The sequence below is a fragment of the Rhinoderma darwinii genome, chromosome 3 (assembly GCF_050947455.1).
Source record: "Rhinoderma darwinii isolate aRhiDar2 chromosome 3, aRhiDar2.hap1, whole genome shotgun sequence".
NCBI lineage: Eukaryota > Metazoa > Chordata > Amphibia > Anura > Rhinodermatidae > Rhinoderma > Rhinoderma darwinii.
Genome location: NC_134689.1, coordinates 29,709,751 through 29,853,929, shown reverse-complemented (window position 1 = coordinate 29,853,929; position 144,179 = coordinate 29,709,751). Strand labels below are relative to the sequence as shown.

General features: G+C 45.0%; 3 protein-coding genes across 10 annotated transcripts; 1 reads left to right on the top strand and 2 right to left on the bottom strand.

Moving 5' to 3' along the window:
- Window positions 1–5,614: 5,614 nt before the first annotated feature.
- Window positions 5,615–9,846, top strand: LOC142750938 (transmembrane O-methyltransferase homolog). The gene is made up of 3 exons (XM_075859927.1): window positions 5,615–5,875; window positions 7,002–7,198; window positions 9,499–9,846. Exons 1-3 carry the CDS (start codon window positions 5,623–5,625, stop codon window positions 9,787–9,789), a joined length of 741 nt encoding a protein of 246 aa, XP_075716042.1. The 5' UTR covers window positions 5,615–5,622; the 3' UTR covers window positions 9,790–9,846.
- A 3,087-nt stretch (window positions 9,847–12,933) lies between these two features.
- PCDH12 (protocadherin 12) lies at window positions 12,934–27,036 on the bottom strand. The gene is made up of 4 exons (XM_075856203.1): window positions 23,967–27,036; window positions 17,152–17,243; window positions 15,622–15,776; window positions 12,934–15,477 (listed from the first exon to the last, which is right to left on the bottom strand). The coding sequence occupies exons 1-4, from the start codon at window positions 26,865–26,867 to the stop codon at window positions 15,110–15,112; spliced, it is 3,516 nt and encodes a 1,171-aa protein (XP_075712318.1). The 5' UTR covers window positions 26,868–27,036; the 3' UTR covers window positions 12,934–15,109.
- A 32,782-nt stretch (window positions 27,037–59,818) lies between these two features.
- On the bottom strand, window positions 59,819–123,415 carry LOC142750937 (leukotriene C4 synthase-like). Of its 8 annotated transcripts, none has more exons than XM_075859919.1 (9): window positions 116,769–116,947; window positions 114,498–114,661; window positions 113,987–114,088; window positions 107,553–107,622; window positions 103,566–103,703; window positions 102,249–102,348; window positions 99,491–99,561; window positions 79,116–79,197; window positions 59,819–61,383 (listed from the first exon to the last, which is right to left on the bottom strand). In XM_075859919.1, the coding sequence occupies exons 5-9, from the start codon at window positions 103,621–103,623 to the stop codon at window positions 61,272–61,274; spliced, it is 423 nt and encodes a 140-aa protein (XP_075716034.1). In that variant the 5' UTR covers window positions 103,624–103,703; window positions 107,553–107,622; window positions 113,987–114,088; window positions 114,498–114,661; window positions 116,769–116,947; the 3' UTR covers window positions 59,819–61,271. The 8 variants fall into 8 exon arrangements, with proteins under 8 accessions (XP_075716034.1, XP_075716037.1, XP_075716035.1 ...); XM_075859922.1 differs by having other exon boundaries at window positions 114,057–114,088; XM_075859920.1 differs by lacking the exons at window positions 114,498–114,661; window positions 116,769–116,947 and adding an exon at window positions 123,132–123,414.
- Between the last annotated feature and the right edge of the window lie 20,764 nt (window positions 123,416–144,179).

Sequence of the window (144,179 nt, the reverse complement as noted above, 5' to 3'; positions counted from 1 at the left end):
GATAATGCAACACACCCCTAGATAAGGCCACAGTGCCCTCCGCAGATGCTACCACAGTGATGTCAGGGTCTTGCCCAGAGCTGGAGTCCCGGAGCAGAGCCGCTTCTAGCACTCGAACTACAGTAGATTTGTGACTGCAGTTCTGGATTTATTTGGAGTATAGGACATTATGTTACAGTAGAGTTATGACTGCAGATCTGGATGTGGCTGGAGTATAAGACATGATGTTACAGTAGAGTTGTGACTGCAGCTCTGGATGTGACTGGAGTATAGCACATTATATAACAGTAGAGTTGTGACTGGAGCTCTGGATTTGTTTGGAGTATAAGACAAGATGTTTGCATCTGCATCTACTGATGTTGCAGTAGAGTTGTGAGTGTAGCTGTGGATGTCTCTGGAGTATAGTACATGATGTTACAGTAGAGTTGTGAGTGCAGTTCTGGATGTGACTGGAGTATAACATGTTACATTAGAGTGGTGACTGCAGCTCTGGATGTGACTGGAGTAAAGTACATGATATAATAGTAGAGTTGTGAGTGCAGCCTGGCATTCCAGCTCTGCTCATGACATCACTGTCCATATATGGACAGAGATGTCAGGTGCTCATGACATCACTGTCCATATATGGACAGAGATGTCAGGGGCAACCCCAGAACTGGAGTCCCGGGCAGAGCGCTAGTTCTCCTAACATCACTGGGAGTCCTGCCCTGGGGAAGCCCCTGACATCATTGTCGATGTATGGACAGCGATGTCAGAGGCTATACTAGCGCTCTGCCCGGGACTCCGCTCTGGCGAAGACCCTGACACACTGTCCATATATGGACAGCGATGTCCGGGAATTCCACAGAGTCCCGGAGCAGAGCCGATACTAGCGCTCTGCCCGGGACTCCGCTCTGGGGAAGACCCTGACACACTGTCCATATATGGGCAGCGATGTCAGGGAATTCCACAGAGTCCCGGAGCAGAGCCTGTACAAGCGCTCTGCCCGGGACTCCGCTCTGGGGAAGACCCTGACACACTGTCCATATATGGGCAGCGATGTCCGGGAATTCCACAGAGTCCCGGAGCAGAGCCGATACTAGCGCTCTGCCCGGGACTCCGCTCTGGGGAAGACCCTGACACACTGTCCATATATGGGCAGCGATGTCAGGGAATTCCACAGAGTCCCGGAGCAGAGCCTGTACAAGCGCTCTGCCCGGGACTCCGCTCTGGGGAAGACCCTGACACACTGTCCATATATGGGCACCGATGTCAGGGAATTCCACAGAGTCCCGGAGCAGAGCCGATACTAGCGCTCTGCCCGGGACTCCCCTCTGGGGAAGACCCTGACACACTGTCCATATATGGGCAGCGATGTCAGGGAATTCCACAGAGTCCCGGAGCAGAGCCTGTACTAGCGCTCTGCCCGGGACTCCGGCTCTGGGGAAGCCCCAGACATCGCTGTTCATATGTGGACAGCGATGTCAGGGAATTCCAGAGTCTCGGAGCAGAGCCGATACTAGCGGCTCTGTGTCCGCGGGCCGCAGATGACAGCCCCAGGGGCCACATGCGGCCCGCGGGCCGCGTGCTTGAGACCCCTGATCTACAGGAAGGCTGTGCGGCATCATCTACAGGGAGGCTGTGCGGCATCATCTACAGGGAGGCTGTGCGGCATCATCTACAGGGGGCTGTGTAGCATCATCTATAGGGAGGCTGTGGGGCATCATCTACAGGGAGCTGTATGGCATCATCTATAGGGAGGCTGTGTGGCATCACCTACAGGGGGCTGTGTGGCATCATCTATAGGGAGGCTGTGGGGCATCATCTACAGGGGGATGTGTGGCATCATCTATAGGGAGGCTGTGTGGCATCATCAAACAGCTGTAAATAGTGTCTAGGTTGGGACAAAAACAGCCTGACCAATGAAATTCATCAGTTTTTTTAATGGCCATTAAAGGGATGTTAGACGGCCATTAAAAACGGACAGACGGACTGGAAATGGATGAAAATTTAGAGACACAAAAAAAAGCAAAAAAAAAAGCTGCTGCGAATAATGCCACCGACGTTTTTTTAGCCAAACATTGGAGTGGACACGAAAGAAAGATCAATCATTTTTTTTATACCCTTCCTTCCTTTTGGATCCATTTCTGACTTTGGCTAGAAAAAACTGCACCAAAACTGTGTATTTGATCCTGGCCTTAAAGCGTTATCCAATCAAGTCCTTAGGAAACCCCAGGGTGAATCCAAACGGAGAGGAACAGTGAGAGCGGCACCATGACCGAACCGCATCAAAAATACATAGAAACCTCACAGAAGACATTAAAGGGAATTTGGGAAATTTAAAAGTACATCGATAAGGATGGAGTGGAACGCATAGTGGCTAGGCAAGGATAATGGTATTAAGGAAGTAACATATATGGGTCAATGTAATACGGTCATGAGTTCAAGGAGATAGTAATGCAACAAATGTTTATCTTTCTAACTTACACCTACTCCAGTATTACCAAGGAAGGGAGACAGAATAAATGCACCACTGTTATGCTGATGAGTGACAATGTTTCAAATATTACAGTGTATACGCTCCTGCGTGAGTTGATGATGTCATCTGTCTGATTGTTAATATACAGTTTTGTTTAACTTGTACGATGCTTGTTGGAAAACCAATAAAAAAATGTTTTAAAAAAAAAAAAAAATACATAGAAAGCCAAAATCATGATAAAACCGCAGCAAAAATTAATGTACTTGCATACAATATTGCCACGGTACTTTTCTCTCTTCGTGAATACACCCTAACAGATTATGCAATGGCGGATCATCATAGGGCGTCTTGGGCGGCTGCCTGAGGCACCTGGGGGGCCCATGGTTGCCCAAAGTATAATGTAGTTATGTCGCGTTTTTTCCGCAATTTTGCAGCGAATTGCGGCAGAGACCGCGACTATACGGCATTATGATGCTAGGAGTCCCTGCCTCCCCACGGAACTGCTGTCCTGTACTGTATCATTTTGTTCAGGTCTATGATGCCAGGAGTCCTGTTCACTTGTACCGCGGTGGGGCCGGGAAATGCGGCCGACACTCGGACCGTTTTTTATAGCCCGAACTTGGTCGTATGCAAGAGGTGTTAAGAAACACTGCTGTATAACAACATGGTAGATCAGAACTGAGTTCTACCTCCCCTAGGCCTGTAGTGCACACCAGCGCTGGACGGTGTCTGGTGACTACATATATCACAGGTATGATCTACATAGCCGCACACTTCCTGCTTATCTGACACTACCTCCCCCTCCGAGTCGAGGCTCCATGGAGCTCACATTTACAGGGTAAGAAGCTTTTAAATGAATTTAAATGCACAGAACATGAAACGCATACAACATACAACAAGATTATGTGGACAGTGCACGGTCTGGGCCCAGTTTTAATGCTTTCTTTTCACGCTTCAATGCAGAGAATGGAAATATTTCATTGAAACATTCTGAGCAGCTTAAAAAAAATCACTGCAGTCAATGCATTCTCCTTGTCAGCCGCATTGAACTCTGTACACTCCTGAGCTGCGTCATTTCTCGCTTTACTAACTTCTTGTAGTTCTTCACTTTGACTATTGTTAAATAAAACTACAGACCTTGCTGCATTATGGAAGAATATAAATTTTTTTAATATTTGATGCGCAATTTATTATAATCTGATACTGCATTAAGGGTATGTGCACACACACTAATTACGTCCGTAAATGACGGACGTATTTCGGCCGCAAGTCCCGGACCGAACACAGTGCAGGGAGCCGGGCTCCTAGCATCATAGTTATGTACGATGCTAGGAGTCCCTGCCTCGCTGCAGGACAACTGTCCCGTACTGAAAACATGATTACAGTACGGGACAGTTGTCCTGCAGCGAGGCAGGGACTCCTAGCATCGTACATAAGTATGATGCTAGGAGCCCGGCACCCTACACTGTGTTCGGTCCGGGACTTGCGGCCGAAATACGTCCGTCAATTACGGACGTAATTAGTGTGTGTGCACATACCCTAACTGTTGTTAAATTCCTTGTGTTTTTTCCTGGATTTTCTGTTTATTATATGTTATACAAACTTCTGACATGTCATAGTGACATGTAAGAAGTTCGGATTGGTGGGAGTTCCGAGCACTGAGACCCGCACCAATCGCTAAAACGAAGCAGGAGAAGTGTCAGCGGTCAGCTGCTTCGTTTCTGTTCGGCATTTTCCGGAAAGCCGATGTATCAGAGTACGGGCTCATAGACTTTCTATTGAGCCCGTACACCGCTACATTGATTTCCGGAAAAAGCCGAACAGAAACTAAGCGGCTCAGCGCTCACACGAGAACTTCTACAGCTTTGTTTTAGCGATTGGTGGGGGTCTTAGTGCTAGGACCCACACCAATCAAAACTTCTGACATGTCACTATGACATGTCAGAAGTTTGTTGAACGTTTAGTTACCCTTTAATGTTTTTTTTTTTGTACATTTGGACAACTGATTTTACCTTGCATCGTAGGGGGACCTGGTGCGGGGAACCCCCTCTGTTAGCTCGAATGCTTGGTACTACAGATAAAGCTTTCAAAACAATGGATATCCATTGTTTTTAGCTGATATCTAGAATTCTTCAGAGCCAAGAGTCATGCTGGGCCCCCTTTTCAGTTCCTTATGTCCTAATAGGCCAGACTATATATAGTGCCTGCATCCAACTGAAAAGGACATGAGGGAGAAGCATTGAGAACACGGTCAGCTGGCTGCTCTTAGAAAATCAGCTTCTGAGATCATGTCCTTTTCAGCTGGATGCAGGCATAATATACATCCTCACATTAGGGTGGTTCTTTAAGGGGGTTTTCTGATTTTCTTGTGAACTAAAATTCCATTTTTGGACAGCTGATCTAAAGATGACAATAGACATTTTTCTTGGCAGATCCCACCCATTTTAATTAAATCTTCAAATAATCTAACATCTATGTATGTGGTCATCCTGACTGTCCTGAACATCTCTTGTTTGGAGAAAAATAGGTCAGTCAGGTTGAAATTTTATGTCTGATCCATTGTCTTCCCAAGATAAGCAGCATTGGAAGTGTATACCAGACAGTTATCTCCCTTTATCCATAGAAATAACCGCTAAGGCTTCGTTCACATCTGCGTCAGGACTCCGTTCATGGGTTCCGTTGGAGCTTTCTGTCAAGGGGAACCCCTGAACGGAATCCTGACTGAAACAAACGGAAAACATAGGATTCAATGGTGATGGATCCGGTGCAAATGGTTTCCGTTTGTCACCGTTGTGCAGGTACCTTCGTTTTGACGGAATTAATACCGTAGTCGGCTGTGCTATTCATTCCATCAAAATAACGGAAACCATTTGCATCGTCATCATTGAAATCAATGGTGAATCAAACGGAAACCTATGGTTTCCATTTGTTTCAATCAGGGTTCCATTCATGGGTTACCCTGACAGAAAGGTCCGACAAAACCCATGAACGGAGTCCCGACGCAGATGTGACCGACGTATAAGCCAAACAGACATTAGACAACGGGGGAAAATAGATGTCATCTGACAACACTTGGAAAAGTCAATTAATGTAAAAATTTTAGGTTCTGGGATTGGACGAAATGTGAAATAATTCATTTTAAATATTTCAGCTTTCCACTTTTTATGGCCTCAAATTACTCTGTCCTAGTCACCAGTGTACTAGTGCCATTGGCTGTTGGTGTGGCCTGGGCACTATACAGATATCGCTTTCGACCATCAGGCACACATTGGAGTAGGAATGTGAAGACACAAGCTCTATGTCGATATGTGTTGTTTGAATCCACCCATGGAAAACCGGACAGTGTGCTGCAGGCATTTAAAGAATACGCCAGTAAAGATCGCGCGATGAAAGGGCTGCTGTTTACTGTAGAGCAAGGTACCTATGTAATAGACATAGAATTATCATATGCAAATTATTCTACTAATCAGAGCACATCTAAATATGAAAGACGGCAGGTCACTTAGGCTGGCCATACATTATAGATAGCAGTTGGCCGAACGCCTCCCCCATACACATGCATGCTCGGCCAAACTTGCATGTGTTCTCGGGGAGAAAGCCACTGCCAGACTTGCCTGGCAGCGGCTTATCTAATAATCAACAAAAGGATTGGGCATGTTGAAATTCAACATGTCCGACTCTTCTCTCCCCCGACATCTGCCATCAGGGAAGAGCTGATACACCGCCATACATATTAGATGGTCAGCATGTCTCACAGAAATTGGCGGGCTTAGCCAACATACATCTAATGTGAATGACCAGCTTTACACACAGGTGTAGAGCAGAGCCAAGAATGAACTATTCAAGGGAAATGTTGACTTTATCAATAAATGCTTCTGGGTTGGTTCAGATCAGACTATTGTGGCAGCCTTTGTGTATAGCCAACTTAATACTAGTTTATACCCAATAAATACTTACACTAACACATGACAAAGTTATTATCCATTCCACGTTTTTCTATGGGACACCATGGTAACTTGTTATGCCCCGGACAATATGGTTAAAGGGGTTGTCTGGTTTAGAAAATCCATTTTCAAATATACTAGTAAATTCCGACTTAGTAGAGGGGGTCCCGTGTTCAGGATCCGCGTCTATTCGTTGTTAGAGCAGTGAGTGGTTACAAAGAGCATATCTTTCTCTGGAGGTCCTGACACGTCCGTGCATTACAGAGACAGTTCATTGATTTCAATGGGCACCTTGTAATGCTTTACTTCCCCTGTGGTGGTGCTGCAGGGATATTGAACACTTGCTGCCAGATTCCCTGCAAATTACAGATGATTGTTGGGGGTCCCAGTAACAGGGCATCCTGTTTACAGGAAAACCTTCTAACAGAAACGAGATTGTCCAACCCCTTTAAACAATTATTACGCTTTGTGCTTATTAGCCATTTCGTTGCCACTATTTAGATCACTTTGATTGATATTTAAGTCAGCCAGAAAACAAAAAATTTAGTTTTTCTATTTTTTTGCCTTTGTCTTATTATTAACTAATATAATTTTTAAAGATTTTTTTCTAGTGGAAGCAGCCAAACAGTGTTTTCCCAGAACAACCCTTGTATTGGGCACACAGTGTGGATACTCTGTCATACGTCTCTTGCCCTTTTTGCCTCCAGAAGGGATGTTGTATGCCGTAGAACAAGAAGAAAGCATGGCAGAATCAGCAGAGGAGATGATTTTAGTTGCTGGTTTCCAAAATAATCAGGTAAGGACAAAATTCAGGTTTTTCTGTTTTATTTAATGTGTAGGTTTAGTCCCACTTTTTGGGATTTGCAGCATTCTAATATCAATTGCTGCACACTGTCCTTAGCAACCGACTACGGGCTGTCAACGAGAATTGTGCGGATCCGACCTCTGTAGAAGTTAGATCCATAATCTCTTTTATGTTTGTCCTTTATTTGTCAGACATTGCAATTTCTATATTATCTTTGTATGTATTGTGTTATTAGACTATTCCAATAATAGATAAATATTGGTTGGTCTGATCATTGAGTAATTGCCTGCACCTACCTTACACCATTGGAACACCATTACACCATTGGATCCATTTTTTTTAATATAAATAGGTCCAATTCTGTACTAATTTATTCCATAAAATATTTGTACAATAGTTGAAGCTAATTTTTTTTATACAGAGCTCTAAATTGCCTGCCTAGTCAAAGAGCTAAAGGGGCTCTCCTGGCCTTTAACATTGATTCTTTCCTTAGGATAAGCCATTATTGTTTGATCAGTGCGGTACCCCAGCCGGTTAGCACAGTGGCTGCGGAGCTCATATCAGCGCTGTGTCCTCTTTATTGTTTATATAAACTGGTACTGCAGCTTGTTCGCTTCTATTAAACCACTTTAAATGATACAATTCTGTCTGCCTGCAACTACCACTAGGGGAGCTTCCAAAATACTGCATACTATGCAAACTGTATGGAAAGAAGTGTATTTAGAGCTCTGCGTCAGACCCATCTAAAGATACACTATGTGTCCAAAGTATGTGGAAACTACTTCTAATTACTGAGTTCAGGTGGTTTAGTCACACCCTTTGCAAACAGGTGCATAAAATCAGGCACACAGTCATGCAATCTCCATAGATAAACATTGGCAGTAGTATGGGTGGTACTGAAGAGCTCAGTGGCTTTAAACGTTGTACTGTCATCGGATGCCACCTTTGCCACAAGTCAGTGCGTAAAATTCCTGATCTGCTAGATCTGCCCCAATCGAGTGGCGGTACACAAGCCTAAGACCACCATGTGCAAGTCCAAGCATCGGATGTAGTGGTGTAAAGCATGCCGCCACTGGACTCTGAAGCAGTGGAAACGTGTTCTTTGGAATGATTAATCACGTTTCACTATCTGGGAGTCTGACGGACGAATCTGTGTTTTGTAGATGCCAGGAGAGCGTTACCTACCAAAAAGTATAGTGACTATTATAAAATTTGTTGGAGGAGGGATAATGGTTTGGGATTGTTTTGCAGTGTTTGGGCCTCTAATGTCCAGTGAAGGGTAATGTTAACGCTACAGCTTACAAAAACATTTTAGACAATTGTAGCTTCCAACTTTGTGGCAACAGTTTGGGGAATCCCGATTTCTGTTCCAGCATGACTATGCCCCTGTGCACAAACCAAGGTCCATAAAGACATGGCACGGAACCCTGACCTCAACCCCATCGAACACCTTAAGGTTGTATTGGAGTGCCTATTGCGAGCCAGACCTTCTCATACAACATCAGGGCCTGAACTCACAAATATATTTTTGAGGCTCAATGCGTACAAATTCACAACACTCCAAAATCTTGTGGAAAGTCTGTCCAGAAGAGTGGAGACTGGTATAGTTGCAAAAGGGAGCCCAACTCCAAATCAACGCCCATTCTTTTGAAATTGAATGTCCAACAATCTTAAATAGGTGTGATGGTCAGGTGTCCACATACTTTTGGACAGATAGTGTATATTATACAATTTATTGACACAGACCTAAATACATGGTGTTATATAGGGAACTGCTTTGATGCTATGATGATATTGTTGTTTTTGTTCCCTTTAGTGCAGTTGCACACGACCGAGTGCCACTCGGGCCATTTTTCACGGCATCCGAGTGGCACCGGATAGATTTCACGGACCCATTCACTTTAGCGGGTGAATCGGTTCCGAGAAAACTGACCCGATTCTCCGATCCGTGGAAAGATAGGACTTGTCCTATCTTTCCACGGATCACTGATGGGACCAGGCCGGCGCACACTGTCGTGTGTATGAGGCATTACAGTTATAATCTTTTCCTTATAATGATTTGTGTCATGGATAGAGCACTGTCAGCGGAATACAGGTGAGGTTTACAGCAACCTGTATATTGCTCACAAAGGCTGTTGCAATGCCCACGCGCACACAGCAATGTGGTGGCTACAAATCAGAGGTTGACTAATTTTTACAAACCGCTGGAGAATTTCGAATCTTTTGTGACATTTGATACTCCCCAGAGAACTTTGTTTTGTCAACTAATGTCTTCTGCTCCTGTCTTCCAGTTCAAACTCTTGTGTCAACACCCATTAGATGCCATTCATGCCCTGAAAAGCCAGTTTGGTGTGTTTGAGGTGGATTTTTTGGTGATGGACTATCAATGTGACCAGCACGTCGAGGGCTTGAAGACTTTGGCAGAGGTTGGAATTCTGCACCCTGGGACTTTAATTCTAACTAACAACACCGACCATCTAACTTCTAAAGACTTCATGAAATACATTGAAGGTGCTGAAGGTTATAGAGTTGTGGATAACTGCAAGGGGTTACTGAAAGTGGAATATGTGCAATCTGAATAGCCAAAGTGTAAGGGCATGCCCCCACGTGGCGGATTTCCTCCGCAGCTGTCCGCATCAATGCCGCAGAGAATCTGCGTTGCAGATTCTGCGGCGGATCTGCCCAAAATGTGCAGTAAATTGATGCGGACTAGCTGCTGCGGACTGCGGTAAAAGTGCTTCCCTTCTCTCTATCAGTGCAGGATAGAGAGAAGGGACAGCACTTTCCCTAGTGAAAGTAAACGAATGTCATACTTACCGGCCGTTGTCTTGGTGACGCGTCCCTCTTTCGGCATCCAGCCCGACCTCCCTGGATGACGCGGCAGTCCATGTGACCGCTGCAGCCTGTGATTGGCTGCAGCCGTCACTTAGACTGAAACGTCATCCTGGGAAGCCGGACTGGAGACAGAAGCAGGGAGTTCTCGGTAAGTATGAACTTCTATTTTTTTGACAGGTTGCTGTATATTGTGATCGGTAGTCACTGTCCAGGGTGCTGAAACAGTTACTGCCGATCGCGTAACTCTTTCAGCACCCTGGACAGTGACTATTTACTGACGTCTCCTAGCAACGCTCCCGTAATTCCGTGAGCCCCATTGACTTCCTCAGTCTGGCTGTAGACCTAGAAATACATAGGTCCAGCCAGAATGAAGAAATGTCATGTCAAAAAAGCAAGACGCATCCGCACCACACATAACATGTACATGACAGCTGCGGACTTCATTGCGGAATTTAGAATCTCCATTGAAGTCAATGGAGAAATTCCGCCATGAGTCCGCAACCAGTCCGCCACTGGTCCGCAACAGACAGAGCATGCTGCGGACACCAAATTCCGCTCCGCAGCCTATGCTCCGCAGCGGAATTTTACGCATCGTCTAAACGAACACTGCTAAATAAAAGTGGAAGTCAATGGAGAAACGGCTCCGCTGCGGATTAACGCTGCGGAGTGTCCGCAGCGGAATTCAAGTGAAATTCCGCCACGTGTGAACCCAGCCTTATAGGCCAGATACATGGTACAAAAAACCTAGCACGTGGGACCTATTCAAGGGGTTGTCCAGAAGGTTAAGTAAAAAAAGATCTGCTTGTCCGTAGGTTGTGTGTGGTTTTGCAACCTGGCCCCATTCAAGTAAAGTGTGGGACTGTGTCAGGAAAGAAAGCAGATCTTTTTTTCTAATACTAAACCACCGCTTTAATTAACAAAATCTAATGTATTGAACTATTGTTTTTTTTTAGTGTTGTACATTTTGATAATTAAATTAGTGAATTCACCAATATTATTTCCCATAATGTTGATTGTTTCCTGAATCCAGAAAATAATTTTTTCATCGGTCTGAAGCTTCTATACATGGTTGACATTTTCACCCCATACCACCATCAGACTGAGATACTGGCCATGTAGGAAAATATCTTCTTATGATGACCCTTCCCTTTTTAAAAAAAAAAAAAAAAAACAGGGCTGATGTCTTAGCCCCAGTTCACACAGATTTTTGTGGCACTGATTTTGACGCAGAAGCCACGTCGGAATGAGTGACAAAAAATGGCCAAAATCGGTTCCTATTGATTTAAATAGAAGCAGAGGCTTTTGTTTATTGCAGGCAGCTTTTTTTTTTGCCACGGCTCCGCCTTTGACCTCCTATTGAAATCAATGGGAGGCAGAAAAACCCGTGGCGCTTGTTTCCGAGCGTTTTTCATCCTGCTGTCAATGACAATGGTCGAAAAACGCTAAAACTGCGCCAGGAAAGCGCAGGCAGATTCAAAATCTGCCTCAAAATTCCGGAAGGTATTTTGAGGCAGATTTTTTCTGCCTGCAAAAAAACTCTGTGTGAACTAGGCCTTAGGGTCTATCAGACGTCCGTCCATATATTTACACATTTTTGGAATTTCCAGTGAATACACATATTCTGTTTGGTTTGTCTTAACCTATGGTCTTCTGTATGCAGGGTCAGACTGGCCCAATAGAATAGTACTGGATTCTCTGGTGGCCCCAGGTACTGAAACTGTAATGGGCCCCAAGGGTCCAGCAGAAGCTGCATTGGAACCATTTGCAGCTGATTGGAACCAATCACTTTCCCCTTGAGACAATTATTATGCTGGGTTCAGACAGTGCGTTTTCTTGTTTTGGTAGATAAACTCCCATGTCTCCTAATGGGAGTTCATCGAGCAAAACCAAAAAAATCTATGCTAGTAATGCAACAAAAACACACAGTGTGAACCCAGCTTTGCAGAGTTGATCTCCAAATAATCTACTATAATTTAGTAAGACATTTTTGAATGTTAACACAAATTATTACGGCCAACTGCACATGACCATGATTTTTTGTCCGTGTGCTCTCCACAATTCTGCGGATAGCACAAGGACTCATTCATTCATTTATATGGCCCAATGGCCGTGATGTTCACGGATGCGTGTGATCCTTGCGGCGCAAGTCCGCACTGCAAAAACTCAGGACATCTCATTGTACTGTCCGTTTTTGCAGAGTACGGGCACGGCCGTGTGCATGGGGCCTAAGACTGCATGCTGTGAGAGGGGAGGAGGAGGAGCAGTAGAGGAAAGACATCTGATTGACTCAGAGCACATGGAATACAAAATAACGAATAGTGGAGGAAAGTATGGGGAAGGTATGTGTGTTGTTGAGCAGTTAGCTGAAGTCCAGATATGGGTATCAGCAGTTGTTTAGCAATCAATTGGGAATTTTGGAGAAAATGTTGGTGGGCCTAAATACTAACAAAGACTAAATCCTTGAGAATTGCTCTTTGCATATTTAAGGATAGTAGTTAACTTTGATGAGCATCTCCACTTGAATTTTCAGCCCAGGGAACGCAGTCTGTGACTTATGATATAAGTTCCTTGTAAAGGACTGAATAGTATTGCAGTGTCAAAGATATTTCCTATCTGCTTGGCTGTCAGTTACGTGCTCCACAACCCTGTGCAGACTCTCTGCCAACAATGCCTTGCTGATATCAAAGGGAGTTTATAAAATGTTCTCCTGCCGTAGGAAGTGCGAGGAGGTTGGGAGTGTACGGATATCACTCACTAGCGATTACTTATAGAACATTAAGCCAATGTAAATGAATTGATGCTCTTTGAAAACTTCCTGAACATCAAAATAGTAATTAACTAGACGAAAAGCGTGTTTGCTTGCGTGTTAAATGACTTCCCAGTACAAGATGGAAATATATCATTTTTATTGAATTGAACACGGTTCATATAAGGCGACATATTAAAAAGGTACAAAAAAAGTAGAAAACTCAGTTAAAGATTGATAAATAACATAAATTACTAAAAAAGAAAGCTACGAGTCAAACATACGTTCTCGGCCGGGGCATGTTGACTGGTCTGTAATGATGGATTTTGTTCAACGGAAAATATTATATCGCTGGGTTAACAACCCATTGACGCTTTGGATGGTAACGATTAACTTGGTATGGTTAGCAGTAGTTCAATAAGAGGTATAACATTAAATAATAACATAATGGGAGATATGTTTTATGATATATAAAGTAATGATGAGCTGATATAATACATCTAAAGCCCCACTGGCAGCCTGAGGTCCACATGCGACCCTCATGTGCTTTATGTGCTGCCCCAAGGGGAAGGAAAATTCATATGACGCAGCTGCCTTCTCCAAGAAAATGATCAAGCATGAAGTCTCCTGTTTGCCAAGTGCTCAACCATAAATAACGGAATAGCTATGCTGTTGTGTCCTCTGTTGTGGGGGCACTGTGGTATCTTACCCATCTCCAAATGATGTGTTGTGTTACGTTTATGTATATTTATCTATGTATGGACTTTTTTATATGTCTGTATTTGTGTTCTTTAGGTCCAAAGCTGTCTTTAACTAAATAAAATAGATGGAGGAAACACCATCCACGAATACAGTGGTCTAAAAAGTCATACGTATGTCTGTGCCTATGCCGTGACTTGACCCTAAATGTGACGTGCTGCCTTTTGATGGAGTCATGGTCTACAATTGAGGCCCCCATAATATGTCAGGTTGACCACCACTGATCTAGCGGAAATCATATACATTGTATGCAAAAAGACTGAAAATTAAGAACGTCTAAAAAAAAGTATCAATTAATATACAATCTGTTGAATATCTTCAGTTTGTACGCAAGTTTGCAAATTTTTACATCCGTGGAGATCTAGTCCAAAGAGAAAGATGTGGCCGCATTTAATATATAAAGAAGATTGGATCTCTTATTCAATTTTGGATCTCTTAAATGCAACTTTTCGTGCTCAATCTGGAGTCCTTATTAAGCAGATGCTGATCCAGTCAATGCACTTTACTTGTAAGTTATGTAATACATTTGAGTGTAAGTTAACGTAATCTTTTTTTGTCATTTTGTATATATTTCTGATATTCTGACGCAAATTATCTGGGATAAATTGCAAAAATTATATAAAGTATAATAAGTCAGGTTATAAACTAAAGCAGAAATGCGTTTCTGGATACAATTACAATACAGTTTTACCCATGAAGTATCTTATAAAATACCGCTGACTTTATATTGATGAAGATTAACTTCAGGTAACTGTGAATGGCAATTCCAGAATTACACAGAAGATAAGTAGTCTTTGCTTATTCAGCTTTCAGCTTGTTCATTGTCAAACATATCCATTGGCTTCAGAAGCATAGGGCCATGGTGAACATCTGTAGACATTTGGATAGTATATAAGTAATATTTTTTTTTCTACATCCACCTTCAGTTTAGGAACCATCCATTTGCGTATGTCAAGAAACCATTTTCCAACCAACTTCACATTCCCTCTAGATGTCCACAACCCCGACAATTGTATACAATGCAAATTGACCCCAGTTATAGGATGTGCAAATTTGCCTTTTGTAGCACCAATAGTAAAATACTTATTGTCAAAGTGTGATCATGTTATGTTCATCTTCATTGTTCATCATAAGATCAATATGTACAACCATTCTAATAACCATCATTGACATAACTTGAAGCTCCTGGTCCCCAATAAAAAATCTACAACAGGGTCCCCCACTTACTATGTGCCATATTTAATACTGGTGTCTTCTTATATGGCAGAGTGACCTTTGGGTCCCCCGGGAACCAGGATCCGGTAGCAACTGCTATTTCGCCACACCTTATAGCTATGCCAGTGATAACCATACTGTAAAAGTCACCAATAATCCATATAAAACAATTAAAGCAAGTGTTGCCATATGTCCTCTCATCTTTATAGCTACAATTCTCCAATTCCGTCAATATCAATTGAGAGATCTCTTTCTAAGTGCCATATTTTTACACAAGTAGATGAATGGTTGAGACTGGAATGACTGGCTCAATCATCTATGTTGACTCTCAATTAACAGTCTTCTTGCTAATTCTTGGGACCATCACTTTTATTACTGTCCATACCCATACTCTTGCTGCAGGCTGACAGCCTCATGAGAACCTCAGAAGTCGCGTTTCCGTGAGACTCGGCTTTTTGTGTCAACAGCATCTCAAATAGAGAACTCATTTCAGAAAGGAAGGTGCTGGCCAGTCTGTTTTCTTGAGAGCCATCAGAAGCTTTGCCAAATGTTAGGAAGGTTCTAAGATCTTCTTTGTCTGCAGCCGTTACCACAGGCTCCGGAGTGATTTGAGTATTTGGAGTAAAGATATTCTCCTTGTAGTTGTTGGCTAAAGGCAAGGAGAGACGGGCAATCCATTCTGAATCTAGATCACTTAACCGATTGCTCTCTGTACCTGACATTAAAACAAAAAATAGTAATTTGTAGTAAAACATTTACTTCCCTAACACCACTAGATAGGGGGTAAAAGAGACATCTACCCTTGGTGCAATTTACTTTTTATTTAGGTTGTATGCTCTTTGCAATTATTGTAACTCACCTATACATGGACCAAAAAGAGCCTCCAGATTGTCCTCTACCATCTGATGGGTAGAAGAAAGATCTCCACCTGGTTCAGAGTCCAAGTCACCAGCCTCGCTTTCACCATGCCCGCTGTCCTTTGTACTCTGCCAGTCTATTTCTTGTCCTGTACATCTGAAAGAAAAAACATAGACTGATCATCAATTCCCAAAATGTTTTAACTTAATGCAGAAGATATCTAAAAAATTTATCGAGAGCTAAGGGAGATTAAAAAAGTGGAAGACGAGCGGTGCCTTTCTTTCTAAAATGTATTCAATCCTACACTTCAAAAAGAGAAAATAACTGCTCCCCATATCCAACAGTGATTTATTTCTGTACTTCTGTGGATGGTATGTTGCAGTGGCTTTGGTCAGCATGCAGTCATTCACATAGCATTAGAGTAGGGACACACTTGAATGAGGTCACTGTGAAGGGGCAACTTTGATGAAAAAGTATAAGACCCTTATGCCTCATGCACATGACAGTGTGCGCCGGCCGAATCTCGTCAGTGATCCGTGGAAAGATAGGACACATCCTATCTTTCCACGGATCGGAGAATCGGGTCAGTTTTCATAGACCCGGTACACCCGCTAAAGTGAATGGGTCCGTGAAGACTATCGGGTGCCCCTTGGATGGCCGAGTGGCACATCGGTCGCGTGCAACTGGCATAAAGGTCTTTTTTTTATAACTTGGCAGTAATAAGAGATTTGACTGTCTTTCCCCTTGGTATCAACATTTCTCCCATCGACTACAGATATTTTTAATTACCAGGAGTCTGCAAAAGTGCAGACTAAAACCGCAAGAAGGAGTGAGCTTTTTGAACTATTTAAATGGGTGCTAGGGTGCTAGCTATATGGTACCTTGGTCACTAAGGTGCTGTACTCGACAAAGAGTGTTGTTCACACTACCGGCAGGGCTCCGCCTAATGTGGGTTCTGTGTTGACCTCGAATGAGGTTTCCATGTAGTGGAAGGTGGGATTATAAGAAACTCATGTCAATCTTTTTTATTTATTTTTTACTCTTGTACTAATAAGGAATTTATTTAGAATATTTTTGAGTATTTCAAAAATCTTACAGATACTTTTGCCCTATTAACCTAACAGGTCTTCTATGTCTGACTTTTTTTTTTTGCATGCTGTTTTTTTAATAGATGCCTTTTGTAGGAACATTTCCAAGTAGTGATTTTTAACCTACCCCCTAAATTAGGCCTAAAGGAACTTATGATGGTTTGGAAATATCTAGAGATAAGTTAACCATAAATCTGAATTAGGAAGGAGCTGCTTCATTTATACTACAGTATGTACTGAAAGTGTCAAACTTACGACAAATCTGTAAGCGGCCTTTCAAGGTGCCTTCAAATATTTTGATATCAGGACCGTTCTGCAGACAGTTAGCTATTATCTAAAGGTGTGCAGGTTTTCTGAAGACAAGAATGACTGCATATGTCACTATCTACTAATTGGAAGCAAGTCATTTCATCTATTCAACCATTCATTTTTTTTTGTGTTACCTGCCAGTTTTTGACGAGTACTTGTTCCCTCTGTGAAGTGTCTTTGGGTGAACTTGTCCTTGGTGGAGAAGGGACAGAAGCTGAGAAATTTGCTGTAAAGATAGAACAAAATAGATCATATTTAGTTCTGCTACAATAAAATGATAATTAGCAAAATGCGGTGACAAACTGAAGCGGTACATATTGCATTTGACCATTTTTGGGAAATCTGTCATGTTCTTTAATTTATCTCCAGAAACTGCTATAAGCATGGAATGCTACAGACAGCAGTTGTCTAATTTGACCATCTGGCACTAAGTAAATGACTTCTTCTGAAGGTCTCCTCATTCCCTAAAGACACTCTTCAATATAATGAAGTCACAAGAGCCTAGATTTGAGTCCAGACAAACTCTAACTACCTTTTGCAATACTTCAAACTAAAGAGCACCTGTCATCCAATCTACGTTTTGCGAGTTAACAGCAGAAATCATTCAATCCATAGGAACCCAACATATGATATCTATTTCATTTTTTTTTTCAGGATTTAAAATTTTCCACCAAATGTATGGTACGGACTCAATGCCTAAATAATTGCATACATCTGTGATTGCCTCCCATTAATTAAAAAAAAACATGTATACGGTTGTATTGAAAAGTGTAGTCATTGATATGTTTGGCTAACAATAGTCGAAGTATTTGTCAAAAGGCTTACCTCATAATGAGTCAGAAGATAACCCTGGCAACTGGCTTTTTTAAACCATATCTGTATCTAGTGAATGAACTGGGGGGGGGTCCAGTTTCTTCCACTTTTTCCCGTAAAGGTGTTTTCCACATTATGACAACTGATGACCGATCCACCGGATAAGTCATCAGTACATCATCGGTGCGGGTCCGACACCCGGACCCCGCACCGTTAAGCCGCTCCGATGGCCTGCGAGCACCGGATCTTATGGCACATAATGCTATGTACAGAGCCCGGAAATAGTTGGCTCCGTACATTGCATAGCGGCCGTGCTGCAGAACTGCAGGTCTGCTCCTATTCATATGGCCATATGGAGTTGAAGGACCACATTTTTTAAATTGCTCATGTGATCTAAGTTGATTTCTAATATTAACATTAAAGGGATTGTCTGTCTTAGAAAGAGCCCGGAACGCCGCCTCCCCTTACCTGCTGACGGCGGCAACCGCAGACCTCTGTCCTCCTGCCAACGTCTCGCTCCCTGGAGACGCCAGCACATCCGGTCACTCTGCCCTGCAGTGACCACTAGGGTGCGTGCGCTCCTTCCCAGCCTTAAAGGGCCAGTGCGCACACATGTAAATAATTTATTAATTATCCCCAGATCACCCTGGACTATAAAAAGGGCCCTGCCCTTTCACTCCTTGCCTAAGCGTTGTTGTGTGTTCCCATGTTAGTCTTAGCAAATGGTCCCTTAGTCGTATCCTGTTCCCAGTGTTCCCGTGCCCTGCTACCTGTATCCCATGCTGTATTTGTTCCTGTGCCTCTTCTAGTGTTGGAGTCGTGTTGTGCCATCTGTCACGCCTGCTGTTATACACCAAGTCTGGTGTCATCTGCCACGTCTGTTATCATCTGCCACGTGTGGCATCATCTATCTTTACGTTCCATCTGTGCCTAAGCCCCTGCTACTGTCTCTACTATTACAGGTACTCTTGTGCAAGGACTTTACATAGACTTTAAAGACTGTTGTTTGGCCAGCTGCCACTCCTCTACGGCGATGCGGTCTAGTGGGTCCTCATACCCATGGATCGTGATATACCCTTTAGGGAATACTCAGACTCTGTTGATAGAGGGGGTCCCCCAATCAGGAATTTCAGTGGGGAGCAGCTCATTTTCTGGAGGACCTAGTATTTCTATGTGTAACACAGACTGCACTTTGATGTTAATGGGAGCTGTGTAATACTTCATTTCCCCTGCGGTGGTGCTACAGGGGAATTGTACACTTGCTGCTAAGTTCCACCAGGTTGAAGCAAGTTTTACCTGTGTACAGATGAGTGCTGAAAGACCCTGTGATCGGCTTATTTTGGGGGATCCTTCCAAATATAAGGGATTGTCAAAGTGGACAACACTTTTAATATCTTTTGATTGCAGAGTGAACTGTATTTCTCAACACTGCACACCATATTGATGAATGTTACTGAGCTACGATACGAAAGTGGTGACATTTTATTTTAAATACATCACACTGCTTGGGTCTAAAGTCAAGCTCCCTTTTGCCGACACTTCACAATTGTGAGAAAAAGGGTTTCAGGGGTTTCTAAACATACTTTTTAGCCTGAATTATTATTTTTTTCTATTCTGGTTTTTTTTCTGACAACTACCGAAATTGCGTCCATATGTATGTCCCAGTATTCCTTCTATGTGAACCTATAATTATGCTCACATATGAACATGTAAACTCAGTGGAACAATTTGCATTTAACGTGTTTGATTTGGGTGGGATACAGAAGCAGCTAAAGCACCTGGATGCAAGTGTTGTGGATCAGGATGTGAACCGGCTCTAACTCAGGTCTTTCCACCAGATGTTCTCTCCAGTCATTAGCCAATGAAAACTAGATGATAATTTACATTGTGCAGATAAAGATAAGCATAAGTAAAGGGAAGGCCACTTTAGCAAGAAGAGACACTATCAGACATGTCAATTATAGAGAATTACTATAGTCCGCCATGGAGCAGTTTGGCAATCCCAATACTATTGTATAGCACCAACATATTCTGTATCACTGTACAGAGATTGTCACACACACTAGGGCCCATTTTATAGTACACCAATTAACATTCTGGGGCTTCATAAATATGGGGTGAATACAATAGCCCCAATGTGTTAAACTGTTTCAGTTGTATTATAAATAAAGCGGTTGGTAAGGGGCCCATGACTATTCTCAGTAGGTCCTTGAGTGCTACCCCTTTAATGCACTATATTTGCCTCCCGTGGTTCCTTTTAAAGTATATATCACCTCTGAACACCATATGACAGTTTAATTATTGAATTTATCCACATAAAAATGTGATTAAGTACATTTCATTACTTATCTTGTACTGATCCTGAATTCCAGCTTGTATAACTCAGAGCTGCATTCATATTGCTGTAGAGCTGACAGCTCGCAGCATGTCTTGCTGGTTCAATGTCTGCACAAATCTGACTTTTGTGATTTCTATTCTGGGCAGTGTAGTCTTTAAACTACTCTATAGAAATCTGATATCTGATATAGAGAAGAACTATATGTCCCACTGCAGTTTATGAACTGTGCTATTAGAATTATGAATGCAGCTCTGGGGTATGATACAGGCTGTACCTAAGGATCAGCAGAAAATGACTAATGCAATGGAGGGATTTTATAGGGAGAGCACGCGTGGGATATGCCTCGGGGTCTCCACATACCCTGCTTGCCCAGACCAAGATCTTCCAAACCGCCCTGCCCAGCATCTTCTAGTTACGTCTAGTTACTTCTCTAGCCGTCACTAATTATATGGGTAGTGTTTACACTGCTCACCTCTGAAACTCATGCCTTTTAGGTATATGGGGGTTCCCTGATGGCTGTCCGGTGACCCTATTTTGAGGTCGCTGGCTCAGCTGTCAACATAACTCCCATATACCTATGTGTATTTGCATAAACCTCTCCTATAGGTAGCTGTGATAGGGGGTCAGGTGAGGTCTCGGTCCCAGAGGTGGGATGGAGGCACCATAGACTTTAATCTGGTGATTTATATGATGCATTGTATTTACAAAGCTATTCAACTTTAACGTAGATTATATCTGTAAAAAACTGTGCACTTATTTTCAAAGGTGATACACAACATTTCGGACAATTTCCATTGTTTTCCAAGACTTCCTGTTAATTGTTGTTCTGCAGCAGCTAAATGTTATTTCAAGTACTTGTTTCCCAAAAAAAATATACCGGGATCAACAATTTAATTAACTCTTTCAAGACACAAATACAAATATCCAGATATTTGAAGGGGTTGTCTCATCACAGACAACCCCTTTAAATTGACAGCCGGTACCCTAGATCCCCGGCCACATAAGCTGTTTGATAAAGATTGGGCGAGCTATACATATAAATGTACAGTGGCGTAACTACCGCTATAGCAGCTATAGCGGCTGCTATGGGGCCCGCAGCGTGAGGGGGCACGGGCCCCCCCTCCCATGGCCGGAGGTAACCGCTATGGCTGCTACAGTGCGACGCCACTGAAGGGTTTGTTCCTACAAAAGACCTGCATCCCCCATCCACAGGATAGGGGATGCATGTGTGATCGCTGGGACGCCCAGCGATAAGGAGAACGGGGGACCGAAAGTCCCCCGAAGTTCTCCATGACAAACCTCGGACTTCCGGGGTCTGTCTGCAGCTCCATAGAAATGAGTTGTGCACCAGTCACGCTTGTGCGCATGCGTGACCAGCGCTCCTTTAATTTTTATTGAACTGCGCAGACACCGGAAGTCCGAGGTTTGTCATGGAGAACTTCCGGGGAATTTCGGTCCCCCGTTCTCCCTATCGCTGCCAGCGATCACACATGTATCCCCTATCCTGTGGATAGGGGATACATCTCTTTTGTAGGACAAACTATAGGCCGTTTTTTTTTGGGGGGGGGGGTGTCTGTATGGCGTTATCTACAGGGGGGGTTTCTGTATGGTGTTATCTACAGGGGGGTCTGTATGGTGTTATCTACAGGGGGGTCTGTATGGTGTTATCTACAGGGGGGTCTGTATGGCGTTATCTACAGGGGGTTCTGTATGGCATTATCTACAGGGGGGTTCTGTATGGCATTATCTACAGGGGGGGTCTGTATGGCGTTATCTACAGGGAAGTCTGTATAGCGTTATCTACAGGGGGGTCTGTATAGCGTTATCTACAGGGGGTTTGTATGGCGTTATCTACAGGGGGACTCTGTATGGCGGTATCTACAGGGGGACTCTGTATGGCGGTATCTACAGGGGGACTCTGTATGGCGTTATCTACAGGGGGACTCTGTATGGCGTTATCTACAGGGGGGTCTGTATGGCGTTCTCTACAGGGGGGATTTGGGGCTGTAAAACGTTATCAACAGGGGGGCTGTATGGCGTTATCTACAGGGGGCTGTAAGGCGTTATCTACAGGGGGCTGTAAGGCGTTATCTACAGGGGGCTGTGTATGGCGCTATCTACAGGGGGCTGTGTATGGTGCTATCTATAGGGGCGCTGTGTGGTGGAATCTATAGGGAGGCACTATCTACAAGGGGGGTTTGTGTGATACCCAGTGGAGGGGGGGCCCCAGTCAAAAGTTTGCTATGGGGCCCAGTCTTTCCTAGTTATGCCCCTGTAAATATAGTATTATAAAATGACAGCCATGTAATACAATCATGGCCCAAGTCCGCCAGTGCCAGAGTTACTGCTTGTTAGTGGTTCTCTGCTCTGGCTCAAAGAAGCCAGCCCCAAGTGGGGGAATCTCTTATATGACGTCTATAGGCCCTAGACATATACAAAGTGAAGTTGTTTTACCTTGCATCACTGTTCTTGTTCTTCTCCAGTAGCTTGTGCGCAGGTGCAGTAAAGCAAGCAACTTACATTTTGCTGTTTGTTTTACTGCTGTGTTTTTTGCAGCGTAAATCTGCAGCCTCCAGATATTACATAATTGTGAATGAGATTTGTGCAGTTTCCAAATGCAATAATTTTTAAAATCTGCGTTTATGTAACATTTATGGTTAACTTTACAAAACAGTGAAAGTAAGATATAATAAAAATATATTTAATGAATGGCAACCATTAAAAAATTGTAATTTACGAATGATAAATTTTTCTCACTAATAAACTAATATAACTAATATTAAATTAAAGGGGTTGTATGAGATTAAAGAAACATTGCTGCTTCCTTCCAGAAACAGCGCCACTCTTGTCTATAGGCTGGGCCTGGTATTGCATTCACTTGAATGAGACTGAGCTGCAATACCAGAAAGTCTGTGGCGCTGTTTACTAAAGGAGGCAGCATGTAATTATTTTTTTTTGTATACAAACCCTTGAAATCTCTGATGATGTCCGTAAATGACTACTCCTCTATGATTCAGTGTGATGTAACAGATTGTGTCGTTTCTTATCAGTATAGAACAGTTTGGACTTTAGGAAAGTGGTGATCTTGAGGTTTCTGTTTACTGCTCTTAATCATACTGACATCTTGAATTCAGAGCTGCATATAGAATCTGTCTCATTATAATGCTGTGACACAGTCTATTATTTTGTAATATCATTCCTATTTCTCGTCATTTCTGATTATTGCACTTCCTTCCCTAGTTATTTTTGTGTTTGTAATAGTCACCCTTTGCCATAATGAACTCATGATAAAGTGACAGAACGCTTTATGATATGGGCCTATGGACGTCATAGAGGAGGGTCACCAGCTGGGGCTTCCCCGCTAATAGAAAGAGCAAAAAAACACTAAAGCCACCTAGACTTTTTGTACTACTACTACTTATTGATTTTAACTATTGAGTGACGGCTGTAATCCACAAGATTGTATGCAACTCAATGTATTCATTTGGACTGCAGCTGTAGTTCAATGGTTAAAATCAATCAGTAGAGCTACAAAAAGTCTACCGTAGGTGTGGCCCTGGCCTAACAAGAAGAGGCAGACCCAGTCCATTCATGTAGCAACTGCGACTTCAACATTCGATGACAGCTGATCGCTAGGGGTTTATGAAGCTGGACGCACAATGATTGTCGACCCAGCTTGAATCTAAAAAGTGGTCGTCAAACACTTAAGGTTTATGACACTAAAACTAGCGGAGAAACATGCTGAATAAACAAAAGAAAATATTAATTCTGGTAATTATAATAAGAACTTACTCTTACCTGCACATGAGGGGATTGCATTGTGAGTTCCACTGCTTCTTTCTCGGCCAGTGCTACCATAGACAAACGTACCAGGTTTCTGATTATTTGCTCCTTAGAAGATTGCTCTATGTTCCTTTGACGTCTCAGAGTTGGAGATGTGGCTGGTGAAAACTCATTGAATATCATGGGTTCTGATGAATTAATATCATCATATGCTCCTATTTGGGGACTTCCTGGATTTTTCAATGTTTTATTGCTTGCAGGAAGGGTACCATGTGTGTCTTGGAGGTTCTCCCTTGAGCAACTTCTCTGTCTTTGGTATTGTAAAGTCCGACATACAGAGGAGGGCAAAGAGAAAGATTGCGCTAAGTCTGTAGTGTCTTCTTTAAATGCATCATGATTACGCTGGTTTCTTAATGTACGGTAAAGAGTGGGAGTAAGATGAAAAGGAGTATGGAGGGATTCATCTTCTACGATTATTTCACCTTCATCTAAGACAGGAAATGCCTTGGCTTCTTCTATTGGTGTGACGGGTTGCTTTTGTTGCCTACCTCTGAGTACAGGAACCACATGAATATCTGTCTTTTGGATTTGCCTTTGTGGTCTCCTTGGTTGCTTTCTGTAAGCTGATTCTTCTTCCCTACAGTTGTAAGCTCTGTTGTCCTTTCTGTCTACTCGACAAAAGGACATGATAAGAGCTAAAATAAGAAGACATAGAGCCAAAAGGACAGCCAGACAAATAACAATTACCATCGATAAGCTAAGCTTTCCATTGGATTCACTTGCCGAATTTTTTAGATGGTCCAAGTGACTACTGAACATAACATGAAGAAGAGCTTTTGCCTCCCGAGGAGGTGTTCCACAATCAGTGACTGTTACTTCCAAGTCCAATGCATTGCCAATAAGGTTGCTAGCATTGCTTGCATTTAGGTATATATGTCCTAGATGTTCATCCATAACAAACAGGTCTTGGTGGGTATTCGCCAGGTGGTAGAGAAGTTTAGCATTTTCATCTGAGTCTGCATCAGTAGCCACCACTTGATATAGTGGATGTATATTGAGTTTTGCTGTCTCTGATAATATTTCATCTGAAGTATATCCAAAAGCTTCTGAATTGGCAACTTCCATGGCAGAAAGAAAATATCCTGTCTCACCATTAACTAGGACAGTAATGCTGGCCCGACCTCTCTTAAGTTTTGGTTGCACGATTAGTGGACTATTATCATTTTTGTCTTTTATAGATACTGTAACTGAAGCATTGCTGCTAAGTCTAGGGTCCCCATTATCTTCTGCTTGTACCAAGAACTGAATTTTCTTAATTTCCTCATAATCTATGGATTTAAGTACTACAATTTCCCCAGTTCTGGAGTTGATGGAAACTAATGTAGATACTGGAATTCCATAGATGACAGAGTTGATTATACTGTATGTGACTTTAGCGTTATCTCCTAGATCAATATCATGAGCATTTAAATGTAGGAGATGATACAGAGGGCCACTGTTTTCATCTAGGAAAGCATCATAGCTTAATCTCTCAAAAATGGGAGGGTTGTCATTCGCATCACTAACACGAATTTTTAAGTATTTTGTAGCAGAAAATGAGGGCTCACCTTGATCTTTAGCTTGAATGGTTAATTCATACTCATCCCACTTCTCTCTGTCAAGTATGGCATTGGTTATTAGAATATAACTGTTCCCATTAGCTTTCTGCAACCTAAAATGTTCATGGTCTTGAACTAAATGGCAGTGTATCTGTCCATTCTCACCTGAATCTGGATCATTGAGCATAATCAGAGCTACAAAACTGCCCAGTGGAACAGCCTCGGATACCACAATCTCTGAAGAATCTTTGGAAGCCCAAGTGACTTTGATATCGGGTGCATTATCATTAATATCTAAAACCTTAATGACTACTTTGCAGTGGGTAGGGATAGGATTAGGTCCTAAATCCTTTGCTTGCACATCTAATTCATAAGAACGTCTTTCCTCATGATCAAGTGATTTTTTTAGAACTATTCCACCTGATTTTGGATCAATGGTGAACATATTGAGGACATGGTGAGCATTGTGCTTACTAAATGCGAATTCTATTTCACCATTTTGACCTTGATCTGGATCGGTGGCAGTAAGATTTATAAGAAGTGTACCAGGTGATGTGTCTTCTGAGACTTCTAGAATAACAGAGCTTTCCCCAAAAGTTGGGCTGTTATCATTAGAATCCAAGACATTAATCCTGATTTGGACAGTCCCAGATTTTTGTGGATGCCCTCCATCCAATGCAGTTAGGACTAGGTTGAAAGAAGATTGCTGTTCTCTATCCAGTTCCTTCACCACCACCAGTTCCGGATGCTTAATACCATCAGAACCAGAAGAAATATTTAAAGTGAAGTGGTTATTGGGTGAAAGGGTATATAGCTTTACTGCATTGCTGCTACTGTCGGGGTCCCAAGCTCTGTCAAGAGGGATCCTAGTGCGCAGAGAAGCACTCTCTGAAATCTCCATGTCCAGTTCAGGTTTGGAGAACATTGGTTCATTGTCATTGATATCTAGAACCTCTATTTCCACATGTACCAAGGACAAGACCTTGGTTGCCAAGACATTAAAAGACAAGATGCAATGTCCATGAACTTGACAAAGCTGTTCTCTGTCCAGACGTCCAGTAGTTGTTAAAGATCCACTTTTCAAGCCCACTTGCACTGGAAAAGAGTTAGTCTCCTGCATAATTTGGTATTCTTCATTTATATCCTTTATCCAGCCTGGTACATCCGATATGTGTCCAATAAGTGTTCCAATAGGTACTTCTTCTTTGACACGGAACCTCACCATTAAAGAAGATGAGTTCTTGCAAAGACCTTTGTGGTAGGAGCAAATAAGAAGAAGAGTATAGATGTGACTGATGACCTTTAGAATCCCATCCATGGTTCCTCACTATAAGTGAAAACAAAAAAGGGTTTAACAGGAGGCCATCAAGGTTTTCATATCTTGTCACATTGGTTTCCTTGCTGTAGTATATTTGTTCTCCAAAGCATGCAGTGTGTGGTATAGACTAGGTCTATATTCTCTCTCAGGACTGCTGGCATTTACACAATTCAGTGTGACCAGACAAAAGGTTGTGCATGATGTAGGGAAGAATAGAAAAGCAAACTAACTTGGGGAGGGGATATGTGACAAAGTTATGATTTACTTGTTTTCCCAGGGAACACAGCCGTCCTCCTACAGGAAGAGTGATGAGGAAGGAACTATAAGTCGGCTAATAGACAATGGTCTATTAACCCCTTCGGCGTCCAAATTTAACTTGAATACATTGCAAAATAATTCCATTCCTAATGACATTATGTAGAATGGTTAACCTTTTTTATTAATAACCCAGATTCTCAGGGTCTTTTTACAGAAACCCTATTGGGAATGATGTAGTAATAGTGATAAGAACAGTGGGAGTAAAGTTACCATCAGATAATCCTCTATTCAGACAAAGATTCCCCCTGGAAAAAAACTTAGACACAGATAAGAAGATGGAGGAATGAGATATAACAAAATGCAGCTCACAAGTCACAAAAAGGAAGTCTTTAGGCTATGTTCACACGGAGTATTTTGGGGGAGGAATATCTGCCTCAAAGCTCCAAACGGAATTTTGAGGCAGATATTCCTCCCCCAAAATACTCCGTGTGAATAGCAATTATCGCGCCGTTTTTCGCCCGCGGCCATTGAGCGCCGCGGGCATAAAACACGCTTTCTCCTGCCTCCCATTGAAGTCAATGGGAGGTCGGAGGCGGAAGCGCCCGAAGATAGGGCATGTCGCTTCTTTTTCCCGCGAGGCAGTTTTACTGCTCGCGGGAAAAAGACGCCGACGCCTCCCATTGAAATCAATGGGAGGCGTTCTCGGGCCGTTTCTGCCGAGTTTTGCGACGCGGTTTCCGCGTCAAAAAACTCGGCAAAAGACCCCGTGTGAACATAGCCTTAAAGGCTTCTAGGGGAGACTGAATTTACTGATAAAGAATTAATGGTCAAAAGAGATATGGAAAAAGGAACAATTATACAATGGTATATGAAAATTAACAATTTGTGTTACTTCCTAATGGAGAAATATTGAAGAAATAAAACGTGATCATCACACATATTTGAGCTTGTTTGATATCCCATTCCAAAACAGGGGGGAGTTGTTAGGGTCAGCAACACACCGCTGCAAATCCAACAGCTTTTTGCTACCACCCCCAAATGCAAAAGTTTAGTGTACAGATAAAGTATCAGAATCAAGCTTAAGCCATAAATGCAGTACCAGAACAAAGCTCGGTATATATATACAGTACCAGAACAAAGCTCACACATAAAAACAGCACCAGAACCAAGATCATTACATAAATACAGCAAAAAAACAAAGCTCAGTACATATATACAGCACCAGAACCAAGATCATTACATAAATACAGCACCAAAACAAAGCTCAGTACATATATACAGCACCAGAACAAAGCTCAGCACATAAATACAGCACCAGAACCAAGATCATTACATAAATTCAACACCAGAACCAAGCTCAGTACATTAATACAGCACCAGAACCAAGCTCAGTATATAAATACAGCACCAGAACTCAACCTAACTGTTATGGCAGGAAGGAGGTGAAGGGAACAAGTGAGCCCTAATCTACCCACCGCCCTGTCCCTGCCTACTTGCAACGACCCGCCCTAGGCGACGGGGTACAACTTGGCGGCGGTCCCTACGCTGTCTAAGTGCAAGGGAATACAAACAGGGAACAAGCAAGGGAAGGGGCAGTAGCCCACGGAACACCGTGAGGAAACGGAGTGGTGAACGAGCAAGTCAGGATCAGGATGTAGTGGAGTATACGAACGCAGAGCACGGAGCAGGAAGCAAGCCAGGGGCAGAGCGAAGCAGGATAAGCGGAACTAAGGCAAGGCAGAAGCACGGCAGAAGAAGGCTGGAGCAAGGCAGCAGTGGGGCCAGGAATCCAAGAAGAATAACAAGCAATGAGGAAGAGAAAACGGCAGGTATAAATGGACAGGGGGCGGAGCTAACTCCGACTGACCAGGCCGCGATATGCTCTCCCACTCCTGAGCCTGCCACCCTGATTGGTGGGAGCCGGTGTCAGTCTAAGAGGTCTGGCCTCAGGTGTCGACTGATTAATCCTGGGAGTATACACAGACGTAGTGCCTGGCAGATCCTTTACACTAACAAATCTCCAACCTACCTTAACTATTATCTGAAATAAGGACCAAGACTGCGTGACTTTGGATAAAACGGCCACAGAAAACTCTTTATTTATTAACAAAATAACTATATATATATATATATATGTGTATATATATATATATATGTATATATATATATATATATATATATATATACCAATATAAATATATAAACAATTAAATATTGCAATTAAACAATACAGTAATGGGTCTTTAAAGTCTCTGTTTACTCTCCATTTCAACATCAGCGTCACCACTCCACCCTTAGCCGCATATCGCCAATTCGAGGGCGCTCCTACTGAATGTTGCACCAAAATTATCATCCCGCTGAGACCTCCACCAAGGAGGGACATACTAGTTACCATATAGGTACCACATTTTGGCCCAAATATTTTTTTTTTTTAATACTTTGGGACAAAGTATTTACACAATGGCCACACATGTTATCACACGAAAAACAAACTAGCTCATTTTAAAGCTCATTGCCCCACACTTCCACTGTCACCACAATAGGAAACAGCTTCACCAAAGCTGAATTCCTGGTTAATCCAGCCAATTTACACTCCTCAGGCCATTCACCAACACACCACTTCCCAGCAAAATAGGCCCCAAATCCATGCTCTCCTGCAGCATCAGTAATCAGCATCCATCCACATTGAACGACCATTGTAAGACTGCAAAAACTCTGCCCAAACACCAAGGTCTGCTTTTTGAGCAGAAGTCAACCGAAAAAATGCAAAAGGCGCAAAAATCCCGCCGTCGCCTGGGCCAGGAGACGTGAGAGAACCCTACAAAATCCTGCAAGCCAAATTGAGCAAACCCAGCAATGATTGCAGCTGATGCAAACCGATCTTTCTCGCTGACAAGGCCGACTGAACACAACAAATTAAATCCTGAAACTTATCCTCTGGCAATCAGCACTTCATAGCCAAGGAATCCATCTCGATCCCTAAAAACGTAATGACAGGAATCGAACTCTCTGTCTTGTCTGGAGCCGCAGGTATCCAGAAATAATCAGACACCTTCTCTACAGTCCTCAGGAGCACTGAAAACACAGACGACCCAGCCGGGCCAATACATAAAAAATCATCCAGATAGTAAAGTACCGAATACAGGCCGGATTCTTCCTTCACAACCCATTCCACAAAGGTGCTGAACTTCTCAAAATACGAACAGGAAATGGAGCACCCTATCGGCAAACAACAATCAACATTAAACATCCCATTCCATTCACAACCCAGCAAATGCAAACTATCAGGGTGAACGGGTAACAGGAGAAAAGCGGCCTCGATATCCGTTTCATCCATCAAGGCCCCCACACCAAAATGGCTAACACAATGAATCGCCTTATCGAAAGGCACATAAGAAACCGAGGATAAGTCCGAGCTGATACCATTATTCACTGACATACCCCCCAGGTATGACAAATGATGAATCAAACAAAACCTATTTGGTTCCTTTTTGGGTACCACCCCGAGTGGGGAAATATACGCAGATAGGGAAACGGCGGACCTGCCATCCTGCCTAAAGCGACTTCTTTTGCCAGGTTTTCTGTTACAGTCGGGTGCATCTTTGCCGATTTCAAATTCCGTGGCTGGAACTGCAGAGCTCCAACTGTAGACGTTATGCGAAAACCAACAATGAAACACTCTTCCAACAAAGCAGCTGCTTCCCTATCAGCGTACCTATTTAGAAACTGTATCATCCGTTCTACCTTCATCGGAGTCGTTCCCCTTCAATGAAGAGTCGCCAGCCTTCCCTTTTCCTCGCTTAAAACACTGCATAACTGTGGGCTTCCCTACAGTCGGTGCACTCGTGTTTGAATTTACATGAGGAACCAATGGGCAGAAGTCCTTGTTGAAACGCAGACAACAACTTTTTCAGGGGCTCGCTGCCAGGACCCCCCCTGGATGAAAGGGCTGTGATTGCGACCGGGGAGCAGCCATAAGGCACATCCAGAAGCTGATATCCTTGTGGTCCCATTTCAAACTAGGTCGAAAAGCCTTTCTCTGGCAAAACTGCTCATCATATCGGAGCCACGCAGTGCCCCCGTAAATACGATAAGCCTCTAATCTAAATAGCAAAATAAAGCCGAACAATTCTGAGGAGCTTTCTCACCCACATCACTTGACAAAATGGCAAAATCCTGAAGCCAGGTCGAAAAAGAATGAGGAATAAGACGATAGCGCCTCCTCTCCTCCTTCTTCTTATTCTCATCAGGTTTTACGTGGTCCAGGTTAAACTTGTCAAGGGAAAAAAGGGAAAATCATGCCAAATTTTTACCTTCTGCTTCAAATGTGGGGCCATCAATGCAGTCATAAATCTCACCTCTAGCACGATCGTCCAATCGCCCAGTGTCCACAGCAGACGCGCCGCTACTGGGGAGGCCTCACTCACACATCTAGACTCAGCCACTACCGGCGGTGCTGCCACACTCACCCCCACCGAAGACGTAGCCTGCCATACATTACCTGGACTCAAACCCATCTGCCCAGTCACAACACCAAGCACCAATAACTCCCTCATCAGTCTCACAAACTGTGATACAGAATCAGCGGACTCACACACACACACACACACACACACACACACACACACGCGCACACACACACCAGCATCACTAACCTCAACCACAGTTGGTGCACTTCTCACACCCGCCATACTTTTATCTAAACGCACACCTACAGAGGGCGCAAACACGTCATGAGACTTACCAGGCTGACTACGAGCTAGCCCCGATAGAGTCATTGCATACTGTCCTCGAATGACCCCAGGATCCTCATCTTCCGATAGCTGTCCTTCTTCAGCAAACATCTCCGCACTGGATCCAGGAGGCTGTGAATCCTCGCAGACGGGAATCTCCTCACTCGTCCTGGCAGATGAAGGGTCGAAGCTTCTTATGGCAGCTATTCACCGGCGACCTCCAAGTCCAGCAACAGGCTCCCCCCTTATGGCATCGACGGGATGATCGTCCGGGCCCACCGATGAACCGGCCCTCTCTGCGACGCGCCCCCCCCTTGAATGCAACTTGCCCAACGCGGCCGCGCGTCGGGCAAAGGCAAGGGCAGCTCCTCCAGCGATGTAGCCTCCGAGGCCCCGACGTCCCTCCTCACTTTTGGAGAGGAGTCACCACATGACGCGGCCTCCCGCTGCGGCAGGTCGCACTCCAATGACAGCATCCGGGTAAGGAGAGACCCAGTAACGAGGCAGCGTATTCCTCCCATAGCACCGGGAAGCCGGAGACAGGTCTCGCTCACCCCCGGCCTTGGAGTGTCCCTGACGGGGCTCCTCTTCCCGTGCGCGGCCCTGGGAGTGATCTCCGGACAGTGATGCACAGGTGGCCGTGACCTCCTAGGGCGCTGTGCTGGGACCGCAGCTACCTCCTTCACTTCCCATCTTGCCAGCTCCAACTGGGCCTGGGGTCATTGAGGACCCTGCAAAGCAGCCAGGGCCCTCACTTCACTAAACATAGCCTCCATCCTGTACTACACTGTTCACACCTGGGATACAGAATGAGGGACCTTCCTGCTGCTTCCATATACCCCTCCCCTTGGATCCTTCCTAACTACCAATCAGGTAAGCACCCCTCCAATATCCCCCTCTTTCTCCCTTGCTAATATAGCGTGATCAGATAATGGATTTTATAGAAAACAATGATAAACTATGTCAAAGAAATAAGGGCCTATGTATATCAGTAGTCATCCCAAGTCATTCCATATCTGCTGAAATCGTATTATTGAGGGTTGATGTGCAGTATGCGGTCTCATCCATAGGCCTGATTCAGACGAACGTGGCGTTTTTGCGCACGCAAAACACGCAGCGTTTTGCCAGCGCAAAAGCCACTTGACAGCTCCGTGTGGCAGCAGCATATGATGCGCGGCTGCGTGGTTTTCGCGCAACCGCCATCATTATGACACGCCATTTGGATGTTTGTAAACAGAAAAGCACGTGGTGCTTTTCTGTTTACATTCATCCTTTTGACAGCTGTTGCGCGAAACAGCCAGTTCGCACGGAAGTGCTTCTGTGCGGCATGCGTGGTTTTCACGCACCCATTGACTTCAATGGGTGCGTGATGAGCGAAAAACGCCGAGATATTGAACATGTCGCGCTTTTTACGCAGCGGACAAACGCTGCGCAAAAAGCACGGACTGTCTGTACTACCCCATAGATTTCTATTGGTCCATGCGAGCCGCGTGAAAACCACGCGGCCTGCACGGACGCAATTCACGTTCATGTGAATCGGCCCTTACCCTTGCAGAAAATGCTATGCAGGTAGGGGGCTCGAATTGGTATATGCCTAGCTTTACAAAGTGTTCAATACAGCTCAGAAATGCTTGACATATCATGCCAATGTTCCAACCATCTGGAAAGATGTGAACTATATCAGTAAAAAAAAACGTTTTATACAGTCTTAATGATTTCAAAGGAAATGAACCCATCCCATTTTGGTGGTGCCGCAATCTCAGGCCATTAGGGCATGTCATACAGGAAAACACCTGAGAATGAGATCTGCTGCCATAGAGACAATATTCTTGCCAAAAGAATAAACCGCAGCCAGCTGCGTGACGTTTCCTGTTGGGCTGGATCCCATAGCAGGGAATCTCAATGATCAGCAGAAAAGCCACAGAAGCCTCCCATACCTAATAGTACAGAACCTTAACCCATGAAATCAGTGTAGTTACATTTTCCATTTGGCTCTATAATAGTATTTGTGGAATAAAAAGTTTTGGTGGCGTGCTAGTGCCTATAACCCCAAAATGTGAATCATTAGTGACAGTCTAGTAATATAAGACAGCTTTTAGTCAAATCAGTTTTTATTATTTTAGTGTAAAAAATCACCTAGATACAAATAGTACATAATAAAAATGGGGGACAAAGGAAGAAAGCAGCCAAACGGCGGATGCTGACGCTTTACCAAACATCAAGACATTTTAGCTATAAAATGAGCAAAAAGCTATGAGAAAAAGGGTCATATACTGAGTTATGTGAACTTTACCACTAAAAACATACCAATTTTATATAGTCCCATTTGGATGTATACAAAAAAAAAAAAAAAAAAAAAAGAAGAGCAAGGTGCAGCGATCCAGTAAAAAGTAAAGGAAGACCGTGGAATTCAGAGGGAAAGAAAGTGTGAGCAAGGTAAAGAGAGAAAGGAGGAAAGAAAAAAAAAAAGGGAGAGGGGGCACACAGCCCTCAGCATAGTCGACCAGTCAGGATAAGTCAGGAAATCAGGCAAAACCTTATAGGGCCCTGTTCACACAGAGTTTTTTGCCCCGGTTTTTGCCGCGGAAATCGTGGAAAAAAACAGGGCAAAAAAACGGCCGAAATTGACTCCCATTGATTTCATGATTAGCGACATGCCCTATCTTGAGGCGTTTTCCGCCTCAAGAACCCCATTGAAATCAATAGGAGACGGAAATAAACGCGTTTTTGATGCGTTTTTTTATGCTGAAGAGATAGCTAAAAAAAAGCCTCAAAACACGTGGCAAAAAAAACGGAGCTGATTTTTCCAGGCAGAATTCTCTGCCTGCAAAAAAACTCAGTGTGAACAGGGCCTATGTCCTCCATCCCAGAATAAAACCTGGATGCATCCTCAGTCCTCTACAGAGTTGCTGTATTCTTATGTGTCCCATTTTCTTGAGCCACGCCACTATGGTAGGCGTGGGGAGGCTCGTCAGTGGCGAGGTATGACTGCCCGAGCTGCCTTTAAGAAATGTCAGAGGATTTCCTTCTTGAGGGAGGAGTTGGATGTAGGAGACAGGAGATCAATTTGTGGGATATTAGGCACGCAAGGCTCACTGACAGCATAATAAATGTTGAAGATCATTTCACAGAAGGGATTGATCTTATTACAGCATGACCAGAAGCAACAGCTCCTATGCAGATTTATGTGTCTCCATGGTTACAGACGACAAAACTGGGATAGACAAATCTTACTGTTTACTGCTATCTTTAAAGAGGTTGGCCACTACCGGACAACTAATGACCTATCCAAAAAATAAAAAGTTATGGCTCTCAGAATGTGGCGACACAAAACAATTTTTTTATTAGTAAATATTTTTTTCCTTGTAAAAGTAGTACATTTAAAAAGAAAAACTAGATAAATTCGGAATCGCCATAATCGTATTGACCCGAAGAATAAAGTTATCATGTCGTTTATACCGCACGGTGAATGCTGTAAAAACTAAACCTAAAAAACAATGGAGAAATCGCTGAATTTTTTTAAGTTTCCCATCACATTATATGATACATTAAGTGGTGCCATTTAAAACGACAACTCGTCCCACAAACAAACAAGTCCTCATACAGCTATAATGGCAGAAACATTATGACTTTTGGAAACGGGGAGGAAAAAACAAAAACTGACTACATTGGCAAGGGGTTAAATACATTGGTTTTCAGGGATTAATACCACTGAGCTAATCAGTAGCTGTCAGTCATCACACAGGAGGGCTAAGTCCTATGCCTCCTAAACAGACTTTAAGATTAAATTTAGCAGAAATGTTGGTATGTTTCCAACAAAGTAATTTACGGAGCTGCTGTATACCTTGTTGGACACAGAATCATATAATAATGCAACTATTTGTTTTTACAAGCATGTGCCTGGATTGATTCTGATGTTATCCTGGCTGCCTGCAGCCACCACTAGGGGGGGCTAATAAGCTTACTCCATACTATTTATGAATTGAACTCCACAAAAAAAAACATTATTCAATAAGCTACAAAGCTCCCCCTAGTGGCTGGTGTAAGAAGCCAGAATTGTATCATCTATGCAGGGTATTTGGATCTGAGTATCAGAAAACGGAGCTCCCCACACTTAAAAAAAATATTTAGAAATGACTTAGCATAGAAATTTGAACCTACAATAACTCTTCATCCCCAGCTTTTAAAGACAGGACAACCCCTGTTCATATGCCCTATAGGTTCACATGGATGTTATAGGGGAGGATCCCCTGCTCTGGACTCTGAGCAGAGAGCCTCTAATAAAGAGCAGCTCCCTGTTTGGTGGCCCTGGCCTGCCATGTATTACATGGTTTCCCATTTATTTAAATGGGTCACATGTAATACTACATTTGCCCTGTAGTGGCCGCTGCAGGAGAAATGTGTGGCCGATCAGTTTAGATAACTCTTGGTTTCTATTTTATATTTAGATGTTCATCTAAGGTAAGGCAGCCTAACTATCCAGGAAAGGAATAGACTCTGTAAAATGATTTCCTTTCTCTTACAAACCAGTGGGAAAAAACAAAAAGGAAGTGATACTTTTCTTTTATTTCTTAAGATTGGAATGCATTAATAAAGAAAGTGAGCTCTGAAGAGTAAAATTAAAACTAACAAATTAAAGTTCATCTTAAGTCTGAACCCATTTTCTTAATCCTAAAGATTTATCTATAACCTTTTAAGTTCCTGTTTGTGTTGGCTGTAGGACAATACATGGATTTTAACATTAAAATGATTGTTTCTTTACTTCTGTTGGTTGAATCATTTATTTTGGACATTGTCCTTAAACGAGTCACTAAAAAAATGTGTCTATTGCCAAGTCAGTGATTTAGGCTAGGTGCAGACCGCATGCTGCAACTTCGTCATAAACGTCAGATTTTCCAGGTATACTGTACATGCCAAACGTGTGAGGCTGGATTCATACGAGCACCTTACGTCCGTAATGGACGGACGTATTTTGGCCGCAAGTCCCGGACCGAACACAATGCAGGGAGCCAGGCTCCTAGCATCATAGTTACGTACGACGCTAGGAGTCCCTGCCTCGCTGCAGGACAACTGTCCCGTACTGTAATCATGTTTTCAGTACGGGACAGTAGTTCCATGGAGAGGCAGGGACTCCTAGCGTCGTACATAACTATGATGCTAGGAGCCCGGCTCCCTGCAGTGTGTTCGGTCCGGGACTTGCGGCCGAAATACGTCCGTCCATTACGGACGTAATGTGCTCGTGTGAATCCAGCCTAACACAGCCATGGTGTGAATTCAGCCTTAGGCCTTATTCACACGAGCGTATTTCACGTCCGTGTTAGGCACATTAAAACAACAGACGTCACGCGAACCTATGCAATTCAATGGGGCCATTCAGACATTCAGTGTTTTACAGGCAGCGTGTGTCCGCTGTGTGAAACTCACTGCATGTCCTATACTTGTGCGTTTTTTGCGCATCACGCTTCCATTGAAGTCAATGGGTGCGTGAAAATCACGGACAGCACACGGACGCACATCTGCATGCCATGCGTTTTTCACGCAACAGCTAAAGAAATGATGAGGAAAAAGAAGCACCTCCTTCAGTTTATTTTGCTGACGTAAAAAACGCGTGACATACGGATGACATACGCGCGTAAAAAATGCAGACACGCACTGTACACGAATCGTCACACTGAACTGCAACGCAAGAAAAATGCTGCGTTTTTTACGCGCGCAATACTGACACGTTCGTGTGAATAAGGTCGTAGACTACTGTACATGAGAGCCGTCAGTAGGAGTGGGTATTTACCCCAATATCTCCACTTCCACAAGTAAGACCAATTGATGCAAATAAAAAGTACATGGAACTGAGAAGTAAAGGAGTTATCAAGGTTCTCACTCTCCCAACTTATATTACGAGGGTGAGTCAAAAATGATCCCCACTCCGGTTATATTAAAACTTCTGTTGGCCGCACTGTCTTATCAGCGCTTTCCGTACGAGGTCGCTGTCTTAAAGTCACTGCTGTGCAGGTTTGAACGTGTTAAGTCTGTTTATGTGACTGCGGTGCGAGAAACAATGGCTCTCCCACTTGTGATTGACAGGAAAGAAAAGCAGCGTGCAGTGATTAGTTTTTTGTGTCAGGTGCCGATATTTATCGAAAACTTTGTGCACGGTACGGAGAAAGCATTTTGTTACGAAGAAGTGTGTATGAATGAATAGAGAAGTTCAAGGAAGGTCGCATAAGTGTCAGCCATGAAGAAGGAGCCGGTCAGAATGTAGTCGGGAGTCAAGCCAGGAGTTGATACCAGAACAAGAGCCAGGCGACAAATCCAAAGAGCAAGACAGGAGCGTAAGGGTATGTGCACACACACTAATTACGTCCGTAATTGACGGACGTATTTCGGCCGCAAGTCCCGGACCGAACACACTGCAGGGAGCCGGGCTCCTAGCATCATACTTATGTACGATGCTAGGAGTCCCTGCCTCGCTGCAGGACAACTGTCCCGTACTGAAAACATGATTACAGTACGGGACACTTGTCCTGCAGCGAGGCAGGGACTCCTAGCATCGTACATAAGTATGATGCTAGGAGCCCGGCTCCCTGCACTGTGTTCGGTCCGGGACTTGCGGCCGAAATACGTCCGTCAATTACGGACATAATTAGTGTGTGTGCACATACCCTTATACAGAAACAAGGCAAAGGCCAAGTTTAGGATTCAGGAGCAGAGTCAAAAGAGTAAGGGTATGTGCACACGTAGTGACCAAAAACGTCTGAAAATACTGAGCTGTTTTCAAGGGAAAACAGACCCTGATTTTCAGATGTTTTTTGAGCAACTCGCGTTTTTCGCGGCGTTTTCGCAGCGTTTTTTACGTCCGTTTTTGGAGCTGTTTTCATTGGAGTCTATGAGAAAACGGCTCCAAAAACGTCCAAGGAAGTGTTTCTTCTTTGACGAGGCAGTCATTTTACGCGTCGTCGTTTGACACGCGTAAATTACAGGTCGTCGGCACAGTACGTCGGCAAACCCATTCAAATGAATGGGCAGATGTTTGCCTACGTATTGTAGCCCTATTTTCAGGCGTAAATCGAGGCATAATACGCCTCGTTTACGCCTTAAAATAGGTCATGTGAACCCAGCCTATTACGAATAATAGCAAACCACAGGATATAACTTATCTGCAGGCACAGAATTCGAGGAAGCCTCTCCATTAAGTAGGCCGCAAGGCCATCAGAAGTGTCCGGCAGTCGCCATGGCAACTTGACACGGTCAGCAAAAAGGTGAAAGAAGCCACTGCATAATTTGAACCAGACTAGCAGTGGAGGCAACCATCTTTTGTAGCCTTGGCCATTCGCCAGGACTCATATAAAATATATTACCGTTTTGTGTATACTGCTGCTATGCAGACCTATGTGTCTCCATGTTTACACACTATAAATAAAAACCTGTCTGTAGTTTGATCCTGCAGTTACTAGAGATTATGAGCATTATGTTCACTCGTACAATAAAAAATGGCTGAAAATTACGGAGCTGATTTCCAGGTGTTTTTGAAGCTGAAAATGATTTTGAAGCGTTTTTGAGGCGTTTTTTTAATAGTTTTTTATAGTGTCAATAGAAAAAAACGGCTCCATTAACATGCCATTTTTTAAAACAGCGGTGTAAAAATACGCCTCGTCTGAACTAACTGCCTTATTTCCTATTTATTTAATTGGGAAGCAGTTTGAAGGCGTTTCCCTAGTGTTTTTTAAGGCTTTACGCTCAAAAATATGTGTGAACATAACCTTAGGAGGGGGTTGATGGAAAAGAGTAATACATAACTGCATACATACATGAGTACATACTGAATGGAGCTGCAGTACCAGATACAGCCCTTGGACAAGAGTGGCGCTATTTATGTAAGAAAGCAGCCAATTTTATCTAATCTCATACAACCCCTTTTGAGTTAATATGCAAACATAGATTTTCCAGGGTTCTTGCCCTCTTTTCGGACCATATTTTTTACATACACTACCGTTCAAAAGTTTGGGGTCACCCAGACAATTTTGTGTTTTCCATGAAAACTCACACTTATATTTATCAAATGAGTTGCAAAATGACTAGAAAATATAGTCAAGACATTGACAAGGTTAGAAATAATGATTTTTATTTCAAATAATAATTTTCTCCTTCAAACTTTGCTTTCGTCAAAGAATGTTCCATTTGCAGCTATTACAGCATTGCAGACCTTTGGCATTCTAGCTGTTAATTTGCTGAGGTGATCGGGAGAAATTTCACCCCATGCTTGCAGAAGCCCCTCCCACAAGTTGGATTGGCTTGATGGGCACTTCTTGCGTACCATACGGTCAAGCTGCTCCCACAACAGCTCTATGGGGTTGAGATCTGGTGACTGCGCTGGCCACTCCATTACAGATAGAATACCAGCTGCCGGCTTCTTCCCTAAATAGTTCTTGCATAATTTGGAGGGGTGCTTTGGGTCATTGTCCTGTTGTAGGATGAAATTGGCTCCAATCAAGCGCTGTCCACAGGGTATGGCATGGCGTTGCATAATGGAGTGATAGCCTTCCTTATTCAAAATCCCTTTTACCTTGTACAAATCTCCCACTTTACCAGCACCAAAGCAACCCCAGACCATCACATTACCTCCACCATGCTTGACAGATGTCGTCAGGCACTCTTCCAGCATCTTTTCAGTTGTTCTGCATCTCACAAATGTTCTTCTGTGTAATCCAAACACCTCAAACTTTGATTAGTCTGTCCATAACACTTTTTTCCAATCTTCCTCTGTCCAATGTCTGTGTGCTTTTGCCCATATTAATCTTTTCCTTTTATTAGCCAGTCTCAGATATGGCTTTTTCTTTGCCACTCTGCCCTGAAGGCCAGCATCCCGAAGTCGCCTCTTCACTGTAGACGTTGACACTGGCGTTTTGCAGGTACTATTTAATGAATCTGCCAGTTGAGGACTTGTGAGGCGTCTATTTCTCAAACTAGAGACTCTATTGTACTTGTCTTGTTGCTCAGTTGTGCAGCGGGGCCTCACACTTCTCTTTCTACTCTGGTTAGAGCCTGCTTGTGCTGTCCTCTGAAGGGAGTAGTACACACCGTTGTAGGAAATCTTCAGTTTCTTGGCAATTTCTTGCATGGAATAGCCTTAATTTCTAAGAACAAGAATAGACTGTCGAGTTTCACATGAAAGCTCTCTTTTTCTAGCCATTTGGAGAGTTTAATCGAACCCACAAATGTAATGCTCCAGATTCTCAACTAGCTTAAAGGAAGGTCAGTTTTATAGCTCCTCTAAACAGCAAAACAGTTTACAGCGGTGCTAACATAATTGCACAAGGGTTTTCAAGTGTTTTCTAATCATCCATTAGCCTTCTAACACAGTTAGCAAACACAATGTACCATTAGAACACTGGAGTGATGGTTGCTGGAAATGGGCCTCTATACACCTATGTAGATATTGCATTAAAAAACAGATGTTTGCAGCTAGAATAGTCATTTAGCACATTAACAATGTATAGAGTGTATTTCTGATAAATTGAATGTTATCTTCATTGAAAAAAACTGTGCTTTTCTTTCAAAAATAAGGACATTTCTAAGTGACCCTAAATTTTTGAACGGTAGTGTATGTGTTTTGCCAGTGATGAAAGGGAGCAGAATTGCAGCACTTTCTATATTGGTAAATATACTTTTTTTTTTGTAATGCTTTAATCATAGAAAACGTGAATACAGTGAAATATACAGATAAAAGAGTTTTGTCTTCAGATGCCAACAGAACAGTGTGTCAATCCCCAGATGCCACGTAGAAAATGGGGGGAAAAAACGTATGCTTCATAAAAGAGTGTCAACTACAGGTGCCCCCATAACACTACGCCAGCCATGTATGTCCCTAAAAGGAGTGTCAGTTATTTGTCCCCTAATAACTCTGTACCAAATACAGGGCCCCCGATAACGCGTCCAGATGGCAGGAGCTCAGAAGGCAACATACCATGGATGAATACCAAAAAAACAGTCAATACAGTACAAGTTGGTATAACCTCTCCCCACCTTGGCAGTTTCTGGGACTGGAGGGTCTTCCATGCCTCCGGGAACCCCACTAAGTGCCTATGTAACATATAGACTATACGTTTACTTCACATTGACCACTGTGTCCAACTTCACAATATTTCACTTTATTTTCGGTTTTAATGCCAATGCGTCATTTGGTTCCCAATTTAAAAAAACTAGATATGAGTTGTCAGAAGGAGGAGAACGGTCTGTTCAGTCAATTAACAAGGAATGTAGAACATGATGTAAACAGGGTTATCTGTCTGCTACAGGTCATAGGAAGGGTCAGAACTTGTTTGAAGACTTTTCAATTAAAATATTTCACTTTTTCTGCAAGTTATTTAAATAATTTATTTATTGTCAGGCAGAAATCAGAGGAGTTCAGCAGAAAATCTAATTATAGGGGCCCATGACTTATCCTATCATTTCACAACATGGTATTGATACTGCTAGTGAACATGATATGTTAATGCACAGTTTTAACTGTTTTATTATTTTTTTTAATTTCTTACATTCTCGGGTTACCAGTGAAGACCCAATCTACCCCATATTTCCATATGCACAGGTCACAGGCAGCTATAAGCTTGAATGCTGAGTCAGCAAAATCTGTATCCTAGCCACCCAGTGCCATTGTACAGTGTGGGATTTATATACATTATGTAAATCAAGCATTCATTTTATAGTAAGATGACTCTGTCCACAGTTATTACATTATATCCTATACTCTAAAATAATTAATAGGTATAACCACTACTCTTCTACTCCCTGCCCTTCACAGGCATGGGACGGGTATGTATGATCGCCGTAATAGTATTCACCCGCAGATTAAAGTTAACATCTAATTTTTATTGCAAGGGAATGCAGTAAAAACGAAACACGCAGAGAACAATGGAGGAATATCCAATGTTTTTGCAGTTTCCCAGTACATTAAATGGTGAAATAAATACTTCAACTCATCCCGCAAACCTATTTTTTTGTCCCACAAGGGACTTGACATGTGATCATTTCAGTGTATTGCAATTATTACCGGCTTCCCTTTAGGTCCTGCCCCATGCCTCCTATTAAGCCCTGCCTTCATTAGGCCCTAGGTTGGCATAATAACCATCAGTACACTGCGATCGTCTCGTGTGGGGGTGTTGTGATGGAGGCACTCCCCTTTTTCTTACGGCTTAGATACCACGGGCCGCTCCATATCCCCCCTTATCGGTTATGACGTACAGTTCCGTCATACGTTGCTGTCGAGTTGACTAAGAATTCTCTAATAGGTTATTTGAAAATAGGTTTTCTAAAGTATATAAGATGGCAGACCTGGGGGCCTTTGTTAGGTCCCCAGGCTGCCATAACAACAGTTGTTACCGGCCATTATTACCGGCCTCACTGCAACGGGCGGAATCAAGTGTACTTTGATTCTGCCCATTGCAGTGAGGTGTCGGCTCCGTAACACAGTAGTCACCCCCTGTGTATGAAGCGAGCCCAGCTAGTGAGCCCGCTCCATACTTCCCCTTAACCCTTATCATGTACAGTTACGTGATTTTGCGTTTAGGGGTTAATATCTACTATACCTTTTCACCTCTTAAGACTCCTTTGGTTAGACCTTGAATAGTCCATAAAATATTCTACTTTTAGATTTGCCCCTAGCACTTACCGACCATGCACAACTTCATATAGAGGTTTTCCACTCATAAACCACTGATGTAGTCCGAAGAGTAGTTTTTAAAGAGTATCCAAAGGCCCTTCTGCCACATAAGAAGACACACGGTAGATGTGGGGACCCCTGTTTAGAGTCTAGCAAAACTTGTAATGAGTGGACTGAAAACTTAATTTTATAACATAGAAATAAGATTTTTTTTATTGTCCCCTCCATGTAATAGTTACATTTATCCTAACTATTCTCTAAATATCAGCACCATATATGCTCTAAGAACAATGGGACTCAGACATCCCAGCAGTTTCCTATTAGGAAGCAATGTCTTAGCCAAACCCTCCTCTTCATCAGTTCCCCTTAACTGCTTGGGGACTCATTTCAACCCAGGCATACAATGACAGGAAGCTGATTTTAACCCCTGGTTGTCTGAGTTTCCTTTCCACCTGGGTCCTGCTCACCTTTCATGAACTCAAAAGCTGAAGACCAAGGGTAGGGATGGAACTAGGTCAGTAATTCTATCCTTACACACCCATTCTGAAGTATTTCTATCCCAGCCCTATCAGCTACTGTTTTAACATCTTCAATTTAATTCGGCAATAACCCATTAGGTACCAGCTGTGAGTTTTCTAGGTTCCTACTAAACAATGGCATTCACTGTATTTTCTTCTCCTCGTCTTCCTGTTTTCATATTTTGCTTTGTCCTGTAATTCTCCAAATTTCTTTTCTTCAAATATTCATGTGAGAGCTGAATGTCAGGATATCCCACAGAATTTTATTTCACACCTTTCGAATAATTATTTAGAATATTTCATAGAAATAAGTATGTTTACATAGATATGACCTACCATCACTAACATCTTTAATATGTAGGCTTCTTGTACCAGATATGTATTTAATTATCACAATTATTGCTCCATGTATGTCCTGGAGGTCCTGTATAGAATAAGACCAAATTGTCCATACCATGAAACTAGAACATTAAATGTAAGTAATATTGGCCTCAAAAGACTTGCAGACCCCAGAGTAGCAGCTTTAAGTGGCAGCTGAAGAAGGTAGAGAAGAAACACAAACATTGTTGAGTACAACAAACGGTCAGGCACACTGTTAGAAGAAATTGTAGAGGGGAAAGAGAGGGTAGGAGGAAACCTCCAGCTCACCAGCTCCACGTTCTTGTGTTCGGATCTCGCCCAGATCTCCGCGACGGCACACGGCAGGCAATGTAGAAGAAAGAAAGAGAGGATCCAGCGATGTATAATAAATGTGGGGAAACACGGTTTCCACTTTAAGGGAAGGCAAGTAAGTAGAAGCCTACGCGTTACGAGCACGATCTGTGCTCTTATTCATGGCTATTTATTGTTCACATCCTAATAAAGTGGAAACCGTGTTTCCCCACATTTATTATACATCGCTGGATCCTCTCTTTCTTTCTTCTACACTGTTAGGGTATGTTCACACGGCCTATTTACGGACGTAAATCGGGCGTTTTTGCCCCGAATTACGCCCGAAAATAGCGCCTCAATAGCGCTGACAAACATCTGCCCATTGAAAGCAATGGGCAGACGTTTGTCTGTTCACACGAGGCGTATATTTACGCGCCGCTGTCAAATGACGGCGCGTAAATAGACGCCCGCGTAGAAGAAGTGACCTGTCACTTCTTTGGCCGTAATTGGAGCCGCTATTCATTGACTCCAATGAATAGCAGCGCTAATTACGGCCGTAATTGACGCGGCGTTCAAGCGCCTGCACGTGCCGGTACGGCTGAAATTACGGGGATGTTTTCAGGCTGAAACATCCCCGTAATTTCAGCCGTTACGGACGCCCTCGTGTGAACATACCCTTAGAAGAATTTAGGTTCTTATCAAATAGATTCGAGGAGTCATCTGAATAAAAATGGCGCGTCTTTATTCTTATCGATAAGGAGACATTATGACAGGTAGATGAAAAATCTAAGGAATTCAGCTGCCCACCCACCTCTACTTGATAACATATTAAACACTTTGTCAGCAGAAAAACCTGTATAGCTCAATATACATTTTAGTTTCCGATACATAAATTTATAAAACTTTCCTAACAGACACTGTTGCAGGTTCTAGGTTGGGAGGCAAGCTCAAGTTCAGGATCCCGGGCAAAGTTTAAGGCCGGGTTCCCACGTAGCGTAAACGCTGCAGAATTTCTGCAACGGAATTGTGTAAGGAAATTCCGCAGCATTAACAGTAGCAGCAAAGTGGATGAGATTTAGAAAACCTCATGCCCGCGCTGCGGAAAAAAAACGCAGTGTAAATTTTAATAAATTGACCTGCGGTGCGGAGTTTAATTCTGCAGCATGTCAATTTATGCTGCGTTTTTGTTGATTTTCTGTGTTCCGACTTTTGCGGCATAATCGCAACGAATACGCCGCGAATATCGCAACTCCGGGAAAAAAAAATCATACTTACCCAGAACACCCTTCTCCTTCCTGCAGTCCGGCCTCCTGGGATGATGCTTCATCCCATGTGACTGCTGCAGCCAGTCACATGGCCTGCAACATCATCGTAGGAGACCGGACTACATGCAGAGAAGACGGAGGGGGGTAAGTATGAGCGCTTTGTTCCGCAGCAGAAATTCAGTTCGAAAAACTGCACCAATGTGGTGCGATTTTTCAGACGGAATGTACTGCGGGTTCCAGGTTGGACATATTGCGTGATTTTTATGCAGCGTATCTGACTCGTGGGAACCCGGCCTTACATTGCTATATAAGTAGTAATACACACTTTACCAATAACTTGCTACTCCCGTGCTGAGGCGTCCTGGGTCCCCTACCAGTTTCTGTTCTTCCTATTCAGTGATGACTTGTGGACACGACCTGTGACCGCTGCAGCTAATCACTGGGCGCAGTGGTGACCTTTAGTTGTGTCGACACGTCACAGCTACAACCAGTGATTGTGTTGACACGTCATCAAGGTAGTAAGAAAAACAGAGAACCGGAAGTGTTGGCATGGGAGCGGCAGGGAATTCGTAAAATGAGTATTACTTATTTTGTTATTTTATAGCATGGTAAGCTCTTTGTAAAATATTCAAGTGGCTCCATTTCCCCTTTAAGTATATTGAAATCATCTAAATACTTTTGGGGGAGAAAATTAAATGGTACACATTAAGGGTTATACTGTTGCAACCAATGTTTTATTGCTCCAATGCATTTAAAATACAAAATGATGCAACTTTGCAAATAGTGTTAATTAAAAACATTTTACCATTTTGTACATACAACTTCTATGCAGACCTATGTGTATCCATGGTAACAGACTACAAACAACATTGTGGAGCGGTTTTTCAGATGGAATTTCTGCTGTGAAAGGAAGCAGCGCTTGAAAAAAAAAGTCAATACTTACCCCCTCCCTTTTCTCTGCACATAGTCCAACCCCCTATGATGACGTTGCAGGCCATGTAACGCTGTAGCCTGTGATTGGCTGCAGTGGTCACATGGGATGAAACGTCATCCTAGGAGGGCAGACTGTAGGAAGAAGGGGAGCGTTCTGGGTAAGTATGATTTATTTTTTCCCGGTTCCGATTTTTGCGGTGTAATCGCTGTGAATACGCCACACAAAGTCGCAACAGAAAATCAACAACATAAATTGACATTCTGTGAAATTAAATTCCGCACCGCAGGTCAATTTATTAACGTTCACGCTGTGCTTTTTTCAGCACCCTGGACAGTGACTACTGCTGGACAGTGAGTACCATGTGCGGTGCTCACAATATTGTGTAAATAGTGTGAATGGGAACAGTTTCCTCTCGGAAAATGAAACATGTAAGTGTACACGGAGTACACACGGGAAGCACACTGATCCAATCAGCGTCATACACTTCTCTTCATTCATGTCCAGCTGTACTCACAGCATAGTGTGATCTCGTGAGATCACGCTGTTCTGTCACTTACTCTCACTGTAACTTCACCTCCAGCCAGGAGACGATGTCTGGTCATTCTCCCGACACTCCTGTGAAGTTACTGTGGGAGTGTCCCCATACATTATTATCATGTCGGCAGCGCGTCTCCCTGTTTACACAGGGAGATGTGCTGCCGGCAATGATAATATTTTACTTTTTTAAAACGATACGACCATTAATAGTAAAAAAAAAAAATACGTATTTCTGTGTATTGTTTTTGACAGATTTTTTTATTTATGTAACATTACTTTTTTTTTATTAAAGGGGTTGTCTGCTTCCAGACAACTGATGACCTATCCAGCGGATAGCCTCGATAGCACCGATAAAACTCTCCGGTAGCCTGTGGGCATCGGATTTTATTGCCCATTATGCAATGTACAGCTCCAGAAGCAATTTGCTCTATACATAGCATAGCGGCTGTGCTGCAGTGCTGTATCTGTGCTCTTGTTCAGTTGAATAGGAGTAGACCTTTATTACTGCAGCTCGGCCGCTATTCCGTGGATGGAGCCAACTGCTTCCGGCATGTACTGGTAATAGTAAATTTTTACACCGAATGGTGGATTTGTGCTGCAAAATGCGGTCTCATATATGTTGGGTAGTTTCTCCAACATATACGAGACCGCATGGACACTTGATCACATATACAACATAAGTTGAATCACAAGTGAAGAAACCTTTAAAATCAAAAGCTCTACCAGATAGTGGATGATAAAATGTATCTCTTTTTATAATGTTGGTGCATTGAAGACAGTGTAAGTAAGGGAAGTACCCCGTTTTTGGGTTCTCAAAAAACTTTGTTTGGCACTGATCTCTCTTCTGCCCAAACTAATTTATCTCTAAGATTCTTTGGACGACAGAAACATGGTAAAAAGGGTTCTTTCAATTCTCGTATAGTGGGGTAACCTTTTTGTAAAATGGACCAATGTTGGCGTATAATTTTATGGACCTTGTATGCGAACACATGGAAAGAATGTACAAAAGGCACTTGATAGGAAGTTTTAGGGAGTCTGGATCTATCAGTACTAGTACTAGACTTCCATGTTGCATGTGGGTATCCTCTATTTACGAATTTTCATTTAATCTCTGATAAATCTATCTATTAATTTACGCGGTCACTAACTATACAATCCACTCATTTAATTTGGAAAATTGGTATCTCTTTTTTAGTGGCTGTAGGTTGACAGCTAGAATAATGCAAAAGATTATTGTGATCAGTGTCTTTGACAAACAAATCGGTCAGTAGAAGACCTTCTTTATCTTTAATAATAGAAGTATCGAAGAAATCAATTTTATCGAAGTCATGATGTATCGAAAATTGAAGTTTTGGCCAAATGCTGTTCAAATATGAATGAAACTCGGTAAGGGTGTCCAATGCCCCCCCATATGCTAAAAAAAAACTTCATCTATATATTTCTTCCAAGTTATTGTATTCTTGTATTCTCAAAAAAAAAAAATTATCGTAAGCAAAATGTTCTTCAAAATATGACTTGTAACAATTTGCATATGGCGGATTACTGCCAGATTTACCCACAGATAACAGCTGACTGCTGCGGGGGTCCAAGCAGGGGGACACTTTGAGAGCTGCTTTTTGTCAAGGGATCTACTGTTTCTAAGTAGGGATTGTCCAAAGCAGACAACCCCTTTAAGGGCTCTGGCACATTGCAATGATGGGTCCCTGTACAGCGGCTCATTTGATTAATTCCAGCCAGTACTATGGACCGTAGGCACAGCTCCTGCCACTGTATAACCCCCCCCCCCCCCCCCCTAGCAGCAAAACTACTAAGGGAACATACATTCATAATATGGCATGCAATGGAAAATGCCTCAATATTTTTCTCATGAATACATACAGATTCCGTGAGAGAAACCTTAGTGTCCCTCTTAAATCGAAGGTGCAGTATAGGCAGATAAAATTCAATAAAGAACTACAAAACTATTTGGAGAGGTGGAACCGACCCAATAACCTGCAGGGAGTTTTGAATTTCTCATTGTGGCCCAGCAGGAACCATCTAAACAGTCCCTCTGAACTCAACCTCTGATATAATCTCAGGACTGCCTGGCTTTTTTTTAAACAGACCTGTCAGCTCCAAATCAGCCCCAGGTCAGGGCAACAGTTAATGGCCTAAGGTGTTACAAAAGGTAATATTTAATTCACAATATACCTTTCTTACATCAAAGATATATGTAACTAATGGTAATGCGGGTTCAAAGGTTGTTGCATAATCACACACTTTTTTTTAACCCTTTATGGTTTCTCAACACTGCCACTTTAATTCCATTTGGAGTCTTCAATATTATAAATATTAATTCCACTGCCTCTGCATATCCATTGCGTCCTGTTATGAATGGATACGCTAAAAATCCTAAATGACCAGCACTTCCCAATTTCCCCATTTCCAACAAGCACTGCCAAAAACTTATTGCTGAAATTGCTTCTTTTGTTTTTGTCTCCTTCCTCTGCAGCGGATGACCATGATTACAGAACAGTTGGCTGCCAAATATCCCAGTACTAAATGATATAACAGTAATGTACACTCATACATAACACATACAAGTTGTAGTATCCTGGAAAGTTACAGTAGACAGTAGCAACAAAATGTTCTTCAGATTTTTTCATGACAGTTTTTTTTGCTGGGGCTCAGAGGGCCTCATTTATCACAACTATATGATCTGGCCTTGTTGTTCATAACCATAACAACCAATGACAGTGCAGCTTTCCTTTCTTAAAGGGTACCTAACTTTTCAGATGACTTTTCAGGATAAGCTGTCATTACCTGGGGAATAACACTAAATTAGGCCATTATATGACTTGTATCCTGCATTATTTAGCAGTTTTCCCCTCTGCAGGCTCTATAACTAATACTCAGTAGTCTCTGAGCTAGTGTGCAGAGCCAACTTCTATCATACCATATCACCCATAGAACAGGAAAATCCTGCTCTCCTATCTCTATCCATTATTTATATATATATATATATATATATATATATATATATGTGTGTGTGTGTGTGTGTGTGTGTGTCAGCATCATGCAGGAGATTATACAGCAGTAATGAGCAGTGTAGCTGTGAATCCAGCACTGGGGCGAAATATAACACTTACCAGGAAGCTGCTGCAGCATGTCTCTCTGTGTCTTTCTCACTCTGCTCCTGCTACCCCTCCCCTCTTCATAGACTTTGATGGGCAGCATGTCAGTGTCTTTCGCTCCATTCTCCCCCCCTTCCATCTCCATAGACTTCTATGGCAGCCTGTGAATAGACCCAAGCCCACTTCCTATAGTCTGTCTCCTCTGCTCCGCAACTAGGGACACATCTAAACAAACCAAAATTGCAGCATAGATCCATGAAGCCTTGAACATGCAATAAAGAAATTAATCTATGTAGTGTGTAAGGGCTGATCCTAGGGTGCGATCCCAATAGCATCATAAATATATAATCTGAACCTATAAAGAAGAGATGCCATGAAAACAGAAAATGTATGAACAATACAAAAATCTTTATTAAATTACATAATAAAAACAGAATACGTAAGATAAAAAATTCACAACTGACGTATAAAAATTGACAATGCGCTGTGTAGCTCCGAAAATTGACAAAATACAAAATTTATCAAAAGATAACCTCCAAATGAATTTATATAGACCAAAATATAGTAAACAGACGTCCGCTGTGTATGGACTCCTACATCTATCATGGGTATGTGATATCTTCTGATAGGCATTATCCGCTGTGTATGGACTCCTACATCTAGCATGGGTATGTGATATCTTCTGATAGGCATTATCTGCTGTGTATGGACTCCTACATCTAGCATGGGTATGTGATATCTTCTGATAGGCATTATCCGCTGTGTATGGACTCCTACATCTAGCATGGGTATGTGATATCTTCTGATAGGCATTATCTGCTGTGTATGGACTCCTACATCTAGCATGGGTATGTGATATCTTCTGATAGGCATTATCTGCTGTGTATGGACTCCTACATCTAGCATGGGTATGTGATATCTTCTGATAGGCATTATCCGCTGTGTATTGACTCCTACATCTAGCATGGGTATGTGATATCTTCTGATAGGCATTATCCGCTATGTATGGACTCCTACATCTAGCATGGGTATGTGATATCTTCTGATAGGCATTATCCGCTGTGTATGGACTCCTACATCTAGCATGGGTATGTGATATCTTCTGATAGGCATTATCTGCTGTGTATGGACTCCTACATCTAGCATGGGTATGTGATATCTTCTGATAGGCATTATCTGCTGTGTATGGACTCCTACATCTAGCATGGGTATGTGATATCTTCTGATAGGCATTATCTGCTGTGTATGGACTCCTACATCTAGCATGGGTATGTGATATCTTCTGATAGGCATTATCCGCTGTGTATGGACTCCTACATCTAGCATGGGTATGTGATGTCTTCTGATAGGCATTATCATCATCTTTGCTGCTATTTTCCTCCATGTTTGTATTAACCCGTTATGAGCTATTTTGCTTTCATTACTGCACATTTAATGTGCGTGTCTAACACTTGTCTGTACCTATATCTGTATACTATATTTTGGTCCATATAAATTCATTTGGAGGTTATCTTGTGATACATGTTGTATTTTGTCCATTTTCGGAGCTACACAAAGCATTGTCAATTTTTATACGTCAGTTGTGGATTTTTATCTTACGTATTCTGTTTTTATTGTGTAACTTAATAAAGATTATTTTATTGTTCATACATTTTCGGTTTTCATGGCATCTCTTCTTTAGGGACACATCTAGCTTGACAATAGGGGGTGAACAGCAGATTACAGGAAGGGAGACACCTAGTGGCAGTAACTTCGCTCAGATCTATATCAGGTATACTATTAGATTAGCATAAGTTGTTTGAAAAGTTAGTGTTCATTTAAACTCCTTGAAAAAATGTAATCTGAATTCTGATTGGTTGTTATGGACAACATGGAGAGTTTTTTTGTTAGACTCTGCTCACACCTTGTTTTTTCTTTCCATCGAATGTATACATATGGAGTATTCCCCGACGTATACCTCCGACAGAAGGCTGTGACATATGCCAGTCTATAGGCATAAAGTGGCATGTGTCACCCATTGATTGCCATTGTAAAAAAACATATACCACACTTTTTTTACTGTATATGTCGGTATGGGAAAACGCAGCAGTCTATGCTTTAACCTCTTCACGCGCTGCGCCGCAACTGTACGTCCTGCAGAGGGGTTGCTTCCCGCATCAGGACATACAGTTGCGGAGTAGTTCCCGGAGCACACAGTCTTAACGGATAGTGTGCGGGAACCGGGAGGTCAGTTGTCCCCGACAGCTGACACTCCAGTCTTGCCGGTCAGCGGACCATCGCCGCTGATTTAGGCAATTAACCCCATAAATGCGGCGACAGATTGCGTTCGCCACATTTAAGGGGTTTGAAGCACATTGGCAGCCCCGACGTGATTGTGGGGGCTGCCGATGCTTGTCGTGGCAATCGGAGGTCAGACAATGGCCTCCAGGTTGCCATGTACGGAAGCCTCGGAGGAGCAGCCTCCGGCCGGTCCTCCGAGGATTCCTCTCAGTGTGACTGTCACGTCACAATGACAGTTAGAACACATTACACTACGTAGATAGTGTAATGTGTTCTAGCAGTGATCAAAGCTGCAAGTCTAAGTGTCCCCTAGTGGGACAAGTAAAAAAAAGTAATAAAAATGTTTTCAAAAAAGTGTAAAAATAAAAGTTAGACGTTATATATACAAAAAATTTTTTTTTTTCCTATAATAAGACTTTCATTATAGGAAAAAAATGACACATTAAAAAAAGTACACATATTTGGTATCACCGGGTTCGTAACTACCCCAGCTATAAAAATATAATGTTATTTTTCCCGCACGATAAACACCCCAAAAAAATCAATAAAAAACAACACCAGAATTGCTATTTTTTTGGTCACCACCCCTCCCAAAATAGAAAATAAAAAGTGATCAAAAATTCGCATGTACCCGAAAATAGTACTGATAAAAACTACAACCCGTCCCGCAAAAAACAAGGCCTTACACAGCTTTTTTGACTGAAAAATAAAAAAGTTATGGCTCTCAGAATATGGTGACACAGAAAATAAATTATTTTATAAAAAAGTGATTTTATTGCGCAAACGCTGCAAAACATAAATAAACCTATATACATATGGTATCGCCCTAATCGTACCGACCCGCAAAATAAAGTAAATTTGTCATTTATAGCACACGTGAACGCTGCAAAAAATAAACTAAAAAACATTGTCAGAATTGCTTGTTTTTGGTCACCCGGCCAATGGCGGATTATAATGTGGCCGTTTCGGGCGGTCGCCTGGGGCCCGATGCTGCCAGGGGGCCCATCGGGGCCCGAGGCTGCCAGGGGGCCCATCGCGGCCCGAACCGCACACAAACTTAAAAAACTATGCAGCGCTACCGCGCTGCCTGCTTCCAACTAAATCTGCATCCGCAGGACGCAGATTCAGTTTGGTTGAATGCTGGAGCCTCGCTCCAGCATTCACTCTGCCGTGAGCGGCTCGGTGCAGGCAGGCGCGATGTAGTGACGTCATCGCGCCTGTCTGCACGGAGTCACTCACAGCACAGTGCAGAGGAGGAGAAGCATCGCATCCCCCACCGTCGTGGGAACCGGGATAGGTAAGCAATTATGTTTTCTTCTTTTATTAGGTACGTACATATGGGGCATTATACTGTGTCAGCTATGGGGCATTATAGTGTGTCAGCTATGGGGCATTATACTGTGTCAGCTATGGGGGCATTATACTGTGTCAGCTATGGGGCATTATACTGTGTCACCTCTATGGGGCATTATACTGTGTCAGCTATGGGGCATTATGCTGTGTCAGCTATGGGGCATTATGCTGTGTCACCTCTATGGGGCATTATACTGTGTCAGCTATGGGGCATTATGCTGTGTCAGCTATGGGACATTATGGTGTGTCAGCTATGGGGCATTATACTGTGTCAGCTATGGGGCATTATACTGTGTCAGCTATGGGGCATTATACTGTGTCAGCTATGGGGCATTATACTGTGTCAGCTATGGGGCATTATACTGTGTCAGCTATGGGGCATTATACTGTGTCAGCTATGGGGCATTATACTGTGTCAGCTATGGGGCATTATACTGTGTCAGCTATGGGGCATTATACTGTGTCAGCTATGGGGCATTATACTGTGTCGCAGCTATGGGGCATTATACTGTGTTGCAGTTATGGGGGCATTATACTGTGTCACATCTATGGGGCATTATACTGTGTCACATCTATGGGGCATTATACTGTGGGGGCAGCTATGGGTGGCAATATACTGTGGGGGCAGCTATGGGGGACATTATACTGAGCAATTACAAGAGCTGCAGGTCCAAGGGGGGAGACGCTGTGTAGCACAATATACAAGGGGGGATTGTTGTATAGCACTATATAGAAGGGAGCGCTGTGTATCACTATATCTAAAGGGGATTGCTGTGTAGCACTATATACAAGAGGGGGAGGGCTATGTGACGCTATTTACAGAGGGGGGGACGGTGTAGCGCTATTTACAGGGGGCTGTGTGTGGTGCTATCTACAGTGTTTGACACAATTATATTCAGGGGCGCAGTCTATAGTGCTATAATATTTAGGGGCACAGTGTTTGTACTATTTTATTCAGGGGCGCAGTGTTTGGTGCGATTATATTTAGGGGCACAGTGTGTGGCACCATGATAATATTATCTTTGTTTATAGGTGTGGAAATGTTGGAAAAGTGAGGAGCCAAAGACATCTGAGTGGCAAATTCTGCAGAAATGGGGCAGGGCCGCCATCAGGGGGGTATTAGGGGTAGTACTGTAGGGGGCCCGGCCAAACTTAATTGAAAGGGGGGCCCGGCAACTGCCGCGACTTGCTTTTGGTAGAAAAAAACAAGCCCCTGCAATGGGGCCTGTTCTTTTCACCAAAACAATGTCGTGAGCTGCTGCGGGCCCCCGAGCTGCGGGCCCCCCTCTCATCACCGCCGCCGCGCCGCGAAACACCACTGCTTGCGCGCGTACGAGCGCGCACGACCGCAAGCGCGCACGATCGCAAGCGCGCGCACACGTGCGAAAGATCAGGCGCGCCGCCGAGAGGGAGCAAATCAAGTACATCGACGGGGAAGGACAGCGGCGCACGGTTACTTACCTGCTGGCCCGCCTCCGACTCCGCCTCCTCCTTGTCCTCCTCCGCCTCCTCGTCCTCCTTGTCCTCCTCCGACTCCGCCTCCGACTCCGCCTCCTCGTCCGACTCCTCGTCCGACTCCGCCTCCTTCTCCAGAGCGTAGCTGCGTAAGGAGAGGGGGAGGAGTCGGCGGCAGTTCTACGATCCCCGCAATTTTCTGGAGCCTGGAGGTGAAGGACGACGTCTGGACCGAAGACATCGCCTGAAGAGGACTGGAGTGGGAGCAGCTCTTCTGACATGGTGAGTAAAGTGTGTCAAAGTGCTGTTTAAGTATGGCCCTGTTCACACAGAGTATTTTGCAGGCTGAAAAAATCTGCCTCAATATTCCTTAAAGAATTTTGAGGCAGATTTTGACCTGCCCACACTATCTTGCTGCGTTTTTTGCTGCGTTTTTTGCCCGCTGCGATTGAGGACAGCAGACAAAAAACGCAGGGAAAAATGCATTTTCTGCCTCCCATTTATTTCGATGGGAGGTCAGAGGCGGAACCGCGGCAAGAAAGGACGTGCTGCTTTTCCTTTTTTCCGCGACTGGCTCCCATTGATTTCAGATTAAATCAATGGGAGGCGGTTTTGGAAGTTTTTTGGTGCTGATTCTGACGCAGTGTCCGAGTCAATATCAAGGCCCAAAAACTCTGTGAACTGGGCCTTATTGTTAGGGCTTATTCAGACGAACGTGTAATACGTCCGTGCAACGTGTGTGATTTTCACGCGCCTCGCACGGACCTATGTTACTCTATGGGGCCGTGCAGACTGTCAGTGATTTTCACGCAGCGTGTGTCCGTGTGTCCGCTGCGTAAAACTCACGACATGTCCTATATTTGTGCATTGTTCGCGCATCACGCACCCATTGAAGTCAATGGGTGCGTGAAAATCACGCCCAGCACTTCCGCAGCAGTATAAACTATGAATGAAAACAGAAAAGCACCACGTGCTACAAACATACAAACAGTGTCATAATGATGGCGGCTGTAGGAACACACTAGGCATGAACGCTGCGGATTTTATGCAACACATTTTATTGTGGATAATCCGCAGCGTATTACAGACGCAGCAGAGTGGATGAGATTTGAACAAATCTCATTCACACGCTGCAAAAATAATGGACCTGCAGTGCGGCTTTTGGCTTTTTAAGCCGCAGCGTGTCAATGTATTCTGTGGAATCGCTGCTCCTCTGTTGCGGAAATGCTGCGGTTCTGCCGCAAAAATCACAAATGAGAAAAAAAAGGTACTTTTTTACATTTATAAAAAAGTTTAGACTTGCCCCGGCCGTAGTCCAAGTGACGCGATCCTCTATTATTAGCGCAGCCCGGAATAGAGGATCGCGTCACCAGGACTACGGCCGGGGCAAGTCTAAACTTTTTTATAAATTTAAAAAAGTGCCTTTTTTTTTTCTCATGTTTGATTTTTGCGGCAGAACCGCAGCATTTCCGCAACAGAGGAGCAGCGATTCCACAGAATACATTGACACGCTGCGGCTTAAAAAGCCAAAAGCCACACTGCAGGTCCATTATTTTTGCAGCGTGTGAATGAGATTTGTTCTAATCTCATCCACTCGGCTGCGACTGTAATACGCTGCGGATTATCCACAATAAAATGTGTTGCATAAAATCCGCAGTGTTCATGCCTAGTGTGTTCCTACCCTAAGGCCGGATTTACACAAGCGTGTGCTTTTTGCGTGCGCAAAAACGTGGCGTTCTGCGCATGCAAAAGGTCCATAACAGCTCCGTGTGGCAGCAGCGTATGATGCGTGGCTGCGTGATTTTCGCGCAGCCGCCATCATTATGACACTCTGTTTGCATGTTTGTAGCTCGTGGTGCTTTTCTGTTTTCATTCATAGTTTATACGGCTGCGGAAGTGCTGGGCGTGATTTTCACGCACCCATTGACTTCAATGTGTGCGTGATGCGCGAACAATGCACAAATATAGGACATGTCGTGAGTTTTACGCAGCGGACACACGGACACACGCTGCGTGAAAATCACTGACAGTCTGCACGGCCCCATAGAGTAACATAGGTCCGTGCGAGGCGCGTGAAAATCACACACGTTGCACGGATGTATTACACGTTCGTCTGAATAAGCCCTAACAATAAGGCCCAGTTCACAGAGTTTTTGGGCCTTGATATTGACTCGGACACTGCGTCAGAATCAGCACCAAAAAAACTTCCAAAACCGCCTCCCATTGATTTAATCTGAAATCAATGGAAGCCAGTCGCGGAAAAAAGAAAAATCAGCACGTCCTTTCTTGCCGCGGTTCTGCCTCTGACCTCCCATCGAAATCAATGGGAGGCAGAAAATGCATTTTTCGCTGCGTTTTTTGTCTATCATCAATCGCCGCGGGCAAAAAACGCGGCAAGATAGTGTGGGCAGGTCAAAATCTGCCTCAAAATTCGGTGCGCAGTTCCAGGCGGGTGCGCATGCGCGGGAGTTTGCGGGTGTGCGCGATCGGTCGCACGGGCGGCAGTGTTTGACGACCCCCATGCTACCCAGGGCCGCCATCAGGGGGGGTATTATGGGTACTGATGTGAGAGGCCCGGCCAAACCTAATTGAAAGGGGGGCCCGCAGCTCACAACATTCTTTTGGTGAAAAAAACAAGCCCCATTGCAGGGGCCTGTTTTTTTTCTACCAAAGGCAAGTCGCGGCAGTTGCCGGGCCCCCCTTTTAATTAGGTTTGGCCGGGCCTCTCACATCAGTACCCATAATACCCCCCCTGATGGCGGCCCTGGGTACCATAATATAGTGCTGGACGGAGTACCGTTAACAGGCGGTGCCACGGTAGGGGGGCCCAGAAAATTTAGCTGTAGGGGGCCCTGAAATTCCTGATGGCGGCCCTGATGGCCGGGAAAAGTCGTCATGAAGTCTGGACTGGATGGAGAAGAGGAAAAAAACTACGTCGTCACCTGTGAGTCACTAGATTTATAGAGAATCTGTCACCTCTACTGTCATGTTTATTATAGGAAATCCTTGTATTTCACAAAAAGTCTTTCTGCAGTCCAGGACTGATAGACAATTCCCCTTGTCAGGAGGATGTGTCCCTGCACAGTGTGATACTGTCAGTATGTAGGGACACCGCGCTGTGACAAGGGGAATCGTAACACTGTTAATGCTTGCCCCAAAAAGTAGTGTTAAAAATAGTTACGGCGCGGCAGGGCGGCGGTGAGGAAGGGGGGCCCAAGTTTGGGTAACAGCCCAGGGCCCATGGTCTACTTAATCCGCCACTGCACCCGGCTTGCAATTTTTTTTTATAAAAAGTGATAAAAAAAAATCGCAGGTACCCCAAAATGGTACCAATGAAAACTACAGATTGTCCCGCAACAAATAAGGCCTCACACAGCTCCGGTGGAGAAAAAATAAAAAAGTTCTGGCTCTCAGAATATGGCGATGCAAAATGTGCAGAGTGTCCAAAATCGGATAAGATCAGGCACCATTTATCAGTGCGACAACGGCCACATATCTCTGAAATACTATTTATTTACCGCATTTTATACCCTCTTATTATGCCCTGTTGTTCTCCGCACAGATTACATATGCCCCCACATTATAAACTGAAATACCAGCAAAACCCCAAACAGAACAACTTCCAAGCAAAATCTGCGCTCCAAAAGCAAAATGGCGTCCCTCCCTTCTGAGCCCTGCAGCGTGCCCAACAGCAGTTTGCGCCCACATATATGGCATCGCCATACCCGAGAGAACCCGCTTAACGTTTTATGAGGTATTTGTCTTCAGTGGCACAAACTGGGCACAACATATTATGCACTAAAATGGCATATCAGTGGAAAATTGCAATATTCACACCATCCGCTGTGCATTAACCCCTTTGCACACTATGACTTAATAGCATGTCATGGTGCGGGCGTTGATGTATGGAGCGGGCTCACGTGCTGAGCCCTCTCCATACGCTGCGGGTGTGTATTACAGCTGACACCCGGGACTAACGGAGAGGAACAGCGATCGTGCGGTTACAGAATCCTGTAAAAATAACAATATACTGCAATACATTAGAACAGTTTGTTCAATGTTCAGAACGCAGTAAAATGGACACAAAGTTATAAATTCATATATTTATATTCATTGAATAATATACTTTGCTTATAGCAATGCCACCTATTACCATACCTGTCTGATGTTCCAAAATATTTGATAATCCAGACAATGCCAACTCAATGGAATTTTATTTTGCTTTGGAGTTTTTTTTGTCCAGTAGTTTAGTATGCAAAGTCCGTGGCATCTTGTGCTTTGGTGCCCCCGTCTATGGTGTCAAGAGCTCACATTCATTCATGTTCAGTGATAAATTTATACATGATTCTGACTAGACGTGAAAAAGTGGTAAATTAATACTGTAATGGTGCACACAACAAAATATGATCCTACCATGAGATAACAAACAGCGTAATACATGATTTCAACATTCTTGGCTGAGTGTCCAATAACATTTTTCAGGTAAGTGTGTTCCAGGTTCCATTACCCAACAACTGAAAAGAATAGACTGACTTTTTAGGGCTGATCTGGAGGGTAGCCAGTTACTGGCCATGAAAATGTTCATACAGTCTGATATGATGTTGAAGGTTTGATAATGGTGGTGGTCCATAAGGCAGACAACTTTGTCTATGGTCAATTTAAGCATGAATGGTTTGTGGTCACACAGTCCTGTTGTGATCACGAAGACTTCATATTATGACACTATTATATTACACTTTAAGGGTATGTTCACATGTGTCGGATACACTGTGGAAAAGGCTGCAGCATATCCGAACCAGAACATGCAGGGAAATCCAGCCGAATATTCGCATAAAATGGTGCTTTAATTTCATGCATATATTCGGCCAGAAAACAGCTACCGGTAAAAGAAAGGCCTATACTGACTTCTCCTGGCATTGCCGTACCAACGCGTCCCTGCTCTTCTGACCACTCCGTGTCCAGGCAGCCTCCTGTTTTGATGTTTCATCACATGTGACCATGGAAGCCTGTGATTCGCTTGACACAGAGCAGTTGGACGAGCAAGAGGGCATTGCTATGGCAGCACCACGAAAGGTAAGTATAGGCTTTAATTTAATTAATTTTTTTAACCTGTGGAATATGCTGCGAATACGCAGCATAATTGCCGCAAATTCCACAAGCAATTTGACTTACCCACTAAAATCAATGGGGAAATTCTTCAACGAATATGCAGAGAATCCGCGGATCAATTTATGTCCGTATTCTGTGCAAGTTTTTTTCCGCAGTGTGTGGTTGGGACTTGTTAAAATCTCATCAACTTTGCTGCTACTCTAAAACACTGAAGATTTTCCATCCGCAAATCTAGACGGAAAGTCTGCAGTATATACGCTACGTGTGAACATAACATAATAATTAAAGCAGTGGCCTCCAAATTGTGGCTCTCCAGCTGCTGCAAAACTACAGCTCCCAACATGCCCTGACAGCCAAAGACTGGAGAGCCACAAGTTGGAGACAAATGTTATTGTGTTCAAAACAGGACCGGCTCAACCATTGCATCCAAAGCAGCTCCACCTTCTTCACACGTCTCATGCCAGTTTTGTTAGCATAAAACTTCCAGTGATACTGTTGGTAATGTACTTTGTTTAATGTAATTTCAACTTGCTTCTACTGTATCACAGAATATCCACTCCCAGGTAATGGGAGACAAGAACATGAAGAATGCCTAATGCAGAAATACTGATCATAAACCAGAGAACGCCGGCATTAAGATACATGGGAGCCAACCTAAACGAGATCAAATAACAAAAAGAAAAACATTAAAATAGGCAGTGTCAGGCAGTGTCAACTATTGAACATAAAAATAAAATGTTGCTCTTCTCCTTTATGTAAACTACAATTCCTTCCCTAAACACAGCCGCCCCAGCGATCAGATGATCACCGTAAATTCAGCACTGGGAACCCTTGGTCATACATTTATCCCACAGCAGGCAATGTAATATTACATGCCAACCATTCAAATGAAAGGCCAATCATGTTCTACATAGACGGGCCTGTATGATGGCTGTATAAATTAATAATATTTCATTATCAAGTAAAATGGACCAATAAAATAAACGATATCCTGTTGCCGCCTGCTTTGGACAGGGCTATGGTCATGCTCACACAGTGCATTAGCAAATGCCCAGATCTTCCTTCCCTGCACAGCGGCGCTCCCAACCACCGGTTATGCAAGGCGCTGCTGTGAGGCCACAATCACTTGAAAAGAATTGTGTTGCAGTTTCCTGTACAGCAGGTGGCCAGCGCTATGGCCCCTTCTTTCTCAGGATTGTAGGGGTACCAAAAAGCATCTTAGCGATATGCCATCCCTTTCTGTGTAATATGTGTAAACATCTATTTATGTAACTCTGCTTTCCATGTATAAAGCTCAGATACCCCATTTGCCTGCACTGTCATAGAAAGATGGATATAAACAGCTGCCAGATAACTGGCTCCGTTTATCTCTCGGATGAAAAAATGATCAGACACGTTAAAATCGAATATGGCGACAATGGCTGTCCTCATATACATTAGAATGTCATTAGATTTGGTTGACATAAGTGCATGGCCAGAGTTAGATAGCTGCGCTCTATATGATACTGCTAGTAAAGAAGGGGCCACCACCACATTTTTGGCCTAGTGGTCTCCACCAACCTAGATCTGGCCCTGGTAAATCATAATTAGTGAACCAACAAGTACCATTGAAATTTTTTTATAACTGCCCCTTATACACACGAAATTGTATAAAACTGCACCTTGGTGTTCATAGAGTTTTTCTACATAATCACATATGGAAGTTATACTGAGATCCAATTTTGCAATATTTTATTTCTGTTTATATGTAACTAAACAACTGAGGGTGAGCCTATTATTTATATTAAAAGGAAGATCCTTCACATAATAAGATCCCCTTTTCTTTTACATTTTTCGAACCCTCACAATTTGTTACATGCAGACAATTTACTGAATTATTCTAAATCGGGGTTATGAATCTTATTATCACAACAGTGCGGTACTTTACTTGAACGCACTTACTTTAATGTTCACATGTTAGGGATTTATGTTGCCTAAATCTATTTCGTACAAGTGTATAGAGTTTATAAAAATCCTAATTACATACATTGGAAAAAGATCACCAGCGTATTATAAATATTCGCAGATATTCTAGGTGTTGTCACACTGTATTAGGGCATATGGGGCGTTTCCCTTAGTAAAAATTGAGCTATTCGTGTATTATATGGATGACCATTCATCTGAATGGCCCCCATCTAATACTATGTCTCTCCTGCAACAGAATTTTTTTTACTGGCTCTAGCTTTCCCAAATCACTTATTAGCTCGTCGAGACAGGTGCTGTACCCGGAGCAATCGCCCCCACGGCTCCAATCTAACAGGGGTTGTCTGTGTTGAGACAATTACTTTAAAATTGCAACGTCCTATCTGTTGCAGAATATTGCACAGATTTTTAGGCCATGTCCATGGTGAAAAAATGCTGCATGTAAACATAGTGTTAAAGCTTTGGTGAATCTGGTGAAACATTAAAGGGGTTTTCGAGTATTAAAAAATCGATCTTCAATCCTCAGGATAGGCCATCAACATCTGATCAGTGTGTGTCCCAACATGATCCCGGCACCCCCAACAATCAGCTGTTTTGAAGGGCCCTTTCATTCCCTGTCTGCTCGTACTGTGAATCACCAACACATTTGTAGCAGCAGTTCACAGCAGGGCCGGAATGGCCATCTGGCAGTTCTGGCAAATGCCAGATGGGCTGGTGCACAGTGGGCTGGTTGGCTACCACCCAGACAGTTCTTTTTAACTATAGCTCCGGACTGAAGCCTATTCACGCTGGGTGTCTGATCAAGCTTATTTGTAAGCAGCCGCTAATCAGACACACAGAGAGATGGCAAGGGGGAGAAGAGGGATGTTGGCTGTCTCTGTATAATTAAGTAGAAATCAAGTGGCAGAAGGAAAGAGCACCCCCCCCCCCCCACCACTAACCCAGCATTGGTCCCTTCACTGTTTGGTCCTGGTGGGTGGAACGCTTTGGCAGATTTCACAGACCTCAGTCGATAAGAGAAAGAGAGAATGGCACTGCTGATTGGCAGCTGTATTCTGAGCCAATAAGCAGCCACTAGACCTGGTATACAGTAACTGCTCGCTGTGCCATTCTCTCTATTACGGTCTACAGTAAAGCAACAATCCCCCAGTAAATGCAGAGGTTAAAGGCTATGCAGACCGTTGAAATCATTTTTTTATTTTATTTTTAAATAGAAATGTATATCAGTGTGTTTGGTTCAACTTTCTAAATACTTTTTATTAAAATTATTTTTACTTTTTGAGATACAGCTGCTTTGTATTCTGCATACAGAGCAGCTATATCTTGCGCTGACATCTAAATCCGTCAGTGGCTTTGTCGGGTTCAGTGACATCAGGTTCTGCGTGTCTGACACGCAGAATACACTTGTTATCCATCACATCTAAGTTATGAAAGAGGGAAGTGGCACTTTTTTTGGCTACTCTTGTGCTCTTTGCATGTAACAGCAAAATAACAGCGCATGTGAGATTGCCATAGCACCCAATGCTGGAACCTACTGTTCTTTGCACAGTCTGCAAATGCCATAGACAGGCCGTGTGATGAGGTAAAGAATACTTATAGTGCTATACAACATAATAACACTGCTCACATTTTCCACCATTATCACCAAATCTGAACGAGTCGATGAGGCTCAGGGATCAGCAGTCTTTCCATAAACCTGTTTTTTTGTTTTTTTTTTACTCTTCCTTCACTTCTTCTATGCCAGTTACCATATGTATTACCCAAATTACTCAAAAGGTATACTTTGCTAAAATAGGACCTGCTCACCGTTCTGTAGGCTAGGTTCACTCCACGTTTTGCATCCTATTAAAATATCCTGTTTTTTTTCCTCGAGATTAGAAAAAAAAGGTGCCTTTAAAACAGGATGCAACAGGAAGACATTCTTGTTGCATCCTGTTGCTGACTTCTATTGTTAGAAAAACAATATCAGTCTGAATCCTGTTCTTCAAGAGGACAGTAAAAAAGGGCCTGCATAATTTTTGTGTCTAGTTGCATCCTGTTTTAAAGGTAAATTTGATCAAAATATAAAACAGTACCTTTAACAGGAAGCAAAAACATGATGTGAATAGATCCGGAGTGTCAATTGCGTCTGACATTTAACTTTCTGAACAGCGCGCCGGACCTCTGTGCAGGGCACTAATATACAGCGGGTCATGTATGCAAATGAAGGTGCCATTTGGTCTGGCTACAACTACTACATTTCTGTGGCCACTACCACATGATGCCTCTTGGCCAATCGAAGGCACCTTAATTTGCAGGCAGCATGTGTTTTAATTTGCAATAGCATCCACTGATGTGATTTAGAAAGAGTAGCTAACAGTTTCTCAAGAGGTGACAAACTCCCTTTAAACACACAGAAAGCATTAGCTCCTTGGAAAATGTGGGTGGCCCTTAAATGGGCCTTTGGGTCAATAAGAGAGGCTTTTAGAGGCATGGAGGTTGTGAGTTTGTTGTTGTATCTGGATGTACCAGCGGGGCTCAACATTTTTAAGCAGCTCGTCCATCTCCACATCCCCATGCATTGCGAGCTGTAGGTGACGGGGTATAATGCGGTGACTGTTATGACATTAGGCTGCTAACTCAGCGCCAAACAGGATCTCTGCAGTCATATACTCCATCACAGCGGCCAGGAACACTGGAGCATCAGCACTGAAGCGTCTGCCATAATTCAGTTTCCTCAGAAAGCGGTGTATACGACCGACTGGAAACTTCAGGCCAGCTCTGGATGTTCTGCTCCTGGCTGTGGCTCTGCTCTTTCCTCTCAGACTTTCTCTATCTGACATGTTCACAAGGAACAAAAGGACTACTGCATAAAACAATAATCCAGAAGGGGCTGGACGCAGCCTGCAGGGCTTAAGGGGAAGCCTCCATGACCTCCCTGGTAGGGAAAGGGTTAACAGGTGAGGGAGAGTTGGAGGGAGTCGGAGGGGGGGGGGTCAAGGAGGAGTCAGGGGGCCGTTGCTGCGCTTCCCGCTGTTTTAGGCATTGAGCCGGAAGCAGCGTGAGGAGTAGCACAGTGAAGACAAGCTCCCCGTTGCCCGCGCTCGTAAATCATGTCGGAGGCAGTTTTGTTAGAGCAGCTGCGAGCAGCTGCTGTGCACCACGGTCCCGGATGGCTGGAGGAGACCGTGGCTGCATTAGCGAGGATCCCGGACGCCGTGTTGCCACGTCAGGCCCGGCGTTCGGGGTCTGTTGCAGGAGACAGGCTCCCCTCCCCCGGCCCCCTTCCTAGCATTGCGGCGGGGGGGAGTCGGCAACAACTGCTCCTGTTCGGAGCAGGCAGAGAGCGTTGCCGGGGGTGACGGCGACGCAGGCCGGGTCGACCCGTCCCTCCCGGCGGTCTCGACCTCCAGAGCGCCTCAGTCCTGAGGCAGTCCCGCGGACACGGCGTCGCAAAGGGAGCCCGATCTCGGACGCTGCGGGCCAGGCAGCTGGGAGGACCGCCCCTTCCCAGGCCCTGCGTCCTGGCAGGAATCCCAAGCCGCGACGGGGTCCAGCGGTAAGCAGGGAGTCGCAGGCCGGGCTCCCTGCCACCCCTCCCCCATCGGATGGAAGATTTGGAGGACAAGGTACGGCCGCCCCGCCTGGTGATGTTCCGGCCAGGGGGCAGGCTTCTTCAGGATCATCGAGACGGACGCCTAGATCTGCAGCGACGTTGAGACAACAGGTCCGGTCGGAAGTCTGGGTTCCATCGGTCGGGCGGCAGGTTGCCGGCCCATCGGTCAGCGCTTCATCATCTCCGATCCGAAGATGTCGGTGGGATGGCCAGTCATCTGCGAGAGAAGAGCTGGAGGAAGGTGTACTGGACGAGTATCGTCGAGGTCAGGATGGTCCGGCTGACGGGAACACAGCGCCTGTGCGGCCCGGTGAGTGTATAACTCCATCATTGTCATATCCAGCGATTTTTATGTCGGGTGTCGGCGGAGGGGCTGCTAGAGTCGCATCGGTGGCCGGTAGTGGCGCGGGCGGGCGCGATGGCGCGGGTCTGGCAGATTTAGTGGGTTGCTTGAGGGAGCTGGTCGGGCGCCTAGATAGGGCGGCGGCGCCGGTAGTCACGGATGTGTCCCCGGCGGTAGTGTGGGAGGGCCCCAGGGACGTGGAATTGTTACAGGCGCGGCCCGTGCTGGCGGTTAGGGAGGCGGTCGCGGTGTCGGTACAGACCGAGGCACAAAAGGATGGCGATCGGGTGCGTATTGATGACCGTGCTCGTGGGGAGGTGTACGTTTGTTTCGAAGGTCCGTTGGGGGCGCATTTAAAGCAGGAGGTGCGCGAGCGGATCTGGAAGGACGAATATGTTGAGATTTTTTCTCTCTTGCCGCTCGCTAAATTTAATTTGGATAAGAGCAAGCGGGACGAGAGTAAAAAGGACGAGGAGGAACGACGGCGGTATAGGCTTATCCCGCAGACGTTCGTTAATTGGTCGCAGGCGTTCGCTATATTGGCTAGTGTGATAGGGGAAAAGGCGCCGGAAAATTGCTTGGTGTTGTTTTGTTATTTTGATGCCATTGGGGAGGCTCATAGGGCGTATGGGGGTCAGGCGTGGCTGCGATACGATGAGCAATTCCGTCAGCGAAAAGCGGTTCGGCCGGCGATTCGGTGGGACCAGAAGGATATTGCTCTCTGGTTACGGGTTACGGCTCCGGTTAGGCAGTCCTTTCCCGGGAGCGCCGGCCAAGGAGGCCAGTCTAGTCAGGTTGGACAAGGCGGCGGGGGAAAGGCTGGTTTTTGCTGGCAATTTAATGAAGGCCAGTGTAAGTTCGGGGCCACGTGCAAGTTCAAGCACGTGTGTTCCGAGTGTAATGGTGCATCACACGGGGCGGCAAAATGTCTGCTAAAAAAGAGGTCAGGGAACCAGTCCTCCGCGGCTGGTCAAGGGGGTGTCACCGGTGAGGGTGGAAAAGATGGCCCCTTATCTAAATGAGTATCCGGATAGGGCGGCGGCTAAGTTGCTTTACGAAGGGTTTCGGGTTGGTTTTGTTATTCCTCCGCCTCCTTATGAGGTTCCGGTTTTGCGGAGGAATTTAAAATCGGCTTACTTGCATGCCAAAGTCGTGTCGGAAAAGTTGTTAAAAGAAGTTTCGTTGGGTCGGATGTCGGGGCCTTTTGTTGAGTCGCCTGTAAAAGATTTAGTTGTGTCCCCGTTGGGTATTGTTCCTAAGCGCGAGCCCGGGAAATTTCGTTTGATTCAACACTTATCGTATCCCAAGGGTTCGTCGGTAAATGACGGGATTGATCACGAGTTGTGCTCCGTAGTCTATACCTCATTCGACAAGGCGGTGGGTTTAGTGCGGGCTGTGGGTCCAGGTGCGCTGCTAGCAAAAACCGACATCGAGGCGGCGTTCAGGTTGTTGCCAGTTCATCCAGAAAGCCAACGGCTGTTGGGTTGTTTTTGGAATGGGGGTTTTTACGTGGATCGGTTCCTTCCGATGGGGTGTTCCCTTTCTTGTGCATACTTCGAGGCGTTTAGTAGCTTCGTGGAGTGGGTAACGAGGGGAGTATCCGGGGTCGACTCGTTGATCCATTACTTGGATGATTTTTTGTGCGTTGGCCCGGGGGGTTCGCCGGTTTGCGGTAATTTGCTTTATGCACTACAGAAGGTGGCGAGGGATTTTGGGATCCCTTTGGCGCCAGAAAAAACGGAGGGCCCGGTAGCGACGATTTGTTTTTTGGGAATTGAAATAGACTCGGTGGCAATGGAGTGTCGTCTCCCTGCGGATAAGTTGGGTGCTTTGAGGCTGGAGGTACGGCGGGCTTGTAGACTGAAGAAAATGACGCTGCGGGAGCTTCAGTCGCTGCTGGGGAAGTTGAATTTCGCCTGCCGGATTATGCCAATGGGGAGGGTGTTTGGTAGAAGGTTGGCGGCGGCAACGGCGGGAGTGCGTGCGCCGCATCATTTTGTGCGGCTCAAGGAGGAGCACCGAACTGATCTTCAGGTTTGGGATGACTTCTTGGGCCAGTACAATGGTCGCTCGCTATGGATGGCCCCAGCGCAGGATACGAGCGATTTGAATATTTTTACGGATGCGGCTGGGGCGGGCGGTTTTGGAGCGTACGGGGGAGGTCCGTGGTGCGCAGGTCAATGGCCGGCTAGTTGGGTGTCCAGTGGACTCACGCGGAATCTGGCCCTGCTCGAGCTGTTTCCCATCGTGGTGGCGGCTACCATTTGGGGGGACAGGCTCAGGGATAAGAAGGTTCGGTTTTACTGCGACAACATGGGGGTGGTGCTGGCCATTAATAACATCACGGCGTCCTCTCCTCCGGTAGTTCAATTGTTGCGACATTTAGTGTTGGTGTGTTTGTCGTTGAACGCGTGGGTGGTGGCGGTGCATGTGCCGGGAGTACGGAATTGTATCGCTGATGCTCTTTCTCGCTCGCAGTGGGACCGGTTTCGGCAATTGGCACCGGGAGCGGAACGTCTCGGTTTGGCTTGTCCGGAACATCTTTGGGATCTGGTCTCGGTCCCGTAGAACAACTGTTACAAAGGTCTTTGGCGCGCACGACGTGGAGTGCTTATGCTGCTTGTTGGAGGCAGTGGGAGGAGTGGGTAAGAGAGTTGGGTGACGTCAATACGGATAGAGACAGGTTGGTGGCACTTTTGTACTGGTTAGGGGACGCCTGGGAGGCGGGGTTTTCAGTGGCAAAGGTGAACCGGTTCATATCTGCGGTGGCGTTTGGTTTTAAGTTGCGAGGCTTTCAGGATGTGTCGAAGGAATTTCTGGTGTTGCAGGCTTTGAAGGGGTTGCGCCGAGGTAGGGTGGAGGCGGACAGTAGAAGGCCTGTGTCGTTTGCTTTGCTTAGCGCGCTGGGCGGTTCATTAGCATCGGTCTGTCGTTCTTCAGACTAAATGGATTTGTTTCGGTTAGCTTTTTCGTTAGCGTTCTTTGGGGCATTTAGGATAGGTGAGTTGGTGTCGCCGAGTACCAAGCAGGCAGGGGGGCTGAGATCTGGGGAGTTGAGCCTATTCGCAGATCGCCTGGAGGTATGGTTGCGTCGGTCAAAAACTGACCAATTGGGGAAGGGTAAGCTGATAGTTTTGTTTGCCCTCCCGGGGTCGGTTATGTGCCCAGTAGAGTGCATGCAGTATTTTAAGCCAAAAGGGGGGTCTCCAGATTTGCCTTTGTTATGTCATATGGACGGGTCGTTTTTGTCCAGGTTTCAGTTTGGAGCTGTATTTAAAAAATGTTTGACGGCGGTTGGTGTCGCGGCAGGCTCATATTCATCTCATTCCTTCAGGATTGGCGCAGCAACAGAAGCGGGGCGCTGGGGGTTGGATGATGAAGGGGTGCGGCGTATTGGTCGTTGGGAGTCCAACAGATTTAAGTCCTATGTCCGCCCCCATATGTTATGAGGTTTGTTGTTAACGCTTAAGAAATGTTATATGGTGGTGCCTAATTGTTTTTTCCGTTTCAGATTCGCCTCCGTGTTTGGTGTGGTTGCTGGGTCATTCTTACGTGCACTGGGGGGCTTTGAGGGCAGACGTCCGCCCGGACGGTCGCCAGTTGCGCATTCCGCGACAGGATGCGGTTGTGCATTGGCTGGGATTTAGAGGTATGTCTTGGAGCAGGGTGTTGGCGAAATTCCAGACATATGCCCGGCTTGATAGGGTTCCGGAGGTCTTAGTGTTGCACGTGGGTGGGAATGACTTAGGAGTCCGCCCCTTTCGTGAGTTGGTGCGGGATATCAAACACGATATGTTGTGTTTGTGGGTTTCTTATCCCAAGTTGGTAATAGTGTGGTCGGACATAGTCCCAAGGAAACATTGGCGGTTGGCTAGATCTGTGGAGAGAGTCAATAAGGCTCGCATTAAAGTTAATCGGGCGGTGTCCCGTTTTGTGGCAAAAAACGGGGGCATTTGCGTGAGGCACAGGGATTTGGAGTCAGGATTGGGGAATTTCTGGAGGAGTGACGGGGTTCATCTGACCGAGGTTGGCATTGATCTTTGGAGCTTGGCGATAGCAGAAGGCATAGAAAGGGCGGTGGTGGTGTGGAGGAACTCACAGGCTTAAGGTGGTCAAGGCCTGTTTCGCTGTGGCGGGGGGAGTCCTTGAGGCCAGTTAGTACAAAATGGTGGGGGGGTCGCATCGGGGGTATTCGTCCCCCAAAAAAGGTACATGGTTGAAGACTTCATCGGGTGTTATCCCTTTGAAGTGGTCTTCTGGTGGAAGGTATATCACTTGAAGGCTTCATCGGGTGTTATCCCTTTGAAGTGGACTTCTAGTGGTCGGTATATCACTTGAGGGCTTCATCGGGTGTTATCCCCTTGAAGTGGACTTCTAGTGGTTGGAGCCATCTGCAGAGGTGAACGGTGCTTCCGAGCTGGTTTACGGCTGGAGGTAATTGGTGGTTTGCAGATGGCTAACTCGGTGTGTTCTTAAAAAAGGAATATCTGAAAGGGCTTCAAGGACTTCCTCTGCTCGGGTTAATGTTAACGTTAAATTGTTATTTACGATTCTGACCCATGTTGGGTCATGTGAATTATTAGAAGGAATTCTCTGGTGGATTCCTAACTAGTTATCCGAAGGTTTCGGATTTTAATTGTTTTTATAAAACTGTAAAATTAATAAACGGCTGCTGTGGCCATTTCACATCCAACCTCAGTGTCACGTGTCTTTCCTAAAGGTGGGGGTGGGGGGATAGGATGGGGTAAGGGAAGGTTCATCAACACACGACTCTACTTAGGCAGGTCAAGAAGGGGCTGGACACAGCCTGCAGGGCTTAAGGGGAAGCCTCCATGACCTCCCTGGTAGGGAAAGGGTTAACAGGTGAGGGAGAGTTGGAGGGAGTCGGAGGGGGGGGTCAAGGAGGAGTCAGGGGGCCGTTGCTGCGCTTCCCGCTGTTTTAGGCATTGAGCCGGAAGCAGCGGGAGGAGTAGCACAGTGAAGACAAGCTCCAACCCTCCCGCCCTTGGTTTGTTACTTTGTGGGTCTTTACGTACGTCCGTCTATGAGTGTTGTGTTTTATTTGTGTGCTTATTTAACATGTTTTTCCTTTTTTCCGGAGTAGGTTCTGTTGTCATGGCAGCTGGCGGGGGGAGTCCTTGAGGCCAGTCAGTACAAAATGGTGGGGGGGTTGCATCGGGGGTATGCGTCCCCCAAAAAAGGTACATGGTTGAAGACTTCATCGGGTGTTATCCCTTTGAAGTGGTCTTCTGGTGGAAGGTATATCACTTGAAGGCTTCATCGGGTGTTATCCCTTTGAAGTGGACTTCTAGTGGTCGGTATATCACTTGAGGGCTTCATCGGGTGTTATCCCCTTGAAGTGGACTTCTAGTGGTTGGAGCCATCTGCAGAGGTGAACGGTGCTTCCGAGCTGGTTTACGGCTGGAGGTAATTGGTGGTTTGCAGATGGCTAACTCGGTGTGTTCTTAAAAAAGGAATATCTGAAAGGGCTTCAAGGACTTCCTCTGCTCGGGTTAATGTTAACGCTAAATTGTTATTTACGATTCTGACCCATGTTGGGTCATGTGAATTATTAGAAGGAATTCTCTGGTGGATTCCTAACTAGTTATCCGAAGGTTTCGGATTTTAATTGTTTTTATAAAACTGTAAAATTAATAAACGGCTGCTGTGGCCATTTCACATCCAACCTCGGTGTCACGTGTCTTTCCTAAAGGTGGGGGTGGGGGGATAGGATGGGGTAAGGGAAGGTTCATCAACACACGACTCTACTTAGGCAGGTCAAGAATGAGCAGTGCAGGCGGCGGCTGCTATTTATACCCAGTGCTGCTCCCTGGTGCAATTCCAAGTCACGACCTCACAGTCAGCCTGACTATTACCTCATGGGTGGTTCTAATGGGTTCTTCTGTACGGTGCTGCTTTCTGATTGGTGGAAGTCCAAGTCAGTTTTGCAACATTAAGCAGGATTTTTACTTCAGCAGCTGTTCTACGGTATTTGTTTTTTCTAAACTGTGCTGCTCTCTGATTTGGGGAAATTCAAGTCAGCTTCATGACATTACAGTTAGCATTACCAACACCTACTGACCTCTATAATTAAAAAAGATGACTAAGTGAATTGATGAATATGTATGTAGACTTGTGCACTTTAGTATTAGTTTGGTTCAAATAGAAATTAAATGGCTATATTGACAGATATGTCATGGAGTTAGAGTACACATAGTACAGTCAGGGCCGGCCTTTGGGGTGTGTGACCTGTGCCATGCTTGTGTCTCTGAAGCCCCCCGGCCGGTGACCCTGCAGCTGCCTTTCCGCCGAGGGCGCTTCTCTGCTAAGTGGCGTAACTACCGCTGTAGCAGCCATAGCGGTGACCGGTGGCGACGCTAGCAGCCGCTATGGCTGCTACATCGGTAGCGACGCTTCATTCAATAGTATCTGCGTCCTTAGGACACAGATACCATTGAATCCTATGGCAGAGAAGGGAGGTATCTCTCTGCTCTGCCATTTACTAGGCTACAGGCCTGCAGCCTATCAGGCGCAGGGACAGGATCTCTGCGCATGTCGGCATGATTACGTCACTGGATCACGCAGGCCTACGCAAGCATCCCATCGGCGTTGTGGAGCAGTTCCATTCGTTCGGAACGGGGCCTAGGTGAGTATAACGTTTTTATTTTATTTGTTTGGGGGGCACTATCTACAAGGGGGAGGTGAGGGGCTGTATGGCACTATCTACAAAGGGGAGGTGGGTTGCTGTATGGCAGAATCTACAGGGGGCACTATCTACAAGGGGGACTGTGTGTGGCACCCAGTGGAGGGGGGACATTATAATGTGGGGGGCCACTAATAGGGCATTATACAGTGTGGGAGCCACTAAGGGGACATTATACTGTGTGGGGACCCCTAAGGGGACATTATACTGTGTAGGGGCACTAAAGGGGGCAATATACTGTGTGTGACATTTAGCGGGCATTATACTGTGTGGGGGCAATACACTGTGTGGGGCACTTAAAGAGGCTCTGTCACCAGATTTTGCAAGCCCTATCTGCTATTGCAGCAGATAGGCGCTGCAATGTAGATTACAGTAACGTTTTTATTTTTAAAAAACGGGCATTTTTGGCCAAGTTATGACCATTTTCGTATTTATGCAAATGAGGCTTGCAAAAGTACAACTGGGCGTGTTGAAAAGTAAAAGTACAACTGGGCGTGTATTATGTGCGTACATCGGGGCGTGTTTACTACTTTTACTAGCTGGGCGTTGTGTAGAGAAGTATCATCCACTTCTGTTTGTTAACACCCAGCTTCTGGCAGTGCAGACACAGCCGTGTTCTCCAGAGATCACGCTGTGTCGTCACTCACAGGTCCTGCATCGTGTCAGACGAGCGAGGACACATCGGCACCAGAGGCTACAGATGATTCTGCAGCAGCATCGGCGTTTGCAGGTAAGTCCATGTAGCTACTTACCTGCAAATGCTGATGCTGCTGCAGAATCAACTGTAGCCTCTGGTGCCGATGTGTCCTCGCTCGTCTGACACGATGCAGGACCTGTGAGTGACGTCACAGCGTGATCTGGCAGAAGCTGGGCGTTCTGAAGAGAAGTGGATGATACTTCTCTTCTCAATGCCCAGCTAGTAAAAGAAGTAAACACGCCCCGATGTACGCACATAATACACGCCCAGTTGTACTTTTACTTTTCAACACGCCCAGTTGTACTTTTGCAAGCCTCATTTGCATAAATACGAAAATGGTCATAACTTGGCCAAAAATGCTCGTTTTTAAAAAATAAAAACGTTACTGTAATCTACATTGCAGCGCCTATCTGCTGCAATAGCAGATAGGGGTTGCAAAATCTGGTGACAGAGCCTCTTTAAGGGACATTATACTGTGTGGGGGCACTAAATGGGGCATTATACTATGTGGGGTCACTATAAAGGGCATTATACTGGGTGGGGTCACTATAATGGGTATTATACTATGGGGGCACTAAAAAGGGCATTATACTGTGGTGGGGCATGATACTTTTTTATGCAGAATTTTTTTATGAAGGGGGAGAGGCACTGAAATAAAATTTTGCATGGGGTGCCATCTAACCAAAGGCCGGCCCTGAGTACAATAACCTCTTCTCTTCAGTGTCCACATATGACTTATACATCACACTGACTGATTCATGCAAAATATCTCAACATTTTTGGGAAAGAGATGTACAAATTATTTAATACATGTAAATAATAAATTATTATTTCTATTAAGGCATTAAAATAAAGCCCTATTGTAGTTGCTAGAGCCTTACAAATAATAGTAATAGATATACCTAGCATATACCAGAAATTATTAAAATGTGTCTGGTCTCCGAGCTGTAAAATAGCTGGTCAGTGAAAGGGTTAATAGAATATACATTTTGTGGAAAATCTATGCCCCTAGTGATTGGGCAAAATGCTCATTTAATGGGTTTTCCGGGACTATGATTTTGAGGACAGATCCATATATCCGGTAGTGGCAGTGCCTGATACTGCAGCTCAGGGACCCATAGATTTCTGCCAGTGATGATAATGAGATGACTGCTGAGAAGTGATCTCTACAGAACAGGAAGTGTCAGTCTATTGTGAGGCTCAGTGGCCAGAGTGAAAACGGCAAGATTTTAGGATTCATTTTTAATATAGATATTAACATGTTAAGATGTTTAAAAAAAATCACCAAAATTCTTCCAAAATATGTTTAACATACAATCTTGATTCAAACAACAGGTCATTTTCCGATGACACATTCCCTTTAACTTCTTAACTACCCTAGACCAACAGAGATATCAGCATCACCACTTTACCCCAATAGACAACCAGGGAGACAAAATTCTGTCTTGGCAGGGGCCTCTGAAATCTTATGGGCTACCCTGATTTATTTGGAAACTGTATGCAATATCTATTTAGTGCTTTATAGAGTCTATATTCCGGACACTATAAATCTATTGATCTTGAACAGTGCCCAGGGAACATTGGATATGAGAGTGGAAGTACTCTGCATGCATTTCAATGACAGCTCAGAGCAGTAATATCAATTGCTGAACGCTACTTAAATTATTGAGGATTAAGCCCCCCCGACCCTCCGATTATTTGTCACTGTCCCAGGCACTCTGCCCATCTCTTATCCCTTTCTGTAGGTGATATCTATTCCTTTTCCCAGGTAATCCTTCATGTCACATTCAGGAAACTGAGTTATAGGTTGTATAGTTCGTTATACACCTTACTATTTGTATGCTGCTTAAAGGAATATAATACAGTATAATACTGTATTCATATAACTATATACACAAATATGCTTAAAAAATCTATCAAAAGATCTATCAATCTCCTATATGTACATATATACATGGATGCAAGCCCTTAAAGAGGTTGTACAGGATTAGAAAAAACAAGTTATGTGTGGTATTGTAGGTTTTCCCCAATCTCTTTAGTGAAACTGAGCTGTAATACCAGACACAACCAATAGACAGGAGTGGTGCGGTTTAAAAAAAAAAAAATATGCCATGTTTTTCTAATCCTGTACAATCCCTTTAAATTTTTTGTTCACTCTATCGAAATATAAGATTATGATGCTTTGTGAGAAGACCATGCTCCCAGCCTGAACAGATCTTACACATGGTGTAGGAGAACGCCATTGTCCTTCACAGTCATTTGACAGGAACAGAAGAAACATCCTATATGAGCTCCATTTTGTGGTGTTGTCACTTGACATTATTTGCGTGGATCCGCATCGTTAATTTAATTAACTGCTATGATGTCATCCCTGCATAACCCACACATATGTAGTAGAGTTGAGTCATTTGGCAAAATGGTTACTCTCAGAGTGATATCCTAATGTAATAATAGTAGTACATAGGACTTTACATAGGACTGCAGTTAAACCTTTTAAATTATATTAAAAAGTTATTCTTATCACGCAAAGTAAAAGCATATCGCTAGGATATGGCATAATTTTGTGATCGGTGGGGGTCTTATTGCCTGGACACCCACCGATCCTGAAATAGAAGGGGCCGCAGCGCTAGTTTAGTGCTATATCCCCTTCTCAGTTTTGCCTGCAAACCGGCGCTTCCGGCCACCGACTGTACAGGGAACTGCAGCAAAACTCCATTCAAATGAATGGGGCCGTGCTGCAGCTTTCTATACAGCAGGTGGCAGCACCGCTGTGCAGGGAAAAACAGTGAGGCTGGGTTCACACGACCTATTTTCAGACGTAAACGAGGCGTAAACAGCTGTCAAACGACGACGCGTAAATGGACTGCCTCGGCAAAGAAGTGCAGGACACTTCTTTGCCACGTAAGGGTATGTGCACACGTAGTGACCAAAAACGTCTGAAAATACGGAGCTGTTTTCAAGGGAAACTCGCGTTTTTCGCAGCGTTTTTCGCAGCATTTTTCGCGCCGTTTTTGCAGCGTTTTTTACGTCCGTTTTTGGAGCTGTTTTCATTGGAGTCTATGAGAAAATGGCTCCAAAAACGTCCAAAGAAGTGTCCTGCACTTCTTTTGACGAGGCTGTATTTTTACGCGTCGTAGTTTGACAGCTGTCAAACGATGACGCGTAAATGACAGGTCGTCTGCACAGTACGTCGGCAAACCCATTCAAATGAATGGGCAGATGTTTGCCGACGTATTGGAGCCGTATTTTCAGACATAAAACGAGGCATAATACGCCTCGTTTACGTCTGAAAATAGGTCGTGTGAACCCAGCCTAATTTGAGCTGTTCTTAATTGAACTCAATGAAGCACAGCTCAAGATTTACGAGCGTCTCAGACGCCTCGCAAAATACGAGGAGGAGCATTTACGTGTGAAACGAGGCAGCTGTTTTCTCTTGAAAACAGTCTGTCTTTTCACACGTAAATGACAGCTAGCGTGTGCACATACCCTGAGGGGAAAGCAGCACTAAGGGTATGTTCACACGAGGGCGTCCGTAACGGCTGAAATTACGGGGATGTTTCAGCCTGAAAACATCCCCGTAATTTCAGCCGTACCGGCATGTGCAGGCGCTTGAACGCCGCGTCCATTACGGATGTAATTGGCGCTGCTATTCATTCGAGTCAATGAATAACGGCTCCAATTACGGCCAAAGAAGTGACAGGTCACTTCTTTGACGCGGGCGTCTATTTACGCGCCGTCATTTGACAGCGGTGCGTAAATTACGCCTCGTGTGAACAGACAAACGTCTGCCCATTGCTTTCAATGGGCAGATGTTTGTCAGCGCTATTGAGGCGCTATTTTCGGACGTAATTCGGGGCAAAAACGCCCGAATTACGTCCGTAATTAGTGCGTGTGAACATACCCTTAACCAGCACCATGGCCCCTTCATTCTCAGGATCGGTGGCGGTCCTGGCAGTTGGACGCCCAGCGTCACTTTGCGTGATGGAAATAACCCTTTAACTCATAGAAACATCATGATACTATAGCAATGTTGTCTTCAAATTGTTCTCTTCTACAACTGTATGACAACTGCAAGTATCTGTCTTAACTCTTAACTGATGTGATAGTGGATATAGGATGCTCTCCGTTCTATAGGCAACTATGGAATTTCATAGCAGGTAAGGATAGACAGAAGAGTGCAATGTCACCTCTCTGTAGTACGTGTCTAGGAAGCTGCCTGCAGCCGATTTACAGCTTAGCCCTGGGGTGACAAACAAGAAGCAGGAAACAGTCAGGAAAAGAAGATACAGCTGGCGCTGTTTGAAAACGAACTAACCGGGATTGACTGAGGGGATGTTTTTCCTCACTGTGGAGGAAGAGCATTTACCAAAAAAAAGAACAACCATGCTGTAGAGAGGCCAGTGTCTGAATATTGTCCCCAAACTCTGATGGTGCCAAGTGAGTCAGATGCCCAGATGTGGCATCTCGCCTTCCTGACCATTCAGCAATGCTGAGAAGGTTTCCATGGCACGCTTCCTCAAGACTCCTTCTGTGCATACAACGCTTATAGTCTACACTTTGGTGGTTACATTTGGGTAAATTTGATCATTCTTACAGATAGCCTAATCTAATGAAGGAAACTGATGACCGCTTTTCCTTGAAGAAGACCTGTCACCTCTCCTGACATGTCTGTTTGAGTAAATATTTGCATTCCCCATAAAATAAAATTTCAGAAGCATCCTCTGTTATTCTTCCTGGAAATGTATGAATAAATTGACAACAGGGAGTTAACATTGCTCTTATCAGAGATTGTTTCCCTATACACTGAAACTGTCCAATAGGTTTCAGAGAACCTCTGTGCCCAAATGATCAGAAATGTGTTTTTTTTTAAATAAAACAACATATTAATACATGTGTGTATAGTGTGGTGTTCCTACAGCTTTCCACAGTGCGGCAGTGGCACTGGCTTTGTGCTGCCCCCTACTGCAAAATGTGGACATGGCCTGACAGGGCAGATTTATAATATATATAAACTTTTCACTTTTCACCATTGCCTGTGAACATATGAAGCACTGTTATATTGGATGTTAAATTAAATGAATGTTACCTGCCCTGTGAGGAAACGCTGTAACCTTTAAAGTAGCGATAGCGAGCAAATAGATATAAAATCCCACAGGCTGCAGCTGTGCCTAAAAACATAAGAGGAAGATTAGATGATTATTTTTTGTTATATTGAATATTTTTACGTTTCAGACTTTAGTAATGCTTTTTTGTACATTTTGTTTTATTCTGTATTTTTAATTAGTGTTTTGTCCCTTGGGATGCACGATTAAAACACTAAGGTCATCTTACTAAGGTCCATTTTTTTCCCCCAGGCTGTAATCTCCAATGTATGGAAACCCTAAGGCTTTTTTGACACAATGCAGATTTGCTGCAGATTTTGCATGTATTTTTTAAGCCCAGACCAGAAACGGAACTGAAAAAGAAGAAATATATAAAGGAAGGCATTATAGGTCTGTTCCCCTGGATCCTATTCTGGTTTTGGCCTAAAAAAAAAATGCATGCAAAATCTGCAGCAAATCTGCACTGTGTGAACAAGGTCTAAAGTTACATTCACAGAAGGCTGCACCACAATAACATAGGAATAACATAGAGCAGGAGTCCAGTTGTCATCAGCCTAAAGGTAGCGATCGAAGTTTCATTAGATCGCGGCTGTTTAACCCCTTAAATGCTGCAGTCAATAGCAACTCCGGCATTTAAGTGGTTTGCAGAGGGAGGGGGCTCCCTCGGTCACCCTCTGGCAGCATGCAAATGCGATCAGGGGCCTCCAATATAGTCAGGCCTTCCCTGGCTATATGCCTATTAGGTTACATTCACAGGACAGTGACAAACGGACATTTTCAGAACAACGAAGTTCTATGGGTGTATTCACACGGCCGTTTTTTTAACGGCCGGTGAATGCTGGCCGTCAAAAAATAGGACATGACTTATTTTTGGCCATTATCACGGCTCCACCGCTCCCATAGATCTCAATCCTTGTAACTGTCGATAAAAACTGATACTTTGACCCCCCTCCATGTAGACAGCACCCCTCTATAGATAGCACCAACCATCCTGTAGATAGCACCCCCCCCCCTGTAGATAGCACCGCACCCCCCCCCCCCCGTAGATGGCACTCACCCGGTAGATCGAACCCCCCAGTAGATGATGCAACCCCCCGTGGAAGATACCCTGCCTTAGATGGCACCCCCCTGTAGATAGCATCGCTGTCGCTCCCTGTAGGGGCGGAATCCCCTGCCAGAGAGCTCCGATTCTCTGGCCGGGGATTCCGCTACTGGAGAAGCCCCTGGCTTCACTATCCGTATATATGTACAGTAACGTGAGGGGCTACCCCTGGAACGGAACCCCCGGCCAGAGCGCTGCTGTCTCTCTGGCAGGGATTCCGCTCTTAGTGAGTGCTCCTGACGTCACTGTCCATATATGGATAGTTACGCCAAGGGCTTCTCCAGTAGCGGAATCCCTGCCCAGAGGAATTCCGCTCCTACAGGGAGCTACAGTGACGATATCTACGGGGGGCATTTACAGGGGGTGATGCTATCCACAAGAGGGGTGGTGCTATATACAGGGGTGATTGGTGCTATCTACAGGAGGGTGCTATCTACAAGGGTGTGTTATCTATAGGGGGAGTTAGTGCTATCTACAGGGGGGATATCTACAGGGGGTGGTGCTATCTACAGGGGGTGGTGGCGCTATCAACAAGGGCACTGTGGCACTATATGGGGGTGGCACTATCTACAGTGGGCATTGTGGCACTATGTGGGCACTGGCACTTTATATGTGGGCACTATGTCACTTTATATGTGGGCACTGTGGTACTGTGTGGACACCGTGGCACTATTTACAGCGGGCACTGTGGCACTATGTGGGCACTGGCACTTTATATGTGGGCACTATGGCATTATCTACAGTGGGCACTGGCACTATGTGGGCACTATCTACAGTGTGCACTGCAGCACTATGTGGGCACTATCTACAGTGGGCACTGTGGCACTATCTACAAGGACATTGCGGCACTATCCACGTGGGCACTGTGGTGTTTTCAAGGGGTTGGGACAAAAAAACCCTCACAAGTGAAATCTATCCTTGTTTTTTTTGTTTGTTTTTTTTAACGGCCATGAAACACGGATGGCAAAGAGCCATTAAAAACTGACAGATGGAAACCGGAAGGTGAACGCCGTAAAAAAAACCTCAAAGAAAACATGGCGGAATTGCAATTTTTTGCCATTTCCCCCCCAAAAAGTAATAATAAAAGTTAATCAATAAGTCCCATATACCGCAAAAAGGACCAATGAAAACTACGTCTCGTCCCGCAAAAATAAGCCCACATAACACTAAAGTGACAGAAAAATAAAAAAGTTATGACTCTTGGAACGCGATGATGCAAAAACATCATTTTAGTTCAAACTTATTATTTTTTTGTGCAAAAGTAGTAAAACATAAAAAAAACCTATACATGTGTGGTATCGTTGTAATCATACCGACCCATAGAATTAACCGGTTCCCGACCGCTGGCTGTGTATTTACGGCCAGCGGTCAGGGTCCTTAAAACCCGCGCCATAGACTATTTACGGCACGGGTTTTAGCTTGCTGCCCGAGCGATCGGGTAGCTGAATGTCGGGTCTCCAGTGACTGCCGGGGACCCTGAGGAGAAGATAGAAGTAGCATTCGCTGCTTCTATCTTATCTGATCTCTTCTGCACAGTGCTCAATGCGCCGCTGTCTCTATTGGTCCCGGTGATCATGTGACTGGTCACATGATCGCCGGGTGCCATCAGTGGCAGGCTGCTGCTGGGTCTTACTAGACCCAGCACAGCCCTATTAGTGACAATAGTCACTATAAGGCTGGATTCACACAAGCACAATACGTCCGTAATGGACGGAACGTATTTCGGCCGCAAGTCCCGGACCGAACACACTGCAGGGAGCCGGGCTCCTAGCATCATAGTTATGTACGATGCTAGGAGTCCCTGCCTCTCCGTGGAACTAATGTCCCGTACTGAAAACATGTTTACAGTACGGGACAGTTGTCTGGCAGCAAGGCAGGGACTCCTAGCATCGTACATAACTATGATGCTAGGAGCCCGGCTCCCTGCAGTGTGTTCGGTCCGGGACTTGCGGCCGAAATACGTTCCGTCCATTACGGACGTAATGTGCTCGTGTGAATCCAGCCTAAGAGGGCTGATTTCCCCTGTAACTGTGGCTGCTGTGCAGCCCCAGTTACAGTGGAAAAACATGGTGTAAAAGAAGAAAGAAAAAAATAAATAAAGTCCCCCAAAGGTCTTTCCTTACCTTTGAGGGACAGACCAGAATAATAAAAAAATAAAAGTAAAATAAAGTGCAAAAAAAATTAATAATAATACACATAAAATACCCACCCCAAAAAAAAATGTTCCTCCCGCCAATCATTGTCGTAACACTAGCCCTGAGCCAATTACCCTAGAATAGACATGATGACGTCAACTGCTGATTACGTCAACTGCCCGGCACGATGACGTCACTGCATCATGCCGTGCACACCGGGCCACTGAATCATAAGTCAATTAGGTAATAAAAAGGGGGCATAGAAGATACATTAAACCATTTTCAGTGTTAATGCTGCGTTGCTGATCTACGATACTAAAGTAATACAGTAAGTAGAATTCTTTCAATATTTTCTATACATTAAACAGCACTTTAACAAATAAACAACAAATGTTTTCCGATTTAACATTTTTTATATACTGTGTGTTTGTTGTGTAAAGCTAGTAATGAGAAAACTCGGATAGATTTGGGGGGGGCGTCTTTTTATAGTTCGCCTCAGGCAGCAGAGGGGCTAGGTTCACCCCTGGGTGGAAGAGGTGGAACCTGGACTATGCTATAGAGAAAGAGAGAGGTAGAGAGAGAGAGCTACTGTAGAGCTGTGTGAATAGTGTGGCATATCTAGCAACCGTCCAGGATTCAGCGGGACAGTCCCAGATTCCAGGCGGTGTCCCGCTGTCCCGGGCGGCTGGTGGTATATTATCTGCTGGGGCTGAACGATGTAAGTGACGTGATGGTCATCGCGCCGCTGTCGTCGTTGAAAGGCGCTGATTGGCAGAGCAGAATGACTTGCCCAGCCAATTAGCGCCTTTCAACGACGCTAGCGCTTCCGTTGTTGAAAGGCACTGATTGGCAGGGCAAGTCATTCTGCCTTGCCAATCAGCGCCTTTCAACGCCGATAGCGGCGCGATGACGTCATCGCGCCACTTGCATCGTTCAGCCCCAGCAGACCTGCTCAGAAGTAAGCAGGTCTGCATTGCCACCGGACGGTGCGGGAACGGGATCATGTGAGTATGTAAAGTTTGTTTTGTTTTACTTAAAAGTGTGAGTGGCATTATCTACGGGGGGAGCTATAGTGGCACAATCTACAGGGGAGGCTATATGTAGGGCACTATCTACAGGGGGGGCTATAGGTGGGGCACTATATACAGGGAGGGCTATATATAGGGCACTATCTACAGGGGGTCTATATGTAGGGCACTATCTACAGGGGGCTATATGTGGGGCACTATATACAGGGGGCTATATGTGGGTCACTATATGTGGGGCACTATCTACAGGGGGGCTATAAGTAGAGCGTTATCTACAGGGGGATATAGGTAGAGCACTATCTACATGGGGCTATATGTGGGGCACTATCTACAGGGGGGCTATATGTGGGGCACTATCTACTGGGGGCTTTATGTGGGTACTATCTACAGAGGGATCTATGGGGGCACTATCTACAGGGAGCACTGTGTGTGTGTGGGACACAGTGTATGGTGGTATTATAATCAGAGACAGATGCTAGGCACATCTGCTAGAGCAGAGTACACTTCTAATGCTATCCACCAGGGAGGAACAGAAGAAACCTGCGTGTTAGAAGAGAGGGTGAGCAAGCACCCCTCCTCAATAATGAATAGATACAGGGATGATGGGGTTTGTATACAGGGATAATGGCTGATATATACAGGAATGATGGGGGTAAATGCAGGGATGATGGCTGGACTACCCATCATCCCTGCATATAACCCCCATCATCCCTGTATGTAACCACCATCATCCCTGTATATACCAGCCATCATAATTTTATATAAACCCCATCATCCCTGTATATACCAGCCAGACTGGTATTTATAGGGATGATGTGGGTTGTAATCAGGAATGATGTCTGGTATATACAGGAATGATGGCTGGTATATACAGGGATTATGGGGATTACATACAGGGATAATGGCTAGTATATATAGAGATGATGGGGTTGTATACAGGGATGATGGGGGTTATATACATGGATAATGGCTGGTCCAGACATGATTACTGTATAAAACCACCATAATCCCTGTTTATACCAACCATGATCCCTGTATATATCCCCCATCATCCCTGTGAATACTAGCCTGGCTGGTATATACAGGGATGATGGGGTTTATATACAAGAATGATGGTTGGTATATACAGGGATGATCGGGTTATATATAGGGATGATGGCTGGTATATAATTAGAATGTGCCTCTTCAGTTGTAAACATGCGTTAGGGGGGCCCACTCAGATATGTTTCCCCCCCCCCCCCTGTGCTAAACCCCTAGCTACGCCTCTGATGGACAGTGATGTCAGGAGGAGAGGAGGAGTCTCAGGCAGAGAGCTAGAAGCGGTTCTGCTCCGGGACTCCGTCTCTGGGGAAGCCCCTGACATCACTGTCTATATATGGACAGTGTTGTCAGAAGCAGAGCAGTGTCCCAGGCAGAGTGCTAGTAGCGCTCTGCTCGGGACTTTGGCTCTGGGGTTGCCCCTGACATCACTAGCCGTATATGGACAGTGATGTCAGGGGCTTCCCCAGAGCCGGAGTACCGGAGCAGAGCCTTTACTAGCGCTCTGCCCGGGACTTCAGCTCTGCTCCGGACATCACTATCCATATATGGACAGTGATGTCAGGAGCAGAGCAGGAGTCCTAGGCTGAGTGCTAATAGTGCTCTGCCCGGGACTATGGCCCTGGGGTTGCCCCTGACAACACTGTCCATATATGGACAGTGACGTCAAGGTCTTCTCCTGAAGCGGAATCCCAAGCCTGAGATGTCGGCAATGCTCTGGCTGGGGATTCCACTCCTAGAGGGAACCCCAACAGCGCTACCTACAGGGAGGGGAGCTGTGTGGCATCAGGGATAGGCCATCAATATCTAAACAGTCCGGGGCCGGATTCCCCACCGATCAACTGTTTTGAAGGGGCCACAGAACTCATAACAGCTTATCAACAAGGGTGCCGGGAGTAGGACCCCGACCGATCAGATATTGATGGCCTATCCTGAGGATAGGCTATCAATTTTTGGGGACCGGACAACACCTTTAAATCACTATCATCTAATAATATTAATAATGAGATTATTCTCCTCATCGTGTGCCTGTATATACAGCAAAGCTGACAAGTGATCTACAGAGAACAGGAAGTGACATCCTAATGTGTCTGCTCTAGTGGCCAGTGTGAAAACTTAAATGAGTTTATCTGGGTCTTTTTCATTTCAAAAGTATTTAGTGGTATAAAGTGAAGGGGGAAAACGTAAAAACATGGGATTGGGTATCCCCACGCAGGGTGATAAAATAAGAAACAAGGAAAAGGGTAAAGGTATACGGGAGCGGAGGGACATAAGAAAGAATAATACAGATTAAATAACAAAAAGAAAGAAAATTAGCCATGATAAAGATAGTCTACATACAGTCACTTAATCAGATAAAGTACAATATATCAACATACAAAAATAAGGGAAGGTTCTAAACAGAATCAAAAGATGACACCATTATGAAATATCACAGAGTAATGGCATAACGGAAATCGGGTGCATGAGAGGAGGAGGGCCATGGGTCCCAGACCTTACGGTAAAGATCCATCGAGTCAGCTCTAATAGCTTCCAATTTTTTGTATATTGCTATACAATTGACCCTGTCTATAACAGTAATAATATTCAAGCCAGCAGTATGCCACTTCGAGGCAATTTAAATGCGGGTTGCTAGTAATATAAATTGGGCAAGTTTAAATCTTGAATTAGGGATTCGGGGAGGTGTGGCCGAAACCAGACAAATGGGCAAGCGGTTTGGGACCTTAAAGAGGCTCTGTGACCACATTATAAGTGGCCTATCTTGTACATGATGTGATCGGCGCTGTAATGTAGATTACAGCAGTGTTTTTTATTTAGAAAAACGATCAATTTTGACGGAGTTATGACCTATTTTAGATTTATGCTAATGACTTTCTTAAAGAGGCTCTGTCACCAGATTTTGCAACCCCTATCTGCTATTGCAGCAGATCGGCGCTGCAATGGAGATAAGAGTAACGTTTTTATTTTTAAAAAACGAGCATTTTTGGCCAAGTTATGACCATTTTTGTATTTATGATTCGTCAGCATCATACACTCCCATTCCTAACGCCCAGCTAGTAAAAGAAGTAAAAACGCCCCGATGTACACACATAATACACGCCCAGTTGTACTTTTACTGTAAACACGCCCAGTTGTACTTTTGCAAGCCTCATTTGCATAAATACAAAAATGGTCATAACTTGGCCAAAAATGCTCGTTTTTTTTAAATAAAAACATTACTGTAATCTACATTGCAGCACCTATCTGCTGCAATAGCAGATAGGGGTTGCAAAATCTGGTGACAGAGCCTCTTTAATGCCCTACTGGGCGTTTTTTAGCTTTTGACCAAGTGGGCGCTGTAAGGGCGGGTTCACACATAGCGGAATTTCACTTAAATTCCGCTGCGGACACTCCGCAGCGTTAATCCGCAGCGGAGCCGTTTCTCCATTGACTTTCACTTTAATTTAGCAGTGTTCGTTTACACGATGCGTACAATTCCGCTGCGGAGCATAGGCTGCGGAGCGGAATTTGGTGTCCGCAGCATGCTCTGTCTGTTGCGGAGCAGTGGCGGACTGGTTGCGGACTCATGGCGGAATTTCTCCATTGACTTCAATGGAGAGTCAAAATTCCGCAATGAAGTCCGCAGATCTTATGTGTGCTGCGGAGCGTATTGTTTTTACTACCATGACATTTCTTCATTCTGGCTGGACCTATGTATTTCTAGGTCTACAGCCAGACTGAGGAAGTCAATGGGGCTCCCGTAATGACGGGAGCGTTGCTAGGAGACGTCTGTAAATAGTCACTGTCCAGGGTGCTGAAAGAGTTACGCGATCGGCAGTAACTGTTTCTGCACCCGGGACAGTGACTACCGATCTCAATATACATGTATCTGTAAAAAAAAATATAAGTTCATACTTACCGAGAACTCCCTGCGTCTGTCTCCAGTCCGGCCTCCCAGGATGACGTTTCAGTGTAAGTGACGGCTGCAGCCAATCACAGGCCAAGCACAGGCTGCAGCGGTCACATGGACTGGAGCGTCATCCAGGGAGGTCGGGCCGGATGCCGAAAGAGGGACGCGTCACCAAGACAACGGGCGGTAAGTATGAATTTCTTTGACTTTCACTAGGGAAAGTGCTGTCCCTTCTCTCTATCCTGCACTGAATAGGGAGAAGAGAAGCACTTTTCCTGCAGTCCGCAGCGGCCAGTCCGCATCAATTTTCTGCACATTTTGTGCAGATCCGCTGCAGAATCTGCAACGCAGATTCTGTGCGGCATTGATGCGGACAGTTGCGGAGGAATTCCGCCATGTGTGGTCATGCCCTAAAGAGAAGTGTATGACGCTGACCAATCAGCGTCATACACTTCTCTCCATTCATGCAAGATCACGCTGTATATGACAGCTTACAGCGTGATCTCGCGAGATCACGCTTGCTGTCATTAAGTCCCACACAAACGTTACCGAAGTGTCGGGATTGTAAATAGACATCGCGTCCTGGCAGGAAGCGATGTCTATTCACTCTCAAGACACTTCAGTAACGTTAATGTGTGAGTAAGTGACAGCAAGCGTGATCTCGCGAGATCATTATGTGCTGAGTACATGAATGGAGAGAAGTGTATGACGCTGATTGGTCATTAAGAAAGTCATTAGCATAAATCTAAAATAGGTCATAACTCAGCCAAAATTTATAGTTTTTCTAAATAAAAAACACTGCTGTAATCTACATTACAGCGCCGATCACATTATGTAGAAGATAGGGCACTAATAATGTGGTGACAGAGACTCTTGTAACCTGACATGTCAGAAATCACGGAACAGACACCTTTCTATAGTGCTGTGACTTGGGGACAGTACTACCACATACGATACATAGTTCCCTCAGACGCACAACCTCTGCAACAATTGGCTGGGACCGTGGGATAAATTGCGTAAAGGCATGTTGAAACTAAATACACTCTATGTAGAAGTTTCACCGAGGTTTCTACCAAGGAAACGTGCCAGCTACCTTTACTTATTGTGTCACAGCACCGTTTCCATTGTGCAGTGGAAAGGCCGGTACCCATGTCCTCCTCCCATTTCAGCATATATGAAAGTTTAGTATCAGAAGGGGGAGCATTGAAAATACTATATAGCATAGACAATAAGCCCACTCGGGTGAGTGAGTAGATAACAAGTCTTTCAATAGTAGTATATGTCAGCTCATCTTGTGTAGGGATCAGCTCTTGAAATTAAAAAGTTGAGCAGCCTTGCAATGTTCAGAAGGGGGGGGGGGATTAAAAGTGGTAATAAAATGAGTCCGTGTCATCAAATGTCCCCCTGCAAGAAAGTTATGTATTCTAGTAAGCTGCTAAGACGACCACCAACTAAAGTTAGTACTCTGCAACCCTGGGGGGGGACGTGGTTTACCAAATATAGTAGTCACTGGTGAGTGACGAGACTGTTTGAACCTAACCGTACGCCAGAGGAGTAACGAGAGATGTGACAGTGGAGATAGGTTTCTCAGGGAAGATGGCAGGGGTGAGGTCAACCACATCAATGCTCCCCAGGAGTAAGGAGAGAGTTGGGCTAATTCGAGAGAAACGCATAACGGTGCCTTATCCGGTGGAAGGTGGGTAAGGAATAACTGGGCCACTCTAGCTGCTTTATAATATTTAGTCATATTCGGAACAGAAAGACCACCAGATTTCTTATGTAAATACATTACACGCATCGATATCCGGGGGCATTTATTGTTTATCTGCGTCTTTTTAAAGAATTGATCGGCAGGGGAACCGAGGGTCGGACCCCCCACGTATCTAATATTGATGGTCCATCCTAAGAATATGCCATCAATTTAAAAACCTGGATAACCCCTTTACATTTTTTTCTATGTGAAGGGTCAGATAAAAAATAAAAAAAAACACCACACAATTTTTTGGGTATATTTAGAATAAATACCTGATTTAAATAGTACGTTTTTTTTCTGATGATACATTCCGGGGGATAAAGCATGGTGCAGTTTGAAAAAATGAAGTGAACAGGCAAGTGTCTCTGTATACTAGTAGAGTATACAGAATGATCAGAAGATTTAGCTCTAGAACATAACAATGGCTGACTATACGATAGCGATTAAAGAGCCCGGACACGTGACAATCAGACGACTTCTAATTAAAAAGGAATTGTCTTTGTGAGACAATCCCTTTAATCTAGTCACCAGCTGCCTATACACTGATTAACATACTGACCTATAAAATTTAAAGAGAATTTGGTAAATTATATTGAAGTTAGGTTCCACCAGTGATGCCACTTCAAAGAATTAATTAGGGAATTGTATGACAAATAGTGTAGGTAACAAATTCTACCACTAGGGGGCAATGTGGATACATTCAAGGACCTGCTCAACAAATTTTGTAAAGAAAAAAATAAATCACGATTGTTGTTTTATTTACCCAAGAGATGGGGATATTTGTACAACTTGATATATACACACACACACATATAAGATACCCTAAAAGATCCCTTTTATGATTCTGTTTTTAAAGCATTGCTCTCCTTTATTGAGATTAGTAATATACAGTCAGGTCCAGAAGTATATGGACAGTGACACAAGTTTCATTATTTAGCCATTGTACACCTCCACAAAGGAATCAAGATGTGATTGAAGTGGAGACTTTCAGCTTTTAGTTAAGGGGTTTAACAAAAAAAAATTGCAGAGGTCGGTCCCCCACTGTTCATAAAGTGATGTCATATCCAGTGGCGTAACTACCGCGGTAGCAGCAGTAGCGGCTGCTACGGGGCCCGGGGCTTGAGGGGGCCCGGTGGCGCCGCTAGCAGCCGTTATGGCTACTACAGCGGTAGCGCCGCTACTGTGGGGCCCGCGACGCCGAGCCTTACACAGGCCCTCTCATGCCTGTAGGTGTCGCTAGCACCGGAGGGGGCCCCAGTGCTAGCGGCAGCCAAATACATGTATTAGCACTGAATGGCCGGGCATGTTCCGTGCCTGACCATCCAGTGCCTTACAATGACACTGATTGGCTAGCGGCGCGATGACATCATCGCGCCGCTTCCATGCTTGGAAGGTGCTGATTGGCGGGGCAAGTCATTCTGCCCCGCCAATCGGCGTCATTGGAGGACGCTCGTTCAGCTCCTGCAGACATGCTCAGAAGAGAGCATGTCTGCATCGCCAGTGAACAGCGTGGGAACCGGCGAATGTGAGTATGTCAAGTTTTTTTTTTTCCCCTCATAAAAATGTGAATGGCATTATCTATAGTGGGGGGGGGGGTCATCTTTATGTGGGCTATTATATATAGGGGGTCTATATGTGGGGCAGTAGCTACAGGGGGGTCTATATGTGGGGCAGTAGCTACAGGGGGGTCTATATGTGGGGCAGTAGCTACAGGGGGGTCTATATGTGGGGTAGTAGCTACAGGGGGGTCTATATGTGGTTGTGTGGGCCATTATATACAGGGGGCTCTATATGTGGGCCATTATATACAGGGGGGGTCTATATGTGGGGGTGGGGGCCACTATATACAGGGGGCTCTATATGTGGGCCATTATATACAGGGGGCTCTATATGTGGGCCACTATATACAGGTGGGGGTCTATATGTGGGCCACTATATACAGGGGGGTCTATATGTGGGCCACTATATACAGGGGGGTCTATATGTGGGACACTATATACAGGGGTGGGTTACCTGTGGGGCACTATATACAGGGGGGTCTATATGTGGGACACTATATACAGGGGTGGGTTACCTGTGGGGCACTAGCAACAGGGTGGCTATATGTAGTGCACAGTCTACAGGGGTGGGCTATATGTGGGACACTATATACAGGGGGAGCTATATGTGAGACACTATATACAGAGGTGGGCTATACGTGGAGCACTAACTATAGGGGAAGCTATATGTAGGGCAGCACGGTGGCTCAGTGGTTAGCACTATTGCCTTGCAGCTCTGGAGTCCATATGTGGGCACTATCTATAGGGGCTTCTATGTAGGTCACTATCTACAGGGGGCATGTTGTGTGTTTGTGACAGTTATATTTAGATGTGTTGAGAATTTTAACTTTGTTTATAGGAGCAGAAATGTTTTAAAAGTGAGAAGCTGAAGACATCTGAACGGAAAACTGCAGAAATGGGTCATGGCCGGGAGAAATCCATCATAGATGTCTGAACCGGAGGGAGAAGAAAAGAACTACAATCTGAGACGTCACCGGTGAGTCACTTAATGTAAATGTTTATTCTGCCTCTAATCAGTAATGTAGTCACTGTATGATCTGCAGCGAGATGATGGTGATAGGATTTTTTTTGTGAAACCGCATCTCCCAGCATATCCTTATCATTGTTCAGGCCATGCTGGGAGCTGTAGTTTTACGCCGTACAAACCTATACGCAGTGGCGTAACTACCGCTATAGCAGCCGTAGCGACTTCTACAGAGCCTGCAGCATGAGGGGGCCCGTGCCACCCGCCGGCACGGCCCCCTCCCATGGCCGCAGGCTCCGCTAGCAGCCGCTATGGCTGCTACAGCGCGACGCCACTGAAGGGGTTGTTCCTACATAAGACATGTATCCCCTATCCACAGGATAGGGGATACATGTGTGATCGCTGGCAGGGATGAGGAGAACAGGGGACCAAAAGTCCCCCCTAAGTTCTCCATGACAAACCTCAGACTTCCGGGGTCTGTGTCGGCAGCTCCGTAGAAATGAATGGAGCGCCGGTCGCGCTTGTGCGCATGCGTGACTAGCGCTCCTTTCATTTTTATTGAACTGCGCAGACGCCGGAAGTCCGAGGTTAGTCATGGAGAACTTCGGGGGACTTTCGGTCCCCCGTTCTCCTTATCGCTGCCAGCGATCACACATGTATCCCCTATCCTGTGGATAGGGGATGCATGTCTTTTGTAGGACAAACTATAGGCCGTTTTTTTGGGGGGGGGGGGGCTATATGGCGTTATCTACAGAGGGGTTCTGTATGGCGTTATCTACAGGGGGGGCTGTATGGCGTTATCTACAGGGGGGGTCTGTATGGCGTTATCTACAGAGGGAGTCTGTATGGCGTTATCTACAGGGGGGCTGTATGGCGTTATCTGCAGGGGGCTGTGTATGGTGCTATCTATAGGGGGGCGCTGTGTGGTGGAATCTATAGGGAGGCACTATCTACAAGGGGGGGGGGTTGTGTGATTCCCAGCAGAGGGGGGGCCCCAGTCAAAAGTTTGCTATGGGGCCCAGTCTTTCCTAGTTACGCCCCTGGTCATATCCCAGCTATATGTCATCACTTTATAAGATGGGAATAACTCTCTACCTTATGTAATTGGAGGCATACAAAGTTGCCCCAAAGGCCCATCCACTTCTATTACACAATATTACAACTCCATACAGCTTGGTAAGGCTGAGTTCACAATGGCCTCCTGCTCTGCCATTACGGAAGCCGATTAGGCCCCGCCGGGAGGCGAAGCCTAATCGGCTTGCTGTCAGTGAATAACTGACAGATCTAAAATATTGCACTACGTAGGTAGTGCAATGTATTAGAAAAAAATTAATCTGACAATTGGACTTTCAAGTCCCCTAGTTGGACTTGAGAAAAAGTGTAAAAAAAAAGTATAAAAAAGTGTAATAAAAAGTGAAAAAAATAAAAGTTTGAAAACATAATAAAAGTTTCAAGTAATAAAATAAAACACAATCGCCCTTTTTCTCTTATCAAGTCCTTTATTATTGAGAAAAAAATAATAAACCATACGTATTTGGTGTCGCCGCGACCGTAACGACCTGAGGTATAAAAATATTATATTATTTATTGCACGCGGTGAACAGCGTATAAAAAAAACGTAAAAAACTATTCCAGAGTTTCTGTTTTTTGGTCACTTTGCCCTACAAATATTGGAATAAAAAGTGATCAAAAAGTCGCACGTATCCAAAAATGGTCCCTATAAAGACGATAGCTCGTCTCGCAAAATCAAGCCCTCATACAGCCCTGTCGACAAAAAAAGTTATGGTTCTCACAACTTGGCGACAGAAAAAATACATTCTTTTTACAAAAGTAATTTTATTGTGCAAAAAGTTGTAAAACATAAAAAAGTGCCATAAAATATGTATCGCCGGAATCATACTGATCCGCAGAATAAAGGTAACATAGTTTATAACGCTTGGTGAACGCTGTATAAAAAAACCTAAAAAAAAACTATGCCAGAATTGCTGTTTTTTGGTCACCTGGCCTCCCAAAAAATAGGATAAAAAGTGATCAAAAAGTCGCATGTACTCCAAAATGGTACCAATAATAACTACAGCTCGTCCCGCAAAATAAAAGCCCTCATACCACTACGTCTATGAAAAAATAAAATTAGTTATGGCTCCAATAAGTCAGGAAATAAAAAATATGCAGTTGTGCAGGCCCGAGGGGAACATTTCTTCTGTTTCAAGGGGCGATTTATCAAGGCCCTAAAATTAGGGAACCAAGAAGGGGAGGGCCCAAACATATCTGCTGGAAGCTACGGTGCCCATATTATACCAGGATAACACTTCCCAGCAAAATTCCCTAAACTGCAAAGGTGCGGAGTGTGGACCAAAAGGGGCATAAGAAAGGACGCCATATATCAGTGCGACACCGGCCTGTGCAGAAAGGATTGCTTCACAGCGTAACACACATCTATGGATTATTTTATTGTTTTTTTACCCCATTATCATCCCACCTGACTATGCCCCTCAGGTACTCTGCCCAGCTTACATGTACCCTCACATTATAAACTGAAACACCAGCAATACTCCACTCTCCAAAAGCCAAATGGCGCTCCCTCCGCTCTGAACCCTACAATGTGCCCAAACAGCCGTTTCCTTCTACATATATGGCATCGTCATACCCGGGAGAACCCTTTTAACAATTTTTGGGGTGTGTGTCTCCAGTGGCATAAGCTGGGCATGACATATTTGCCACTGAAATGGCATATGTAGGGAAAAATATAAATTTTTAATTTGCTCCATCCGCAGGGCATTCATTTATGGAAAAGACCTGTGGGGTGAAAATGCTCACTACACCCCTTAATAAATGCCTTGAGGGGTGTAGTTTCCAAATGGGGTCACTTCTCCTGGGTTTCTTTTTATTATTTCACATCAGAGCCTCTGCAATTGTGAACCAATACTTTGTAAATCGCCAAATTAGGCCTCAATTTTACATGGTACGCTTTCACTCCTGAGCCTGGTCGAATGTCCAGGCAAAAGATTAGTGCCCCATGTAGGGTGTTTCTACAACCGGGAAACACTGCATAATAATTAGAGAGCTGTCTTGTTATGGTGGCACAAGCTGGGCACCACATATTGGCATATCTATGGAAAAAATCCAATTTTCACTCTGCAACATCGAGTGCACACTAATTTCTACAAAACACCTGCAGGGTTAACAAGCTTACTACACCCCTAGGTAAATGCATTGACGGGTGTAGTTTCCAAAATGGGGTCACTTCTGGGGGGTATCCACTGTTTTGGTCCCACAGGCGCCCAGAAACCAATCCAGAAAAATCTGCACTCCAAATGGCGCTCTTTCCCTTCTGAGCTCTGCCGTGTGCCCAAACAGCAGTTTATGACCACATATGGGGTATTGCCGTACTCTGGAGAAATTGCTTTACAAATGTTGGGTTCTTTTTTTTCCTTTATTTGTTGAGAAAATGAAAAATGTTGCGCTAAAGCTACGTCTTATTGAAGAAAAAGGATTGTTTTTATTTTCACTGCCCAATTCTAATAAATTCTATGAAACATCTGTGGGGTCAAAATGCTCACTACACCCCTAGATGAATTCCTCAAGGGGTGTAGTTTCCTAAATGGGGTCACTTTTTGGGCATTTTCATTGTTTTGTCCCCTCAGGGGCTTTGCAAATGTGACATGGCCTCCGCAAACCATTACTGCTAAATGTGATCTCCAAAAGCCAAATAGCGCTCTTTCCCTTCTAAGCCGTGCCGTGTGTCCAAACAGCCGTTTATTACCACATGTGGGGTATTGTTTTACTCGGGAGAAATTGCTTTACAAATTTTACTCCTTCAGTCTTTGTGGAAATGAGAAAAAATTACCTAAACCTACATTTTCTTTGGAAAGATTTAGATTGTCATTTTCAGGGCCTACTTCCAATCATTTCTGCAAAAAACCTATGGGGTCAAAACGCTCACTATACCCCTATATAATTTCCTCAATGGGTGTAGTTTCCCAAATGGGGTTACTTTTGGGGGATTTCCACTGTTTTGGCACTGCAAGAGCCCTTCAAACCTGACATGGTGCCTAAAATATATTCTAATATAATATATAAAAATAAGGCCCCAAAATCCACTAGGTGCTCCTTTGCTTCTGAGGCCGGTGCTTCAGTCCAGTAGCACGCTACGACCACATGTAGGATATTTCCTAAAACTGCAGAACATGGGCAATAAATATTGAGTTGCATTTCTCTGGTAAAACTTTCTGTGTTATAAAAAAAAATTGGATTAAAAATACATTTCTGCAAAAAAATATGAAATTTGTACATTTCACCTCTACTTTGCTTTAATTCCTTGAAACGTCTAAAGGGTTAAGTCATTTTCTAAATGCTGTTTTGAATACTTTGAGGGGTGACGTTTTTAAAATGGGGTGACTTTTTTGGGGTTTCTAATATATAAGGCCCTCAAAGCCACTTCACAACTGAACTGGCCCCTGTAAAAATAGCCTTTTGACATTTTCTTGAAAATGTGAGAAATTGCTGCTTAAAGAGGCTCTGTCACCAGATTTTGCAACCCCTATCTGCTATTGCAGCAGATCGGCGCTGCAATGTAGATTACAGTAATGTTTTTATTTTTAAAAAACGAGCATTTTTGGCCAAGTTATGACCATTTTTGTAGTTATGCAAATGAGGCTTGCAAAAGTCCAAGTGGGTGTGTTTAAAAGTAAAAGTCCAAGTGGGCGTGTATTATGTGCGAACATCGGGGCGTTTTTACTTCTTTTACTAGCTGGGCGTTGTGTATAGAAGTATCATCCACTTCTCTTCAGAACGCCCAGCTTCTGCCAGATCACGCTGTGACGTCACTCACAGGTCCTGCATCGTGTCAGACGAGCGAGGACACATCGGCACCAGAGGCTACAGTTGATTCTGCAGCAGCATCAGCGTTTGCAGGTAAGTAGCTACATCGACTTACCTGCTAACGCCGATGCTGCTGCAGAATCAACTGAAGCCTTTGGTGCCGATGTATCCTCGCTCGTCTGACACGATGCAGGACCTGTGAGTGACGTCACAGCGTGATCTGCCAGAAGCTGGGCGTTCTGAAGAGAAGTGGATGATACTTCTCGTTAGAGCGCACAGCTAGTAAAAGTATTAAAAACGCCCCGATGTACGCACATAATACACGCCCACTTGGACTTTTACTTTTAAACACACCCACTTGGACTTTTGCAAGCCTCATTTGCATAACTACAAAAATGGTCATTACTTGGCCAAAAATGCTCGTTTTTTAAAAATAAAAACGTTACTGTAATCTACATTGCAGCGCCTATCTGCTGCAATAGCAGATAGGGGTTGCAAAATCTGGTGACAGAGCCTCTTTAAAGAGGCTCTGTCACCAGATTATAACTTGACTATCTCCTACATAATGTGATCGGCGCTGTAATGTAGATAACAGCAGTGGTTTTTATTTTGAAAAACGATCATTTTTGAGCAAGTTATGAGCTAGTTTAGATTTATGCTAATGAGTTTCTCAATGGACAACTGGGCGTGTTTTTACTTTTTACCAACTGGGTGTTGTACAGAGGAGTGTATGACGCTGACCAATCAGTGACTAATCAGCGTCCTGCACTTCTCATTGTTCCAGCCCAGCATAATCCACAGCACAGTGTGAGTGTGCAGTGAAAGAAGCTGGGCTGGAACAATGAGAAGTGTATGAGGCTGATTAGTCACTGATTGGTCAGCGTCATACACTCCTCTGTACAACACCCAGTTGGTAAAAAGTAAAAACACGCCCAGTTGTCCATTGAGAAAGCCATTAGCATAAATCTAAACTAGCTCATAACTTGCTCAAAAATGATCGTTTTTCAAAATAAAAACCACTGCTGTTATCTACATTACAGCGCCAATCAGATTATGTAGGAGATAGGGCATTTATAATCTGGTGACAGAGCCTCTTTAAATTCAAAGCCTTGTAACGTCCTAGAAAAATAAAAGGATGTTCAAAAAATGATACCAATCTAAAGTAGACATATGGGGGATGTTAGTTAGCAACAATTTTGTGTGTTAGAACTGCCTGTCTTACAAACAGATACATTTAAATTGAGAAAAATGCAAATTTTTGCAATTTTTCGCGAAATTTTGGTGTTTTTCACAATTAAATACACAACTTATCGAGCAAATTTTGCCAGTAACATAAAGTCCAATGTGTCACGAGAAAACAATCTCAGAATCACTTGGATAGGTAAAAGCATTCCGAAGTTATTACCACATAAAGTGACACATGTCAGATTTAAAAAATGAGGCTCTGTCAGGAAGGTCAAAAGTGGCCAAAGAGGGTTGTGTGTTTATTTATTGGTTTATTATTTTGTGGGTTATGTGTTACCATGCTCTGGGCTTAGTTCTGCTAAGAAATCTTGGGTCCTGACGTTCATGTGGATGTTACTTTGACATGTACCAACTACTTAAAGAGGCTCTGTCACCAGATTTTGCAACCCCTATCTGCTATTGCAGCAGATCGGCGCTGCAATGTAGATTACAGTAACGTTTTTATTTTTAAAAAACGAGCATTTTTGGCCAAGTTATGACCATTTTTGTATTTATGCAAATGAGGCTTGCAAAAGTACAACTGGGCGTGTTGAAAAGTAAATGTACAAGCGGGCGTTTATTATGTGCGTACATCGGGGCGTTTTTACTTCTTTTACTAGCTGGGCGTTCTGATGAGAAGTATCATCCACTTCTCTTCAGAACGCCCAGCTTCTGGCAGTGCAGATCTGTGACGTCACTCACAGGTCCTGCATCGCGTCGGCCACATCGGCACCAGAGGCTACAGTTGATTCTGCAGCAGCATCGGCGTTAGCAGGTAAGTAGCTACATCGATTTACCTGCAAACGCCGATGCTGCTGCAGAATCATCTGTAGCCTCTGGTGCCGATATGTCCTCGCTCGTCCGACACGATGCAGGACCTGTGAGTGACGTCACAGCGTGATCTCTCAAGAACACGGCTGTGTCTGCACTGCCAGAAGCTGGGCGTTCTGAAGAGAAGTGGATGATACTTCTTATCAGAACGCCCAGCTAGTAAAAGAAGTAAAAACGCCCCGATGTACGCACATAATACACGCCCAATTGTACTTTTACTTTTCAACACGCCCAGTTGTACTTTTGCAAGCCTCATTTGCATAAATACAAAAATGGTCATAACTTGGCCAAAAATGCTCGTTTTTTAAAAATAAAAACGTTACTGTAATATACATTGCAGCGCCTATCTGCTGCAATAGCAGATAGGGGTTGCAAAATCTGGTGACAGAGCCTCTTTAAACATTGTTGGAGACCAAGTAAATACCGTCATGGCAACCGTATATCCGAATGGCAGTGGCCTGACCAAGCAGGATAATGCCCCTGCCACACTGCAAAAATTGTTCAGGAATGATTTGAGGACATGACAAACAGTTTAAAGTGTCGGGAGCGGAGAAATACTTCTGCACGCTGGGCGGTACTGTTGCCATTGGAAGCGTACGACGCCCGGAGAGTATCGTGCATGGGTCTAATTAATTACGTCTTGGTGCCAGATACCACAGAAAACTGTCAGAGATCTTGTGGAGTCCATGCCTTGATGGGTCAGAACTGTTTTGGAAGCATGAGAGGAACCTACACAATAGTATGCAGAGGTGGCTTTAATGTTATTGCTGATCGGTGGGTATATAAAAATTGCGCACGTGAGAGAATAATGCAAAAATGATAGTAGACAAAACACTAAATAACAACCAGGGAAGATTTTTCTCCTAATTCAAATATTAAAAAGTATCCAACATGGTGGGATTAGATGCTCAGCTGTAGAGAACTATTTTCAGAAGTTGGCAACTCATTTCTACCAGACAGTATTTTTAACTACAGTATTCATATATTTAGACATGTTGGCAACCCTGATCTCACCTTGATGGAAGAAGATCCCGGACAGCCAGAGAACAGCAAGGAACAATGGGAAATATTCTGTGCAGTTGACCCTGCAAAGAGCAATTCACACTCAGAATTTCTAAGGCTGAGTTCACACAACCTATTTTCAGGCGTAAACGAGGCGTATTATGCCTTGATTTACGCCTGAAAATACGGCTCAAATACGTCGGCAAACATCTGCCCATTCATTTGAATGGGTTTGCCGACGTACTGTGCCGACGACCAGTAATTTAAGCGTCGTCGTTTGACAGCTGTCAAACGACGACGCGTAAAATGACTGCCTCGTCAAAGAAGTGCAGGACACTTCTTTGAAACGTAATTTGAGCCGTTTTTCATTGAAGTCAATGAAGAACAGCTCAAGATTACAGGCGTCAAAGACGCCTCGCAAAATGCGAGGAGGAGCTTTTACGTCTGAAACGACGCAGCTGTTTTCTTCTGAAAACAGTCTGTCTTTTCAGACGTAAAAGCCAGTTCTCGTGTGCACATACCCAAAGAGTATTATCAGCTATTCCTGCTGTGTTTAACTTACTCACCATTTTTAAGATATCTCCTTGCTGGTAACAGACTACAAACAAACTCTGTGTAGTCTGATTCTGTGGATACTTCTTTTTATTTGTCACCCACTTCTTTACTAGTTTGCATATGGTAGATTTAAGGGATGGGAACAGATAAATAGTAAGGGTATATGCACACGATAACTGGCTTTTACGTCTGAAATTACAGACTGTTTTCAGGAGAAAACAGCTCCGTCGTTTCAGACGTAAATGCTCCTCCTCGCATTTTGCGAGGCGTCATTGACGCCCGTAATCTTGAGCTGTTCTTCATTGAATTCAATGAAAAACGGCTCAAATTACGTTGCAAAGAAGTGTCCTGCACTTCTTTGACGAGGCAGTCATTTTACCCGTCGTCGTTTGACAGGCTGGGTTCACACGACCTAGTTTCAGACGTAAACGAGGCGTATTATGCCTAGTTTTATGTCTGAAAATACGGCTCCAATACGTCGGCAAACATCAAATGAATGGGTTTGCCGACGTACTGTGCCGACGACCTGTCATTTACGCGTCGTCGTTTGAGAGCTGTCAAACGATGACGCGTAAAATGACTGCCTCGTCAAAGAAGTGCAGGACACTTCTTTGAAACGTAATTTGAGCCGTTTTTCATTGAATTCAATGAAGAACAGCTCAAGATTACGTGCGTCAATGACGCCTCGCAAAATGCGAGGAGGAGCAGTTACGTCTGAAACGACGGAGCTGTTTTCTCCTGAAAACAGTCTGTAATTTCAGACGTAAAAGCCAGTTATCATGTGCACATACCCACAGCTTTCAAACGACGACGCGTAAATTACAGGTCGTCGGCACATTACGTCGACAAACCCATTCAAATGAATGGGCAGATGTTTGCCGACGTATTGGAGCCGTATTTTCAGGCGTAAATCGAGGCATAATACGCCTCGTTTACGCCTGAAAATAGGTCGTGTGAACCCAGCCTAATACTGCATTGACTGCAAAATCAGACTACACAGAATTTACCTGCATACTCTGCATAGATTTGAATAGGAGCTGTAGACACAAAATATAGGAATTTTTAGAACCTTTCACCTGCCCATACATGTGCAGCATGTAATGGGCAGTGCTTCACAAACACTCTCACTTTACACATTTTTCCTATATTTCTCCGTTATATTTGGCGCCCGAAATGTAAATAAGCCCCTGAACTGTCAATGGGACGTTTCTATCTAAATGGCAAGGGGGCGTGATGTCTTCGTTCTGACACTGTCCAATCAGATACGGACATTGACAGGGCGGCTTGCGCTGTGTTCCCTCCCGCGAGAACACACACAGACTGAGAGAGCGCTCTCTGCAGAACCACCAGTCTCTGTGTGTTCTCGCGGGAGGGAACATAGCGGAAGCCGCCCTGACACTGTCCATAGCTGATTGGACAGTGTCAGAGCGAAGACATCAGGCCCCCTTGCCATTTAGATAGAAACGTCCCATTGACAGTTCAGGGGCTTATTTACATATCGAGCGCCAAATATAACGGCACTAATATGTAAATAACAGAGGAAGATAGGAAAAAAATGTAAAGTGAGACAGTGTTTGTGAAGCCCTGCCTATTACATGCTGCACTCAGCTGCACCTGTATGGGCAGGTGAAAGGTTCTCTTTAAGACTACTTGTAAAGTTGCTTTATTATTCATTTAAGATGCATTGAAACAATGAAAATGAAAAGGAAGAACTCCTGGGTGAGGGAGTCAGGCCTCATGCACACGCCCGTGACCATGATCGCGGGCACAGCCGACAAAGTATGGGAGCACGGCCCGTAAAATACAAAAAATAGGACATGCTCCATAATTCCCGACACAGTTGGCATGGACACCTATCCGTAGCTATATGGAAAGGTGTCCGCGCCAAATAGAACTGAATGGGTCCGTAATTGCGGACCGTATCACGGTCCGCAATTACGGAAATTTTTTACGGTCTTGTGCATGGAGCCCAAGTGAAGTTGGTGAAAGACAAGGGCTGATTACCAGAATTACCAATATAAGTAAAAGGTTCTGATACGGACATATTCACATGCGGCAGATTTGAAAGAAGATTTTTAAAATCAGTTCCATTTATCTAAATGGCACATACATTTCTGCAAGCCGCGTTTAGATGAATGATACAGCCGCAGAAATTTTCACAACAAATGTGTCGCATGTGAATTCAGACATGTTTTTGCACCAAGCAGCTACTTACTGTGCTCTATAGACTCTTTCAAATTCAGGGGGCCCCAATGTATTGGGAGGGGAGACACTGTATTTCCTCCGGACTGCAATGACCTGCAAGGCAAAATATGCTACAAAAAAAAGGAAGAAAAATTATATTTTTGCAGTGTTGCATTCATAACATAGGTTATGTAGATATTAATTTTGAATAATGTGTATATTGCAAAAATAAAAGGTACTGAGATTGACGAATCAATACTTAATATTGACTGATCTAACTCAAGGCATAGTAGTAAAAGCAGCCAACTGGTCAGCGTAAGAGCTATGTAGGAGATTGTAAAAGCAAAAATAATGGTTGGTGTTTTTTTTCCAAAAAGTGGACATATCGCTCCTTGTCTGATATTTCCAGACCTATTTCATCAACTGCATAGGGAATAGAGTGATTCAGACGTGATTAAAGGGGTTTTTCCTTCTCAGAAAGTGATGGCATATTACTAGGATATGCCATCATCTTCTGATTAGTGGGATACCGATTGCCGGAACCCCCACAATCCTGACCACAGCCCAGTACCATTTACTTGATATGCCATGCTACTCTGAGGTTCTGTAATAGGAAATATCTAGATAGAGCCCTGCCAGGACCTTCCTTCTCGATAACATCACCACAAAACTAAAGTTCCCTGCACTTCTTGGTGTGGTGGATGGTCATTATTGTACAGTGTGGGTTCCACTTGCCTCTCTCTTTTTACATGTACAAGCTGCACATGTCATTCTGCACCCAATTGGAAGAAGAAGGTGTATGACATTGGGCAGGAGCTCATGCTGACTAGCGGGGACATAAGGACAGAAGAAAAAACAGCCCAGGGAACAAGCTGATATAACCATGCAGGCTGGTAGGCTGAGTAGGAGACATAGAGAACACTGGGTATTAATTTTGACAAAGAATTTCTCATCATGAGTGTATAGTTTTTCATAGGTCTGAAGAAAAAATAGCTGAACTTTGGAGAGAAAAAAAATATAATACTCAATGTGGATTCGGGATCAATTTGAAATTCAACATTTTAGCTTGAAAACAAATATTTACAAGGAACTCTGACAATTTAAGTACAAATTAGGTTTTACCAGTCATAGATCTGGTATTAATCTGGATTACATAGATGTTATGTCAACATTTACCATTTGGGGTAAAACAAACAGGAAAGAGGGGGGGGGGGTCCAATAAAAAAAAAGGGTAAAGGGTTAACTAATGAACTAAAATGTCAATGATGTGTTATGTGTGGAGCGACCATAAAATAAAACAAACCATCATATGAGAGAAAAATGTAATGTATTATATGACATATTATACCTTGTTCCAAAACACCAAGTAAGGTGACTGCGCCCAATAGGACTATATTATGTAACATGGTGGCCTGAAGAGACAAGGATTCCTGTGTTCTTCTAAGAGGACAATACCAGACGGTGGTGAAAGCTTTCAGTCTTCACACTGGAAGATTGAGGTGATACAAAAATTAGGAATGTTCATATTTGATCATAAATGGTTGAAGGGCAAAATCTGGCCATGCATTATTTTGATAACTGCATTGATAATAGGAACTGTGTACTGTGTATAAAAGTTGTAGAACTTACTCTATGCTCGAAAGTGCTTGAGACTGTGTGCATACAACCATGCCATGTAACTTTTAGGCTAGGGAGAAAAACGATGTACCCATAGATAGACAAGAACTTAGGCGAGTCTTGATTAAGATTTTAACGTGGGTTGGCGCGAGGGTCGGCCACAGCTTTTATTTATCATATCTTTTTGTTTTAATAATAACCAACTGTAAAAAGATATTCAACATATATACATAACATTTTACCCGAATGCCAGCCCGCCTATGGAAGGTCATGTAGGTCAGACCTTTCTCAAACACTGCCAGCTGTGACATAAGATTTCAAAAGCAGAATACACATAGCCGAAAAGCCAAGAAAAACTTTACATTCACTGACAAATTCCTGCCAGTATCAAAATCAATCAAAATATTATATATGTATAAACCAGAGTGCCTTTTATTTTTTTTAATATTCTTTAATAAAAAAAATATTTTTGATATGTATTTATTTATTATTATTTTTTTATTTTTTTAAATAATTATCAATATAATTTTTTTTGTATTATTTTTCTTAAAACAGACTGAGGGAAATAAACGAAAAATAGGGAGGGTGGGACAAGTTACGGCCTAAAGAGGAAGATGTTCTCCCACTCTACCCTTATAAACCCAGAAAGGCAGGGTGGTATAAGCCCGCCCATGCCCACCTAAAAACACGCTGTAAGGAAAGGTATAAGGCTGTTATAGGCTACAAGCATCTTAGCAACATGTATAAGCCGTCCCCTAGCCAACTAGAGCCGAACCGAATTAACGCTTTACATGCCTCCCAGTCATAGGCCAAGCGACTAATACGCCTGAGGGCCTGCAAGACTGCACAAAAGGGTATTCAGACATGTTGGAAAATCTTGCAATTATAAATTCCTCCCTATTTGCCATAGAAAATGTAACTATGTGCCACTAGCAAAACGACATGCGTAGCAGGGGTCTGAAGATCCTTACCTGTCTCCATTGGTCAGAAATGGTGTCATATTCCTAAACAGGTGTACACCATATTGGGTAACACAGCTCACACTACAATATTAAAAAGGTTGTCCTAAATAGATTTAAGCCAGCCTGGAAATCAGTTCATCGCCATGGATCCGGCTTTAGAAACCTCCAGTGATCAGCTGCTATCCCTAGGGGAAGCTATGGCTAGCCACACATTTCTACTGTCGAGAAAAGTGTAGTATTACATGCTGGCCAATCAATAGAATGACCGTCTATGTAATACTGTACAGAAACTGTTCGGCTGCGCCAGAAAGAGAGCTACTCTATGTTACCAGAGGGGCTCCCAAGTTGTAAACATTTTATAATCGCTCACATCAGTCCCTGTCCCCAGTGCAGTTTACAGTCTAATTTCCATAGAACATACACTCTTTAGCCCAAATATCTTTGAAGGGTGGGAGAAGTGGGAGTGGACCTGACCATTTTACAGTATGGTGCCGAGAAATTCTGAATGGCGGCCCTGGTTCTGCTCATAACAAACATTCAAATGCTTTTATTTTCCATATAATAATAGAAATAACAGCAAGTATGACTGGTTGGTTAGAACATTCGTTTTATAACTACAAATGCACCGATAGAGGAAATAAGAAAAAATATTGAATTCAACAAACAGCTCCTTAAGCAGATCTTGTTATTTATTCTGTCAAATTAGTTAAGAACTAGCAGTCATAGCTAAGAAAAGGGAAAATGTTCCGGATTGTCGTATGAGCCAGGGGATTTCCATCTTTGTGTCCAAGGCAGCACTTATGTTCTTATTATTAGATTGCAGTTAAGCTTTGTGACTATCTATAGGAAATGGAGGGGTGACCTTCCTGCAGACCAGAACATGGAGGCAGGAAATAGTGCTAAAGCAACAGGACGGGTATGCCTTCTCTGGCTGCTTAATTGCTGACTATTTTACTACATAAGAGGTCAGCGGTGGACAAAGACAACAGAGAGCCACTATGCAAAGAACAGTATAAGCACCCCTTGTTTTCCAACTGCTAAATTGATGACAGCCGGGTGGTAGTCATTGACCACCTCCTTCATGGCTCTGCAGAATATCCCTCACCGGCATGCCAATCAACCAGCAATTGCGAGACATTGATTGGAATGAACCTATTCCCTTACATGCAATCTAATAGACAGTAGGGAGCGCTATTATTTTTTTAAGGCAGTAGTGGGCCCCATTGCCTGCAGGGCTCCTGTGGCTGCACATATGATATGTCTGACCCTGCAAGATTTATCATGAGTATTTCTGAATTTATACGTATGTATGTATATTATTGCAAATTAATATATATGCAGTAAAATAATAGCTTATGCCAAACAGAACATTGCTTTATGTAGTCTTACACTTCAGAATATTTTGAGCCCCTGACTTACCAAATGGAGGGCAAATCTGAAAAGATTAGCCATAGTTTAGAAGGCTCTAGGATAGCACTTGAAGAGGCTCTGTCACCAGTTTATAACTGCCCTATCTCCTACCTAATCTAATAGGTGCTTTAATGTAGATAACTACTGTTTGTTTGTTTGTTTTTTTAAACTTTTATTTTTGACCAAGTTATAAACATTTTAAGAGCTATGCAAATTTGTTCTTAATGCCAAAATGGGTGTTTTTTTTACTTTTCACCAAGTGGGCGTTGTAAAGAAAAGTGTATGACACTGACCAATCAGCGTCATACACTTCTCTTCATTCCAGCCTCGCGAGATCATGCTATAACATCACTTCATCCCGCGACCCGCGAGTCCTTCACCGGAGCGATGGAAGACTGAACAGACATCGCCTCCAGCTGCTGCAGATTCGGATAAACGTCCTGGCACGGCTGGAGGCGATGTCTGTTCACTCTTCCGTCGCTCAGGTGAAGGACCTGCAGGAGGAAGTGACGTCACAGCGTGATCATCTTAAGATCACGCTGTGCTGTGGATGAAGCTGGGCTGGAATGAAGAGAAGTGTATGACGCTGATTGGTCAAGTAAAAAAAACGCCCAGTTGGGCATTAAGAACAAATTAGCATAAATCTTAAAATGTTCATAACTTGGTGAAAAAAAACCAACAAAAACCCCAAAACAGTAGTTCTCTACATTAAAGCGCCTATTAGATTAGGTAGGAGATAGGGCAGTTATAAACTGGTGACAGAGCCTCTTTAACCAGCGCAAAATTTACCTATAGGCACAGTAGACCTGTGCCTATAGATAGCCCTGGGGAAGGGCACTTATTGAAGGTAAAATTTTCATATGAACACACGGTTTATATTCATATGTACAGTACATTATGGGTTTTTTTTATGTTATGCTATCACAATGCGGTTAGAATAAGAGGAGGATACGCAGGGAGGACATGGGTGAGACTGCAGTGGGTGCTGGAAGTTGTGAGAAGTGAACCGCAATGTTCTTCTTTATTTTGAACAGCAAACCAACATTTTAAAGCCGTACTTGAACCTGTCAGCAGTTTTATCGTCTCCCTACCTCCAATGAACGTATATATCCTCCAAGGAACGTATATATCCACACTTTACAAGTGGCCACCCCATGCCACCAATTTAGCTATATGTTAGTAAATGACACAAAGACCTCAGAATTGTCATTGAGCTAGCAGATTAGCGATTCAACTGGGAAGTGGTGGCCTCGCCTAACTCTGCAATACTTACAAACATAATATGAAATACACAACCTTCACCCATATTTACACAGCATTAGATATACAGTAACTGATCAAAATACCTTTTTGTCTTTAGCTGCCGGTAATCACCGAATCATTTTCCAGTGAGGTTTAAGGAATGAAACCTGAACTCTGTTGGAAAGAGCACCAAGATCACATTTCCACTGATACAGTTGTGAAGCATGTGGGCGTAGTATAATACAAAGTTTGAGCAGATCATTAACCTTATCTACAGAACCTATTATGTACCCCGCTCCACAAACTTTTGAATGTAATAACATTGAATGACAACAAATTCAAATGAGGAATTTGTGTAAAAAAAAAGTCATTAAAAAGTGATACATAACCATTTTATTAAGGCGGATCTGTCTTTTTTTTATGCTGTCCTGTATGGGGGCAGCAAAAGTGTAGTCACAGACATACTTACTTAATCATTCATTTCAGTAGTTTTTTAGCGTTAATCTTTGTGGTGCGTTGCAGGTCTGAGGTCCAAAGAAATTCATGATATTCACGCTCCCCCCACCTTCCAGCCACTGATCGGCACACTTCTCTCTATTTTACTTTGCATAGGGGGAATTGTGTCAATCAGCGACTGCAGGGCGGGGGGAGGTGGGGGGTTTGTAGAAATATTATGAATATCTTTGGACTCTAGGCCTTCAGCGCGCCGCAAAGATGTAAACGCTCAAAAACTACTGAAAATGATCGATTAAGTGACTGACACAAAACAATATAATGCATAACTAATTCCCCCTGATACTAAAAGAATTGTGAATAATTTTTAAGAATGCAATGACTTCCTCGAAACCTTAGCATTTATCTACACATGGAGGACCTTCGATTAGTTTTCCCACTTTCCGTTTTACGTTCTCTCATTTTTCTCCTCTTTTTTTCTGTCCTTTTTCTATAGTCTACCAGTGATCAGTCCCCTGGTGACCTCCTGGGTATACGCTATTTGATTGATCTATTTTGGGTCTTTCCAGCAGTACAGGTGTAGTTATGTGACTAACGATGGGTTTATCCAGATTTCTTTGTTTCACCATTTTCATCAAAGGCTATGTAAACCGTTGAAGATTTTTTTTTTTTACTAAAACAAAGTATTATAGTGTTTAAAGGGGTTGTCCAGTCCCTAAAAATGTATGGCCTATCCTCAGGATAGGCCATCAATAGCTGATCGGTCAGGGTCTGACTCCTGGGACCCCCGACGATCAGCTGTTTTGAAGGGGGTGCAGCGCTCGTACTGTGAATCGTCGACACACATGTAGCGGCGATTCACATGTACTATCCGAGCCATTGTACAAATTGATTGTGTGTTTTGTTATACATACATTTATTTGCATACGTTTATTAGCTCCTGCCAGACTTCACAGATGTAACGCACAGACAAGGATTTTACTAAATGCATTTCATATTTTACTGGTAAGAATTTTAGTTGCAACGCAAACGTAATTGTGGGGTGCCGATGGTTGTCATGGCAGGCTCCTAGGTCTGCCATCTTTTTGCTCCTATTAAGACCTTAATAGATTCGGTAAAAAAAAATGCTATACTGCAATACATTTTTATGGCAGTCTATTGTGCAAGCGATCCAACGATTGTTGTTCAAGTCCCCTAGGGGGACTAATAAAAAAAGTAAAACATAGTTAAATAAAGAGGTTTATTTAATGTACAAAAAAAGAAAAATTAAAAGTAAAAAAAAAAAACAACTTTTCCCATTTTTCCCCTTAGGCTATATAACAAAAATAAAAATTAGCATAACTGGTATTGCAGTGTCCGTAAAAGTCTGAACTATTCTAATATAAAGTTTTTCAACTCACACAGTAATCGCTGTAAAGAAAAATAAAAACAACAGAATTTCTGTTTTTTGGTCACCTTAGCTCCCCAAAAAAATGTAATAAAAAGTTATCAAAAAGTTGCATGTACTCCAAAATGGTACCAATAAAAACTACTGTAAGGGTATGTTCACACGGCTTATTTCCAGCTGCTTTTCAGGGCGTAAACGCCTTGAAAAACGGCTGAAAAAACAGAAGCTATGAAGCCGTTTGAAAAAACGACGCGTAAAAAAATGCCCCATAAATAGAAGTTCACTTCTTGAGCTGTTTTTGTAGCCGTTTTTCATTGTCTCAATAGAGAAACGGCTCCAAAAAATGTCTGTAAAACAATGAATCAAAAAACGCTTGATGCTTTAAAAACGGTTGAAAATCAGAGTGTTTTTCCTTGAAAACAGTTCTATATTTTACAGCCGTTTTTTGTTTAGCCTGTGAACATACCCTAAGGGTATGTTCACACGCTGTATTTTCAGGTGTATTTCGCTTGTAAACGCCTATAAACATCTGCCCATTGAATTCAAAAACATCGCCTAAAAAAACGCCCTGTAAAAAGAAGGGCATGTCACTTCTTGAGACATTTTTGGAGCTGTTTTTCATTGTGTCAATGGAAAAACAGGTCCAAAAAGTCTATTAAAAAATGCATGACTCAGCGTGTGAAGATACCCTAAGGGTACGAACACACACAGCGTGTTAAGGGCGTGGCGAATACACTGCATCAAGCTGCGCAACATATCCGCCCTGAACACCGTAGGGAATGCTGTCTAAAAAATCGCACCACATTGAGGTGCATTATTCTGGCGGAATTTCCACTGCGTAAAGCAGCGGCGGAAAAGTTAAAAAAACGTTCATACTTACCCCCTCCCTTTTTTCTTTAGTCCGGCCTCCAAGGATGATGTTGCACGTCATTTGAACGCTACAGCCTGTGATTGGCTGCAACGGTGACATGGGATGAAATGTCATCCCAGGAGGTCGGACTGGAGGCTTATTGCATTGTATAGTGCAAGTGATCGCCGGTTCAAGTGCCCTAGGGGAACTAATAAAAAACAGTTAAATAAAGTTTATTTTAATGTGCAAAAAAAAATATTAAAAGTTAAAAAAAAGTTTCCATTTTTTCTCTAATGTAAAAAAAAAATATTAACATAGCTGGTATCGCCGATGTAAAAAAAAAAATGTAAATGCCAGAATTGCTGTTTTTTGGTGACTTTAGCTACCCAAAAAATTGGAATAAAAAGTGATCAAAAAAACCATGTATCCCACAAATGGTACCAATAATAACTACATCTTGGCCCGCCAAAAATAAGCCCTCATGCCAGTCAATCGATAAAAAATAAACAAGTAATGGCTCTCACAATGTGGTTAAAAAAAAATAGTTTTTAACATTATATGGTACATTAAATGGTGCCATGAAAAACTACAACACCTCCCGCAAAAAACAAGAACTCATACGGCAATGTCTGTGGACAAAAGAAAAAAGTTATGGCTTTTGGTAGGCGGGGAGGAAAGAAATTAAATGAAAATAAGGAAAATTGGCCTGGCCATTAAAATAAACTTTTATTATACATAATAAGGCAATGATGTCTAAACATAACGCCAACGCCTCAGAGGAATAGGTGAAAAAAACTAAAGAACGCAATTCCAGCCCAGGTCCAAAATAGCAGTTTACTCACAATCCCCATGCAGTGCAGTGTATATTCACATGTGGCAAATTCCTTGCGGAAATTTGTGCAACTGAAAAATCCCTTCCATACATGTGGAGAGGGTTGTTTCTGTAGCATGTGCATGGATTTCTGCAAGTCCTAAACAAATGAATGAGACAGTTGCAGACATTTTTGCAACAAATTTGCCATGTGTCAATCCATTCTAAGGCCTAGTTCACACAGAGTTTTGTGGGGCTGTTTTTGATGCGGAAACCGCGCCAGAAACTGTGCTAAAAAATGGCTGAAATCAGCTTCCATTGATTTTAATGGGAGGTGGAGGCGTTTTTGTCCCGAGAGCGGAAAAAAACGCTTGTAGGGAAAAAAAAGCGACATGCTCTTTCTTTCCGCGGTTCCGTCTCTGACCTGCCATTGAAATCAAGGGGAGGCAGAGAAAGCGTTTTTTGCTGCATTTTTTGCTAGTGGCGTTCAATGGCCGCAGTAGAAAAACGCAGCGATAAACCGTGGCAAAGAAAGTGCAGGCAAACTCCGTGTGAACATGGCCTAAGGGTGAGGGGAAAAAAATCCATACTTACCCTCTGACGTCCTGAGACCGGTCTCCTGGGATGACGTTTTATCCCATGTGACCGCTGAAGCTTGTGATTGGCTGTAGTGCTCACATGGGATGAAACGTCATCCCAGGAGGCCGGCCTGGGCGAAGAAGCACAGAATTCTGTGTAAATATAAGATTTTTGCTGCAGAATTGCAGCTTTTCTGCCACAAAAATCGCAACATCTGCTAAATGTTGCGGGTTTTACCTCCCTATCGCATTCAATAGGGAAGACCTGCAACAAAAAAGCAGCGATTACGCAAATACAATTGACATGCTTGGGATTAAAAAAACGCACCGCAGGTCAATTTCTGAGCGGATTTTTCGCTTAGCATTTACACAGCGTGTGGATGAGATTTGTTCAAATCTCATCCACTCTGCTGGTACTGTATTATGCTGCAGATTTTCCGCAACGAAATCCGCTGCGGAAAATCCGCAATATTTACGCTACGTGTGAACCCGGCCTAAGGCCAGGGCTACACATAGACCTACACCTTTGTAGTACTACATAATTGATTTTAACTATTGAGCTACAGCTGAAGTCCAAATGACGCCATTGAGTTGCATGCAATTATTAATTAAAATCAATTATCTAGTATAAAAAAAGTCTAGGTGTAGCCCTGGCCTAACTGAGTTGGAACAATTTTTCAAAGACTATAAATACTGAATCAACAACTTGCATAGCTCATAGAGATCTATCTACGGACCCAGAGGTGCCTACTAAATACTGTTTTGAAGTAGGTCAATGGTTATGCATTCAATAGCGGATGGGTCGGGATCCCACTGCCGGGACCCTCGCCGATCAGCTGCTTTGAAGGGTGTGCAGCGCTCGTGCGGAGTGGTTTTGGGTCTGGGAGTTAAAGAGGCTCTGTCACCAGATTTTGCAACCCCTATCTTGTATTGCAGCAGATAGGCGCTGCAATGTAGATTACAGTAACGTTTTTATTTTAAAAAAACGAGCATTTTTGGCCAAGTTATGACCATTTTTGTATTTATGCAAATGAGGCTTGCAAAAGTCCAAATGGGCGTGTTTAAAGTAAAAGTCCAAGTGGGCGTGTATTATGTGCGTACATCGGGGCGTGTTTACTACTTTTACTAGCTGGGCGTTCTGACGAGAAGTATCATCCACTTCTCTTCAGAACGCCCAGCTTCTGGCAGTGCAGACACAGCGTGTTCTCGAGAGATCACGCTGTGACGTCACTCACAGGTCCTGCATCGTGTCGGACGAGCGAGGACACATCGGCACCAGAGGCTACAGTTGATTCTGCACCAGCATCGGCGTTTGCAGGTAAGTCAAGTCGATGTAGCTACTTACCTGCAAACGCTGATGCTTCTGCAGAATCAACTGTAGCCTCTGGTGCCGATGTGGCCGACACGATGCAGGACCTGTGAGTGACGACACAGCGTGATCTCTCGAGAACACGGCTGTGTCTGCACTGCCAGAAGCTGGGCGTTCTGAAGAGAAGTGGATGATACTTCTCGTCAGAACGCCCAGCTAGTAAAAGTAGTAAAAACGCCCCGATGTACGCACATAATACACGCCCAGTTGGACTTTTGCAAGCCTCATTTGCATAAATACAAAAATGGTCATAACTTGGCCAAAAATGCTCGTTTTTTAAAAATAAAAACGTTACTGTAATCTACATTGCAGCGCCTATCTGCTGCAATAGCAGATAGGGGTTGCAAAATTTGGTGACAGAGCCTCTTTAGACAGATAATGACCATGTAGTGCCACCTTTAGTTCATGTAACACTGTGCCCTCTATTAGTGCCAGCCACATAGTGCCCCATTGCAGTGTGAGCCACACAGTGCTCCGCCAGTTCTGCCAGCTGCGATGCTTGCCGCTCCTCCTCTCTCTGACATGGAAGATACTTATGATCAACCAACAGAGGACACTCACATGTATCTTTCAAGACCAGCACTGATATCTATGGGACGATATCAGGAACGAGAGAACAGGGCTGCCGTCTTTATATTGGCGATCTGTTCTCTGCATCAGAAGCAGTGGCGGACACAGACATCTAAGGGCTCCTGTGCAAGAACAGTAGAGGGGCCCCTTGCTCTTCAATATCTCATCATAAATCACCACCTTATGTCTCTCTTACATTCTACCAGTAATTGTTAGCCATAAAATTCATTAGTTCAGGCATTTACATTCAATCTAATAGACAGAAGAAGGCTGCTTTAAGGTGATAGTGGCCCCCCTTACCTAGAGGGGCCACTGTGCAGCTGCACAGGTTGCACCAATGGTATGTCCGCCCCCGATCAAAGGATGCTGCCTTTTAAAAGCAATGTGTCTGAACAAGCATGTCTGTGTTCTAAAGGTTGGGAGCTGTAAAGAACCACATTGCGGGACATATGTGACCCACGGGCCGCTGGTTGTGCTCGCCTGCAATAGAGTGCAGCACAGTCTGGTGTATCCATGTTACCTCATTTACATCCATCATGTTCCAATCACTTCTCAACCACAAATATAAATGCAGGAAAATTCTCATTAACCTTTGACAGTCAGGAAATCCTCTCAGGCAACACTGAAAAACATAACCACAAAGAAGATTTTAATCCAGACAGCCTGATGTTTTGCAGGAGAGGAGGTAGAAATACAAGCTGTAAAAAGAAGCTACATTTTACAAAACTAAGGTTTAAATGTACACAAGTTACGACTAAAGAACATTAAGTAGAAATAATATGGCCTATAGATAATTGCATCAGAAAAAAATAGTCTTGTATGGACTCCTATACTATCCAAGATAGAAGAACTGGATTTTACATTGGCGTAGTATGACTGAAAATATGACAAACATTTACAGCTGAGTTCCACATATAGTCTAGAAAAATTTGTATATAGTGCCACATAGCACCCCCTTTACATAGTGCCACAAAGCCCTCCCCTCCTTGTAGATAACGCCACACAGCCCCCCGAAAAAAAATTGTACTTACCTAGCCCAGTTCACGTGATGGACAGAGTGCTCCACAGCCTCCAGATGGGAACCTTGCATAGGCCAGCGTGACGTCATCAAGCCGGCCTTGCGCAGCGATTCTGTCCCAGCGTTTATAGGCTGCAGGCCTAACGTGGTTTGCAGCCTATCGTGTTCAATTGAGTCCTGAGGATGCAGATGCCTTAAAAAACTCTATTGGTATTAAAATGTATAGTGCGTTTTTGGTGGCGTTTTTTATGAGGTGTCATTTTGTACATGCTTTTTTTCTGGCATTTATGTAAACTTATAGAGAAGCCAATGGAAAAAAAACTGCTATGTTCACACGGAGTATTTTGGGGGAGGAATATCTGCCTCAAAATTCCATTTGGAACTTTGAGGCAGATATTCCTCTCCCTGCACGCCGATTTTCGCGTCAATTATCGCGCCGTTTTTCGCCCGCGGCCATTGAGCACCGCGGGCATAAAACAGCGAGATATACGCTTTCTCCTGCCTCCCATTGAAGTCAATGGGAGGTCGGAGGCGGAAGCGCCCGAAGATAGGGCATGTTGCTTCTTTTTCCCGCGAGGCAGTTTTACTGCTCGCGGGAAAAAGACGCCGACGCCTCCCATTGAAATCAATGGGAGGCGTTCTCGGGCCGTTTCTGCCGAGTTTTGCGACGCGGTTTCCGCGTCAAAAAACTCGGCAAAATACCCCGTGTGAACATAGCCTAAAAACGCCATACCCAGAACATGCTGCGTTTGGTAAAAAACGTCTCTGAACACAAAATTGCCTCAAAAATCCCACAAACCAAAACGCAGTTGTGTGTAGTGCATTGGATATTTTACTATAGACCTTAATTTAACATCTGGTTGCACTAAATAACACAACAAAAAGTGCCGCAAAACATGTCATTCATGGCGTTCTGTTCCGACTGGGCGTATTTTACTTTTATTTTTAAAAACGTCCGCGTAAAAGACACCTCGTAAAAAGAAGTGCATGTCACTTCTTGAGCCGTTTTTGGAGCCGTTTTTCACTGACTCAATAGAAAAACAGCTCCAAAAACGGCTGTAAAAAATGCCGCAAAAAATACGAGTAGCTTAAAAAACGGCTGAAAATCAGGGTCTGTTTTCCCTTGAAAACAGCTCCGTATTTTCATCCATTTTTGTTAAGCGTGTGAATATACCCCAAGACGTGTATGAATCCAGCTTAATAGTTGTTTAAATTGCCAAAAAAATTCTGTGGCCGTAGAGAGTGAGAGGGAATGGTGGAATTTATCATTTCATTTGTGCCGGTATTTTGGCGTAGAAAAGTCACAAATTATTGCGTTATATTTACGCTATAATTTGTGAGTTTTCTCTCTACTTGCCACTTCTGAAAAGTGGTCAGAAAAGAGGGGACGTGGCTTACAGCGGTCCAACAAGTTATTACGTTTAAAGCCAGAAAATAGCGTATAAAGTGACGCGAATCTAGATTTAATTTTAATTTTAATTGACCAAACGCAGCATGTTCTGGGTATGGCGTTTTTAAGGTGTTTTTTTCCATTGGCTTCTCTATAAGTTTACAAAAATGCCAGAAAAAAAGCATGTACAAAATGACACCTCATAAAAAACGCCACCAAAAACGCACTATACATTTTAATACCACTAGAGTTTTTTAAGGCAGTTTAAAACGGTAGAAATATTAAGTGTTTGATGGAGGCCTTAAAATGTAACATGCGTTTTTTATGGCATATTTTTTTTGGCGTTTTTCATTTAGTGTCATTTTGTATATACATTTTTTTATGGCGATTTGTAGTCCTATAGATAATCCTATAAAAACAAACACCTGAAAAAACAAAACGCCATAACCAGCACATACTGCGTTTGGTAAAAAACGCCACTGACTATAAAATTGCCTCAAAAACGCCACAAAACAAAACGCAGTTGTGTATAGTGCATTTGATATTTTACTATAGACTTTTATGTAACATCTGGCCACATTACAAAACGCATTAAAAAAACGCCACAAAAATTGCACAAAAATGCAGCAAAACGCAGTGTGTGAATCCAGCCTAAGATACTCAATTTCTCTCTCCCCCTCTTATTCTCTAACATGGTCAGCAGATTTCTGTGCAATTTCTTCAGTATCAAAAATTAAATAGAAACATCCACCAATATAATAAACTGACTGCAGGTGCAAATGCAAAGTCTTCAAGTACCGGATAATTTTAACCATTTACTGTCTATACTTAACAAGTCTATGCAAATTAAAGTAACCATCATCTTTAGAAAAGTAAATCAACAACATTGCTTACCAAGCCTCTCTTCAGTCAGCGTCAGGCTGTGGGCAGGGTACTCGTCCGATTGTGGGATTATATAATAAGAGAATGCTTCTGCAGATTAGTAAAAATCGTACATTGAAGGAGACCAAACTTGCAAATGCTTATTGACTTTGAAATGAAAGGACATCCAGCTCCCCTCCTCTTTCCAGCCTTCACTTGTGGATTGAATTACCACTTGGAAGAAAGAATTTCAGAGGAGGGGGTTGATCCACATTATTAAAGGGATAGTCTATAAACAAGCAGATGCCTAAAAGCTGCTAATTTCAGTTATAAACATCCTAACAATCTTATCACTGATATTTCCGGCATTGAGAATTTTTAAAATCGAATGTCAGACATAAACATTTTTTCTATGTGTTCACTTGCATTTTACATTTCAGTCTCTCAAGAAAGAAAGAAAGCATGTTATGCAAAACATTCAATGGAAAACGTCAAAGAATTTTTTCAATGCAATAAATGGCAATGTTCCTTAACGGAGCCATATATACCCACGTGAGCCCAAGTTTAATTTTAAGACGTTTTCTTGCTCAAGAACTATAAAGGGTCTAACAGTGAGAGGTTGTCTCACCAGGAGAACTCCTTGCCATTCGGCTCCTTCCCATTATAGCTTACAGACTTCATCGTCATAAAGGGGGTCCCCAAACCAGGACCCTCTTCTATAAGCCCGAGCAGAGAGCTGTTAGCACAAAAAAAAAACTCTTGCTCTAACCGTCCTTGTCCATCCATGTGTCACGGTCTGTGGGTAAGTGGACCCATTAGGCCACACCGCCATAGCGGGGAGGCAGCTGTCCAAACAACAGAGCACCCCAGCAATACAAAGTCCCGCATTAGGGTATCTGAATAGTCCAGACAGTATCCGAGGCTTTGGCACGGATGGAGGTGGGTGCAGTAGGTTAGGCCAGACATGGCGGATGACAGCAGGTGCCGCAGGTTGCGCCAGACATGGCGGATCACACTGGACGTGGAAGATGACACTGGACAAGGCAGATGACACAGAACGTGGCAGCAGATGCAGTGAAAACATGACTCCAACACTACAGGCTCAGGAACGAGAACACAGCACAGGATACAGGATACAGCAAACAGGGCATGGGTAACAACAGCAACGGGATAACACTAAGGGACTATTTGCAAGACTGACATGGGATAAACTAACAATGCTCAGGCAAGAATCAGAAGGGCAGGGCCATTTTTATAGTCCAGGGAATCATGGGCAGTTGATGATGATTATTACATTTGTGTGTGCGCTGGCCCTTTAAGACCGGGCACGAGCGTGCGCGCGCCGCGCACTTTACGGGTCACAGCGGACCGGAGCGGATGTGAGCACTGGCGTCTCCTGGGAAGGAGATGTGAGACAGCAATCACAGATCCATTATGTAATACTAAATTTTCACTGCATTGTGTAAGGAGGGTAAATGGCAAATCCTATATTTCAAACATATGGACTGCCATGTATCCTGTAAATAGTTGCCCTGTACATAAGTATATATTTTACTGTGTATGTGTTGCTTTTCTGTTTTTTGCTTTGAATGTTGCCCAAATGGCGGGTCCCAATGCCCTGCGGCACCACCATAACTAGCTGCTGAAGTTGGTAAAGAAAGAAATAGGGTGGGTACAACAATATATGTTAAAAGGTGCTTGGAGTGCTGACTCAACAAATGTGTAACAATTACACAAAAAGAAGAGGAAAGACAAATGCTACTAAAGTCGCACATCCAAAACAATTTACCGGTAAGTTACTTTATTACAATATACATGGAAAAGTACAAACAATGAGCACAGCAGTACTCAAAAGGGATAAAACATCTAAAAACAATTAAAATCAAAGAAAAAAGAGAGCACATGTCCCTGCCCTTAAAGAGGCTCTGTCACCAGATTTTGCAACCCCTATCTCCTATTGCAGCAGATAGGCGCTGCAATGTAGATTACAGTAACGTTTTTATTTTTAAAAAACGAGCATTTTTGGCCAAGTTATGACCATTTTTGTATTTATGCAAATGAGGCTTGCAAAAGTACAACTGGGCGTGTTGAAAAGTAAAAGTACAACTGGGCGTGTATTATGTGTGTACATCGGGGCGTGTTTACTACTTTTACTAGCTGGGCGTTGTGTATAGAAGTATCATCCACTTCTCTTCAGAACGCCCAGCTTCTGGCAGTGCAGATCTGTGACGTCACTCACAGGTCCTGCATCGTGTCGGCCACATCGGCACCAGAGGCTACAGTTGATTCTGCAGCAGCATCAGCGTTTGCAGGTAAGTAGCTACATCGATTTACCTGCAAACGCTGATGCTGCTGCAGAATCATCTGTAGCCTCTGGTGCCGATGTGTCCTCGCTCGTCTGACACGATGCAGGACCTGTGAGTGACGTCACAGCGTGATCTCTCGAGAACACGCTCTGTGTCTGCACTGCCAGAAGCTGGGCGTTCTGAAGAGAAGTGGATGATACTTCTATACACAACGCCCAGCTAGTAAAAGTAGTAAACACGCCCCGATGTACGCACATACTTTTATTTTTCAACACGCCCAGTTGTACTTTTGCAAGCCTCATTTGCATAAATACAAAAATGGCCATAACTTGGCCAAAAATGCTCGTTTTTTAAAAATAAAAACGTTACTGTAATCTACATTGCAGCGCCTATCTGCTGCAATAGCAGATATGGGTTGCAAAATCTGGTGACAGAGCCTCTTTAATATGCTAAAGGGAACCCCTCTATTGCCCTAATAGAATTTAAACAGCAGAAATGTCACTTAAAAGAAAGGACACCTGGAAAAATCTGCATTTGAAGGACTGAAAATGCAATGTCAAATATAGAATGCAAAGACAATGCAAATAAATAAAGACAGTGTGCAAGATAGGAAAATATGTGATTACCACACCATGCTGGTGGAATTAAAGGTCGGGTCCTGTGAGGGCAAGAGTAGAGATGAGACCCCACGCGTATGGTACGGCTTCATTAGCTGCTGAAGCTGGACACAGAAAATCTGACTATCTATATATAAATGATATATTGAGTAATGTTGAAGATTATCCTAAGATGGCTCTGGTGTATCACGTTATAAAAGAGCCAGAGTGCAGAAAATGCAGCAATCTGTGGCTGAGCCACATGGAGTGGAGCGGGAGCTGCTACACTGAGAGAAGTAGAACAGGCCTGGATCCAGCCACTAGTAAGCTAGTCAGTGAGCTGATGGAGAAGGGTAGGGGAGGGTTGGCACTTAAAAGGGGAGAGAGAGGGAGAATCACGTGGAGTGCAGAGAGATCTGGTGGAGGTCCGGTGATCAGAGCCGGCTTGCCTATTGCAGGGGAGCAGTGGAAGGCTGGCGGTTGCAGCTTCTGAGGGTGGATGCCAGAGGGTGATACAGGCCTGTGCGGAACTGAAACGGCAACTGCTGTGGTGTGGAGTGCAGTAGGAGGCCGGAGTCACGGAGCAGACGGTGAGCTATCAGACAACACATATAGTCTAGTAAGGAGAGGAGTACACTGCAGAGGTGGGTGGCCTGACAAGTACAAGCGGACCATCGCTGAAGCGGTGCCACTGGAAGGTATTTTGCATCACTGGAGTGGTAGCTCTGGGGAAATCTGCTGGGGACGGTGAAGAAAGACAGCCCGGAGGTAAGGAACGCAAAAAATGACTAATACTGTGCTTAAGGGCGGATTTACACGAACGTGTAATACGTCCGTGCAACGCGCGTTTTTCACACGTGTTGCACGGACCTATGTTAGTCTATGGGGCAGTGCAGACTGTCAGTGATTTTTGCGCAGCGTGGGTCCGCTGCGTAAAACTCACGACGTGTTCTATATTTATGCGTTTTTCGCGCATCACGCACCCATTGAAGTCAATGGGTGCGTGAAAATCACGCGCACCACACGGAAGCACTTCCGTGGGATGCGTGTGATTCGTGCAATAACAGTCAAAAGTATGTTTGTAAACAGAAAAGCACCACGTGCTTTTCTGTTTACAAACATCCAAACAGAGTGTCATAATGATGGCGGCTGCGTTTTTTGCCTGCGTAAAACGCACACGCGCGTGTAAATCCGCCCCAAATGTGGAAAAAGTCTATAGTGGGCCAAGTAGGGGAGTATAGAGGGTTCCCTGAACTGGTTGACATGGAAGGAAGCTGCTACGGTGGGTCTTGAGGCCAGAAAAGTGGCATGCTAATTGTGGTGCTGGAAAAGGCTAAACTACTGTAAGGGCCCGCCATTTCTGTATAGGAAGGGGACACACATAATAGTGACACCCCCACCTCTCTCCCTTCTTTTTTACTGCTTAAGGCTATGTTCACACGGAGTATTTTGGGGGAGGAATATCTGCCTCAAAGTTCCAAACGGAATTTTGAGGCAGATATTCCTCCCCCAAAATACTCTGTGTGAACAGCAATTATCGCGCCGTTTTTCGCCCGCGGCCATTGAGCGCCGCGGGCATAAAACAGCGAGATATACGCTTTCTCCTGCCTCCCATTGAAGTCAATGGGAGGTCGGAGGCGGAAGCGCCCGAAGATAGGGCATGTCGCTTCTTTTTCCCACGAGGCAGTTTTACTGCTCGCGGGAAAAAGACGCCGACGCCTCCCATTGAAATCAATGGGAGGCGTTCTCGGGCCGTTTCTGCCGAGTTTTGCGACGCGGTTTCCGCGTCAAAAAACTCGGCAAAATACCCCGTGTGAACATAGCCTTACAGTCAAAGTTTTCAATAGCCTTTAAGCTTTATTTATGAAAAACCCTACAGTTAAGAATTGGTTCACACATAGTGGCAACCGCACTACAAGATTATTAATGGCCGTGCAGTTTTGCAGATGAACAACATTTTTACCCGAAAGCCGCACAGTCATTAATAATCAATTTTAAAAAACGCAACCACACTACATGTGAACGTGGCCTTAAAGAGGTCCTGTTTACTTTCCTTACATGTCTGTTTTAGTAAATAATGTTATTCCCCATGAAATAACAATTCTGGAGCACCTTTTCTTAGCATTCCGCATTGTGCCATTCCTCTGTTATTCCACCTGGAATTTTATTAATAAATTGACTACTGATATTTGCCTTGAGAAAAGGGCATGTCCCTACACTGTCACAAACTTGTCGATTCATACATTTCCAGGAGGAATAATAGAGGAATGGCACAATGCAGAGTTCTAAGAAAAGATGCTCCAGAATTGTCATTTTATAGCGAATGCAATTTAGATATCTAACGAGTGCTGGCAGGTCCTCTTTAACAGGGTAATCCCATCTCGGATATTTATGGCATATCCACATTATATGCCATAAATGTCCAATAGATGTGGATCTAACCCCTGGAACATGAACCTATCTCTAGAACGGCGACCCTGACCCCAATCCTACCTTAGATGGCATCCGTCGCTGAGATCCGGCCGCTGACTCACAAGGTGGCCGGGTTTTCAAGAAACAGCCGAATGTGTTTTGCTCTGCTGTTTCTGGAACTATCATAGAAGTGAATAGGATTTATGGAAAAAGGGCAGCATAGCGAGCTACGCTGTTTTTATAGCTCCCAAATTCTGTAAACAGCATATCTTACTGTAAGTAAGCCCCTTTGAAGTTTTTTTGTAGCAGCAATGCAAGGCTCCATGGACGCAGTTTTCTCACGTAAATATATATTTTAAAAAAATTGGTATTAAGGATGAGCATCATAGCCCCTACGCCCCTACAAATTCAGTCAGGGAAAGTGGGTGGGGCTTAAGAGTCACGTTGAGCAAGACTCATTTATGAACATAATTTATATGTACTGTAAATTGATGTCTTAAATATTTACAGCACACCCCTCAAAAAAACGATCTCATGCAGCTGCAAAAAAAAAATTTTTAAAAATGTATGACTGTCAGAATACGGGGAAATAAAAACAAAAACGTATCTCGTCCTGAAGGCATTAAAAAGGTCCATTACAATACCATTTAAATTATGTGACTTATGTGAGCCCCCAATACAGTTTCTTATATAGGACTATAGCACTATTATACCTGATCTACGGGGTTTCTGAACAGAATGTCAGAACTATGGTAAAGACTAAAGACTGACACATATATAAAGGCAGATCAGTAGGAAAAAGGAGAAGATATAACTGCTTAACAATAAAAAAATCTTTGCTATTCAGGGTCTATGGAAACTTGTGTGAAAAGCCCAATGGGAAATCTAATGGCTGCCAAGAAGAAATCATTCTAATCACAATGGGAAATCGCTTAAATAACAGTTTTTGACCTTTCAGATTCCTAAGGAAAAAAAAAGACTATTACTAAGAATTCTTGGTTCATGTATTCTTGGAAAAATTCAGCGTCAGAAACTAAAGCAGGAAAAGAAAATATTAGCATGAATAGTCTCTGCAAGCATACCTCTCAACCATACCGGATTCATCGGGACTGTCCTGGATTGCGGGCAGTGTCCCTCTGTCCTGGGTGGTAGGGGGTTCGTCCCGCTGTGAACTGTAACTGCGTCCTCAGGATGCAGATACAGTTGAATCCAATACTGAAGCAGGGAATGATCAGCTCCCTATTTAAGAATTAGTTCAGAGTGGAGGAGCAGAGGGAGCTCCACAGCTCGCCGAGAACTAACCGGGCACAGCGCTATTTTAAGGGCTGTGCTCGGGGAAACCCTTGACGTCACTGTACATATATGCAAAGGTTTAGGAGTATGGGCAGCACAGCAGAACAGCAAAGCCTCCAGGGCAAACAGGTGACAGCCTCCAGGAATCCTACTTGAAGATCCTACAGTGTGCAGACAATTACAAGAGAAAGAGGCAGCACTCCAAGTTGAAAATATCAAATAGATGGATTTGAATGAAGTAGTACAATGTTTCAGCTGCTCAATGTAGCCTTTGTCAAGGTCAAGCTTGACAAAGTCTGCATTGAGCAGCTGAAATGTTGCACTACTTTATTGTACATATGGGAGAATAAATCCATCTATTTGATATTTTCAACTTGGAGTGCTGCCTCTTTCTCTTGTTCTTGTCTGCACACTTCCCATATATGGACAGTGACGTCAATGGCTACTGATTGATCGGAATCCCCGTGATCTGGCCGGGGATTCCACTACTAGATGAAACCCCTGAGATCACTGTCCATAAATGGACATTGAGGTCAGGGGCTCCTCCTGCAGTGGACAGTGACAGTATTTGGACAGTGACATCATGGGGATTCCGCAAATAGAGGTAGTCCCAATGGCACTATCTACAGGGGGGCACCACTATCTAAAGGGGTGTGACCCTATCTTCAAGGGGGTGTGGCACTATCAACATGGAAACTGTGGCACTATATAGAGGCACTATTTACATGGGCACTATCTACTTGGGCACTGTGGCACTATCAACAAGGGCACTGGCAGTTTATATGTGGGCACTAGCACTAGGGGCAGTTTTGGGGGAATTATACTGTATAAGGGCAGCTAGGGGGCATTATACTGTATGGGGCAGCTATAGGGGCTGTCACGGTGTGGGGTGTAGACACACTGGGACGTACCGTGTAGCTGGGTAGCAGCTGGCGAAACAGGTACAATGCAATGTGTATTGTTCAGAAAGGGTACCTGAGGCAATGTAGACAGTAGCGATGGATTCAGGCTAAGATGAGGCTCCGACAGTGAACAGACAACCGGCGGGTGCGACACAATAGATGCAGTGGAGGGCACAACACGACTCCAAATCTTGACGGCACAGAGGCACGGTAGCACGGGACATAGGGTAAAGGCAGCAGGAACGGTTAACACTGGGAACTGGAAAACACTAGGAGACCATTTGCAATGACAAACTTTAGGTAACACAACAACACTCAGGCAAGGATCGAGAGGGCCGAGCACCTTTTATTGTTCTGAAGCATTCTGGGCTGATTTCAGTATTCTGCAACTGTGCGCGTACTGGCCCTTTAAGGTCTTGCATGCGTAGCCGCGTGCGCCCTGCGGGAGACTTTGTCCAGACAAGGAAGTGAGTGTCGGGGTCTCTCAGGAGAGAGATGCCGCCGGGAACTCACTCGTCCATGGCCGTGGCCGTCAGAGGGTAAGGCAGGACAATGGTCTGCGGCCATAGATGTTACAGTATCTCCCCTCTTACGCCCCCTCTTCTTGGGGCCAGAGCAGGAGAGAAACTTCTTCACGAGGGCAGGAGCATCGATGTTCTCCTCTAGCTCCCAAGAACTCTCCTCTGGACCAAATCCCCTCCAAGCCACCAAATAAAACGTCCTTCCTCCTACTCTCTTGGTGGCCAGGATCTCCCTCACCTCAAAAGTCCCTGATGAGCCGCCAGGAGCCACTGCAGAACTAGGAGTCCTGGAGTAGCGGTTCAGGACCACAGGCTTTAGCAGGGAGACATGGAAGGCGTTTGGGACCTTGAGGGTAGGCGGCAGCCGAAGCTTGTAAGAGAAAGGATTTATTTGCAGCAGAATCTCGAAGGGTCCGAGGAACCTGGGGGCAAACTTGCAAGATGGCACCTTCAGCCGGATATTCTTGGAAGACAGCCGGACCTTAGTACCTGGAAGAAGCTGGGGAGGTTCTCGTCTTCTAATATCTGCCTTTCTCTTCATGCGGTCAAACGCCAGCAGAATAGAAGATCGGGTCTGCTGCCATATCTGCAGAAAGTCCCTGAAGGTAGAGTCAGCTGCAGGCACCTGGGACATAGTGGAAACAGGAAGAAGTATTCGTGGATGTTGGTCGCAGACAATGAAGAACGGGCTGGAGGTGGTGGACTCACTTGTATGTTTGTTATAAGAGAACACAGCCCAAGGAAGCAGCTGCACCCAGTCATCATGCTGCCTGGAGATAAAGTGCCACAGATAGTTCTCCATAATCTGATTAACCCTCTCGACTTGGCCATTGGACTGGGGATGGTAGGCCGAGGAGAAGTCCAACTTTACACCGAGGAGACCGCAGAGTGCTCTCCAGAACTTTGAGATGAACTGGACCCCTCGATCCGAGAAAATATGCAGAGGCAAGCCGTGGAGACGGAAGATGTGTTGGACGAAGAGACCAGCCAGTCGTGAAGCAGAAGGCAGACCAGTCAATCGAACAATATGAGCCATCTTGGAAAATCGATCCACCACCACCCAGACCACACTGCATCCAGCAGAGAGAGGCAGATTTGTGACCAAGTCCACTGCAATATGTCGCCAGGGGGCATCGGGCACAGGCAGTGGCTGGAGCAGACCAGCTGGTCTGGAGTGAGCAACTTTCTCTGCTTCGCATACTGTACAGGAGGAGACAAAATCTGTGACGTCTTTGGGCAGCGTGGGCTACCAGAACAGACGGGCAATTAGGTCTCGGGTCTTACGGGCACCTGCCAGCTTGGAACTGTGTCCCCAGCGGAGGATTCGTCCTCTGTCTGCCAGACGTACAAAGGTCCTTCCCTAAGGAATGTCTCTAACTTGCAGAGGGTTGACAGAGATGATGCAGGAAGGGTCAATGATATTCTGTGGGGACTCCACAGTGTCCTCTGTCTCGAATGACCTAGACAATGCACGGCCCTCACATTCTTGTTGGCAGGGCGGTAGTGGAGCTCAAACTGGTACTGAGCGAAGAACAGCGACTACCTAGCCTGACGAGGGTTCAGCCGTTGGGGCTTCTGGAGATAAGTGAGGTCCTTGTGGTCTGTGAAGACCAGGATTGGATGAGCTGCGCCTTCTAGTAGGTGTCTCCACTCCTGCAGAGCCAGTTTGATGGCCAGTAACTCCCAATCCCCAATCGAGTAGTTGTGCTCTGCGGGAGAAAAAAGCTTAGAGTAGTAGCCACATACCACAGTCTTGCCTTTGGTCACTCTCTGGAACAGAAGTGCGCCAGCACCAACAGAGGAGGCATCCACCTCCAACGAAAACTGTAGGGACACATTAGGATGATGAAGGATTAAGGCTGACGTAAAGGCCTTCTTTAAGCTCTTGAACACGGCCTCAGCTTCTGGAGTCCACACCTTGGCATTCATGCCCTTTTTGGTGAGGGTAGAGATGGGAGCTGTCAGTGAGGAGAAGTTGGGAATGAACAGCCGGTAGAAGTTGGGGAATCCCAGGAAGCGCTGTATGGCCCTTAAGCCTTGAGGGCGTGGCCATTCAAAGACAGCCTTTACCTTCTCTGGTTCCATTTTGAGGCCCTGATCGGAGATGATATAGCCCAGGAAGGGAAGAGACTTTCTCTCGAACACGCACTTCTCCAGCTTGGCATATAGGTGATTCTCCCTTAATCGAAGCAAAACTTGGCGAACATGTCTCTGATGAGTTACTTGATCTGGGGAAAAGATCAAAATATCATCGAGATACACCCCAACACAGACATAGAGGAGATCACAGAAAATGTAATTGACGAATTCTTGAAAAACCGCGGGGGCGTTACACAGGCAAAAGGGCATAACCAGGCATTCGTAGTGCCCATCACTTGTATTAAATGCCGTCTTCCCCTTGTCACCCTGATGAATCCGGATTAGATTGTAGGCCCCCCGCAGGACTAGTTTGGAGTAAAAAATTGCCCCCGTATGCGATCAAACAGTTCAGAGATTAACCCCTTCCCGAAGCAGCCCTTTTTCAGATTTTAATTTTCGTTTTTTCCTTCCCACCTTCCAAAAGCCATAACGTCTTTATTTTTCCATCGATATAGTACTATGAGGGCTTGATTTTTGCGGGACGAGTTGTAGTTTTTCGTAGCACCGTTTATTTTGCCAATATTCTGTGCTAGGAAACAGGAAAAAAAATATTTGTGGGGTAGAAAATGAAAAAAACCATGATTCCTCCATGGTTTTTTGCACGCCGTTTTTACGGAATTCACTGTGCAATTAAAACAACATGTTAACTTTATTCTGCGGGTCAATACGATTACAGCGATACCAAATATATATAGTTTTTTCTGTATTTTACTACTTTTACAAGTAAAAACCTAAGTGTAAAAAAGAAAATGTATTTTGTGTCGCCAAATTCCGAGAGCCATAACTTTTTTATTTTTCCGTCGATTAAGTGGTATGAAGGCTTATTTTTTGCGAGATAAGCTGTAGTTTTTAATAATACCATTTTGGTGTACATGCGACGGTTTGATCACTTTTTATTTCATTTTTTTGTGGGAGATTAGGTGACCAAAAAATAGAGATTCTGGCGTTTACAATTAATTTTTTTACGGCGTTCACCGTGCAGGTTAAATAATGATATATTGTAATAGTTCAGACATTTACGTACGCGGCGATACCAATTATGTTTATTTATTTATTTTTTTACTATGCTTTAGGGGGAAAATGGGAAAAGGGTTTTTTTTTGAACTTTTAACATATTTTTATTTACACAAAAAAAACAACTTTATTTAACTAATTTTTACTTTTTTTATTAGTCCACCTAGGGGACTTCAACCAGCGATCGTTAGATCGCTTGCACGATATACTGCAATACTAATGTATTGCAGTATATCGTGATTCTGACAGGCAACTATTAAGCCCTTCTGGAGGGCTTAATAGGTGCACAAAGATGGCGGACCTGGGGGCCTTCATTAGGCCCCCAGTCAGCCATAGCAACTATCGCCCCTCCTGCGATTGCATTGCGGGGGAGCGATTAGCTGTTAGAGGGGGTTGCCCCCCCCCCCTTTCTAACGATTTAAATGCTGCGGTCGCTATTGACCACAGCATTTAACGAGTTAAATGAGCAGGATCGTAACAAACAGTCGACACCCGCATCGTATGGATCCATACTTCCCCTACCCGACTTTGGCGTATAGATACGTCAAATGTCGGGAAGGGGTTAAAGGCAATGGGTATCTGTTCTTTACCGTGATCTTGTTGAGACCCCAGTAGTCAATGCAGGGTCGGAGGGATTCGTCTTTCTTTTTGACAAAGAAAAACCCGGCCCCGGCCGGGGATGAGAATTTGCATATGAAGCCCCTCTCTAGAGTCTCATTAATATAGGCAGACATTGACTGTGTTTCAGGTAAGGAGAGAGGTTATACTCTACCACGAGGAGGGGACGAATCAGGAACCAAGTCAATAGGACAATCATACGCTCGATGTGGTGGCAACGTCTCTGCCTCCTTCTTGTAGAAGACATCTGAGAACTGAGAGTAGCAAGAGGGCAAGCCTGCCAGTGACTGATGCGGAGGAGGCTGAACCAGGGGGATATGCCCCAGACAGCGGTTGAGGCTCTTGGGACCCCACTGGAAAACCTCTCCGGAGTTCCAATCCAGGACGGAGCCAAGGCAAACCTAGCAGCACGGGATTGATGGCGTTGGGCAGGACAAACAGGGAGATGATCTCAGAATGAAGGGTTCCCACTTGAAGCCTCAGCGGCTTGGTCACAGACAATATTGGGACAGGCAGCGGCAGTCCATCTATCGAGGCAACGGTCAACGGCTTCTCCAGAAGGGTAGTAGGCAAGTGAAGAAGATCCACAAGTTCTTTGCGTATAAAATTGGCTGCTGAGTCCAGATAGGCAGAGACCAGATGGGGCCTCTCGCAAGCGACAATAGTCACAGGGATGAACAGCTTGGAGGAAAGTTCTCTGTCAAATGCTGTGTCGCCCAGGGTTGTCTCTCCAACCAATCCTAGGCGTTGGAGTTTTTGGGCTTCTGGGGACACAGACGCACGACATGGCCAGCGAGGCCGTAATATAGACAGAGTCCAGAAGTGCGCCTGTGCTGTTTTTCTTGGACAGATAGCTTAAGCCGATCTACTTGCATTGGAACCTCGGGTGGAGCAGCAGATGAGGACAAGAGGGGTTGCTGGAAGTTGGGAGTCAACCTAGGAAGCCTTTTCTCTTGACGAACCTCTTGGGATCTTTCTCTGAGCCTAATGTCCACCCAGGTAGCAAGCAAAATTAGGTCGTCCATTGTAGGTGGTAGATCACGAGCAGCCAGTTCGTCTTTGACCTCGGATGACAGACCATACCAGAAGGAAGCTATTAACGCCTCGTTGTTCCAGGACAGCTCTCCTGCCAGGGTCCGGAACTGGATGGTGTACTCGCCCATGGAGGTTTCCTCCTGGCGAAGGTTCAGTATAGAAGTAGCTGCCATCGAGACTCGTCCAGGCTCCTCGAACACAGTGTGGAATAACCGCACGAACCCCTGGAAGTCTCGGGTCCCTGTCGTTCCCAGATTGGGTTTGCCGGAAAGTAGAGAAATAATGATGGCGATCCTGGTGCCGTCTGAAAGAAATGCTCTGGCGTGCAAGGTGAAGTAGATATCACACTGGTTGAGGAATCCCCTACACGCGCATGCGTCTCCGTAGTAACGAGGTGGTAGTGGCAGCGAGAACTGAGGATCTGAACCGGCGCTGCCAGGAGGTCTAGCAGGAGGATCAGTCGGAGAAGCTGGAACAGGAGCAGAGAAGGAAGCAGCTAGCGCCATGGAGTCTACTGCCTTAAGAAGTTGATCCTGTCATGTTCACATGTCCTGCAGGTCCGCCTGCATGGCTTGGGAGGGTGACAGGCCCTTGAATTGACCAGCGGGGTCCATGGCCTGAGCGTACTGTCACGGCGCGGGGTGTGGACCCACTTGGCCGTACCGCGTAGCGGGATAGCAGCTGGCCAAACAGGTACAATGCAATGTCTATAGTTCAGAAAGGGTACCTGAGCTAATGTAGACAGTAGCGGTGGTTTCAGGCTGAGACAGGTGCCAGAACAGGCTTGCACTCTGAGGAGAGAGGAGTGTTTTGGGTGTGGTGCACTGTGCTTGGAGCAACTACCGTCCCAGGGACTCTGCTTTTTCACCTGCCCAGGTTTATTACACCTGCCTGGGCTAGCAGAGTGCCCCGAAAGGGGGGCTCCATCTGGAGATGGAGTCCTGGTCCTCCACCCTCCGGAGAAGGCCGGTGGGGGGTGGAGGGACATCCCAGCCGGCTGGGAAAGTGGAGCCAGCCCTGGGGGAGAGAAGGACATCTCGAGGCAGTAACAGCGTGGCCTCGTCCTCTCCCAGGGTTGGGGCATCGCAGCAAGCCGCGAGGAGAGGAGGAGAAGGACAGCCGGGAATGGATCAGCAAGGCTGCAGGGACCCGTCCGAGTGGGGGTCACTGAGGCCAGGAGAAGACGCCGCCACGTTTGGCTCCCGCCTGGTGGCCCGCATGGAGGAGTATAAAGATCTGGGGAGGTCCCTGCAGCGAATCCGAGGTGACCTGACCGCGGGCGAAGTTCGCTGCACAGGTCCGTGCCCTGCTAAGGGAAGTGAAAGAGGTGTAAGAGCAGAGGGAACGATAATGGCCGGAGGGGGAGTCTTCACCGAAAAATTGAGGAATGAAGATAGATTCCAGGCAATGGCTGACGCAAGCCAGAGAGGGGGGAAGCAGCAGGAGGAGGCAACAGGAGGAGGCAGCTGAGACCAGCATGGAGACCAGCATGGAGACCAGCATAGAGACCAGCATGGAGAGCACCGTGGGAGAAACCCTTGACGTGCCGGTCCCTGACAGTGAGTCAGACTCTGAGACACCGCGCGAGTCAGGGGAGCTCATGGTGTGGGAAGAGATGTCTCCCAACATGGCACGCCTGCCAGAGTTCAGTTCTGGGTCGGAGGGGGAGCATCCCCCCAGGATTCTAACACAGATCCGGGATCAGGAGTCCCCCGTGTCTTTGGAGAACTTCAGCTTTGGCTCGGATCTGCCCCCAGAGGAGGAAGCGCGAGGTGCGGCAGCAGAGAAGCGGAGGAGAAAGAAGCTGAGACAGAAGCAGAGGGAGGAGAGACGGCTAAAGCAAGAGGTGAGGCTCATATATGTTCATGGGTCTCCCCTGCACTCCGGGTCCGAAGAGATTCTGGTCCAGAGTGCAGGTCCCGCAAACCCCCCAGCCCCGGCTTCTGCAGTGGAGTCGGGGCGGGAGAGCGGGAAGATTGAAGTGAGGACGGGCAAGATGGCGCCGGACGCCGCTCACTGTGAAGTGGGCGGCGCTGGCAGCCGGAGTACAGCAGGGGACGTGGTCCCAGACCCGGCGGACGGCGAGCCCCGGAGACCGGTGAGCGGTGTTAGCCGTGCATCGGAGGAGGAGGCGGACCGGAAGTCGGCTGCAGCGCGGGCCCGTGGGTCGGGTGCCTGTAACGTGGCCGGTCCTGTCACACCGGGACCGGCCAGCGTGATAGGTCTGCAGGCACCCGATGCCTCGGATAAGGGTGGAGTCAGAGCCTCTGCGAGGGGCGGAGCCAGCCACTCTGGAGCGGAGGAGGGGAGTGGCCTGGCAAGAATAAGCGCAGAACAGCCGCTGCACAGCAACTCTGCAAAAGGAAAAATCACTGATAAAGTTAATGAAGAAAATAAAAGTAAAAATAAAGATATGGAAAAAAATGTTTCTGCAGATAAAGGAGTGTCTTTTCCTGCCCTGGCAAGCGATATGGACACCGATGACGCGGAGGGTCGGTGGAGGTGCCGCTTATGTCAGCTGGCGGCCCCTCCATAGCTGCACCTGATGATGCAGAGGTGGGGGTTGGGGTCAGGGCAGGAAAGGTAACAGAAAAGCAAAAAAATAAAGAACCTGGCTTGGCCAAGAGAATGGTAGGATCGCGGGTGATGTGGGGGGGCCTGGTGCTCCTCTTCCCAGTGCCCCAAGCAGGACTTATGCTGGGGTAGTGGGGGGAGGACCACCAGCCCACCCATCCTCATCCTCTGGCCCTGGGGAAGGTCACTTGCAACAGCGCCTCCTGCAGGCCTTAAGGGAGGGGAAGCAGTCCCTAACTGTAGGGGGTGTGCAGAGGGACCTATCTTTCTGGATAGATAGGTACGGATTGGAGGCCTTCCGAGAGAAAAGAGGGGATCAGTGGTCACTCCCGACAACCGGGCAGGCTGTGGTCAGGAGGAATGTGGTCCGTCTCCGGTGGCGCGGCAATGAGATCTGTCCCCCCAGAAAGACGGTGGTGGAGCTGTTACTGGGGATGGGCTTCAGAGCACGTGACATCTTTGCCCTGATACACCCTCATGGCTCAGCTGAGTTTGACATCAGCTTTGTTCAACCAGGAGGCCTGGAGATCTTCTGGGGGAATTATGAGCTGGTGAAGGACGAGTCCGGCTGGCGGGATTTTGCTGCACAAGCAATATCCCGCCAGAATGGTCTCAAGAAGGTGACCGTTCTCACCCGTAACGAGTCACTTTCTTGTGTTGACATCATAACCTGGTTAAGTCGGTTTGGAGAGGTAGCGGAGATGCCCAGGAAAAATCAGGATGAGTTTGGCATCTGGTCGGGGGCCTGGACGTTTATGGTGAAACTTAAGCGTCTGGGGCAAACTGTCCCACATTCCATCCTCTGCTTTCCTTGGGAGGGATCGCATCCTGGTCTTCTACCAGGGACAGCTGAGGCTGTGTCATCGGTGTGGCGACCCCTCACACTTGAGCGCGGCCTGCACGGTGCAAAAATGCGCTCATTGTGGGGGGTAGGTCATCTAGCTACATCGTGTGGCCATATTAGGTGTCATCTGTGTTGTGACTTAGGTTACCCATTCAGTAGGTGTCCTCGCTCCGTGGTCAATGCTGTCGCCAAGCCTGCAGGAGAAGAGAGTGGGGTGGCTCCTGTGGGTGAGGTGGCATGCAGAGATGGCGGGGCAAAAGGGCAAGTGAAGGCTGGAGTAGAGGCAAAAGGAGAGGGAGCTGAGGGAAGCCCAGGTACCTGGGGGGACCTCTGGCCTGAACCCGGAGCCTGCCCTGGAGACGGATGCCCTTGGGGACGCTGAACTGGATGAGGAGGCCAGGAGGATCCAGAGGGAGCAAGCGACTGAGGACTCTCAATCCTCCCAATATAAAAGTGTTGGTGAGGAATAGAGGGTACAGCCTAAGAAACATCTGGGACACAGGATAAGATCTTGAGGGGGCCAAAGTCATCTGGCCAAGCCCCGGCCACAGAAGGAAAAATCTGCACCCCTCTGGTGCTCTCCCCCAACAGCTACCAAGCCCTCATGGATCTTCCAGCTCCTCAGCAAAGTGAGGAGGAGGGTGAGGTAGGGATCTCAGGGGGTGCTGGGCCCCTTCCCCCGAGTGGTACAAAGGCCTCTAGGGCAGGGGTCAACCTGGGACAAGGGGACGAGGATGGGAGTGTGAGTGAGGGGGGGGGAGGTCCGCCAGGAGGAGATGGACTCCACTACCTCCAAAAAAAGAACTAAAGAGAAAGGGTCTGGAGGGTCCTCTTCAGATCATGACAGGGGAGGGAAGAAGAAAGCTGTCTAATTTTATCATCCAGGATGGCGGTACCCGCACCGTTGACGCTGGCTTCCATTAATGTCGCCAGCATTAAGTCAGATATGGATAAATTTGCAACCTTTGATTTTCTCAGCCGAGTTGAAGCTGACGTTTTGTTTTTGCAAGAGACCAGACTGTCACTTTTGGCAGATGTCGTAAAAGCCAGGAGGGATTGGCGACGTGGACCCTCCTACTGGTCTCTTGCGGCTGAGCCATATAGCGGTGTGGCGGTTCTTTTCACCGCACCGGTAAAATGCAGACGGATGATAGAATTAGAAATGGGGAGGTGCCTGATTTTAGATGTTCTCATGAAGGGACAAGAATTAAGGCTAATTAACATCTATGGTGCCCAAACAAAGTGGGACCGAAAAAGTCTCTTTATGAGGATTAAGCCTTTCCTTTTTTCCAGTCGGCAGGTCATCTTTGGAGGGGATTTTAACACTGTCGTTAGACCCCGTGATAGAGGAGGTTCCAAAGATAGACTGGGCTATCATAGCGTGGCCTTAAATAGCATAGTTAGCGAGGCTCGTCTGGTGGATATCCACATTAGGCATACCCCAGGTCACCCCGGGTTCACCTATCAAAGAGGTAGTTGTAGGTCTAGGATAGACAGGTTTTTTTTGAAGGAGGAAGCCATCTCTTCACCGGTGTCCGTTGTTTAGGTGGAATTCTCCGACCACTGGATGATTTTGTTTTCTCTGGACATTGCAGAATCCCTCCGGATGGGACGAGGTATATGGAGGCTGAATTCCACTCTCCTGGAAGAAGCAGAGATAAGACAGGCCTTTGAGGATTTTCTTCAGGACCAGGTACCTTTGTTGGATCTAGGTGGCACTAAGTCAGAGTGGTGGAAGTTGTTCAAATATCGGGTGGCAGGATCTTTCAGGCCTCAGGTCCATGAGCAGGTACCGCCTGTATCAGGAACTGAGGAGGAAACTCGAACGTCTGGTCTCGGCCGGAGGTAGCCAGGTGGAGATCTCCAGGGTGAAAGCGTTGCTCAAGAGGTGTCAGTATGATAGGCACGCATCTTTGGTTCTTGAGAGGGATTTCGGGAGGTACCGCTCGCCCGACCCCTACAGGAACTGTAAGATGTCAGTGAGTCATAAAATAGTGACTGGACTAATAGACAGTACAGGGTCCCTGAGGAGATCCAAGTCAGGGATTCTGGAGATCGTTAGATCCTTCTACAATCACCTTTCGGGTAAGCAGGATCCAGACCGAGAGGAGATGTCGGCTTTCCTGGCTGAAACTGTTCCCGATCCAGGAGAGGATTCCTCTCTTAATGTTTTGATAGATCCAATCAAAGAAGAGGAAGTAATGCTGGCGATTGACGGGCTAGGTCTGAAAAAATCGCCAGGGCCGGATGGCTTAACATCCGAATTCTTTAAGACCTTTAAAGGAACCCTAGTTCCCCTCTTGACATCGGTGTTTAATGAGTGTCTATCCTCGGGCACTCTGCCGAGGTCAATGAGGAGGTCAGCTTTGATTGTTCTATCAAAGGGTAAGGATTCGACTCGTATTGAGAATTGGCGTCCCATAGCGCTCCTCAATACGGACAGAAAGGTTCTCGCCAAGGTGCTGTTTAATCGGTTGGTGAAATTTGCACCCCGGCTCCTTTCACCTGTTCAGCATTGTTCCGTTCCAGGCCGCAGCACATTTAGTGCTGTCCTCAGTGTCAGAGAGGCAGTGGAGCGGGGAAATTCTGGCCAGTGGAAGGGGTACGTCCTGTCCTTGGACCAGGCCAAAGCGTTTGACCGGGTGAATCATGAGTATCTATGGTCGGTCCTTCTGAGGTATGGCCTGCCGGGTGGGTTTGTCAATTGGCTCCAGACCTTATACGTTGGGGCAGAGACTTTTTCACTGGTTAACGGTTGGGTTGGAACCCCCTTTGAGGTTGGGTCTGGTGTCCGCAAGGGCTGTCCTCTGAGTCCCTTGCTATATGTGTTTGCGATTGACCCCTTCCTTAGAAGGGTTGACCGTGGACCATTGGCGGGGATCGGGATCGGCTTGGAAGGGCCAGAAGCCACTCAGAGGGTGGTTGCATACGCGGATGACGTCTCCATCTTCGTCTCCTCGCAAGGGGAGGCGGAGTGGGTGATGTCAGAAGTGGAATGTTACTCCCGGGCATCTGGGTCCAAGATTAACCATGACAAGTGTGAGAGTCTCTGGCTGGGAGGAGGAGATCCTAGTTTTGGTCTCCTGGACACCCTTCCTGAGCCTCAGGGGTCTGCAAAGATTTTAGGAGTGGAATTTGGCCCGGGTGATTATCCCAAGAAAAACTGGGATGGCAGGCTAAACTTAGTTGCCCAGAAAGTCGGCCAATGGAAGGGTTGGTCCTTAACCCTTAGAGAAAGGGTTCATTTGGCCAAGGCTTACCTGATGCCCATGTTGCTCTACCTTGGCAGTGTGTGCATCTTGCCAGAGCCTCTCTGGGCTCGGGTCTATAGCCTGTTCTTCCAACTGTTGTGGGGGAGCAGGCTTAACCTAATTAAGAGTGAAGTCACGTATCTACCAAGGAGACTAGGAGGGTTAGGTATGGTTAACCCAGTGGTGTTCCTAGTGAACACTTTTATTAAGATTAATCTAGCAAGCCTCGGACAAGAGAGTGCTCCTTGGTGGATTCTCTCCTGCAGGGAGTGGTTTCAGCCCTTCTTCCAGAAATGGGAGAGAGGAGGCCAAGTGAAAGACCTGCGTACACCCCACGGGCATCTCCCGGCTTATGCCGCCCTGGTTTTGAAGATGGTGCGCCGGTGGGGTCTGGAGGTGTGAGAGATCAGGACCATGCCGAGAAAATTTCTCGACAGAAGGGTTCTAATGACCCATTTCCAGAAGCCCCTGGCACTCAAAGACTGCCCAAGTAGTGACCTCGGGGAGGGATTAAGACTTTTAAATTCAGTACGGATTCCCCAGAAATTTTGGGATCTGGCTTGGCGCTGCTTCCACGAGAGACTGTACGTAAGGGGCAATCTGAAGTACAGAAACACTGATAACAGAGGATGTCCTCGGGAGGAGTGTAGCAATACACTGGAGAGTATGGAGCATTTCCTGCTCCATTGCCCCTTTAATGCAGAGGTTTATAAAAGGGTGGGTACCTCCATCGGCTGGCCCGGCTTAGCCAACCTCTCCTATGCCGCGTGGGCTTATGGGATGTTCGGAGACCTAGGTGGTAGGGACCGTAACACTTCCTTTTTAGTTAGCATAGTGGTTAGGCACTTTACTTGGAATGCACGGTGTTTAGTATCTACGCAGAGCAAAATCCTCCGGGTTGATGAGGTCGTAGGGAATATCATCGGTGACCTGGTGAAGGTGCGTTCTTTGGAGGTCGATAGACTGGGAGCACCCAAAGCCTCTCGCTTATGGAGGGGCTTTTCATTTAGGGTGCCTTAGGGTATCGGCCTTCAGGGGGGGGGGGCTCATCCGGGAGGGGTTCGCCCTCGTTTCGGCACATAAAATGAAGCGATAGGGAGAATAATAGGGAAAGGAGGGTAAGTTTAGGGCTAGATTAAATGTAGGGTAAAAGAAGGGAAAGCAATAGGGGAAAGCGATAGGGAAGGTGTCGGCGTGGGTGGACCCTAGCCTTGGGGGGGTCGGGTGGGTCTCTTTTCTCCTTCCTTCTGGTGGTTGGCTGGATTAAGTGCACTTCAGGTTTTTGTTTTTTGAGACGAAAAGGCAGTATAAAGGCTTACAGGAACCGAACTTGGTGCTTTCGGGTTTTGGTTTTGGTGTTTCATTGCTATGAATATGTGAGGGATAGTGAAAGGGGTTTAGAAAGGTTGGGTGGGGGAATTGAGGGGAGGGGGAGTGTAATGGCAGGGGGTAGGGAGACGGACAAGTGAGCCCTAATCTACCCGCCACTCTGTCCCTGCCTACTTGCAACGACCCGCCCTAGGCGACGGGGTACAACTGGGCGGCGGTCCCTGCGCTCAGTAAGTGCACGACAAACACGACAAACATACAAGGAACACAAGCAAGGAAAAGGGGCCGTTGCCCACGGCAACACCGTGAGCAACCAGAGTGGTGAACGAGCCGAGTCAAGCCAGGAGTGTGCGAGGTACAAAACGAAAAGCAGAAGAGTAGTCGGTAAGCCAGGGTAGGTATGGAGCAGGATCAAAAATAGCAGGAGCTGTAGCTGGGCCAGGAACCACAAGGAAAGAAACAAAAGCAATAACAAGCACCGAGGGACAGGAAGTGCAGGCTTAAATAGACCGAGGGCGGGAGCTAGCTGAGTCTGGCCAGGTTACGATAGGCTCTCCCACTCCTAAGCCTGCCAGCCTGAATGGTGGGAGCAGGAGTCAGTCTCAGGGATGTATTCTCAGGTGCTGACTGATTAGTTCTGGGAGTTAACCCCGCTGTGCCTGGCAGATCCTTTACAGTACCCCCCCTTTTATGAGGGGCCACCGGACCCTTTCTAAGTGGACCTGGCTTACTGGGGAAACGCAGGTGGAACCTCCTGACCAATACCCCAGCGTGAACATCCCGGGCGGGTACCCAAGTCCTCTCCTCGGGCCCGTATCCTCTCCAATGGACCAGGTACTGGAGGGAGCCTTGGACCATCTTGCTGTCCACAATCCTGGCCACCTCGAATTCCACCCCCTCCGGGGTGAGGATGGGAACAGGAGGTCTCCTCGAGGGAGCCAAGGACGGGGAGCAGCGTTTGAGGAGGGAGGCATGAAACACGTCGTGTATCCGAAAAGATGGGGGTAACTCCAGCCGGAAGGAGACAGGATTGAGGACCTCAATGACCTTATACGGCCCAATAAACCGGGGAGCAAACTTCTTGGACGGAACCTTGAGACGCAAGTTCCTAGACGACAACCACACCAGATCCCCGACCATAAACAGGGGGTTAGCAGAACGTTTTTTTATCAGCCTGAGTTTTTTGTACGCTCTGGGACACCTCTAGGTTTTTCTGAACCTGGGCCCAGACTATGCACAGTTCCCGATGAACGACCTCTACCTCAGGATTGTTGGAACTACCAGGTGAAACGGAGGAGAACCGTGGATTAAACCCGTAATTACAAAAAAAAGGAGAGACCCCTGACGAGTTACTGACCCGGTTATTAAGGGAAAATTCGGCGAGGGGAATGAAAGAGACCCAATCAAATTGACAGTCAGAGACAAAACACCTTAAGTATTGTTCTAGAGACTGATTAGTCCTCTCCGTTTGGCCATTGGTTTCAGGATGGAAGGCAGAGGAGAAGGACAGATCAATCCCCAACTTCATACAGAAGGCTCTCCAAAACAATGAAACAAATTGTACCCCTCTGTCCGAAACAATATTGACAGGGACCCCATGGAGACGCAGGATGTGTTTGACAAACAAGGTAGACAACGTTTTGGCGTTGGGTAGTTTCTTGAGGGGCACAAAGTGGCACATCTTACTGAAGCGGTCCACCACCACCCACACCACGACTTGCCTTGGGATGGAGGCAAATCGGTGATAAAATCCATGGAGATATGTGTCCAAGGTCTCTGGGGAATGGGCAACGAACGCAGTAAGCCCGCTGGTCGGGACCTGGGAGTCTTGGACCTAGCACAAACCTCACAAGCGGCGACGTAGGCCTTAACGTCTTTAGGCAACCCAGGCCACCAATAATTTCTGGTAATGAGGTGTTTGGTTCCCAGGATGCCTGGATGGCCAGATAGTGCAGAGTCATGATTTTCCCTAAGTACCCTTAGCCGGAATTGCAGGGGAACAAACAGCTTGTTCTCAGGAAGGTTCCCGGGAGCTGCACCTTGATCAGCAGCAATTTCAGAGACTAAATCAGAATCGATCGAGGAAATGATTATACCTGGAGGCAAAATACAAGCAGGATCTTCCTCCGAAGGAGGGCTGGCCATGAAGCTACGCGACAGTGCATCAGCCTTAATATTTTTAGACCCAGCCCTATAGGTAACCAAAAAATTGAATCTGGTAAAAAATAACGCCCATCGAGCTTGTCTCGGGTTTAGCCTCCGGGCAGATTCTAGGAAAACCAGATTCTTGTGGTCGGTAAGGACCGTTACCTGGTGCCTAGCCCCCTCCAGGAAGTGGCGCCACTCTTCAAATGCCCATTTAATGGCTAAGAGTTCGCGGTTGCCAATATCATAGTTACTTTCAGTTGGCGAAAACTTCCTGGAGAAGTAGGCACAGGGGCGGAGATGGGTGAGGGACCTGGTACCCTGGGACAAGACAGCCCCCACTCCCACCTCAGATGCGTCAACTTCCACGATAAATGGCTCCATTTGGTTGGGCTGAACCAGCACCGGGGCCGAGACAAAGCACTTCTTAAGGACCTCAAAAGCCTGGACAGCCTCAGGAGGCCAGTGGAGGAGATCAGCACCTTTGCGAGTGAGGTCCGTAAGGGGCTTAGCGATGACCGAGAAGTTAGCAATAAATCTCCTGTAATAATTAGCAAACCCCAAAAAACACTGTAACGCCTTCAGGGAGGCAGGTTGGACCCATTCCGCCACAGCCTGAACCTTGGTGGGGTCCATGCGGAATTCATGAGGAGTGAGGATTTGACCCAAAAATGGAATCTCCTGTACCCCAAACACACATTTTTCGGTTTTGGCAAACAGTTTATTTTCCCGAAGGACCTGGAGCACCTTCCTGACATGCTCCACGTGGGAGGACCAGTCCTTGGAAAACACCAGTATGTCATCAAGGTACACTACCAGAAAAATCCCCAGGTAATTTCTCAAAATCTCATTTATGAAATTCTGGAAGACCGCAGGGGCATTACACAACCCAAAGGGCATGACGAGGTATTCGAAATGGCCTTCGGGCGTGTTAAACGCAGTCTTCCACTCATCCCCCTCTTTGATGCGAATAAGGTTATACGCCCCCCGTAGATCCAATTTAGAAAACCATTGGGCCCCCTGAACCTGATTAAAGAGATCAGGAATCAAAGGAAGGGGATACTGGTTCTTTACCGTGACCTTATTCAGGCTACGGTAGTCAATGCATGGCCTAAGACCACCATCCTTCTTCCCCACGAAGAAGAAGCCAGCACCTACCGGAGAAGAAGAGGGACGAATGTAACCCTTGGCCAGGGATTCCTGGATATACACTCTCATAGCTTCACGTTCGGGACAAGAAAGATTAAATATCCTACCCTTAGGAAGCTTAGCTCCTGGTACCAATTCGATAGCGCAATCGTATTCTCTATGAGGAGGTAACACTTCAGAGGCCTCCCTAGAGAAAACATCAGCGAAGTCCTGAACAAACTCGGGTAGCGTATTCGCCTCCTTAGGGGGAGAAATAGAATTAACAGAAAAACATGACGTACAACATTCATTACCCCATTTGGTTAGCTCCCCCGTATTCCAGTCAAACGTAGGATTATGCAACTGCAACCAGGGAAGACCTAGAACCAAATCGTACAATAATCCCTGCATCACCAGTACAGAGCACTGCTCCAAATGCATGGAGCCAACAAGGAGTTCAAAAACAGGGGTATGCTGTGTAAAATAACCATTAGCAAGAGGAGTGGCGTCGATACCCACTACCGGGACAGGTTTAGGCAAATCAATAAGAGGCATAGCAAGGGACATAGCAAATTCCACAGACATGATATTAGTAGAGGACCCTGAATCCACGAAAGCACTGCCGGTAGCAGACCTACCACCAAAAGAGACCTGAAAGGGAAGCAAGATCTTAGTACATTTCATATTTACTGGAAATACCTGTGCACCCAAGTGACCTCCCCGATGATCACTTAGACGCGGAAGTTCTCTGGCTGCAACCTTACGCTTAGGACAGTTGTTCACTTGATGCTTGTCGTCCCCACAGTAGAAGCAGAGACCATTCTTCCTGCGGTATTCTCTACGTTGTTGGGGGGACACGGAGGCCCCGAGTTGCATAGGTATCTCTGAATCTTTCGGGGAGGAACGAAGCAACGGAGCTTCGGGAGGCATCATGGGGGAGTCGGAGGAGAAAACACATAAACGTTCACGTTGTCGTTCCCTGAGACGTCGGTCAAGTCGTATCGCTAAAGCCATAACCTGGTCTAGGGAGTCAGAAGAGGGATAGCTAACTAGCAGGTCTTTCAGGGCATTCGACAGACCCAACCTAAACTGGCACCTTAAGGCAGGGTCATTCCACCGAGAAGCTACGCACCACTTCCGAAAGTCAGAGCAATACTCCTCAACAGGTCTCTTACCCTGACTTAAGGTCACCAGCTGACTCTCGGCAAAGGCAGTCCTGTCAGTCTCGTCATAAATAAGTCCGAGAGCAGAAAATAAACAATCAACGGAGGAAAGTTCAGGGGCGTCAGGAGCCAAGGAGAAGGCCCACTCTTGGGGCCCTTCCTGGAGCCGGGACATAATTATACCCACCCGCTGGCTCTCAGAACCTGAGGAATGAGGCTTTAAACGAAAGTAAAGCCTACAACTCTCCCGAAAGGAGAGAAAAGTCCTCCGGTCCCCTGAGAACCGGTCGGGCAACTTGAGGTGGGGTTCAAGAGGTGCGGTGAGGGGAACTACCAGGGTAGCATCAGGCTGGTTGACCCTCTGAGCCAGGGCCTGGACCTGTAGGGAGAGACCCTGCATTTGCTGAGCCAGGGTCTCACGGGGATCCATAGTGGTGTCAGGGACCAGGGGTAGACTAGGTAGGGGCTTGTTATTATGTAATGGCAGGGGGTAGGGAGACGGACAAGTGAGCCCTAATCTACCCGCCACTCTGTCCCTGCCTACTTGCAACGACCCGCCCTAGGCGACGGGGTACAACTGGGCGGCGGTCCCTGCGCTCAGTAAGTGCACGACAAACACGACAAACATACAAGGAACACAAGCAAGGAAAAGGGGCCGTTGCCCACGGCAACACCGTGAGCAACCAGAGTGGTGAACGAGCCGAGTCAAGCCAGGAGTGTGCGAGATACAAAACGAAAAGCAGAAGAGTAGTCGGTAAGCCAGGGTAGGTATGGAGCAGGATCAAAAATAGCAGGAGCTGTAGCTGGGCCAGGAACCACAAGGAAAGAAACAAAAGCAATAACAAGCACCGAGGGACAGGAAGTGCAGGCTTAAATAGACCGAGGGCGGGAGCTAGCTGAGTCTGGCCAGGTTACGATAGGCTCTCCCACTCCTAAGCCTGCCAGCCTGAATGGTGGAAGCAGGAGTCAGTCTCAGGGATGTATTCTCAGGTGCTGACTGATTAGTTCTGGGAGTTAACCCCGCTGTGCCTGGCAGATCCTTTACAGGGAGGTTTTTTTTTTTTCTTTTCCTACTCAGGCCCGGACTATGCAGAACATGAGAGGACATGGGGCGAGGGTCTGAGTGGGAGGTTTAGGCTGAGGTGGTGGAGGCCAACACCAGGACTAAGCGGACATGAGAGGACATGGGGCGGGGTGTTGGCCTGGTGTGGTGATGGGTTAGTTTAGATAGAGTTAGGGTATGTTCACACGGCAGGGTCCGTAATGGCTGAAATTACAGGGTTTTCAGGAGAAAACAGCTCCGTAATTTGAGCCGTAACGGCATGTTGAGGCGCTTTTTCGCTGCGTCCATTACAGACGTAATTGGAGCTGCTTTTCCATCGAGTCAATGGAAAACGGCTCCAATTACGTCTCAAGAAGTGACATGCACTTCTTTGACGCGGGCGTCTTTTTTACGCGCTGCCTTTTGACAGAGGCGCGTAAAAAAAATTACCGTGTGCACAGAACATCGTAAGACCCATTCTAATGAATGGGCAGATGTTTGCCAACGCTAACGAGCCACATTTTCGGACGTAATTCGGGGGTTAAAACACCCGAATTACGTCCGTAAATAGGCCGTGTGTACATACCCTTAGAGTCAGTATATTAATATAAAAAATAAAAAAAATAAAAAATTAATTAATTAATTTAAAAAAAAATATATATATATATGTTTGGGTGTATAGAATGTGTGCGGTGTATGGTGTTTCACCATGTATATAGGTATGTATGCCGGGGGTTTGACACATTTCCGGCTGATTGTTTCGAATGAGTACGGAAGGGAGTGGGGGTGAGTGGATTCTGGTGGAAGGAGGGGGGAATATGATAAAGGTTGAATGTGGATGAGTGCAAATGGATGAGGAAATTGGCCAAGACCAGGAATAGGAAAAAAATGCAGTAATGTATTTTGTGTATATATTGTTGTGATTTATGTTATGTATTAGTTATGTTGTTATGTTTTTCTATTTTTTCTAATAAAACAAAGAGTTTCAGGCTAAGATGAGGCTCCAACAGTAGACGGATACAATAGATGCAGAGGAGGGCACAACACGACTCCAACTCTTGACGGCACAGAGGCACGGGACACAGGATAAAGGCAGCAGGAACGGGTAACACTGGGAAATGGAAAACACTAG

Excerpts from the sequence above, each read along its gene's own strand:
- LOC142750938 (XM_075859927.1), top strand. The coding sequence starts at position 5,623 with ATGGCCTCAAATTACTCTGTCCTAGTCACCAGTGTACTAGTGCCATTG. Across the intron at positions 5,876-7,001 it reads GCTGTTTACTGTAGAGCAAG|ATTTTTTTCTAGTGGAAGCA; the intron begins GTACCTATGTAA and ends TAATTTTTAAAG. Across the intron at positions 7,199-9,498 it reads CTGGTTTCCAAAATAATCAG|TTCAAACTCTTGTGTCAACA; the intron begins GTAAGGACAAAA and ends CCTGTCTTCCAG.
- PCDH12 (XM_075856203.1), bottom strand. The coding sequence starts at position 26,867 with ATGGATGGGATTCTAAAGGTCATCAGTCACATCTATACTCTTCTTCTT. Across the intron at positions 17,244-23,966 it reads TGCAATCCCCTCATGTGCAG|CAAATTTCTCAGCTTCTGTC; the intron begins GTAAGAGTAAGT and ends CTATCTTTACAG. Across the intron at positions 15,478-15,621 it reads TCTTTTTGGTCCATGTATAG|GTACAGAGAGCAATCGGTTA; the intron begins GTGAGTTACAAT and ends TTTTAATGTCAG.
- LOC142750937 (XM_075859925.1), bottom strand. The coding sequence starts at position 103,623 with ATGTTACATAATATAGTCCTATTGGGCGCAGTCACCTTACTTGGTGTT. Across the intron at positions 102,349-103,565 it reads ACTTGGTGTTTTGGAACAAG|CATATTTTGCCTTGCAGGTC; the intron begins GTATAATATGTC and ends TTTTTTTTGTAG. Across the intron at positions 79,198-99,490 it reads CGGGATCTTCTTCCATCAAG|GCACAGCTGCAGCCTGTGGG; the intron begins GTGAGATCAGGG and ends TTATGTTTTTAG.